Source organism: Vulpes lagopus, chromosome 5 (assembly GCF_018345385.1).
Source record: "Vulpes lagopus strain Blue_001 chromosome 5, ASM1834538v1, whole genome shotgun sequence".
Taxonomy (NCBI): Eukaryota; Metazoa; Chordata; class Mammalia; order Carnivora; family Canidae; genus Vulpes; species Vulpes lagopus.
The window spans coordinates 120,587,779-120,731,957 of record NC_054828.1 but is presented as its reverse complement, the minus strand read 5'-3'; the positions used below and the strand labels follow the sequence as shown (position 1 = coordinate 120,731,957).

Here is a 144,179-nt window from a genome sequence, read left to right as displayed (position 1 = left end):
TTTACAACAAAGAGAATTCATAGAAATGAGATCATTTGTTCAGTTCCAGACTCATAATATGCTCTCAATAAGTATAAATTGAAGGCAGCCAAAGTGGCTCAGTGGTTTAGTGTCGCCGTCAGCCCAGGGCCTGATCCTGGAGACCCAGGATCGAGTCCCATGTCGGGCTCCCTGCATGGAGCCTGCTTCTCCCTCTGCCTGTGTCTCTGCCTCTGTGTGTGTGTGTGTGTGTGTGTGTGTCTGTGTGTGTGTCTCATGAATAAATAAAATCTTTAAAAAAAATAAGTATACATTGAGGGCATAAATAAATGAATGAATTAGGAAACATAATATTCTTCATATTTGGGATCCCCATATTTGGGATCCCTGGGTGGCGCAGCGGTTTGGCGCCTGCCTTTGGCCCAGGGCACGATCCTGGAGACAAGGAACAAGTCCCATGTCGGGCTCCCAGTGCATGGAGCCTGCTTCTCCCTCTGCCTGTGTCTCTGCCTCTCTCTCTCTCTCTCTCTCTGTGTGACTATAATAAATAAATAAATAAATAAATAAATAAATAAATAAATAAATTTAAAATTAAAAAAATATTCTTCATACTTGAGATATTTGAAAGATAATGGGACACCTGGGTAGCACAGTCAGTTCAGCATCTGACTTGGGCTCAGGTCCTGATCTCAGGGTCCTGGGAGGGAGCCCCCCTTGGGCTCTGTACTCAGCAGAAACTGTTTCTCCCTCTCCCTCTTCCTGCGCCCCCCTCCTGCTCATACTCTCTCTCTCAAATAAATAAATAAAATATTTTTTAAAAAGATAACAACTATTCTTTTTCTTTTTCATCATCCTTTACTAGCAAAAAAACCTGCTAAAATGTCTAAAAATATTACACATTCATTGTTTTTTTACATTTAATGTTGTTCCTTCTTTATAGTTCTCCTTTTATTTCTAATGAGCAACCCACAGGGTATTTCATCTGCAGAACAACAGAATATCAGAAGTTATTTTAGTGATTACAATATGCCAAATGAAGAAACATCTGAAAGCCAAATGAGGCTATATGACATATTCAGGATCATGCAGAGAAAGTCAGAACAAAATCTCAAGTCTCTGAACTATTCTTTTAGCTCTTTAGTGGGTTTTGCCTCTTAGATTTTGTTAGCTAAATTTGTATGCTCTCTAAATCAGGAACCATGATACATACATGGTTACCCCACACATATTTAGCAAAGTGCTAGACAATTACTCAGTCTAAATACATACTTGATGATAATTAACATCCAAGTAGTCACAGACGGGAATTACTAAGAGTATTCTAATGTCCACACAGCACATCACAGGGCATTCATTATACAAGATATCACAAGAGTGACACAATAAAATATTCCCTTATATTCGTTAGTGCTTTCTATTTCCACTTCTAAAAATTTCCCAAGCCTAGCAGAGACTTTTACAGCACCATCTTAATGTTGACCATTTAGTCTCTGATGCATTTTGGCTCCTAAGGGCAGCTGTTGCTAACAAAATGAAAGATAAAACCTCCTTTGTAACCATTTTATCATAGCTTAAAATGCTTTGAAATGGCTCTGTTCAGAAAAGCTTTTGTTAATGTTGACTGTAGTTCCTTTGAAGGCTCCCCGTAAGGAAAATCTATGAGAAAAACTTTCAGAAGTTGATAGGTGGACAGAGCCACAATTTAAAGTGAACTATAATTACTGCCTTTTTTCCTAAAAGAAATGTAATGATAGAAGGGAAGGCTTAAAACATTTGGGACTTAAGTCTTTTGCTAGAAAAGTTAAGATTATAGGAATCTTAAATGCATATTGCTAGATGAGAGAAACCAGTCTGCAAATACATGCAATTCCATCTATATGATATTTTGGAAAGGGCAAAACTATAAATATAGTAAAAATATGAGTGGTTGTCTGAATTTGAGCGGGGAGGGGTGAAGAGGGATGAATAGGTGGAGCAGAGGGAATTTTTAGGGCAGTGAAATGATTATGATGCTGTAAAGGTGGACATGGCATCATGCATCTGACAAACCTCAAAATTGTAGAACACAAATTGAACTCTAATGTAAACTGAACTTTAGATAATAATAATGTTTCAAGGGGTGCCTGGGTGGCTCAGTCAGTTAAGTGTCTGCCTTTGGCTCAGGTCATGATTCCAGAGTCCTGGGATGGAGCACCTCCATTAGGCTCTCTGCTCAGTGGGAAGCTTGCTTCTTCATCTCCCTCTGCTCCTCCCCCTGCTCCTGCTTTCTCTCTCTCTTTCTCTCAAATAAATAAAATCTTTAAAATAAATAAATAAATAAATAAATAAAATAATATAGCAATACTGCTTCACAATGCACACAATGCAACTGTGTGCATGCTCTGTCTCTCTCTCAAATAAATAAATAAATCTTTAAAAAAAGAATATATTCTGACTCATACTTGCATTTAATGAATACTAGGTTTTTAAAATTAGTTATACAATTGAAATTTGAATTTGAGAAAAACATAATTTGGTACAAAACCATAGATTTGGTATGGTAGATGATCTCATGAAAATTGAAGAGGTTTCTAAAGACAATAAAACAGAAGTAAAGAGCAAAGGGCTATGGACTAAACTTTGTAGTTTGCTTCTAAGATGCAGGAAGTAAAGGAACTAGTATGGTCAGAGAAATAAGTGGTGGTACATCATAACAAACTGAAGGTTTCAAGGTTGGAGGGCAACTAGCAATCCAAAAAATTTTTTTTTAAATGCAAACTAGAGGTACCTGGGTTGCTCAATGGTTGAGCACCTGCCTTTGGCTCAGGGCTTGATCCCAGAGTCCCAGGAATGAGTCCCACATCAGTCTCCCTGCATACAGCTTCTCCTCTGCCTCTCTCTCTGTGTCTTTCATGAATAAATAAATCTTTAAAAAAAAATAAATGAATGAATGAATGAGTAAATAAATAAATAAATACAAACTAAAAAATAGTCAAAATCCTCAGTGACTCTTAAGTGTTCTTTCCGGGGGCACCTGGGTGGCTCAGTCAGTTAAGCACCTGACTTTGACTCACATCATGATCTTGGGGTCCTGGGATCAAGCCCCATGTCGGGCTCCATACTCAGCAGGAAGTCAGCTTGTTCCTCTGCCTCTCCTCCTGTTCATGCTCTCTCTCTCAAATAAATAAAATCTTCAAAAAAAAAAAAAAAGGAGCATTCTTTCTGGTCAAAGGAAGCAGAGTAAGGCAAAGAAAGATAAAGACTGTAAGGAGAGAACAAAGGGGCATGTGTACACACACACACACAGTTGTAAACTTACAAAAGAAATGAGTAGGAATTAAGCTACTGGATGGAAAGCAATGAAATAAAGGAGAAATTGGAATGGCAATTAGCCAGGCAGCAGACTCGATCACAAAGATTTTTTTAAGAAGGAGACATATGGATTATGTGATTAATCATGTTACAAAACTATATTTACTGAAATGTAAATCTAAGTGTTATGTTAAAGTAGAATTAAGAATATTTTTAAAGTTAAAAGTCAGAATCTCTCAAATTGCTTTAAAAATAACAAAAATTTAGTCAAAATATCAAATTCACTAAACACATTAGACTTCAAGTTTCAGTTTCTTTAGCATTAAAATGTTTTTCTCCTTTTAATCTTAAATTTTTAACCTGTTGGAATTCATAAATTACTGAATTTATTAAGAATTCTCTAAGTATAAGTATAAAAACAAATAAAAATACTTTATATGCTTATTAATAATATGTTATTGTTCCATGGAAATATATAGGGGAAAGGAATTGTTAACCATTATTTCCTCCACTGAGGGAAATCGGAGAACTAAGTATCAAAAGGGAACCAGTTATATTTACTGGTTTTTTTTTAATTCTTTGCACTTTGTATCATGTCTAGATATTAACTTTTCAAAAATAAATAATGTTTAAAAAAATAAAGTTTAGGGATATCTGCAATGCTCAACTGGTTAAGTGTCTGCCTTTGGCACAGGTCATGACTATGGGGTCCTGGGATCCAGCCCCAGAGCGCTGAGCAGGAAGCCTGCTTCTCTCTTCCCTCTGCTGTTCCCCCTGTTTGTGCTCTCTCTATCAAATACATAAATAAAATCTTAAAAAATAAATAAAGTTTAAAAGATTGTTTAAAAGGTAAATATAAAACTAAAAAGGCAAAAAAAATAAAAGTAATAGCTCTTTTCTACTAATACAAAAGAAGTAAGTAAATAGAAAATTTGGGTTAATTATCCTGACTTTACAAAGATTTTTGAATAGAATCAGAGATATGACATTGAATTTTGAGAAATATCTTTATAATTTAGTTTTCAAGATTATACCTCTATATTTTACTTTAACTGATCTTTCTTTTCATTAAAAAAAAGAAAAGCATCTAAAATTCTGACAAGTTAATGGCTAAATTTCTGAAGAAAGATACATAGTTACTGTTCTAGATCCAAGCTTTGTTTTCACATATTTAAAAACACCTTTGAATTCCAGGAGGGCACACAGTTATATGCCTCAAGAAGAAAAGAAGAAAAGTTCAATCAGAGTAATGCATTTAAGGCATACTCTTGTTTGGCACTGTTCTTGTTTTCAACTAGCATTTATTATGTCAAGCACCTACGAAGTGGGAATGCAGTAATAAACAAAATAGGAAATGCTTTTGCCCTCAGATTTTAAAAATCTAGTGGGGATCGCTTCTCGGCCTTTTGGCTAAGATCAAGTGTAAACATCTAGTGGGAAAGGCAGACAATAAATAAAATAAGTAAAAGACATAGTATGTTCATAGCAAAACATTGAGGAGGAAAAGATAAAAGCAGGGAAGGGGCATATAAATTTTAGTAGGAAGAAAAAGCCAGAAGACAAAGCCACACTAACAAGGTGACATTTAAGTAGAGTTCAAGGAAGAGTAATACAGAGCAAGCTATACAGATACCTTAGAGACAAACATTTCAGGAAAAGCAAGTGAAAAGTCCCTGAGGCAAGGATATTCCTAATGTATCCAAGAAACAGCGAAGTCAGCTGGTTTCAGTAGAATGAACAAAGGGAAAATAGTAGAGAAGGCTTTAGGGAAGTAAGAGAGATCATTGTCAGATCATTACACATAAAAGTAAGAATCATTTTTTTCCTGAGTAAGATGGAAAGGCTTTAGAAGGTTTTGAGCAGAGCTGAGATATGTTATGACATATTTTAAAGAATCATCGTGGCTAATGTGCTTAGACTGAAGGGCAGCAAGTACTGAAGCAAGGAAACCAACTAGGACTCTGTTGCAATCATCGTGGCAAGAGAAACTATCAGGATTTGCTCATGGGTCAGCTACAGGTTATGAGAAAAAAAAAAAAAAGTGTCAAGGATGACTCCAAGATTTCTAAGCTGAGTAACTGAATGAATGAGGTGACCATTCACTGAAATGAAAAGGCCTGGAAGAGTTTGGGTTAAGTTTGAGACACCTATTTAGACATCACAGCGGAGATGCTCAATACACAGTTATGAGTCAAGTACAGGGAACAAGTTCCAGTACTTCCCTTTTTAAAAAAGATTTTATTTATTTATTTATTTATTTATTTATTTATTTATTTATTTATTTGAGAGAGAGAGTAAGCAAGTGAGCATGAGCAGGGTGAGGGGCAGAGGGAAAGAATCTCTGCTTAGCACAGAGCCTTGGCTCTGCCCCCTGATGCCACAAGCCCCTCAGATCATGACCTGAGCTGAAACCAAGAGTGGGTCACTCAACCAATTGAGTCATCCAGGCACCCCACCCCATACTTCCCTTTAAAAAAAAAATATGTACTTCAAAATTGCAAAAATTAATAAAATTACAGAAATAGTATAGTCATAGAGACTTTAGATCATGAGTTTATTCTTTGCCCCTAGCCTAGATAGACAGAATAGTTTAGGACTATTTCTTGAGAATTTGCTGTTTTAGCAACTGCCTGTGCTTTAAAAGCAAACAAACAAAAAGCACATGAAATAGGAGTATCTGGCAAGCATAGTTTCAAACAATGATGTATTTTACACAAAGTGAAGAAACTATGATCTGGAACCCTTCTGACATCTTTATATCCTAGTCCTCTCAGCCCAAAGGATCATTTTTTAGTAGTATACACCACCACAAATCATTATATGCCTATGTAAGTGTGTGATGTCTGTTATTTAAAAAATTTCCCAAAATGATGGCCGACTGTCTAAATATCTTTTTATGTGGCAATTTAAATGGAACTAAAGATCAGCTTCACTACACATTTTGTTTTACATTTTGCTTAACTAAGTAAGATTAAATGGATATTAACTCATTTTTTATACTTCAGGTACTATCAACTTTTTCAAGTTGATATAATACAATGCTCTGCTTTTCTTTCTCATGCTCACTGTTATACCTCCAGAAGCTTGTTATTTTAAACTGAAGTAGCACAGAGATTTATTCTAATGTTAAATAAAAGCAACTATTTTTTAAGTGGCTTTCCATCCTTGAAATATTTTTCTTCTGATCTGAAAGCATTCAACTTTTACATTTTACAAACAAAGAGGAAAAGAACAAAGTGGAAGGAGAATGGATTTCAATGTAAAATGTCTTCTGCCAAAAGCCCCCAGTGCAGCCTCTCCAAACCTGGCTATAAAGACACAAAAACAGGGACACCTGGGTGGCTCAGTGGTTGAGCGTCTGCCTTCGGCTCAGGCCATGATCCCAGGATCCAGTATCGGGTCCCACATCGGGCTCCTTGCAGGAAGTCTGCTTCTCCCTCTGCCTGTGTCTCTGCCTCTCTCTCTCTCTCTCTCTCTCTCTCTGTCTCTCATGAATAAACAAAATCTTAAAAAAAAAAAAAAGACACAAAATGTTAAGAGCTAAAATGTTATCTCCCCTCCTATCCTCCAATTTTCTAATTCCAGAAACAAGAACTCCCAGAACTAGGCAGGAAGGGGAAGGTGATGTCTGTTTGTGTGTACATAAACGTGTGTTTGGATAAGAAGTACTGGAGGAAGGGGTACTTAAGTAATAACACTAGCAGGAGCGAGTTTTGCATTTGGAGAGATGTAGTCTTCCCCAAGGTGTGAGGAGCATAAACTTACACATAGTTCAGAGTATGACAAAACTAGCAGTGGTTATAAGTTTTGTGAAACTGAATAAAAGAAACCTCAGTTAAAATGGAGTCAGTGGGGTGCCTGGGTGGCTCGGTTGGTTAAGTGACCAACTAGGTTCCCACTCAGGTCTTGATTTCATGGGTCTCAGGATCCAGCCTCACAGCAGGCTGCATGCTCAGCAGGGAGACTGCTTGAGAGTCTCTCCCTCTGCCATTCCCTCCACTGTGCCCTTCCCCCACTCTCTCTCTCTGTAAAATAAAGAAATCTTAAAAAGAGAGAGAGAGAAAGAGAGTAAGGAGGCCAGAAGGGAAAGATCCTTTATGCCTTACTCCTGGTTATCAATTGTGAATCTCAACAGTAAGAGCGTATCTTGCATTCCCAATGGAGAGAAGCCTGTATTTTGCTACCCTTGTAGGAGGAAGAAAAATTTTCTCATTGCCAACAAAAGCCTAGCCAAGAGGGGATTCCTGGCTGGCTCAGCGGTTTGGCGCCTGCCTTTGGCCCAGGGCGCGATCCTGGAGTCCCGGGATCAAGTCCCGCATCGGACTCCCGGCATTGAGCCCGCTTCTCCCTCTGCCTGTGGCTCTGCCTGTGGCTCTGCCTCTCTCTCCTCACTCTCTCTCTCTCTCTCTCTCTCTCTCTGTGTGTCTATCATAAATAAATCTTTAAAAAAAAAAAAAAGAGCCTCGCCAAGAAGAGACAGCCACAACTTGCCAATAAAAAGCCATTACAGGGCAGCCGGGTGGCTCAGCGGTTTAGCGCCGCCTTCAGCCCAGGGCGTGATCCTGGAGACCAGGGATCAAGTCCCACGTCAGGCTCCCTCATGGAGCTTGCTTCTCCCTCTGCCTGTGTCTCTGCCTCTCTCTGTGTGTGTGTGTGTGTGTGTGTGTGTCTCTCGTGAATAAATAAATAAAATCTTAAGAAAAGCCACTACACTTTGACTTCCCAGTTATCCCTGTGTACTTTTGTTTAAGGTAGCCCCTTCCAACTTCTCTCTTTCCTCTATAAAAGTGTTTCTTGCCTCTGTTCTCCAGACTTGCCTATAATTTTGCCATAGCATGCATGTCTTGAATTGCAATTCTCTGCTATTCCCAAAAAACTCCATTTTGTTAAGTTTCTACACCATTTAATTAAAGAAAGGATGGAAGTATCTATAAAGGCTTCTAAATATTAAAAAGAAGACTGGAAGCACATAATTTTGCCTTTGAGAAATAGATAGGAGAACAAAATTCAATATTGACACACAGCAACAGAGAAAGGGGAGAAGGACCATGGTTTGTCCAGATAAATCTTTTGTGATGAGATCTGCCTTGTATAAAGATAAAAGAAAAAAATCCAAATGGGGCTTATAAAAAGAAGAAAAATGAGATAGATGAGGACTCTTGTAGGAAAAAAGTAACAGAAACATTTTCATAAGACTCCAAGAATAGGCATATTCCTGGAACTAGTCTAATTCATTGTCCAAGAAAATTTTCAAGAAAACGTCAACCACTCTAAATAGTTATTAATCATTGAGTAGTAACTATGTGTCAGAACATTATAATTCATTATTGAGAAGTTACCAAGTATCAGAGCTATTATAAATACATAATGTATATTAGCTCATTTAAACTTCACAATGACCCCTTGAGCTTTTGTTATCCCCTTTTTATTTTTTTAAGATTTTATTTATTTTATTTATTTCACGAGCGGCACAGAGAGAGAGGCAGAGACACAGGCAGAGGGAGAAGCAGGCTCCATACAGGGAGCCTGATGCAGTACTCAATTCTCAGGGCTCAGGGATCATGCCCTCAGCTGAAGGCAGATGCTCAACCACTGAGCCACGGAGATGTCTGTATTATCCCCTTTTTAGATAGGACGACTTGCCCAACGTCATAAACTATTAAGAATTCTAAAGGGGGCCCCTAGGTGACCCAGTAGTTTAAGCATTTGACTTCCGCTCAGGTCAGAATCTCAGGATGGCTCCTTCCTACTCAGCCGAGAATCTGCTTGTTCCTCTGCCTCTTCCTCCACTTATGCTTGCTTTCTTTCTTTCTTTCTTTCTTTCTTTCTTTCTCTCTCTCTCTCTCTCAAGTAAATAAAATCTTTAAAAAAGGAATTCAAAAGGACAAAAGTATTATGAGCTGGTGTAGAAATTCATTCATTAATTCCATATTTTATGGATACTCACAAAGGGCAGGTACTTGTAAGTTCTTGGGATCTATTAGTAGGTGGAGAGAAAACAATCTTGCCTTCAAGGAACTTGCATTCATTATAGCAAGATATTTATGGTGTTTGAGAAGGTGGTGAGTTCTACGGGGGAAAAAAGAAATCAGAGCAAGATATTGAAGTTGGAAAGCATATGGTTGGAGAGTGGTAATTAAAGAATATAGCTGAGCTTGAGATATTTTTAGTGTATTTAGAACCATGGCTTGTAATAAGATAATTTAATCCAGTCACATATGTTTTGTGAATTGATACATTTAGTCTCCCTTCTGTATTGTATGCTTTGATTTTTAATGTTTCCTTGATGCCTCCTTTTTTCCTTACTTTTTGTTAAGTAATCCATTTTATTGTTACTTCTCTGTATAGTGTTTTGAAAAGTATTATTCTACTGATGGCTCCCTTTAAATTATGTATGTTCTCCATTTCTTCACCAATCTCAAGCAGAGAAAATAAGTTCCATAAGGCAGGATCTTATACATATTTTCTTCTATATTCTATCTCTGAGCTTAACACATGGTAGTATTAAGATATAGCTGTTTTTTGAGTGAATAAATTAAGAGTAGGTATTAACTACACAATCCTAATTCTATTCTGGGGCCAAAGATAGACTCTAGGGGGAGAAATAAAAATTATAAAGTGAATGCAGAGAAAAGTAGGAAACAATTCTTCAGGGAGTGCCTCTATCCCAGTCCTGACACTAATTTTGGTCCTTAAAAAACTTACCCATTATCTTTGCACCTCATTTTTCACTTGAAAAATAAGGGAAGTGGATTAAAGCAATGCTTTGCTACCTTTTTATGAATTACAGATCCTTTTGAGAAAACCTATAAAGGTTATCACTCTTCTCCATAAAAGCATTATACGCGTATATCATGAAAAATAATAAGTTGACATGTTTTATGAGATCATGTAAAGCCTTTAATGTATGTATTGTAATATAATATGAAAACATCAATGAAATATTTTATAACAAGTAAAGGTAATTAGATCATTCACACATACACACAAACCCTCTCCATACTTCATAATAAATAAAGCTCAAAACTCCCAATCTTGGAGAAAGCATTTAACAAAAGTAACAGACAAAAGATTTATAAATTTTGTGAAATGTTTTGAAATATTAAAGTCCAGTGTCTTCTTTTAAGTTCTCAAACATTTATTTCAGATAGGGATGAAGTTGTTTAAGCTTAGCTTTTCTTGACAAACCAATTCTGATTGGTCGACTGCATGTCTTAAGAGGTAGTACTCTTGAAATCCCATGTGAAAAATTACTACCTAAAATACAAGACAATAAAAGTACATGAGGAATAAAAATTACTTGTGGTTTCTAAGCTTAAAAAGTTTTACTTACTTATCATCATCTAGCAACATTTACTGAGTCACTGAGTGCTTTAACTGAATTAGTTTACTTAATCCTTTACTTAATCTCCATTTTTTAAACATGAAAACCTCAGCACAAAAAAAGTTAAGTGACTTACCCACATAAAATAGCAACTAAATAAAATCAGCATTCCAGTCAGGCAGTCTGACTTAACAACAATAACAAAACTAGACAGTTAGCTTGATGTTGTAGCTTTAAAAACCAAATTATTTTACTATTAGAAGCTAAACAGTAAGCTATCCTGTTAATGATTTCATTTGGCTTCTAATAAAGATTATTATAAATAATAGTGTACAAATGTATTTCATCTATTATGAATAAAGGGAGGGCTCTGATTTTGAAATGTTTATTTAACATCATATTATCATACTCAACAAAGTTCAAAACATTTCATGGACAACAATGGGTTGACCAGACACATTGGATTAAATATTCTTGACACAGAAATTCCTCTAATTTTCAGAATGCATTTAAAAAAATAGTGAGGTCCAAATGTAAAGCTAAAAATGTATCAAGCTTTAAGCCAGCTTTAAGGAATTAGTATGAACCTTAATATAATAGCACATTTGAATAAAATGGTGTATTCAACCTAATAATAATTCTAACAAAAGATAAACAGCATAATTTCTACTAAGCTGAACCAATCTGTGTGTTTACCTATGTAAATATTAATGAAATAAAATACAAAGTTTAACTATATATAAATAGGGAGAAAACAACTTACCAGAAAAGTAGCTATAAATCACTTTATGATACTTTTTCAACATTAAAAGGAATAAGTGAATTAGAAAAATAAGAGAAAAAGCATATTACTAATTTTTTCAGTTTTTAAAGAAAAAGGGATTTCCAAATAAAACAATGTTGTTGGATCCTTTCTGATACACTAGATTTGTTCACAAATTAGATAATTTCAGCAATTTATGCTAAGTGGACTTCTTCATTATGAGATTATTATTTCAGAACAAAGCCATGATTAGTCTATTTGATTAATTTTTCAAAGAATAGCTTTCCTCTTTCATGGTCCAATATGACGGATACTTCTGGTAATTTTGCAATGCATAGGAAATCACCAAACCAATTTGTATCAACAACAGGCCTTTGCAAAGCATATGCCCTTAAACAGACACCTAGTTGTGGCTTTGAGGACATGCTTCTTCATCTCCTTGGATTTTCTACCTCTTGTAAATAAGTTGTGATCCCTTTTCTTATTATTGTACACCAGATTGATTCATTGCTTTGTATTACTTAACAATTCTAAACATTCAAGCACACTGCCAGAAATTATTCATCTTAAAAATCAGTGTTATGTTAACTAATTGATCTTAAAATAAGTTTAAAAATCAGTTTTAAAAAGTCATAAAAGAAAAAGAAAGTCATAAAAGGATGCCTGGGTGGCTCAGTGATTGAGCATCTGCCTTCAGCTCAGAGTATAATCTCTGGGTCCTGGGATGAGTCCTATGTGGGGCTCCCTGCATGGAGCCTGCTCCTCCCTCTGCCTGTGTCTCTACCTCTCTTTCTCTCTCCAAGAATAAGTAAATAAAATCTAAAAAAAAAAAACAAAACAAAACAAAACAAAACAAAAAAAAACACAGAGAGAGAAAGGAGAAAGGAGAAAGAAAAAGAACCAGGATGCACTGGAGACATTACTGGTAGACATTTAAATGGAGGCATCATGGTAAGTTTGTAGGTATCAAAAACATTTCAGCACCACTGGGGAACCAGCCCTTTCCCAATCCTTTAAAACCACCTGACATGAGCAGGCATCCACTCCACCCAGGCAGAAATAGTCCATGCTTACTAGCCGCACTCCCCACCATTTCCCAACTTTTCCCTCACAATATGAATTTTCCCAAGTCTCAGGAAAATCACTCCATTTTTTACACACTTTGAAAGCAAATCCAAGATGACTGTCCTAACACAGTACTAAATAATTCTGGCTATTGTATTATTTTTCATATTTCATGATGAGGCTCTTTTCCTAGTGAAGGTACAATAGTTATTATGGGTTCAGATATTCCCAAAAAATATAACATTTCTGTTCCAATTTCTGCACATACTTCAATTTTCCTCATGTAGCCATTTCACTACCACAATTGTGACCATATGACAATATGAGTACGTGATCCCTAATGTTCTTCCTTTCTCTTTCAAAATACATTCCTAAACCCAATCTCTTCCTTTCTGTTTGTCCTAGAAGAAACAACCCATATCCTTTACAGACTTTGCTTGAGTATCATAGAGTGTTGTTCTCTCAATCCTTCCCTTTATTCAGGGGAGAAGAAACTACCTAGGGGCTTTTGGTCTTCCAAGGAATGGGATTAATATTAATTAAGATAAATACATTTTTTTAAAAATCTTTGAAAAATTTTTAAATATCTAAATGATAATAATTTTTTAAGATTTTATTTATTTATTCATGAGAGACACAGAGAGAGAGGCAGAGACATAGGCAGAGAGAGAAGCAGGCTCCCTGAAGGGACCCAGAAGCAGAACTCAATCCCAGGATCCAGGGATCACAACCTGAGCTGAAGGCAGACGCTCAACCACTGAGCTACTCAGGTGCCCCTAAATGATAATAATTTTTAATTACTAAATAAAATATCCATATAGAGAGCCCCATAATATTTAAAGACTAGAGAATATAGATAAATAAATATGTAATTGGGAGTAACATCTCATCAGTGATAATCTATCTTAGATAAATGTCTTTTTTGGTTTTGCCAGTTAATGTTACACACATTACATGTGTATATTAGACACACACAATACCTGTCTTCATCACAAAGTTGCTGCAATGCATCACTGCAAATATTGAAACAGTTTTGTAGAGCACGCTCCCCAGGAATATTCTAAATGGCATTTTAATTTTTAGCTGATTTTTAACTATCAGAATTTGCATCGGTAACCTATTAATGGTTACAGAAGTGCTACATCTTTGTATTTATATTCTAGCAAGCTGAGTATACTCTCCTCATGCTAAAAATACAAAATGCAATAATCATCTCAGAAGGTATTCTAGAAAATAACCAAAAATCTTACCTCCCTTCAGCAAATAATTAAATTTTTCCTCAAGTTCATCGGAGAAAAAAGCAGACCTTTTAGGTGAAGGTTTCTCGCAGTCTGAAAATAAAAATCAATACGTTACAGCAAAACGCAACTTTTACATAAAATGTTAACACCATCAACAAATTACTGTCTCAAAAATGTTTCCTCCTATTGGCTTCTCATATTGAGATGCATGAAGCAGGAATCACCAAGGCTCCTTTTAAAAATTTCATCACTTGTGACCTTCTACTTCAGGATATTATTTAATGTTTGAACAGCCTTTCATAGGAAAATAATGTGCATCAGTAAATATTGTCTTACTCTTTACTCCTCGCTCCTTTGTTCACAAAATTATATTATTGGCCTATCAATAGGCCAATAGAAACAAAAGCAGCAATTCTATTTGTTCAATAGAAACAAAAGCAGCAATTTTTTTATCATGAGAAAAAAAAACATTTTATTTTATTTAAAGACTTTATTCACTTATTCATGAGAGACACACAGAGAGAGGCAGAGACACAGGCAGAGGGAGAAGCAGGCTCCTTGCAGGGAGTCCTATGTGGGACTCGAACCCAGGACCCCAGGACCGTGCCCTGAGCCAAAGGCAGATGCTCAACCACTGAGCCACCCAGGAGTCCCAAGAAAAAAACATTTAAAACTAATTTCATACCTTCCTTGGAAATGGGATAAAGCAATTCTTCGTCCAATGTTCTTGGACGGCTGTATTCATTCGGAACTTCCTGTTCTCCATGATCCGGTGCTCTTTCCCATTTAAATGAACTTTGGTGTCTCTTAGGAGTATTAGGACATGTTATACTATCACAGAGCAAAGAAGACTCACATATTTTGTTGACTGTAACCGTTGGCAAATCTTTTTTTATCTCCACTTTTACCTCCTTAATATCGTTATTTTCTCTAAAGTAAATCTCTTGCCCATTGTGTGTTCCTACAGCGCTTAGATTTTTGCTTTCCTGACTGATTTCATGAAACATATGAAGTTCTGCAAGTACTAAATCAAATTTACTCTTCATCTCAAAATCGTTTGCTATTGTCAGAGCTTCTGTTGATAAACACTCAGCATTTAAGTCCTGAAAACATTCATTGTTCCCTAGACTCAAATCAGTTTCAAATTGATGAATAACACATTCTGAAGAGTCATTCTTTGGATGAAAGTGCTTTGAATTAGCTAACTCACTTTCTTGCAAAACACCCTCATCTTCATTTCTATCAGCTTCATTATTTTGATGAACATATTTAGTTTCTTCCGCATTCACCTTTTTACTCATTAGTGAAACTGGTTGCACAGAAAACGTGCCATCCATTGAGTAAAAATTATTTTTCTCTTCCTTTTCTACCTTAGTGTCTTTGTTAACTTCAACACTGTTTGTTAAACTTTGTGCCGTTTCATTTGCTTCTGCCTTCAAAATTGAGTCATGTTTTTTTTCTTTGGTTTCACTTTGCAAGCTCCCAAAATTTAGCAATTCAATTACACTCCTAGGATTGGTTTGTTCACTATGTTTTACGTTGTGGTTTGTTGGTATGGCCTGTTGCCTAGTGTTGAAGAAATCTTCAAATAGGCACTTAAAATTAAAGTTACTTATCTTATTACGCTCCAGTTTTCTTTCAATATCTAAGTTTTGATTGTACATATTTATTTTATAAAATTTTTCATTAGTATATCTGTGGCTGTTCCGTTTAAATATAGAACTAGACTTAAGTGTTTCAACAGTATTAGGACTACGGTGAGCCCAATTTTCATCATTTGTGAAATGTTCAGGACAATTCATAGTCTCATAAATTTCTTTTGTCAAAGAAATTTCATCCCCGTCATCAAAATCCATTGAAAGAGGAATTTTTTTGTATGTTTCAAAAGTTGGAAAAGGTTTGTTTTTAGTTGTCAGACTGAAAGAATTTATGGTTTTTTTCTTACATTCTTCAAAAATTTGATCACTTTTAAATAACTTTCTTTTTTCTAATATAGGTTTCATATCTCCTAATTGTCTTGAAAAAGTTGAAATCCTTCCTAGATTTACAGTATGATTTTCCTCTAGAATATTTTTTGAATAATGCAAAGGCATTATCGACTTGGCAATGCATTTCTCCTCTAATTTAGAACCATTTTCAATTCTTTTTAAAGAGTCAAAGCTATTAAGCAAAGAAGCTATGTTGGTTTTCAATATACTATTTAGAGGTTTTGAGACACTGGTTTGCAAATGTATGCTTAACATATTCTTTCTATTGACATTCATAATCTTAGTTATTAGATTTTGAAGACTAATTTGTTTCTTATCTTTGAAAATTTCATACCAGGTTAAAATATTGTCACCTTTTCGATTTCCTGAAATATTTTCACGCAAATAAAAAATTGCCATAATGAGACTCTCAAAAATATTGCCTAAATGAGAGCCTTCTTGTGCCGTATAATATCTTAACTCTACCATATTATTATTTTCTCCTTCACCCTTTGACCCGAAAAAAATCATTAAAGCATTTTGGCTACCAAGTGTTCCAATCATGAGAGGCTTTAATTGTTTTTCATGTGTATTTATGGCTTCTGCGTGGTGATAACCTTCTTTGCTTAAAAGATCTATTTCTAATAATTGTAGAAAATTCGATTTTTCTCCAGTTTTTTTAACATTTTCACTTTGAGTCTTGTAAGTTTCTATAATCAGACAACCTTCCCTCTTTTCCAAAATGTGTTTAACGTCATAGTCCCGGCTCTGAGATTTCTCTAATCTGGTAAACATGTCAATGTCCAAGCATGTTTCTGCTTCTTTCGAGTTTGCATTCCCTAGTATCCTAGTGATACTCTTTTCGGAGCCTGTTACATCAGATTTGACGCTACTGTGGTTATAGTAGTTGAAACTGATCAAGTCTTCTTTTCTCACACAAATATTTTGGTTGCTGAGTGACTGGTGGTTACTTTCATAGCATGCAGAAAAAATATTTTCTCCCTCGGCATCCGCAATGTTTTTACCATCCTGTAACTTTTGCTTCTTAACATCAGGTCTATTTTGGGACCAGTAAATGTTTGTGAAATCCCTAACATATGCCTCGTTTTTGTCATTCTCTTTCTTTGCAATTCCCTTTAAATAGACAGAGGACATTTTGCTATTTAAATCCGTTGGAAACTCAGGGATACTTATTGTGCTGCGATCTCTAAAATAGCTGGGTCTGGCAATTTCCATGCTGGGCTGGTTTGGAGATTTCGATCCATGTAACGTAGACGCCGAAACGTTATTTTCTTTCCTATTTGCTGGCGTAACAGTGTCGGCTCTACGCCTGCTCTTCGTGTCAGGACACGCTGACTTGATTTCCCTGCAGAAGGTGATACCCAAGAATAGGTTTTCTGCCTGTTTTACATAACCGCGGCCTTCCTGGACCCCGCCTCGCCCTCGGACTGAGAACTGTCCTCCAGCCGCGTTCTCCGCGCCTCCAGGGACACGGCGCGCGGCGGCGGCGGCGGCGGACGGAGGCGGCCCGCCCTGGGCCTCGGGGCCGCGCACCCCGGCAGCCTCGCGGCCTCCGGGAGCCCCCACGCCCCGGTCTGGACTTGCTGAGGGCAGAGGCCGCACGCGGCTGCTCATCTCACACTCGCCGCCCTGGCACCGCGGCAGGTTACACACGTGCGCCCCACTGACTGGGCTCCCCGCACGCGCGTCCGTGGGGCGACCCAGGAGCACGGCAGCTGAGACAAGGGGCGCCCTGAAGGCTCCGGGCGGCGACGGCCGCACTTTTTCCGCCTCAGACAAGCGAGGTGCCGAAGGGAGCCTCCACTCCACCTCAGAGGCACTGCCCGGCCCCTCTAGACGGGGCCGCTTCCTACTGGGGGGTGGGGCATCATCAGGGTCCCCGGGAGGCGCTACCGGGGAAACAGCCTCCCCGAGCGGGGCGCCCCGCGCCGCGCAGCGCGACAGCGACATGACGGCGGGCGGAGGCCCTCTGCCCCGCGTTCTGGTGGGGGCTGGGCTTTCAGCGGGTTCCGGGCGGCTCCACCTCAGCCCCGCCCCCGCCCCGGTCCCGCCCCCGACACGCCCCTCGAGGCTGACTTCGGCCCCGGCCTCAGGGAAAGCCCCGCCCCCGACACGCCCCCGACACGCCCCCAGCCCTCCGGCGCCGCCCCCTCGCTTCCTTAAATCCGCGAGCTCGCGTCGCTTCTCCCTCAAAGCCCGGAGCCGCCCGGAGCCTCCCGAGCCGTTACGGCGTTTATTTTTAGCGCCTCTTGCCGGTGCCGGGACTATAGCTGCTCAAAAAATATTTTCTTCCCTCTGGTAGAATTAAGGGGGAAAAGTCAGAATCTCTACGTTAGAGAACGCAGACGACTTTGTTTTTAAAATTCTAAGATTCTGTTCTCCTCAGAAGCGGCTTCGCCACAGTTGATCTGGAGCGTCTTCTCCAGAAAAGAAAAACAAAAAAACAAAAAACTGTGTGGTTTTTGGGAGCCCCGGACCAAATTACTCTGTGTCTGGAAAAACTGTTAAAAATGCTCTTACTCATCCCGGTGGCATTTGAAATCAGATTTCCACCTCACTAAATTAAGTGCGTTTAGGGGCAAGAAGGCATTGGTTTCTAACTATCTGAATATTTTGGGGGGGGGGGTGGGAAGTGTGGAAATAATTATCCAGATAATTATTAATAGCTCCAAAACTGAGGAAAAATCGTTTTCATGTGTGCTGTGGGGTTTCCGTCCCCAATATTGTGGAGAAAATAACTTAAAGATAAAAAGTGTATGTTTCAACTATTCCAGGTTTTATTTTTTTAAGATTTTATTTATTTATTCACGAGAGACAGAGGGAGAGAGAGAGAGAGAGAAAAGCAGAGACACAAGCAGGCTCGACGCAGGGAGCCCGACGCGGGACTCGATCCCGGGTCTCCAGGGTCAGGCCCTGGGCTGAAGGCGGCGCTAAACCGCTGAGCCACCCGGGCTGCCCCTATTCCAGGTTTTTAATCATAAATAATGATACAGTTCCGACTCCTACCTAATAAATTGTGTGGATATTATTTTTCTCTTTTTTTTTTTCCTGCCTTGGGAATAATTTGTTATTTCAAGTCAGTTCTGATTTTTTTTTTCAATTACATAATCCTATAAAAAAGAAAATGGTTTTCAAAATATTATTATTATTATATACATGTTTATTAAGAAACTTGTGATTACTTACTGTTCAATCATCAAAAACCTCACTCCCCCTGATGATTGTTTCAGAGTTGGTCAGGTTTATGTTCTCTGGTAAAAATTCATAAAAACCACAGTAACCTACAAGAGGAATCCTAATTTTAGAACCAAAGGGAGCATATATGGCAAGATAGGACTAGCTTACTACTTTAGGTAATGAGATGTTCATCAGCCTCTTGTCTTGTAAATACTCTTAAATACATTGTGAACTTCCAGTTCTGGCATTTGCTACTATTTTAGCTTGTAAATTCCTCCAGAGAAATATTTGCTTAAATTTGTAGAGAGCCTTGCAGTATAAGCACTTCATCCACACTAACAATGAGAACAGGGCAGTTGTTCAAATTATGCATCAGTGAGTTCTCCAAGCGCTACTTCTATGTATCTCGAATTCCATTCCCTTTTTTTTTTTTAACCTCAGGCTTTCCACAATTCTGCATTCCATACTAATGCAATCTGTTCCATGCTTGTGATCAGCCCATGAGGACCGACTTGCTTATTAATAAGCTAACTGTGCGCTAACATAATATTAGGAACTTGCTTGCTTGCTTGCTTCCTTTTTTTTAAGTAAACTCTGTCCCTAACGTGGGGCTCAAACTTACGGCCCCGAGATCAAGAGTTGCATGCTCTACCAACTGAACCAGGGAGGTACCCCAAGAACAAGCTTCCTATTCAATGCCATAGCTTTGTGATTCTAGATTGATCTGTAATTTGGTGTTTGTTTCCTCGTCTTACTAGTTTTCTAAAAACACACTCTTTTTTAGATCTCCATCACACTATTACTTAAAAACTATGGATTGTTTAAAGACTAATATATATATAGCCTGACTTTAAATATTACCAGTTTTAACATCTTTTAAGTTTAATGGTAGGACCTGATGTTTGATGAGGCAGTTTTTCTCTTATGTCTTTTAAAAAATTACATAAATGATGTATAAATATGCTAAACCTAAAACTTCCAGACTGACAAGATAATATAGTTCTTAAAGACTTGATAAGAACCACTAACACAAAAACTTAAACCAAATACAGGGGTTAGAGAGGAAAATATCATCATTGTTAAAAATATTTAAAACAAGTACGGTAAATAAATAAATAAATAAATAAATAAATAAATCAAATATGGTTGTAACATAAATAACTCATTTACCAAATCACTAAAAAGCACTAGGTGGGAAAATATTTTGGAAAACCATGATGGCATGTATATCCATATGTGCAGTTAACCGTTCAGCAAAGCTTTAATGGTCATTTATAATATAAATATAATCTTAAATGATACAGTGTATGTGCAAATACTTCAAATTATAAATCATCACCTTATTCTCAGTTGTCATTAATAACATCGTTACCTACCCAATTTCCTAACCTAGAAACTCTTCATGTTCTTAACTTTTTCTCTTTTTCACTCTTTCTCCCAAATCCAACCAGAACGTAGACATTAACCAAATCGTGTTAATTTTACATCAAACATAACCCTGAAATTAATTCTCATTCTTTACCCATAGTATCTCAGCTTTATTCTAGGCCTTTATCATGTCTGAGAATACTGTAATAAATTAGTCTTTTTATTCATCTCCCCTCAACTTCTACCCAACACTACCATAAGGCTTTTTGTTTTAAAATATTAATCCTATTATTACTTCTGTAAGAACTTCTTTAGATTCTTTGGTACTTACAGAATAAAATACATGTTCTTCAGCTGGACATACAACATTCTTTATAGTTTATCTCCAAACTGGTTTTTCAGCTTATGTCTACTTCCAAAACACAACTTTCCTGCAGTGCTAAAGTTCTGACCTTTCCTCCAGTACATAAGGCCTTCTCACAATTTCAGCCTTGGCCATATATACTGGTCTATTTGCCTTAAGGGTAGTGGCAGATCTTACTTTGAAATCTTCTAAAGTGATTCCAAAGTTTAGAGCCATCTTGTCTTTTTAGACACTCACAGTTTTATCTGCTCTCCCTTCTTTTTCATTTTAAAATCTTACCTTATTAATGTACTATTACATTTTCTGCATGTTTAGCCAGTCAAAAATAACCTTTTTCTTGAGCCCTCAGTGTTAGAAAACCAAGTGGGAATGTTCAGCTACTTACAACATCCATTTGATGTTCTAATAAATTTTCTGCATCTATTAAAACACTCTTTGCTGCTGAAATAAAAGCAAGAGTCTATTAGTTTTGGAATTCATGCAATCGTAAATAACAGCTCTTTTAAAAAAATAATTGTGAATTCTTTTCAATTAACCTTCCCTCAAGAAATCTTTTTAAGATTTCAAAATGGTAAAATTTCTATCATTTTTTTTCATTATACAAACTTATAATTACTTAGATTGCTTTCCCTTTTTGTATAGTTTTTCTGCTGAGATTAATCACTTTGTTTTGACTGGTTATGCAATAAGTATTTAGTTGGACATTGCAAATTCATAGAACTATCATTTACTTCAACTTTTTAAGGAATTATATATATATATGCATTAAATATGAAATACATTTAATGCGGAAACTATGCTAACCATAACCTAATTTTTTTTATCCTGAAAGAAATATCATGGTGGGTGAATAGGCTTTGGCATCAAATTGTCTATGTGTGAATCTATGCTCCACTTCTACCTATCTGTGTAATGTAAGCAAATTGCTTAACCTTTCTGAAATACAGATTCCTGTAAGTGGGAATTATAAAATAGAACTTATAGGCTGTTGTGTAAATTAAATGAAATACACCATGTAAAGCATTTAGATGACTGTTGCACATGCAAATAGATGTGCATTAAACTTTTTAAAATTACAATAGTTATTTTTAACATCACATTAACAATGTGTTGGGCTAGCTCCTACAGGTTCAAGTGAACTGATTGTCAGCATCTCTTCCCAACCACATATTTTTGATATTTTATGTGGGTACTTTGGAGTAGACCATAAGGAAGTATTTATATCACTGAAATCAGCAAATACTACGAATCAGGGTTTCCTTATTTGTATCTTCCTTTCTAGAAAGCCAGTTGTTAAACAGTTACCAGTGTCATACTGAATCAAATTCTATCTTCCAATACTTTAGCTACATTACTATGTAAATCAGTTCTCACCACAGAATTGCAGCTGTAGCCAGCCAAGTAGTTTTTTATATTTTGTCTGGCTAAGGTCAAGACAGACAATTTGAAAGACTCTATATTCATGACAGCACATATTGTAAAAACCTTATGTAAAAAAACAACCAAAAAACCCATATTAGTTTGTTTTAATCACATCAGATACTTTTTTATGAGTGGAGAATCCAGAATTTGCCACAAACAAAAAGTATCTATTTCAGTATTTTAAGTTTGCTCATACTGCTATGATTTAAAAATGGAAATAGGTTTGGTTCAGGAAAAAATTATGGACCAAAAGAATGTTTCTTTCATCACTATCTAGAGCAGAGAATAGTCACTCCTTGCTATCAATCAATAATCATTGACAGCTGACTAATGGCATAATTTTCAAAGTACTTTCAGTAGATGTTCTCATTACAGGTGATTTAACTCTCCTTTGCTGAACATCTATTATGCCCAAGGAAGTATGCCTTATACTGAAGTAAATACTATTACATAAAATATAACCTTTGCTTCTAAAGAATGTATTCTAGCAAGAAATATGCATATAAAAGAATAATATACATGACCCACTATATAGGCTAATCAGCCTTTCACAACTTTGTCCTCACTACTTTCCAGCCTTTTCTTCACCATGCTGTTGCCCTCTCCAATGCCTCTCACACTCTGCAACACAAAACTGCTTGCAGTTTCAAGCTCATTTTGTTGTTGTTGTTGTTGATGATGATGATGATGATTTCAGAAGACATTTAAAATTATCTATTATGCAGCAGGCACTTCATTAAGTATTAGGTATTGGAAAAGAAGCACAGTCTTTTTTTCAAGGAATTTGCAGCATAGCAGAAGAGACAGACATATAATATGAGTGTATTACAGTATATAATACAGTAAGTGCTGCAGTAGAGGGATACCCAGGCATTGAAGAGAGGGGACCAAACCTAGTCTGAAAGCTTAGGGGAAGTGCCCAGGAAGGAACAGTGCCCCCAAACTGATTCTTGAAGGATACATTCATTCATTCTATTCCTCTGAGCTTATAATTTTCTATAAAACTCCCTTTCCTGGGGTGCCTGGGTGGCTTAGTAGGTTAAGTGTCTGCCTTCAGCTCAGGTCATGATCCCGGGGTCCTGGGATTGAGCACCTTGTAGGGCTCCCTGCTCAGCGGGGAGTCTGCCTCCCTCTCTCCCTCTGCTCCTCTCCACTGCTTGTGCTCTCTGTCTCTAGAAAAAAAAAAAATCTTAAGAAAAAGAACAATAAAAAAATAAAAAATACCTCCCTTTCCTATCCACATAGTTATTTTTTCATACACTTTTCCATAGCATTTCAGACATCTAGTAGCAAGAAGATCAGGACCAGGATCCTGTCTTCCAAGGCAGTGACTCTAGTGGTTACCAAAGTGACCATAAAAAGAAAGAAAAGAAAATACAGTGAGGAAGCTGAATTTACCCCACTTTTGGAGCAATCATCTAAAAAGAAATGGGGAAAGTAATTTTCTTTAGTGCATTTTAAATATTCAGTTTTTTAAAAATTAAGATACAATGGATGAATAAATGTCAAAATGGTAGATGTTTGTGTATTCCAGTAGTTTACAAAACAGGAAAGATTTGATTAGAAGTCTTTGGTGCTTAAATTATTAAAGTGACAATTACTGTGGGAAATATCAATATTATTAAACTGCCGTTTTATTGTATACAAAAAAAAAGAGCTGCTCTCTCCAAAAAAAATCATATAATGGTTAGTTGTATATATACTGTCTTCTCCACTAAATTATTAACTCCTTGACACTTGGAACAGTGTGTATGACCATACATTTACTTTATGTACCTTTGTATTTCTAAAGCATATGGATCTGCCATACAATAGGCAATTTTTTTTTTTTTTTAGTTTTTGGGTTCAATAAACATCAAGTGAGTAATATATAAAATAAGCACGATTAAGAAATAAATATAAGGAATTTCAAGTATCATGAAATCAGTTCTAGACAGGGTAGGCAGGAAGGCATCACAGAGGAGAGACTTGAACTGGGTCTTGAAAAATGGGATTTGGTGGCCTCAGACCAGTGGTTGAACTAGGAAACTAAAATTGACCTAAGGTCCAGAAAAATAGAGCTCTGCTTTCTCACAGACAAAGGAAGTAGAGAAACAGCTTTAGCACTAGACTGAGAGGTAGGAATAAAGATGAATTAATCAGGAAGGGCATTGACCCAAGAGATCTGGCTACAGGAAGAGCTAGCCGGTCAGGACGAAAAACAACTAGTGTCTGGAAGAAAATAAGTGATATTTTTAAAAAACTAAATCTAGGGTTTCCTGGGTGGTTCAGTGGTTGAGCGTCTGCCTTTGGCTCAGGCCATGATCTTGAGGTCCTGGGATCAAGTTCTGCATCAGGCTCACCGCAGGGAGCCTGCTTCTCCCTCTGTCTATATCTCTGCCTCTCTCTGTGTGTCTCTCATGAATAAATAAAATCTTAAAAAAAAAAACCTAACTAAATCTAAATAGAGAGTATAATATACTACCTTCCTTATCCTGAATGTAACATAGCCCTAGAATTTCTCTAATTGTAATGATTGGTTTTGGCACATTCTTCATAACTCAATATAGCATGTTCTGTATGTTAGTGGATCTTCTAAGAACAGAATGGAGAGTTAATGATAGAAAAATGTGACTAAGGCCTTGACTCCCTTGAGCAGTGTTTTGAAGGAGACTTGCAGAAAGAGAGCCCATAATCACAGGAAGTGGGAAGGGAATGTAATGGGGGCATGGGGAGAGATTTTTAGTTGCCCATTGCAGTGTGTTGTCACATGATTCTATTAAAGAACAATCTCATTCCTAATTGTTCAAGGTTTCTCATAGATAACTACAAAAGGTGAGAAAAAAAAAAAGCAGGGCGAGCATAATGCTGAGTTTTGTAATGTTATCTGACACTTATCAAAATGCATAATATTTATTATTTTACCTGGTCCTTAATCATGAATAGAAAGGAAGAAAAGTTGCAAAATGTCACTTGCTTTGTGACTTTGCCTAAAGCCAATCATGCTAATCACACGCTATAGTCAAAATCGTTTTCCAAAAGCTAAATAAAGCCATGATCTCTGGAAACCACTCAGAGGGACTCCAGAGGTGACTTTCCTAAAATATCATCTAATCCAGTCCTTGGACAATAACCTGGAAAAACAGACACGGGATAAGAGCTACTTGGTTACAGTTACAATGCTATCTTTAAGAAATTATTGAAAGATGGCAGTCTTGGAATATAATATGTAGCTAAACAGGGACAGAGCCTCAGTAATCATGATTGGGATGAAGATCTTCTTTCCCATATGTGAAAAACTGAAATGGGAGAGGGAGGAGAAGCAGAAGCACTGTGACCATACATTTCCAAGTTGTGCTAATTAGAATATAAAGGAAAAATAAGTATGTGCATTCTCCAACATAAAATTGATATAATAATCAAAGGATTATAAATAAAATTTTAGTGTAATATGCTGTATGACCATCCAATTTTTGTATCAAAAGAAAATAAAGGGACACCTGGGTGGCTCAGTGGTTGAGCATCTGCCTTTGGCTTGGGGTGTGATCCCGGGTTCTGGGATTGAGCCCCCATCAGGCTCCCCATAGGGAGCCTGCTTCTCCCTCTGCCATGTCTCTGCCTCTCTCTCTCTCTCTCTCTGTGTCTCTCATGAATAAATAAATAAAATATTTAATAAAAGAAAGTATAGAAAGGCACAGAGGTTTTCTTCTTTGTTTTTGCTTATAAATCTTTGAAGGGTGGAAACAATCTTATTTCCAAACAATCTTATTTCGATTCAAATAATATTTAGTACAAAATATGTGCTCAATAGCGTACTGGGTGCCATGCTTTTCTGAAAAGTATAGGCATGTAGCCACGAACATATAAATATAAATGTGTCTTCCTCTTAAATAGTCCTCTGCTTGTAGTAATAATGGCGATGCCATTGTTTCCACTTTTACTCTTCAAATCCCTCTCTGATTGAACGACTTTTATAAAAAAGGCCAAGTATTTCAATGTCTACGTGCCATTGAAGAAAAGACTGCTTCCATCTGGTTTGATGTATAAATGAATTGCCCCAAATTGTAATTACCCATCCTTGAAGTAGTGATATAAGGTCAAACTTTGTCAGGAACTTTAATATGGAAACCAAATAGCCAGTTTAAACTCCAAACACACTAGTCCATGGATCTGCAGGATAGATTGGTAGTGGAGGCTGACAAATAGCAGACTAGCAAGAAAACTACGGCATCCTTCACCATGAGCCCTCTGCAGCCCTCCTCTTCTAGCACAGACCTACAAGAGCATAAGGGTTTGTGTGGAGTCAAAACTACTTAGGTATCCTGCTCAGAAATGCACCTTTACTGAATTTGCCAAAGGATTTGTGGAATTACAAAAAAATTTTTTTTTGTTTTTAAGTTTAAAAAAGGGCAGCCCGGGTGGCTCAGCTGTTTGGCGCCTGCTTTTGGCCCAGGGCATGATCCTGGAGACCCAGGCTCCCTGCATGGAGCCTGCTTCTCCCTCTGCCTGTGTCTCTGCCTCTCTCTCTCTCTCTCTCTGTGTCTCTCATGAATAAATTAATAAAATCTTTAAAAAATTTTAATTTAGAAAAATCATTTAAACTGTCAAGAAAACAACCTGAAATACACGCCTTTTTTTTTCCTTTTCTTTTCTTCTTTTTTTGACTCCTGTGGCATTTTAGGAATGAACACTATACATTTCAATCAGTTTAAACTGAAAATCATCATAAGAACTTTAAGGTGGAGAGTAATGTCCAGAAATCTATTAAGGGGCAATGCAGAGAGTGGTTCAGAACATAAGATTATGGATTCTGTACTTCAGGAGTCCTCTTCATGCTTCTGTCCTCCAGCTCTTTATCTGGGTGGTATATTCATCTTATGATCATTGTGTTGTAAATTCAATAATGCTATCTTTTTCTGTATGTATGTCTTATTTCTCCGAAAGGAAGGAGGGAAGGAAGGAAGGAGGGAGGGAGGGAAGGAAGGAAGGAAGGAAGGAAGGAAGGAAGGAAGGAAGGAAGAGAGAGAGGTGAGAGAGGGAGGGAGGAAGGGAGGAAAGAAGGAGGAGAGAAAGAAAAAGAAAGGCTTGGATTCTGAAACTAAACTCGATTTGAATCCTGGCACCATCACGTCCTTATCTATGTGACTTTGGGTAAATTACTTAACCCTCTGTGCCTCAATTCCCTAAACTATAAAGTAAGGATGATAGGAATGGTACCCACCCCAGGTGGTGGTTATAGGATTTTATGAGTCAATATACGTAAAACATGTAAAACAGTGCTTCACACATAGCAAGCTCTATGTAAATATAGTTGTTAATAGTAACCCATTTACCTCTTTGACATTGTAGAATAAGAATCCTTAGCTCATCCCTAAAGAAAATCATCTAAGGGGATTTCCCAACTTTTCTCAGACTTTCCATTGACTTGTCAAATTGTTTATTTTTTTCCTTTTGTTGTATGGGAACCCCTTAGGAATTAATTCTTTGTCATTTTTTTGCTCTAGATTGAACATAAAAGGAAAAGAGATTAAAATGTATATCATTGGATATTTCCAAATATAGTAAATATCTTCACTGATATATAGCTACCATTCTGCTTTTCAAATATACTATTAAGTCTGCTTTTAAAGTATTGTACATATTTATTCATTAATTTTCATTAATAATTGACCTAGCCATTTTTGTGAATATACACTGATTTTTTTTTTCTGTATCAGTTGTCATCATCAGGTTTTTTAATGGTTTTGCTAAATATAGCCAAATAAGGCCCTCATTACTGAGGATTCAAAGGCATTTACTCTGGGAGCCAGTTTTTAATCAATGAAACAGTCATTATCTACTAGTATCTATTATATATTCAATATTGTATCAAGTGTCATACCAAGAAGTTATGACACAAAACAAGGCATTAACAAAAAGAAACATTTAATAACAATATAAAAGTTAAAAAAAAAACCCTTCAGTATAATTTTAAATAGATTATATAAATGATATACACTTGTGGTTCAAAAAAATTGAATGATTAAAGACTGGAGTAGACCTAAAGGCATCACAAAGAATATTTATGATTTGAAGATAAGATAAACTGTTGATATATTCCGGATAAGAACAAGACAGAGCATGACCAAAGGTGTAGACAAATGTGTAATGCATATTTGGGCAACAGTGAAGAGGCAAGTGTGTTTGAGAGAGAATGTTTTTGTAAGGAGGTGAAAGAAGACAGACAGGAAAGAGACTGAGTTTAGGGTGTTCAGACTCTTGAATGCCAGCCTAAAAAATGTGAACTTTATGCTATAAGAAAGACTATATTTTTGGGTTTGGTCCAGAAGAAAGATGTATTTTATAATAGCATTTTTAGAAAAATGCACCTAATGGCCACATTTAGGATGAATTGGAAACAAGTTGAAAGAGCACAATCCCTAGCAGAAATTAGGGGCCATTACCATAAAACCAGAAATATTAAGGACCTGTATTTGAGCCTAAACCATAGGAATGGAAGGGCAAAAACAAATGGGGGGTGATATATTTAAGAAATTATTAGAATTTGATACTACTGTGCTATCATGGGGGTAAGGGATCTACAATAATTTCTAGTATTAAAGCCTAAATGATTAGAAAAATCAATAGAGATGACATTAATAGAAGAGGGGAGTGGAGAGGTTATATTCATTTAAGAGTATATCATGAGAAAAAAAGATGATAAGTTTGGGTTTAGGTATACTGCATTGAGGAAATTGCTAGACTTTTATTGCACCAGATTTCTAGCTGGAAAATCAGAAACAGAGCTTAACAGTGGGAAAGGCTATAAATGCAGAAGATTTTGCGTCAGTATGTATATTAAAATGCATCAGCATGTTTGTGAAGGGCAGAAATATCAGAACTACATGCTCCCTGCAACTTTTTGTTGCTGTTATTATGTTCTAACTATACATGGTAATGAGCAAAATGATATAATTTATATTCTGTGCTACTTATATATACGATTACATGACATCGATAAACTCTGTGTGGGCACAAAAACCTCTTAACTCTTGATGGAAATTAAACCTCATCTCTTTTTACTAGCACGGTTGGCTTGGTTTTAAAACATGATTGCAAAGTGTGAGCTTTGCTTTAATGTAGTCTGATTTTGACTGTATTGTAAGCTGGCAGAATTTTTACTGGGCTATGATATCATCATCAAAAGGCTTTGAAGCAGTAACTCTTTGAAGATATTTTACTTATTGTTTAATATGGTAAGTTTTAATGTTTGAATTTTGGAATTCATTTTACCAAAATTAGTTTGAGTGAGTGGCAAAGAATCTTTAAATCAGTAGCATGTGGATTTCAGTGTTCACTTGCATATTGACAATCTCTCTCAAAACATAAAAATAAACATAAAAAAACATTTAAAAAAATTTTTTTATACCCTTAGAAGGTATAAGGGGGAAAAAGATTTAAGCTTTTACAAAGGCCTTGAAAAGCTACGGTCATGTCCAAGAAACCTACCAAATAAACAGAGAAAAAAATTAAGTCTAGTACAGTCTTCCTTTGTCAGTAGAAGAAGAAAAAAAGAAAAAAAAAAAAAAACAGGACAAGGACAGGACAAATACATAGGGTAGAATAATAAAATATAAACCTATTCTTTGGGTTGCAAATGATTACACTGATTGTCAAAAGGTGTTTCAGTTCTAGTGTCGAATGCCAATTGTAAAAACTGTTGCCTAGGCAAATAAACCTAGAAATTCCCTCTGTCAAGTCTAATTTCTTCTTTCTTTCATAAATCACATGATGTTCATGGAAATTAACTCAAACACTAAGTCACTTCTTCTTTAAATATTTTTATAAGATATTACACCATACCTTGGCATAAATCTGCATTAAATAATAAAGATAATAAGAATAAAAGTAGAGTTACTGTATTCTTTCCACCAAAGTGGCAAGTCGTTCCGATAGGAAGGATATAAACCTAAATAATGCCATTAAAGTTCCTTTCTCTTAGATTAATACATTTATTAGCTCCTGAGGAGAAAGAATTTCACTCTATTTACAAGAATTTAGAAATAATTATTTATAAAATGCATGTTGAATTCATAAAGACTGAAGAGTAAACCTTAGCTTTTTCCAAAACTGACTTCATTCATTGGATTCAAATTGCTTTCAAAATGACTGATGATCTCATGTTTCAATTACTTACTTTTCAAGGAGTACACTGATGTATAAAAATTTTAATGTTTACCCATAGCAGAATTTTAATAGAATGTGGCCTTTATAGACTTAATCCTTGATCTGTATCTATTTGTGAATGATCTTAAAGGTTATAATGACACAATATGCTATCTTGCTAAAGCACAAATGTGAGTTTTACACAACTATAAATTTGGTACTTATAACTGATAACTAAACTGGTAAGTCAAGAAACTGACTAGATTGTTGTTCTTATCTAACATATTCTATCAATCACTTAAGACTCTGTAAATAGGCAATATTATGGCCACTTTATCAACAAAGCAATTTTGTCCTGGAGTGATTTTTTTTTTTTTTTTTTTTTTTTTTTTAGCGACGTCACCTTGACAATTGTTAAATCTTTTTTTATTTTTTATTTATTTACTTATGATAGTCACAGAGAGAGATAGAGAGGCAGAGACATAGGCAGAGGGAGAAGCAGGCTCCATGCACCGGGAGCCCGACGTGGGATTCGATCCCGGGTCTCCAGGACCGCGCCCTGGGCCAAAGGCAGGCGCTAAACCGCAGCGCCACCCAGGGATCCCTGGAGTGATATTCATATATTGGAAGGTCAGGAAGGTCTTAAGACATAGCCCTCATAAATACCAGGGCCTACAATATATTAAAGAAGCAATACAATCAATTTATTATTTAGTCTTATTCTTCATCCAATCCAAAGCAATATGCTTGAATTTCTAATACTACATTACAATCTCCATAACTGAAATCACTAAGGTTTATGGTCAGTGAATGTTTCTGAAAGCATTATATGTGCTGCAAACCTAAAATTGTTCTAAATAGTACAGCCTATTTTTAAAAATCATTACATTGGCCAAGTGTTATATAAGTCTAATTTCAAAATATTATTTAACATTACAGAGTTACTAACACTCAATTTTATTAGAGCATCTATAAACTAGTCTGGGAAATAAAAAGAATCTGTATTACTTCTAGCAGTTGTTCTATGATCAATGTACCTAATCTGATTCTTTATGAAAAACAATATGAAAGGACTCTAAGGAAATTATTTAAAATAAACTCAACACCAAAACCATGAATTTAATTTACAGGCATGCATAGTTCAGAGATATTGTGGGTTTGGTTCCAGACCACCACAGTGAAGGGAATATCAAAATAAAGTGAAATGAAGTTTTTGGTTTCCTAGTGCATAGAAAAGTTGTGTTTGCACTATACAGTAGCCTACTGAGTGTGCAATAGCATGATGTAAAAAATGCACATATCTTAATTTAAAAAATACTTTATTTCTAAAAAATGCCAACCATCATCCAAGCTTTCAGTGAGTCATAATCTTTTTGCTGATGGAGGGTCTTGCCATGATGTTAATGGCAGCTGACTGATCAGTATAGTGGTTACTGAAGGTTGGGGTAGCTATGGCAATTTCTTAAAGCATCAATGAAGTTTACCAAATCCATTCTTCCTGTCATGAATGACTTTTGCATAGCCTAGGATGCTGTTTGATAATATCTTACCCACAGTAGAACTTCTTTCAAAATTGGAGTCAGTCACCTTAAACCCTACTGCTGTTTTATCAAATAACCTTATGTAGTACCTAAATCTTTTGTTGTCATTTCAACAATCTTCACAGAATCTTCACTAGGAGTAGACTCCATCTCAAAAAACCACATTCTTTGCTCATCCATAAGAAGCAACTCCCCATTCATCAAGTTTTATCATGAGATTGCAGCAATTCAAATATAATAGTATTCAGAAAGTTTGAAATACTGCAAAAATTACCAAAATATGACACAAAGACACAAAGTGACAAATGCTGTTGGGAAAATGGTACCAATAGACTTGCTTGAAGCAGCATTGCTACAAACCTTCAATTTGTAAAGAAAAAAAAAAACACAGTATCTGCAGAGCTCAATAAAGCAAAACACAATAAAATGAAGTATGCCTGTAGTTTTCAGTTGGAAGAAACTAGCTCAATATCAACTAGATGCAAATTAGCACTATTCCTTTACCATCTAGAATCTTGTGGATACCCAATATCTTGAAATTTTGAACTGTAGAGACCCACTTTTTAAGTAGAGCTTTATATCTTCCTCAATTTATAAATAAGGAAAACAAGTCAAGAAGGAAACTCAAGTGATTTGCCCAGGATCACACCCAATAGATAGTAAAGTTGGTTCTTGAATCCATGTCTTAACTTAAAATCCAGTGGTTTTCACAGGGGGACAAAAAAAGTATATCTATTTGTTGAAAACTCTATCATTCTATCATCTCACTATTCTTTATTGTAAATTTAATTGCCAAATGCTGTATTTAAATGCAGTTCTCTATATTTCTTGTGAGATATAACAAGGTATTATAGAACGGGTATCTTAAAACGAATTTATTCTCCCATTGTTCTGGAGGCCAGAAATCTGAAATCGAAGTGTCACTATGGTCTGGGGGCTCTAAAGAAAAATCTGTTCCATGCCTTTCTTCCAGCTTCTGGTGGTTGCTGAAAATCCCTGACATTCTTTGGCTTGTGCATAATTCCAATCTTTGCCTCCAAAATACACAAAATTAGTCTAAAATACTAAAGTGCATCTCAATCACCAAATTTCAATGGATCACCAAATTTTCAGTGGAAAACTATAGGCAATTAATCAATAAAATAGTTCCATCTTTGTTATATTGCAAGGAATTTGAATAAAAGTGGATTCTTTGATGGCTCTGAGTTGGGGGGGAGGGGAATGTAAAAATAAGTGTTTTAATGAATGAATAATCTGCAGTTTTAGTGTAAAAAAAATTCAACTGCTAATAGATGCCCAGCACCCTTTGTCTTTGGGTTTGTCATGAACTCTGGTTTCCTAAATAAAAAAAAAAAAATTAAAAAATTAAAAAAAAAAGTAAGGCAAACATTTATGTTTTTTAACTTTAATAGTCCAAGCAATAGTAACTCATCTACTTCCTAGATTATAATCTACTACTGCATGCTCTTGTCATACCAAGCAAGAACTGGAAATTGAGAAAGATGGAAACTAGCAGAACATTCTTTAGTATCAGAGAGTAACTACTGAAAAAATAAAATTAGATTACCGAATTGCATGCACCTAGTCCCACCACATTATAACCACATAACTTCTAGGAAGTATTATAACTTGGACTTTCTAAAGAGTTGATAATCTCATATATAAAATGAGGATGGGGCATCTGGGTGGCTCAATTGGTTGAGCGTCAGACTCTTGGTTTCAGCTCAGGTTGTGATCTCAGGGTTGTGAGATCGAGCCGTGTGTTGGGCTCTGTGTTTAGCACGGACTCTGCTTTGGATTCTTTCTCTCCCTCTGTCCCTCCTTCTCTCTGTATCTCAATTTCTCTCTCTCTAAAACAAATAAATTAATCTTTTAAAATAAGTAAATAAATAAAATGAGGATAATGGTATCTGGGGATCACACAAGGATGATGAAATCATTTAAAACCTATAAATATGAATTAAAAAACCTGTAAAATATGAGGGTTTTTTAATAGTTTGATGCATACAATTTATGCTGAATGTCCAGAAAAACAGAAAAAAGGACAATAGGATAAAAAAACATTGAAAATCAATTGGCTTCCAAGTGCTTTTAAATATGTTGAATGTGGATTTTATTTGTGTGATAGTAATGCAACCAAGGTATAAGACATACATATATAAATATTTCAAATTTCTTTATAGCAATTACTAACTCTAAATTCAATCAAGGACCATATATTAGTTAAAACAATTCAAGAGTTTTGTTTTTATACCAATACCATACATTCATTTTGCATTTTGAAATGAAAAGCAGGGGTGCCTGAGCGCCTGAGTGGTTCAGTCAGTTACATAACCCACTCTTGGTTTTGGCTCAAGTCATGATCTCAGAGTCATGAGATCGAGCCCACGTGGTGGGGCTTCACACTCATCACGGAGTCTACCTGAGATTCTCTCTCCCTCTCCCTCTGCCTCTCTCCCTCCCCTGCTCACACACACACTCTCTCTCTCTAAAATAAATAAATAAAGCTTTAAAAAATAGACAACATAACGCTTTTCCTTAATAATTGATAGACAAATTGCCATTCCATATCTTATGTTCAAATAGAGTCCATTATATCTTATGTTTAAATAGAGCTTAAAGTTTGTATTCTCCTGTATACGATTTCAATTAATCTTGACAACAACTCTGTAAATTGTCTTATAAGTGCTAGGAAGAAAAAGAGTTTTCTGGGGCACATGGGTGCCTCAGCTGGTTAAGCATCTGCCTTTGGCTCAAGTCATGATCCCAGGGTCCTGGGATTCAGCCCTGCATTGAGTCCTGCATTGGGCTCTGTGCTCAGTAGAGTGTTTGCTTCTCCCTCTCCCTCTGCCCCTGCCCCGTCTGTGCTCTCACTCTTTGTCAAATAAATAAATAAATCTTAAAAATATATATAAAAGTTTTTAAAAAACAAAGTCTCTTCTGTTAAGAAATAATGTCTCAGCTGAATTTGAAGTATTAAAACAGAAATCTTCCAGGCAAGACAAAGAAGAGTTTCCCAAGAAGAGAGAAAGAGCATACACAAAAGTACAGAGAAATAAAAGTACAGCTCTGCAGTATGATGGAGCATAGAACATTAACATTAAAGAGATGTGGCAGGAGACTGGGCTAGGGTATGCAAGAGCCAGCATGTAAGTCTTGTATGGTGTGCAAAGGAATTTAGTTTTATCATTTCAATGAGAAACTACTCAATAGTTTTTTTCAAAAGGGCAATGTGATTTTATGTGAAATTTTGCAAGTCATGAGAATGAAAAAGAACAAGTCCAGCACTGAGATGATGAAAGGCTAAATGAACTAACAGTGGCAGTGAGGCATGGATTTGAGAGACATTCAGAAAATGGAATTCACAGGATTTGAGTAACGCTTTGACAGGGAAGGAGAGGTAGAAGAGCTGAATGTGATACCCAAAGTTCTGATTTAGAGCACTGGGTTGAGAGTGAACACCTTCAAAATGCTAGGGTGCACAGAGACTGGCAAAAGTGGAGGGCAGAGGAGATAATTTTGTCTATGCTGAGTTTGAGGTATCTGTAAAAAAATCTGCATGAAGATGTTCTGTAGGCAATTGTAAACAAGAAACTGGAGAGCAAGAGGTACCTGGGGGGCTCAGTCAGTTAAGCAACAGACTTTTGATCTCAGTTCAGATCTTGATCTCAGGATGGTGAGTTCAAGCCCCAAGTTGAGCTCCATGCTGGGTATGAAGTCTGCTTTAAAAAAAAAAAAAAAAGAAAAAATGGAAAAGAAAAAAGAAACTGGAGAGCGAGAGAAAAGACTGGATTGAAGATCACCAATAGTCATTCTCTTCTGGAAAACTTCTTTAGGATGGTATAATGAATTTAAAGGAGAAATATAGTAAGAATAGGAAAAAAAAAAGAGATCCTTCTGTTTCTATTCTCCTTCATGCAATAGATGAAAATGCAGGAATGCTGGGAAAAGTGAACTTTTCTCTGGGCCTGTTTCCTCCTCCTTCCCTTTCCAAATTAGATGCTCTGTAGTTAAGGCAGACAAGTAGCAGTCTACCACATGGTGAAAGATTCTGAATACATGACTTAGGGTTTAAAGTTTGCTCAGGAGAAAATGAGAGACTGCTGAAGAGAAATAAGATAATCATAGTATTCACAATATTTGGCTTGCATAGGTGTATAGGTGGATTAAAAAGTAGAAATTATAGAGGGAGAATCGTAACATGAATTAGAATGCAGTGAAGAAGGAGAAACTGAGCCAACTGAAGCAGACCTCTGGAGATATTACTAATACATATGTTGCCTCAGTTCCCTCCTCATCTGTAAGAAAGGTTATAATAGTACCTGTACATAAATAAAGTCATTGTGAAATGGAATATTGCATATAAAGTGCTCAGAACACTGCCTGGCACAAAGTAGGTACTCAATAGGTGTTGGGTAAATGAATGAGGGAGATCAAAAGGAATTCAACCTGCAGCTACCACTGCTAAACACCATTAGTTACTTATGCATTTTTTTTCTTTTTAAAAAATCAATACAACCCACTCTCTTTGAGACTGTAATACAGGTACTAAATCTGTATTCTGGAGGAAAAACAGGAGTCACCAACGATCACTCTCTCTTCCTGTACCTCCTTAGGATGGTCAAATGAACTTTAAAGCGGGAATATAATAAGAACTCTAAAAAATGTGGGAGTCTCACTATTCCTTTCCTCCTTCAAGCAGTAGGTGAAAATATAAACCCAACTGTGAAAATCTTCTGGTAAAGGATGTGAGTTTGTTTTTGTTGGTAGTCTCAGAAGGAGTGAAGAATTCACTATTTTTATTTTTCTTCATATTTTATGCTAACATCCTCTGTCGAGTTTAAGAGTACCATTTAAAATTCAAAGGAACTATATTAAGGAAAATAAAGATTGAATGTAGAAACTAGTTAGTAAGATCTACTTTAAGCAAAAAGGGCTTTTGAAGACCCTTTGGCATCAGATGGTTTTCAAAGTACAGAAGCTCCAGAATATGAATCCATGATTATATTTGGAGTGGCTATTCACACAACTAAAAAAGAGTACAGACTAGCATACAGGACTACCTAAAAAGTCATTGAAGAGAAAAAAAAAGAAATCATATTCAGTGCAATTCTGCTATTATCCTTTCTTTTGTGTGGTGAAAACACATAATAATGATGAAAATTTCCAACCTAAAAGCCCTGCTGGGAATCTATAGGTTAGGCCCAAATGTGGAAGGTAGAATGGAATAACACACTTTATATTCTTGTGGGGGCAGAGCACCTGCATCTGTCTTAACCATTTCTAAGACTCCAAGAAAATTCCAGGAAACTCAAAGCTTTGACAATAATTCATTCAGCAGGTATTTAAGAAACTTTTATTGTGAATTGTTCAATTTCTAAGGGAAACTGGTGACATAGCTAAGAATAATCTTCCAAAATGAATTTAGATTCAGCCATAGATTAGAGATAAATCAGGGGTGCACCGGGAGGAATGGTCAATGGAGTTCATTAACCAACTCTAGGACTGTCAATCCCTCTTCTGCACAGAGGCATGGAACCCACTCCCTAACTGCATGGGATTCACTCCCTCACAGTCTTGCATTTTTCCACTTATTTTAAAAAACATGTAGAAGGAATACAAACGTACAATGAAACACTTTCGGTTAGAAAAATTACTGTATAGTTTTATTCTAGGTAATAACTGCCTGTTGATCTTAGAAAGTTGCTTTATTTCATTGGTCTATCCCCATATTTTTTTAAAGATTATATATCTATATATCTACATCTATATCTATATATATTATTTATTTCGGATGCAGAGACAGAGACATATGCAGAGGGAGAAGCAGGCTTCCTGTGGGGAGCGTGATGTGGGACTAGATCCCAGGACCCTGGGATCATGACCTGAATGAAAGGCAGACGTTCAACCACTGAGCCACCCAGTCATCCCAGTCTATCCCCATATTTTTAAAAATAGGATAAATAAAACAGAATAAACACAATTATTTTATGTAATGCATCTCCTCTGTAAGGATTAATACCCTTAGCTTTCTGAAACAGACACTATACCTAGGTAAGAATACTATCATTAGTCTGCATGAATTTAAATGAGTGTAAATCCATTTTTCCCATTCCTGTCTCTTTTCATTGTCTAAAGCTGACTTTCAAACACTTAATTTTCCTTCCAATTTCCTAAATGCCCCCATGCCTTAAGTTGCACCCTCCTTGGCTCATATGTTTTATACACAGCATGTCTAATAAATAATATTACCATGAGCTCAGAGAAACACAAGTTCAGACCTGTCATCCTCCCTGCGTTTTGTACTTTTACTACCGTTCTCCGTGTTCAACTTGCCCATGTCTCGATTAAGGTGGATGCCCATATTAAAAGAAGTTGTGTACACCTAAAAGGTCGTTCTTGGTTTTATTTTGTTTGTTTGAATCTGGGAAAGAGTGAGGTGGAAGCAAGGCTACCTCGGAAAACAATACAATTTTGGGGGGGGGGTACCCCAAACTCTCTACAGCACCTTCCTCTCCTCCCCACCCACCCCCACCCCCAAATCTCCAGAGTATGAAACCTCACACCGCTTTCCATCCACAGAGCTGGGGACGGGCTTTAAGCGATGGGACTACTGCTACAGCTCAAGGGCATCTGCACTCAGCAGGGTGCGGTATTCCAGTTCCTCCACGCCGGGCGGGCGCAGAGCGCAGCACCAGGCACCTCGGCTCTTCTGAGATCACCAGTGACACCTGCAAATGCCGAAAGAAGGAAACAAACAAACAAACAACAACAACAACAACAAAAAAAAAACCCAGGGGGTTTCCTGCTTTTTAGTGCCTACCATATTCCTCTTTTCAAGTTCATCCTACCATCCTAAAGAGGGGAACTGCTTTCTGTAATTCAAACGATAATATTCCTTTGGTGTCTTTTAGAATTTGCTTCCCTACGGTGATTTCAGGCTGCACATAAAACTCGACCAAAAGGCATCACACACACACACACACACACACACACACACACACACACAAATATATATATATTTATATTATATATATATATTTTATATATATATATATAAAACATTACAGCTTAAGAAAATAAAGTTGCATAATAGCTGGAGATTTAAAAAGAAGATAGCGCCTTAAGGACGCCAAACAGCGCTTCCGTGCAAATAAAACTTAAAAAAAAAATTTACTGTCTGTCCAATTAGACAAAGCTGCTTCACAAAAGCGCAAACATCTAAATTAAATCTCCCCGACAACAGAACACGCTTTAAAGTACCGTGTTCGTTTTTTCCTAAGCACAAGTTAAAAGTAAGTTGTCTAAAAGCGAACAATGCCACGCAAGAGACTGCCGGGGCGCACAACCAGGCACGTCTCTTCTAAGCGGAGGAACAGCTTCGTGACCCTTTGCTGCGGCGGCTGCAGTTGGCAGCGCCGAGCCTGTTCTCCAGAGGGAAACCAGACAGCCCGGCGGAAAAAATGCTTTGGGAGGGGAAGTCGACCAAAGACGAGAAATTACTTTGAAGGCTTTGGAGGCTGGCTCCACGGCCAACCGAGGCGCCTTATGCAGAACCGCCTTTTGCCTCCCCTCCAGCCCAAGCAACGCAAAGGACGGGCCACCAGCCGCGCTGCGCAGTGCGCACTGCGGCCCGGGAGCGCGGGGCTGGCGCCCGCCGGACTCAGCGTGCTCGGCTGCCGCAGCGCGCCCTGCTCCGCGCCGCTCCGCTCCGCGCTCCGGGTTTCCGCGCTCGCCGGCACCGGCGGAGCAGCCCCGCGGGGACGGGACTTCTGCGAGCGGCGTCCCCGGAGTCCCGGGAGCGCTCCCGGCTCCGCGCCACCTTCCCGGGGCGCCCGGCCCGGGAACGCGCGTTCCTGGAGGCTCTGGGCTGCCCAGGTTGGCTGGGAGCGTCCGGCTCGGGCGTCACGACCGGGGGTCCTCACCGAGCACCAGCCTTTTCCAAAGCCAGAGACTGCTGGGGTGGAGTTTCTCCTGGTCTTCGTTTAAGTAGCCTCCAGCGCTTCCAAGCTGGACTCCCGGATCTGGTAGCTAGGAGCGGCGCCCTCCTGGCAACGGGAGATTGGTCAGTGCAGAGCCCTTAGAGCCCTTTGGCCGTGGGAGATGCTCTTGGTGCCCTCAGAACCCAAAGGTTTACTGACACTGCAGTTTTCCTGAACGTGATAGGTGTGTGCAATGGTAAAGGTCTCTCTCTACTTAAGGAGACCCTAGACCTTCACTGTGCCCCCCCGCAACTCCCCTCCCTTGAAAACAGAACTCCAGCCTGAATGTAAATCTCAGGATGGGCTTTTGTTCACTGCATTTGTCCCCCAACAGTGGCTAATAGTAAGTAGTTGGTTAATGCCTAACTGTTGAGTGAACTAATGAATGTGCAAACATAAGCACTTGAGGACACTGATCGGGTTGGGAACATCTGGGAATTCTTGCTTTCCTGGTAGGGAAGCCACCAAACATTTACTGGGCACTACTCCTTGCCAAGTCTTCTAGGCTTTGGCAGGACAGTGGGGAGAAGGGGGGAGGGCGAGCAAACACCGGCATCGTTAATGGACACAAAAGGGGGCTTTATAGTATCGCCTAGTCCAAGCCCTCAGCCCTGTATTCCAAGGATGGTTTGTCCCCCCCCCCCCGCCCCATCCATTCCCCCCACCGAGCATATTCAATATTTATTAACTGCGTAACTGCAGGGACTTGTTAAATGTTTGTTGATGGTTAGCATGATGTGGCCAAGGTCACAGGGGGCAAGACGCCTCGGACCCAGCTCCCTTCAACACACATTTCTCCAGGACGGGACGGTCCTGGGCCCTGGGGTACTAGAAGGCCCGGCTCCCAGTACCCCCAGGTTAAGACCCTCGGATGAAACGGCCCAGGAAGGTGTTCCCCATAACTACTGCCTCACAGTGAGCCAGGCAGAGGTGCTCACAGCTAGCTGGGGGGACGCTTCCAGTCGGGAAAAGGATTTCTGCAGTTTTCTTGTCACCTTACAGCCTGACAAAGGGTGGGCTGAGGGCCCCCCTCTAGGGCTGGGAGCCGTGGGGATGGAGGGCCCCAAGGGTCCCATCTCTGGCCTTCGCCTCCACCATCAGACTCCATAAGGGTGGGGTGTGGCGAGCCCAACTCGCTGTCCCCACCGCCCGTCCAGGTGCAGGCTGCTCCGGGAGCCAGGCTCCCTGTGCCTCGGCACTTTCCTTTTGAGTTTCTGCTAAAATCCGGAGACATGGAATCCACCCGCGGGCACTCCGAGCCCCTCCAACTGAGCATGCGCCAACGCCGGGCTGCTTTTGGTCACCGGCGCCTGAGCTCCCGGAGCTGGGGCTGCGGAGCTGGAGGAGGGAGGAGGAGAAAGGGGAGGGGGTGCCTCGAGAGGCGGCGGCTCGCGCGCCTGCGCATCCCGCTCCAGCGACCCTAGGTTTTCTATGGGATTCCCAATCTGCAGCATAGACTTACCCGAGCTTGTTGCGGCGGCGGCTGGGTTTGCGAGGCGCGATCCAAGAGGGATTTAAGCAGCCTAGAGCTCCAGAGGAAAAAAAAAGAGCGCGAGAGAACCACACAGAGAGACGGCTTAACCGTTTATCTGAATTATACATACATATAAAGAACTGTTGAGTTTTATCATTTTCATTAAGTGACCGTGCGCAGCGCTATAACTGTAAGTGGAAAATGCAATCTTCTTTGCTTTTCTGCATGTGTAGTACAGCCAGTTGTCTGAGAGATGCTTTGGGTATTGTCACATACTTTGCATAGATGCCTCTAACTGCACGGTGACCATTGCTCTGGTTAATGCTGACCATCTGAATGTGTTCTTAGTGGGGGGATCTTTTGGGATAATGGGGGTGGGGGAAGGAGGAGTGTTGATATGCGGCGTGTTTAGGAGATTGTCTTGGGCTAGATTTAAGATAGGTGGAAGAGAGGTGCTTTTTAGTGTAAGTCTATAAATAAGCAGATTGCCTTACTCGGATTTAAGTAGCTAATTGACCGATTGTGAAGTTTTCCGGTTGCTGATAAAACTATTGAGCAGTCAAGTACCAACCTGTCATCCGTGGGGTTGGTGCACCATTTTTCTCACCGTGGAAGAGCAGTGAAGGTGTTTGCTAAGTGAAACTGAGTAGACGAGATGCGGTGTGGAAAGCAGGGTTGGTTTCCAAGCGGGATGTTAGTGTTTAGAGCCACGGAGCGAGGCGCAAAAGAAGCTCTTTTCTTAGGATTGAGAAATGAGCAGAAATTTTTTCGGTTTTGATTTTTCGTCATGATGGTGAATGGGCAAAAAAAAAAAAAAAAAAAAAAAAGGGAAAGATGCTCAACCACATAGTCAGCCGTCTGTTTTGAACAGAGTCTGAGTCTCAGAGCCTCTGAATGGGAACTGTCAGACCCAAACTAGTTACCTGCCTTTGCATCCCGTATTCACATTCTGGAATGCAGGTTAGAGAAATGTAAGCCCAGATGTGTTACATTTGGTAGCCTTTCTTTAAAGGAGAAAAGGTCGTTTTGTGTTTTGAGTTAAAATGGGTTGTTCCTTGCCCAGAAATTGAAGCAGGGTCTTTGCAAGGTCAAACCCCCTATGGAAACCCGGGGGGCACTGGTGAATCACGGTGAGGGTCGGAGGAGATGGTGAGGCTCCGTGCAAGTGCTCAGCACCGCACGGATCAGTGTGCCCTGTGAGATGCGAGAGTGGGAATCCATTTTTCTAGAGTTGTGCTCCTGCCCATATTTTGGAGACTAAAATGAAATGGAAATGCTAGTGGGTGTAGAAAACACAAGTGGATACTATCTGTGTGTCACAATCCCACTCAAAGACAAGAGGAGCGAAGGAGTTGTATTCCTACATATTAATTTTTAAAAAATTCAAGGAATTTCAGGTTGAGACAAAAATAAAACTTACGAAACATATTTTATCTCCACTATGATCTAAACTGCTTACGTGTGTTGAGAAGGGGAGATGGTTCTGCATCATTGAATACTTCACCCATAAGTGCACTCTCATTAAGCTTGGGTGTTTAATAACTCCAGAAAATGCTGCACTGAAGCAGTTGGCAGAATGGCATGAAGCAGGCAGACAAGAGAAGAATGTGGCCAGTGTGAGCTGGATTTCCATGAAAAAGCAGATTCAATTTCTGTAGTGACATAAATTTTCCTTAAAATAAGGCAGATCATTATAGGACCCCTTGGCCCTTTAGTCGGTCCAACTATTTCGAACCCCTCAAAGGAATTTACAATTTACAAAGGATCAATTCTGAAAATAAAATATTCCAGACTATATCTAACCTTGGAAACCCAAAGTGTAAATGACTGTTCTTCCTTCCTTACTCCAGGGCTCAAGGATCAATGTCTTGTCATAATTGAGCCATACTCCCCATCATCACTGAGAGTTGGAATCTGCTTCATGAATGGTGCAGATGTTTTACACTGCATTGATAAATGGGCAGTGCAGGAAGAATGGGGAATCTCAGAGATGCTTAGTATCAGATACCCTGGCTCCTAGGCTGACAGAGAGAGTCACATCAGGCAGAGACCTTCAAAAGCATCTAGCCCAAACCCCTTGTGTTACAGATGAGGAAACTGAGGCCCAGAACTACAGAGCTGGGGAAAAGTCAATTAACTTCTAGTCTATGGAAATAAACAGAGTGATGTGGAGTGGTAATGTCCCCTTTCTCTCTACACGTTTATCATCCTCAGTGACATTGCTAAAGTCTTCAAATAAACAATTGTCTGGTCCCCAGCACATCTTTCAAGAGAGTCCCAAGGATTCCTTTTCACACTGTATCATTTCTCCTTTCTTGGAAGGTCTCTTTCTATCTCTTTTCTATTGCCCCTCACCTCCAATATACCCACCTTATTCAATGTTTAACCTGGTCTTCCTGGCCTCCTCTGCATCTCAGTTAATTTCTTTGGAATCCTTGGAATTTTATTTTATTTTATTCTTTCTGAGAAAGAACTGTCACACCACTCAAAGCTCCTGTTTGAGGTCTGTTCAGGCCCCTCTCCATCTCCTCTCCGCCCAAATCCTTCAGGGATTCCAGCCTTTGGAGACACTGCAGGCGCCGTCCTCACTCTTCTACCCAGCTTGCATCTTCCCAAACTGCTGCAGCTGCAGGACCTGGGACCTGGCGTGGTGAGGCAGCTGCAGTGTCAACACACAATGGGTTTTGCCAACCCTCCTCTGGCTCCTAGAAGGCAGAACCCAAATCCAAGATGCTTAACTGTCCCCAGCCTTCATGGAAATCCTCCAGATGCAGCCACCTGCAGAGAAGGGGAGGGGTGGGGGGCAGGAAGACTGAAGGAAGAATGCTGGAGTGGCTCAGCCTGAAGTGGGCGCTCCAGAGGACAGCAGTGCAGCTTGCAAAGCCTTTAGGGCTTGGAAAGCACTTGCACAGCTGCCTCCTCTGTCTTGCTGCACTGGGACTGCAAAGCAAGCAATCATATCAACCTACCTGGGCCTTCTTCTCTTTCCTTCTTTGTATTTTCTCTTTTCCTCTCACTCGATTTTTCTATTTCTCTCTCATTTTTTTCTCCCACATGCCCATACAGTAAAGCTCTAGGCCTTTTAAAGATAATCCAGACCCTCCTGTGCTTCTTTGGAAAAATGTAATCTCCTGGGTCCTCAGAAAGATAACCACGATCACCACAGATGTCCCCTTTGGGGAAATGCCAGGAATTTTTACCTGCAAGAAGCTGAGGCATTAGGGAAGGCTTGAGGAAGACAGTCTGAGTTTCTTTCTCATTTGAAAGATGAGTTAAATACACTTGGAAGTTTTTTGTTGTTGTTTTTTTTTTTTTTAAAGATTTTATTTACTTATTCATGAGAGACACAGTGAGAGAGAGGCAGAGGGAGAAGCAGGCTCCACTCAGGGAGCCTGATGCAGGAATCGATCCCGGGTCTTCAGGATCACACCCTGGGCCGAATGCAGCACTAAATCACTGAGCCACCGGGGCTGCCCTCTCTTGGAAGTTTTTAAGGAAGAATGGGGGTGAGTTCCTCAACATATGAAAAAAAAATAACAATTTTTAAAAATTTTTATTTGTTTTAAGTAATCTCTACTTCCATTGTGGGGCTTGAACTCATGACCCTGAGATCTAGACCCTGAGGTCAAGAGTAGGCATGCTCTGCATGCTCTGCAGACTGAGCCAGCCAGGGGCCCCACTGATTAACAATTTAATTTAACCCTTCCCTTCATGGTAAGCCATTGCTAAGTTGGGTTGAGCTCTGTCTTGGAGAGTGTCTGTCCCTAATAAACGTCACCTGGTCTTTACTATCCCATTCTGAAAACAGTCATGCCCAGGTTATTCTGAACACCAGGTAGCCTTTGCAGAGACTTGTAGCTGCTAAGTGCCCTGCTTTCATTTGCTATGCTGTGAATCTCTTCTGGAATAGGATAGCATAATTAGAAATGTTGTCCTGTGCAAGCTGCAGATTTTCTGTTGGGGTTGCATATAGGTATGGATTCCAAACGTTACTGAGGAGCTCCTTGGGGAGTTTCATAAAATGATTGTATATGTCAATTTCAAAGAAGTGATATCCTAATTCATGAGAACAACGTCTTCTCATGTCATTCTAAAGGTCTTTTTCTTTGTATTGAGTCGTATCTATTCTCCTTCAATTAGTAAATATTTAGGAAAATTGGAAAGTCATTCTTAAAGAAGGGTCACATTCCGTTTAATCTAGGTTGAAATTGACAATGTCCAACTCAGTTACATTTGTAACTGATATAAAAGTATTAATTTTCCTAAAGTATTAAATGGTACACAATTAAGGTAATAAATGATTGATATTTCTACCATCCCAGTGGTTAATTCACATAAGTAATAGAGTATATGAACGGGATGGGATCCGTATAAATTACTTAATCCATCCCTCCAATACATAAAAAGTGTAGTATATCAAGGAACATTTTCATCTTAAAGGCATATCTACAATATGAAAGCACAGTCCACAAGGGCAAAGATTTCAATGACCTTTTTCATATTTCCACAATATTTGCTCAATGTCTCTTATAGTAGATATTTTGTAACAGATGTCAATTTAATATTTATTCTAAGAATCTGTTGTAGGCACCTTGGTAATTATACCAAGAAATTAAAATTTGACTAAAAATATGCACAATTGATGTTGTTTTCAATATTTGTTACTGAAAGGAAAAGCTGGACTAAAGATTATTACATAATTTATTCTCACTACAAATATAAAAGGCCTATAATAATACCTTTAAGAGTCATTTTAATCCATGAATATTTTTGTTTATCTCTCTTTTTTTAAGGTTTATTTATTTATTTTTTAGAGAGAGAAAGCACGTGAGAGGGGAGACGGGCAGAGGGAGAGAGAGAGAATCCCCCCTAAATAAATAAATAAATAAATAAATATCCCAACCAGACTCCCCACTGAGTGTGGAGCTCAATGTTGGGGCTCGATCTCATGATCCATGGGACCATGACCTCAGCTGAAACCACAAGTCGGATGCCCAACCTACTGAGCCACCCAGGCACTCCTCCTTTTATCTCTTAATAAGTCAAATATAAGTTATTTTTCCTTACTTACAAGAATTGATATTAACAAGTCAAAGAAGGAATCTAAACCCAGACTATGGTAGTTATGTGTACCACTTAGATCATGTGTCTCTTGAGCTATGGAATTATTTTAGCATATTCATACTGTGAAGAGACCACAACAGTGCATGCCTCATTTACAGTTTGTTTCTAAAGATAATTTATGCTCTCTTAAGCAAGTCAAAATAGTTTGAGTTGCTCCCAGCCTGGTTCATTGAGAACTTCACAAATGGGTATCCTGGGGGTGCTTCAGAAACTACTTAATGAATGAAGCAGAAATGGAATAGCAAATTACTCAAGAATCCTCACAGAGGTTTGACATTTTAATAATAAGGTGCCTGTGAATACATTAAAGAGATGTTCTATACCCTTACTAGCTAACTTAAAGCGTGCAAGTTCGGTAGTTCATCATGATTCTTATGCTTTCTCTGGATTTCTCCACTACCTTATTTCACTGTGCTTCTAACACAGATGACCTGCTGTGAAACCACCAACTATTTACTTTTTTAAGACAATGCACTGCATTTATAACCATTTGTTGGATTATTTTCAGGTGAAAAATCTATTGCCTTTAGTTCTAAATTACACTAGACTTGGAGCACTCTCATTCACCAAGTGGCCTTCGAGCTCAATATATCTGATATAATAATTGCTGAACTTTTTATAGAAAGTAGGGATCTCTTAATTAAAAAGATTTCATTTTTATGAAGTATCACTCATAAAAGGCAAAGTGCTAACATGTCAGTTAAATTCACTTGCAGTTATTACAGATCTATATTCTGTTTTTCTTTATTCTTGCTCATGTGGTGATTTATCTGAAAATGGAAATCTGTCCGTTTAAATTTTTTTTCCTCTCCTTTGTTTAGATTTTGTTTGTTATATCATAAGCTCTGAAAGACAACTTTTGAGGAGCTGAATGCAAATAGATTTTTCCAAATTATTAACATGTTAAAAGTGCTTTGGAGCCAGGGTGGATTTTTTTCTAATGCAAACAACTAGACCCTAATATTTCTGTTGCTTCATGTTTTATTGCAATTGAAGATTTCTTAAAATAGTAGACTCTGGTGCTACAGGAATCCCTGGATTTTATATTTTGTGTTGGTTTTATTAATTTGTGGTTAGTGCATTTATTTCTGATTTCTTGAAACCCAATCTTAAATTATGAGTGAAATGGCTCATGAAGCATTATCAACAAGGTTGACGTACTTCTTGATATATTTTATTTTAATCTAATAGTGCTGTACAAATCTGACTTCCAGATAACAACTTCTGTTTGATGGAATCCTTTGCAATTGATGTTATGAGTTAATAGAAGACCATCAATTTTGTCTATTCCAGAAGTTCAAGTGTTTTTGAAATTCATACTGAAGTATTTGATGTTTGTTTTCTTGGTAATATGGAAAACTTTATGAAAAATAAAAAAGAGATTGTGAAATAAGTTTTAATTCTATATAAATTTTTAGCTTTTTTTTAAAAAATGTTTATAAAGGTATTCTTTCCTTAGAGAGATGAAAGCCATCCATTTAATCTTTACTAATTTTTTAGCTTGTGAATGGGAGAATTCCTCAGCCCTCCCCAAGGTTTTAACTGGCTCAAAAGAAGGTGTGATAGGAAATGTAAACAAGAATTTTCAAGCTAGATACACTTAGATGAAAAAAAAAGAAAAAGAAAAAAAAGCCAATTCAACAGGTTATTAGTTCAATGACCTTGAATAAGTGGTTCAAACTCTTAGCCTCAGGGTCCATTTAAAATAGTAATTCATAGGACCCTTGAACAGAAACTGAAAGACTACATATGTAAAGATATAATGCTTCACTTGTGAAAATGCTGTAAATGTGATAGTTATTATTATTATCATTCCTTTCATCAGAAATCAAGAGTTCTGAAACCACGTTAGTCTCTGAATTGTAGTAGAACCTACATTCATTGCGGAACCTCTAAGAGCGGAATTGAGCTATTAAAAGCAGTGAACACTGAACAGTGCATAGCCTGGCTTGTAAAACAAGTGTCTATGGAGTAAATGTGTCAAGCACTGTGTAGTCACTGTGGAATCAACATTAAATGAGATACAATCCCAGCCTTCAAGGAATTTATGCCCAATGAGGAAGACAAATCAATGCAATTCACCAAGTCAAGTGAAATAGAAAGGTGGCATGGATGCATAGAAAAGAGAATTTCTGGAAGAAACGCCTGCACAGAGACCTCAAACTTACCATTTTTCTCATTCTTTCTTTCAGTGTACCTCCTTTCCATTATACCTTTTCATTCCTGTCATCCCCCTGCCATGTAATAGCATATAATTGGGCCCAACAGAATATGAAACCAAGAACATATTTTTAAGTTTGTTTCCTTATTGAATACATTTTAAAGCCATATATTATTTTTCAAGGTACACCAGTTTCCCCTTATCTGTGGCTTCGCTCTGCAGTTTGTTACCCCTAGTGAACCCAGGTCCAGAAGCCAGTCATCCTCCTGATGAGTCCTCAGAAGGTCAACAGTAGCCTAATGCTAAGTCATCTGCCCATATCACTCACCCTACTTCATCTCCTCACACAGGAATTTTGTCAACTTCCATCATCACAAGAAGAGGAAGGGTCAGTATAGTACAATAAGATCTTTTGAGAGAGAGAGGGAGATGACATTCCCATAATTTTTACAATAATATATTGTAACTATTCTATTATTAGTTATGGTTGTTAACCTCTTACTATGCTTAATTGGTAAATCAAACTTTAGCATAGGTAGGTATGTATGTACAAGAGAAACCATAGTATGTATAGGGTCCAGTCCTGTATGCAGTTGCAGGCATTCATTGCTGGTCTCGGAACGTCTTTTGGGGATGAGGAGGCACTACTATAGCTCAATAATATGGTCCTGGTCTCCCACTCAAGTCTCTAGCAAGTCACTAGACTTGAACAAAACCATTTTAAGAGCCCTGCCTTTTGATTTAAATATCATACTATTAGGCTTCTATCCTTTGATATCTTCCAAAAAACTAATTTCTAATGCACTCCCCTCATCTCCCTTATAATTCCAACTAATTTCATGATTTATCTTTCAAGGCGTATCTGTGGGAGGACTTTTACATGATCTATTTTTTCATTCTTTTCTCCCGGGCTTTTATGATAAGGAAAGTATCTCTCCCAATTCTTCTTTACTACTGAGCTGAAAACTTGGTTCCAGCCCCTCTGCATACACATACGCACACATACAAATCCAAAATGGTCTGTCTTTAGTTCTTCTAAGAGCCATTCTTCTTCTCCTTAGCCTTTTTCTCTCTTCTCTCTGTATTTCCTGCTTCATTTAGTAGGGAATTTCAAGTGTATGTCTAATCTGTGGTTAAAAGGGATCATCCTTTTCTCCCTTCAAAATCTGAAAGTTGCACATACATTCTGAGGCTTTTTTGTGTAGTAGGAGTCTTGGATGATTCATAGAACTGGGTAGGACTTTTAATCTTAATTAACTTGGGGGGCTCATTTTCTCACTTGTGAAATGGAAATAATATATTTGCTTTATAGGGATGTATATATGTGTATATACAGATATGCATACATACACACATATATATACAGACCACCTAAAAGAGCTTAGCACAGAATAAATAATTCTTCCACTCCGGACCTCCACTTTTCCTCCTGCCAGTCTCCTCAGTTTGCATTTCACCGTTTCTCCTAGTCTCCTGCTCTGTGCTCTGCTCTTTCTAAGCATATTTGTTCTAATTTGCAGGTAGTTAAATAATAACTGATTCCCACATATCCCAGGGAGCATGGTGAGTATGGCCCTAGAAAAAGTATACTAACTGAGTCAGCATCCTAGCTTAGACCTGTGTTCTGCATCTGTTTGGGAAATTTCTTCCATTTATTTCAGACATGCCTCCTGCTGAGGTTCCCAAAGCTTCTAATGACTAACGTTCAATTGATGAACAATCCTACTCACACCAATGATTTATGGTGCGCTTCTTAAATAATGTCAGAGGCCGTCTGACAGTGTCTAATTGCCTTCTACCCTTTCTTTATCCTCTTTCCTTCGCCTTTTCCTCCGAGGTGTCTAGAGTACCTGTGACACATTCCCCTGATACCCTTACTTCCCTCCTTTGTCGGGTCTTATATTTCACTTCATCTGTTGTCCATCAAATAAATGTCCATCAAATAATACCCAATAAATGGCAGAAAGAGAAGACTTAGTGGTGCACATGATAAATATTGCAGAATACGTTTGAATGAGGATTAGCCTATAAGATAGTAGCCTTCATCTGTTGAGTGTCTGTAGAAGTGTATACTAATGCCCATTGGTTAAGAGCAGAGAATGGCTCTCAAAACAGGGTTGAGAGAGCAATGCACATGCATACATACATAATACATACATACATACATACATGATGGATTCAATAAGTCCAATGTACTGTCATAGATCATTTCACATTTTTAAGCAAAATATTTAAGATCAAATAGATTAAAACATATCAGTACTTATGAGATGTATTAAAAGCAAGGCCTGCTGAAATTTTGCTCATTCTCTCTCTTTTTTAAGATTTTATTTATTTATTCATGAAAGACACAGAGGGAGGTAGAGACATAGGCGGAGGGAGAAACAGGCTCCCTGAGGGGAGCCTGATGTGGGAATCAATCCCAGGACCCCAGGGTCATGCCTTTACCTGAAGGCAAATGCTCAAACACTGAGCCACCCAGGCACTCCAAGTTTGCTCATTCTCAAAGTGGTGGAGTTGAAAGGGAGGGTGGTTTAAATTTCCTAGTAAGGACATTTTAAACTTTGTTTCTTTAAAGAAATATTTCCAAGGCACTGATAATTATTTATTGCCCCTCAAAAAGTTTCATGGAAACTTTTTTTTGAGGGAAATGATGCTTCCTACATCCCACTCTTAGATATTCCTAGTGCACCTGCGTATTGATAGAAGTCTGAGTGTTCCTCTTATAGAGACCCCAGAGCTGTTTAGCTTTGCTTGACCTTGTTTCCAGTGTTTGCTCAGGGAACTTATGTTAAATTATGCTTGTTACCATCTCATTGTTTTCTGAAGAACCCAGTTGGAAAAGCTGCTCCAGAAGGACATGAGTGGGACTACATAATGGAAAGGCCCATAAAACCAGGAGACGTGGGATCCCTGGGTGGTGCAGCGGTTCGGCGCCTGCCTTTGGCCCAGGGCGCGATCCTGGAGACCCGGGATCGAATCCCACGTCGGACTCCCGGTGCATGGAGCCTGCTTCTCCCTTTGCCTGTGTCTCTGCCTCTCTCTCTCTCTCTCTCTGTGACTATCATAAATAAATAAAAAAAAAAAAAAAAAAAAAAAAACAGGAGACGTTAGATGTCTCAGGTATGCAGTAGTCATCATTAATGTGGAGTCCTGGAAAAATTACCTCAACTTTTCTGAGTTTTCATTTCTTCGTGTGAAAATAAATACGAGTCTCAGTTTCTAAGGGTATAAAATACAAGTTCTAAATAACATAGTTTATACCGTATGATGCTCAGGTGCTTTACAACTCCTCACAGTTAATCCAGTAAGGAAGGGAAAAGAGGAAGAGATGCTTTTTGAGGTACCCAGTGCTTGGAAACATGCATGACACATACCATATTTCTGTGTGAGTGGCTCTGCCAAGTTCCCTGCTTTACTTGTGTATTATCTCACTCATTTTCACAGCACTCCAGTGACATAGCTCTACTTTAGACCAAGAAATTGATACGGGGATTGGGGAATTTACCTAAAGCCATGAGTGATGGCTCTAAGATCCAAAAGAGATCTCTGCTCTTTCTACCTACTTCACCCTGTTGCTTTTATATTCACTATGTTGCTTTTATATGAGGTACTGTCTCTCCATTTCATCAATTCATTCATTCCTTTTTTAAAAAAGATTTTATTTATTCATGAGAGACACACAGAGACAGGCAGAGACACAGGCAGAGGGAAAAGCAGGCTCCACTAAGGGAACCCAACACGGGACTTGATCTCCAGGATCATGCCCTGGGCTGAAGGCAGTGCTAAACCGCTGAGCCACCGGGCTGCCCAATTCATTCATTCTTTTAACAAATACCTATTGCATATCTTTCATTTGCCTAGTATTTGATATATAGGGTGAAACTAAAATAACCATAATCTCTGCCCTCATATCTAAAGAAACATATATTAAACAATCACAAAATAGCATAAAATTACAAATAATACTGAGTGTAATGGAAGAAAAATGCATGATGCTATAAGAATATGTGACAGGAAGATCTATTTTGAGCTGTTTGAAGTAATAGATTCCAGGGAAATCCAGTGAGGTCTAGATTTCTAACTCAGCCCCCAAGGGATTGCTACTAAGATGTGTTTATAGTTGCTGGGCTTTGGGAAGGAGATGACTGCTACATTTCTCTTTGAGAACAGATGAGTGGGCCTTGTTTCCAGGTTTTAGCATCTCCCCACTTTATCTGTGACTCACAAGGCCCCCAATAATAGTTACATCAATAGAGCTTTTGATGGAAGTACCTTTCCAAGAGAACCATGCTATGATGTGTAGTTCACTAGGACAGTTTCCAATATCAAGAAATCTCTAAGCACCTGTGTTTCAGGTCTTCCCAAACCCTTGACTACTTTCATGTGATATACACACATGGATCTTTAAACATGCTTAAGTGCTTCTAAAATTCCATTAAGATAAATGTGGTTTTAATTTATTCAACAAGTGTTTATTGAACACTTACTATGTACCCTGAGGATGCAAGACATTGTGCCCTCTCAGTACTCACATTCCAGCAGTGGAGACCTATAACTGATAGTCTGATAAGAATAATCATGAGATGAGCATAGAGAACTGTGGGAGCACTTCTGGAATACACAGAACCCAACCTCCATATGGTGAAGGATGGAGATGGGCTAATTTCAGGGATGCCAAGAGTAAGAATTCATTAGACAACAAGCAAGGGGAACAGGGATGCCATTATTGATAGAGGGAGCAGGAACTAATACTGATACTGGCAGGAAAACACTTTCAAATTCATGTGTCTAACATAATGTTTCAAAAGGCTAGAGAATCTTGATCAAATAAGATTAGCAAGATGTTATGAAAAGAAATATGGATTTGGTAATCAGGCTGTGTCACAAATTATTCTGAGTTATATGAATCATTTTATCTATGACATTTAGATAATGATACGTACATGACAGTATTATCCTAGTGATTAAATTATAAATATCATCACATAGTTATCATTTGATGGACTTTAGAGATTAGTGGTAATGATGTTTATAATAAAATCAATAATACTACATATGATTAAGTTATATTGACTCAATTAATGCATGTATTCATCTGATGTGCACAACCCATGCTAAGAATTATTCTTAAGATTTTGTTTATTTATTTGAGAGAGAGCATGAGTGGGGAGTGGGGCAGAGGAAGAAGCAGACTCCCCACTGAGTGGGGAGACCAATGTGGGGCACGATCCTAGGACCCTGAGATCATGACTGAGCTAAAGTCAGATGCTTAACCAACTGAGCCACCCAGGAACCCCCTTGCTAAGAAATTTTGTTGTCCCCATTATAGAGATGAGGAAATGGAGACTTAGAAACAGCAAATGACAAGCCCACAGTCACATAACCAATAAGTGGTTGTCTGTTTCAGACAGTCTTACTCTAAAGCTCTTTTCCTGATTGCTCCCCGCTGTCTTTTTGCAGTAGTCAATTCACAGCTATTATTAATTATCATTAATATTATTATGATAATGATTTTAAATTCAAAGTTCTTGAGACTATAATCGGAATTCTGATATCAAATATCCATTATGCTCTGTTTCTTTTCCATTTTGTTTTTGAGCCAGAGTTTACAGATTATCTTTAAGATACTTATATTTATACTTTTGTTGTTATATCTTAAAATTTACTTTAGAGTGAGAATTAGATCCAGCTTAGAATGATAAAAAATCCTAAATAACGATGGCTTAAATAAAAGAACTTATTTCTCACCCATATAAATAAATACAGAGGTAAGCAGTTCAAGGCTGATAAGGAGCTTCACAAAATTCTCAGGCCCCAGACCCCTTCTACCTTTTACCTCTGTCCTTCTTAAGGCATGTGGCTTCCACCTCATGATCCAAGATGGTTGCAGCCTCTATCAATAATCACGCCTGGGATAAACCTCATTGGGTACGATACTGCCACTGAGCAAAGCTTGCAGCCTCTATCAATTAGAAGAGCCCTTCCCTTTCAAGGACACTTCCTTACATCATATCCAAAATTGGCATACATGCCATTGACCAGAATTTAGTCACAGTTAGCAAAACTTTTGTTAAAAATAAGGGTTTTATCACTAAGGAAAAAGGAGAAAATGAATCATAGAGCAAACTGGAAACTAGGTATAACAAAATTTTAAAGTTATAATAAATATTTTAATGTAGATTGTCAAGTTGTTCTTTATATTATAAAAAATCAGCACAAAAATGATAGTGTTTTAAATTCATGTCTAAGTCACCAAGACTTTTACAAAGAACAATTTCCCAAGGACCAAAAAATCTTTATATTCTTGCCTGGGCTTTGCTTTTAGCTTTTCATCTCGATCAAATCACTTTCTCTTGGTGGACATTAGTTTTCTTACAGGTAGAATGTGTATGATTAGCCTAGAATGTCTCTAACATCCTTCTAGCTCCATCTTCTAATACTGAATCTCATAGGCAAATCTCATGCATTTTCAGAACTTTAAAGTCATATAAGTGTTGTACAGCAAAAATCTAGCAATGAATCAGTTCCTAAGGAACAGATACAGACTTGTGTCCATATATTTATACCTTGCCTTGTCTTGGAAAAAAATAAATACTTCTATTGTTTTTTATCTGTGTAAAAGCAATATGATAAGAAAATGAAATAAGCTGGATAAACATTGGAAAAGAGATTAAATTATTATTTTTTGATGACCATATATAGAGAAAATTGGAAGACTCAAGTAAAAATGAAAAATAGTAAATATTTGATAAAGATTTTTGATATGAGATAAATTACAAAAGCAAATAGCCTTTTCTTTGTCTATCAAAAAACGTTCCGAAATGAAAAGTGGAAAAAAAAATATTCTATATGCAATAGCAACCGAAATGATAAAATATTTGAGATTGAAAGTTATAAGAAAGGCAAAAGTGCCTTGTGAAGCATAACTAAAAAGTCCTAATAAAGAACAGAAAATATGACAACAAATGAAAAGGCAACATGAGCACATCATATGTATGTAATATATAATAATTATAGTGCCATGGGATTTTTTTATTGGAGGCATCATTTAAGTTGTTTCCCCTGGTTTTAAAATTTATCTGGAACACTGCATTCTCAAAAGTGAATAGTCATGAGAAGTATTAAAAAGAATAGTCAGAGTAGGCTTGCATTACTAGATGTTAGAACATACAAACATTGTAATCAAATTAATATGGCATAGACATAGGAGTAACATAGATCAGTGGAGCAAAATAGAAAATCTACAAAGATATCTCATTTTTATGAAATTTCATAAATTACTAACAAGGGTGCCATTTTAACTTAGTGGGAAGAGGGCAGTTTCTTTAATAAATGCACTAACACAACTGATTATCTACTTAGAAATAAACAAACCTGGATCCCTATCTCACACTATATAAAATGTATTCCAAATATACTAAAGATTGGCATTTTTAAAAGGTTTAGAAGAAAATCCAGATGTTTTTGTAACCTAGGTGTAGTGGGAAATAAGCAATCAAGAAACTATAAGAGAGTAGGCATATTTGATTACATAAAATATGTCATTATGTTAAAACCTGTCATTAACATGAACCATGCAGTATATTATAATAAACTTTAGAAGACAAGTTTCTGTATCCCCTGGACCATAATTGCCGGGGTCATAGCTGAGATTCAGATTAAAACATACCAGTACAATGGCATATGGATCGCTACAAGAAGTATAGTTTATGTACTCAGAAAGGTTGGATGTGAAAGAGCGAATTTGTTTTCAATATATTTCTGAGGTTGTCTCTTTGGGGCTCCAAAGTTACTTCTGTGAACAAATGACAGTTAATCCAGCTCAACAAATATTAACTGATAAATCCAGTTTAACAAACTTTGAGGGCTTATTATGTGCCACTCCCTGTCCTGGAAAAATTTAGAAGCAAAAAGGTAGACTCTCTCATGGAGTTTATGGTACGGAAAGGCAGGATAAACAGGTGGTTAAAAACTGATGGGCCTGAAACAAAGGGAAGATTATGCTCCTATGGGCATGCAGAGCGAAGAGAGTTAGTCCAAGGAATCCAGGACAGAGCCAAAGTGAGATTTATGCTGGGTCCTAAGTAGGGGTGGAAGTCAGCCAGATGAAGAGAAGCACAGAAAGAGAGCTCCCAGCACAGGTAATAGCATGTACAAAGAGCTGGATTTGATAGTAAACCTGGTGAGAAACTGAAGAATGGCATTAGATGAAGCTGCAGAAATAGTAGCAAGCAGCCAGGTTCCAGGTTGTGATGAATCTTACAAGGAATATAAAGGATTTTTTTTTTCTGCATCCTAAGAGCAGTGAGAAGCTATTGAAAAATTTAAAAAGGAAATGACTTGATCAGACTTGAGTTGTCAAATGATCTTCCTGGAGAATGAATTAGGGAGACCAGTTTGGAGGGAGTTGTAGTCATCCAGGAGAGAGGTGATAGGTGATATTGGCTTGTTCTAAAGTGGTGCAGCTGGGATCCAGAGACTGCACAGATTTGTGAGATATTTAGGAGGTAGATCATACAGGAGTGTGAGGCCAGGAGCAGAACTCCTGTGTCTGTGAGCAACTGGGTCTGATAACTGTACAATTCTTCAGACAGAAAATCTATGCCAAGCATATATTCTTTTTTGTGGTACTTAAGAATGCAGCCTGGTTAAAAAAAAAAAAAAAAGAGAGAATGCAGCCTGGAAGTTAATCAAGAAAAGGGCACTCCCTTTACCTTACTCTAAATAGGTACACTCATCAGAATAAAACATGTGAGTCCCACCAAACACTCTCAACCAGCCAGCAGGCCCTGTAATATTCTCAGCCTGTGGAATTACTTTTGGAGTCTATTATGTTTCAGTTCAAATCTATTGAAGTTTTCTTCAGTCTACAATTTGTATTAGGTGTTCTTGATCTTTTCCACCACTACTTTAAACTTATAGGACTTCTCTGCAGTGCCAGCGACTTTTTCAGGCTCCCAAAGTTAGTAAGTGTAATTTCATTATAGCTATTCTGAATCCAGCAATGTTTAAAATTCGCATTTAAAGTTTACATTATTAAAAAAAAATAAAAAATAAAAAATAAAGTTTACATTATTAATAGCAATACCATTGACACACATTTGAAAAATAATGCAATGACATGTGAAAGATACACTACTCAGTTTCCAAGGCCCGTTTCCTATGTATTCACAGACCCTTTTAAATAATTGAATCAATTCTCCACCTCCAGACTTCACTCTAGCAATCCATAGACCAAATTTTATCTTTAAGATGATCATAGTTTTTTATTTCAAATAAAAAAACAAAGCTAATGTTAACATAGTCTCTTTAAGACTTGTGCATTCCTTAGAAATTGAAGAATGAATTTTTGCTTCCCAATGATGGCATTTAGACAGGACCTGGGGATTATATAAACAGACATAAGGCTTAGAACCTAGAGTCAGTCCCCAGTGAGGGCATACATTGCATTAAAGCAGTTTTATCTTCCTCTGAATAGTATTTTACAAAGAAGGCTTATTTTAAGGATAAACATCAGAACTAGACCCACAGAGCCATCAGGAACCAGCATAACTCTAGGGATTTGCCACTGCCTCCTTTTCTTGATCTGTGGGATCCAAGATGTTCCTCTCTCTATACATAGCATCTCAGCTTCTCTCTCTGCGGTTTAGCTCTGCATTCAATATTGATGAAGGATCCGATACCATCTCTCTCGCATTCCAAATCTCTGAAAGAGCAAGTCTGATTACTTTTATCTCTATTTGTAATCCCTTTCCACCATCCAGCTTCATCAGCTGACCTGGGCTATGCCTCTCTTGGATCAGTGACCCAGCTTTGATTGGGTATGTTTAGGCCATCGCTAACTAAAAATAGCTTAGTTATACTTTCCTGAATAGGAAGTTTGGATAGGGCCACTGCCAGCTAAAAGAAAAGATGGGGATCCCTGGGTGGCTCGGTGGTTCAGTGCTGCCTTCCACCCAGGGCATGATCCTGGAGACCCCAGATCGAGTCCCACGTCAGGCTCCCTGCATGGAGCCTGCTTCTCCCTCTGCCTGTGTCTCTGCCTCTCTCTCTCTCTGTGTCTCTCATGAATAAATAAATAAAATCTTAAAGAAAAAAATATGGGACATATTAATAACTGATATGTCCTATACCTTGGGCAAGGAATAACTAGGAAGATGAGATGAAGGGAGAAGGTAAGTATTTCATAACAAAAATAATTCAGGCACCTTACATACAGGTATTACACAATATATTATCTTCAGAGCAAAACTGGGGAATATTACAGTAGAGAGACATAAAAATCATTCTCCTAAAAAAAAAAAAAAATCATTCTCCTAATACTCAAAGTTAATTATTGTGATTATTTGGCGTATTTCTTTCTAGCCTCTTTTTTGTATGCTATTTTCTTACACAGTTGTGATATACTAAGTATTCCTTTTTTTTTTTTAATTAATTTTTATTGGTGTTCAATTTACCAACATACAGAAAAACACCCAGTGCTCATCCCATTAAGTGTCCACCTCAGTGCCCGTCACCCATTCCCCTCCAACACCCGCCCTCCTCCCCTAAGTATTCCTTTTTAAAACCAATTCATTTAATTACATCAAGTGTTTTTCCAGAGTCATGCTCTCCTCTGTTTTCTTTTATCTACTCTTCTTTTTTTGCTTCAGAAAGAATTTCCGTTAGGTCTAGAAAATGTATCTAATACAGTAGAATTTTTAAAAATGAATTAGAAAAGAGAGATTTCAAAAGAGGAAAACGATTTTCCTCAGATTTGCTCTATCACACACTGCTGGTTGTTAAATAGAATTTTTCTTATGTGGTTTGGCAGTCTCCACTGTATCTTCTTTGAGTCTCTCTGACCTAAAATACACTTACAGAGCCTATAAGCTGAAAGAAACTCTATAGTTGGCCAAAGATGTTGTTCCGTTTTGGCAAAGAAATGCATATTTATCATTAAGTGGACTTGATTACACCATCTCATGAGGTTGTTCAGAGAGGCCTTTAAGAAATTATTCCAATATTCATGCTTGGGATCTTGGAGAAACAACAACAGCAACTACAAGACATTACATACTCATTTTATGTGTTCTAGTACAATGGCAAGAAACCAGGTGACTCAAAGAGTCACTGTCATGCCAAATTGGAGTCTCCCAGAACCTCTCCAGATGCCTTGCAAATGTTGTTAGACAATTGTATCTAAATATGCCTATTCAGGATAAAAATTGAAATTGTATTAAATTATTTTTAAAAACACTTGCTGAACGCCCACATGGTGTAGGCATAGATGAGCAAGACAGGGTCCCTCTCTCCCAAGTGTTCCAAGAGTCTAGTGGAGCCATGCAAGTAGACAAGAAATTGCAATGTACTAAAAGTGCCTTGATGTAGCTAGAGCAGTCAGTGGATGGTGCAGAGGATATATGTATCTCTATATTTATTGCAGCACTGATCAGAGAACTATTTTTCCCTAAACTGGAAATGGGCTGCTTTAAATAAGTAAAATTCTTGAAGGATGACATAATTTTCTCTTCAGTGTTCTGCTACGTTTCCTTTAAAATGAACCTGACTACTCTTTATGATCAAAACTGGAGAAAGACATCATTATCCAAAATCATAAATGGTGCCCAAGCCATTTGATTCACTAATCTTCAGTGATGTTTTAAAGTATTTCAGAAGAAATCAGAATTAGAGAGAAATATGAATTACAAATGCTCTAGAAAAAAAGTATCCATTTTTTATTGTGAAAAATTTCAATACCTTAAAGTTCAGATAGTAATATAATAAGTATCCACTATCCTACTACCTAGAATTCACAAATATTAATGTGTTCCCATATTTTGAGATTCTTTTCATGTCTCTTCTCAGTTCCACTCAGCTCTCCTTTTCCTTGGAAACCTTCTCTTGAACTTGGCATGCATTTTCTTCACGAACATGTTTATTCTTTTTACTAAATACAAATGTCTCCATAGTATCATTTGGACTCTTTGATATTTAAGGAGGTGACATCATACTGTATGTGTTATTCTCTGATTTGTCCTCAAAAAACTTTAGTTCACAATTTTTATTCATATAATATCACTTATTCATTTTAACTACTCTACAGAACCTCGTCACATGACTCTACCTCAAATTACTTATCCATTCCCTATTTGATGATCATTTAGGTTGCTATGACTTTTTTTTAATGTTTGCTATTACAAACCTGCAGTGTATATCTTTTTCACATATCCCCTTGGATATTTGTGTGAGTTTCTCTAGAGTTTATATGTTGAAATAGAATTGCTAGATTATGTTCCATAGGCACCTTCTGCTGTATTAGATATTGCCAAATTGTCCTCCGAGAAGATGTACCAGTTAATATCTCAGCAGTAATATATTAGAAAGAGTTCCTATTTCTCTACAACTTTGGAAACACTCGGTATCAGCATATTTTTAAAAATATTTTTATCAAATTGATTGGAAAACATTATCCTTTGTAATTTTCCATTTCTTGACTCTTTATTAGCCATGTGGATTTTCTTCTCTATAAATTATCCATTCTTATGCTCTACCTGTCGTTTAATAGGACTGCTTATATTTTTCTCATTTATTATTTGAAATATTTTATATATTCAGAATACAAATCCTTTGTAATGCACATTGCAGTTATCTTCTCCTTGCCTGTTATTATTCAACCTTATTCATGGTTAATTTTGTCTTTAAAACAGTTTTTAATTTTGAGGTAATCATGTTTATCAATCTGTTACCATGATTTGTGCATATCGTATTAGTTTGGGTTTTAATCCATCCGAATAAATTTTTCTGATCAGTATGAGGCTGGTATCTAATTTTATTTTTGCTCAAATTTTTGAGCCCATAACTGACAATTTTCCTTAAGTTCCTGGGATAAAGAATATTAACAATTCAAGGGTCTTGATGCCTATTACCAAAGATGCTATTTTTTTCCTTTCTAGTTATTAACAATTAATATTCTAGAAACTTGAGATATTGAGTATAAAGTTGAAATACCTTTAAACTTTCATTTCTTTTTGCTTCCTTACTCATAGTCAAAGATAAGGATATCAATAGAGTGACACTTAGGAGGACCTTTGAGAGAATTGCCATAAATATTCTTTCTTTTGGGAATGTTTGAGGAGGGAGCTTTTCTGCTCAGTCTCAGATACCTGGCACAATGAAGGGATACACCTTAAAATCTTGGCAGATCTATAAAGTGAGTGTCCCTCAGGGGCACCCGCCTGGGTGGCTCTGTTGGTTAAGCGTCTGCCTTCAATTGAGGTCATGATACTGGGGTTCTGGGATCCAGCCCTGAGTGGGGCTCTCTGTTCACTCTCCTTTTCCCTTTGCCCCACGCTCTGCTCATGCTCATTCTCTCTTGCACTCTCTCTCTCTAGAAAAATAATAAATAAAATGAGCATGCCTCTTCCATATAATTTTCCTCATGAAATACAGTGAAATGATTGCCTTCCTCACTTTCTCTTCACTCCCCTCATCAGCAGACCAGGTGTGTTTCTTAAGGAGACACTTTCCACAAAGAAACATAGCTTTTTAGTTTTTCCTTTGTTTTTTAATCACATAAGGGAGATCCTACGTGCATGTGGAAGAATGAATATCAACAAAACAGCACTGAGATATAGATGCTTGGGAGAATCACAGCTGAGCTGAGTGATTTATTCCTACACAACAGCCCTACACCAAGGATGTCTGTCTTACATGTTCCGGTCCGTAACAGAATACTCAAACTTTGTGTTTTTTTTTTAATAAATTAATTTTTATTGGTGTTCAATTTACCAACATACAGAAAAACACCCAGTGCTCATCCCGTCAAGTGTCCCCCTCAGTGCCCGTCACCCATTCCCCCCCACCCCCCGCCCTCCTCCCCTTCCACCACCCCTAGTTCGTTTCCCAGAGTTAGGAGTCTTTATGTTCTGTCTCCCTTCCTGATATTTCCCACACATTTCTTCTCCCTTCCCTTATATTCCCTTTCACTATTATTTATATTCCCCAAATGAATGAGAACATACACTATTTGTCCTTCTGCGATTGACTTACTGCACTCAGCATAGTACCCTCCAGTTCCATCCACGTCGAAGCAAATGGTGGGTATTTGTCGTTTCTAATGGCTGAGTAATATTCCATTGTATACATAAACCACATCTTCTTTATCCATTCATCTTTCGATGGACACCGAGGCTCCTTCCACAGCTTGGCTATCCTGGACATTGCTGCTAGAAACATCGGGGTGCAGGTGTCCCGGCATTTCATTGCATCTGAGTCTTTGGGGTAAATCCCCAATAGTGCAATTGCTGGGTCGTAGGGCAGGTCTATTTTTAACTCTTTGAGGAACCTCCACACAGTTCTCCAGAGTGGCTGCACCAGTTCACATTCCCACCAACAGTGTAAGAGGGTTCCCTTTTCTCCGCATCCTCTCCAACATTTTGAAATGTTAAGTCTATTAACACCAATGGTTTACTATAGTTGGCATCAGGATTTTTTTAATTAGTCAGCCTATGGATTATTATAAAAGTTTTCCTTGCCAGTGGAATGTACCTATCAACACCATCTGGTAAGGTATTCCATAAAAATAAATACCATTTACTGAACATCTACATGACAGGCACTGTGTTAGGTTGCAACAACTTTACAGATTAGGAAGCCAACTTCCAGAATGTTACTTAATTCCCCAAAATGATAAGACTAATATACTCTAAAGAGACCAGTGATCTTTCTAATTTCAATCTTGCTTTTTGAAAACCTCCAAATGCATTCTAGAATAGCAGAGAAAAAATTTATGTACAACTTAATGATATCCAGAACATGAAGAGCCAGTGGTTTAGCTACGGTTTTTGTCAGGTAACATCCCTTGTTTGCATCCAGCTCACGCTTTGCTCTAGGTCCTAGGATACTGTCTGGGTCAAACCTAACGAAGTTAGTAGTATTTTCTTAAGCAACACTGTAGCCTCTAATCTGAATTAAGGCTTTCAATTTTTCCCTGAAGGTGGCAATAATTAAGAAAGCTACTACATTGCAAACCCCTATTGAGATCATGAGCAGGAAGATAGGGGAACTTAGAGTTGATCTTTCCTTCAAACAATTTGGCAAACAACCTATGAAACAAACACATTCATATGGTACCTATCAATCACTGTCACTATAAAGAAAGGAAGCTTATATTTAAAAATTATAGCAAGTTAAGATATTCATTTTATGACTATTAAATACCTACTCAATATCAGGGATGGGTCCAGAAAGAAACAGTGGTACATAAAACAAGCCAGGTATCTGCCATTTTGGAGCTGACATTATATAGTGAAAGAAGATCATCAAAAAAAAAAAAAAAGAAGACCATCAATAAATAACCATAACTTTAATAGGCACATTAGCTAAGTTCAGATAGTCTTAAGGGCTGCAAGGAATATAAAACAAGGTAACCAGATAGTCATTGGAGGAGAGGCTAATTTTAATAGTTTAAATAGAAAGATCCGAAAAGTGACATTTGACCAGTGACTTGAATGGTGAGAAATCAGCCATGAAAGATATTAGAAGAGAATTCTAAGGAGAGAGAAAAACTAATGCAAAGACCTTAATGTAAGAATAAATCTGCTGTCTTGGAGAGAAAGCCACACGGTCTGTAAGGCTGCAACATAGGAAATAAGGGAAAGTGACAGGAGATAAAGTTGGAGAGGCAGGGTGACGATACATCCCAAATGCTTAAGATAGTCCTGAATAACACCTGTTGTTCTGGTGGAAGTAATAGCACCTTCCTTCGCCCTCAGAGAGTGCTTTTTGGATGATACATTATAAGATCTCCCTATTGAGTTAGGTAGGGGCCAAGTTATTTGGTTACAAGCAGCAAATGAGCAAAAAACTTTAGAGACTAGCAAGTAAATGAATTCCTTCTTGCTCCTTTGGCAGTTGCTATTTTAATCTGAGTTGGAGTCAAAACATTTTATTTTGTGTTAGTGTGATGTATGCAGTAGGATAAGCAAAATAGACAGGTAAGAGCTGGTCGCCCACAGAGAACATCCTGTGGAGAGATTTTTAGATTTGGATCTGAAAGAGGCTCTTAGTCTTACCTACTGACCAGAGCAGGCCAAGATACTGGTGTCAACCAAAGAATTATCACTAAAGAGGAAGGGGGGGCGGGAGGAATAAGAAGAAGATAGGAGGAAAGCTCCTATTCTAAGCTATGCAATTTTCTGTACTCTATATTATCTCATCTTTAATCTTCACAGTTTGTTTTAAGATGAAATGAAAGCTATGAGAGTTTTAATTGCTTGATTGGGGTCATACAGTGAGAATTAACTCTGGGATTTCAATCTAACTCTGTATAATCTTTTCCATTAGGTTACCCTGCCTGCCTCAAGCTTTCCAACTGTATTCTAGTATTTCTTGATCCATGAACATGCCATGTTCTTTTGTACCCCCATTGTGTCTATAATTTCTACCTGAGGATCCCTAGTCATCCATTGCAAAGGTTGCTTCTCATATGAAGCTCTCCTTAATTCCCACAAATATGGTTTTTCCTCTGCCCTTTGATAGCAGCCATTAAAATCTCTGTTACAAAGTTGTATTCATCCATCTGTGCATTTATTCAACTGTTAAATATTGTGCATACACCAGTAGGCAGGACAAACATAGTACCCAACCTCATTGAGCTTACGAGTAGAGAAGATTATTTAGCCAAGATATCAATGTCATTAAGAAATGTCTTTATTGGACAGCCCTGCCTTCAGCTCAGGGCCTGATCCTGGAGACCCAGGATCGAGTCCCACATCAGGCTCCCTGCATGGAGCCTGCTTCTCCCTCTGCCTATGTCTCTGCCTCTCTCTCTCTCTATGTGTCTCTCGTGAATAAATAAATAAAATCTTTAAAAAAGAGAAATGTCTTTATTAAATTTCCTTTCTCATTTGTTCATTCATTTGTCCCTACAACAAGTGCCTACTATGCTAACAGAGATCTGATAAACTATTGAAATACTTTTGAAAATGCAAATTCAGTGTGAGCATCAGTCTGGAAGGAAAGGTACTGGCAAGATCATGGTGGCCCCTATGGGTATTTTGAAGACAACAAAGGAGACATTGGCCTGAAGTGGTCAGAATAATAAGCGGTCAGATTTTATCCTAGTAAAATCAATATGGCAGCAGTGTCAGAATATATTTAAAGGATAGAGACTGCATACAGAAAGACTAATCAGATAGTTGTTGGAAAAAAAGGTAGTGTTGGAAGTAGAGGTAGTCAAGACATAATTTCTGACTAATTAGAATTAGGGTACAAGGAATGGAGAAGCATCTACAGCCTCCTAATTGTTTGACTTGGGCTTGCAAACTCATGACTCGTCCCTAAATTATTGAGACAGAAATGAGAGCCTGCCTATTATATCCTCCATTACCCTTATACGTCTTTAGGAGATAAGTAGCCTGTTTCCTTTGTCATCTTGTTTTTGTTGATGCACTCTGGGTGAAAGCCACATTCAAAGAGAACATTGGACTTGTGATCAGGAAACATGGCTCTGGAACAAGATCTTCAACTAGATCTTCTACGCTCTTAGAAAAAAATCATGTTTTCTCTAGGCTTCAGGTTTTCATCTGGAAAGGGAAAGTATTGATTTAGGATCTATGTATTTACTCTGTCTGCATCTCAGCCTTCTCAGCTTTAGAATAAAGAAGATTAATTAGATTTTACAGATATTTTTAAGTTCTTATATTTTAATGTAGGTTAATATGGGAACCTATAGGAGATCTTCACCACTTAATATGTGTTACCATAAATTCTTGTACATTGTAGGGATGTCCTAATGGCTCCATATTATACATTGTAAGTAAATGTTTGCATATTATTTGTCTCTCCCTTTAAGTCATTGGTTTCTATGGGAAATAAACAAGTAACTTTTCATCTCCATACCCTGATACATAGCATGACTTCTGCATATAGTCTGCACTTTTTATTGATTTGTAACGAGTAAGAGGAAAACAACAGAGTTCAATTTTTTTTTTGCAATAAAGAGTTGTAATTATCATGTTTATTCAATATTGTATGCCTGCTTTTTCCACTTAGCATATCATAAGTAATTTGCCATGTTTCAAAACTGTACTCACAATTTTATATTCCATTGAGTTAATATACTATAATTTACTGTCCATTACCCTAATGAGGAATGGCTATAGTTCTAGAGTTTTTACCATTATTAAATAAGGCTGTGATAAATAAATCCCTTTGTATAACTCTTTTCTCTTGGATTATTTCCTTAAGATGACTTCCCCTGGGATCAAAAGTGTTGATACTTAATGTTTCTTGATTTCTAGTATTTTTCAATGGGTTGCACGAACATGCAATTTTACCATGTTTGATTATTTGTAGGATTGAACTTGGCTGTTGATATTCCATCTCAGTTCATATTCTGTTCATGTTGGTCATCCAGCTTTCTATCAAATTCTCTTACCATTGATTTTTAAGCATCTTTAATATTTTTTTTTAATTTTTATTTATTTATGATAGTCACAGAGAGAGAGAGAGGCAGAGACACAGGCAGAGGGAGAAGCAGGCTCCATGCACCGGGAGCCTGACGTGGGATTCGATCCCGGGTCTCCAGGATCGCGCCCCGGGCCAAAGGCAGGCGCCAAACCGCTGCGCCACCCAGGGATCCCCATCTTTAATATTTAAAAGACATTTATATTGCCTATTTTTCGACTTTGATATTTGCCTTTTTTTAAGTATTTTTAGACTCCCTAAACTTTTAATTCATGTAGTTATATCTATCAATCTTATCTTTTATAGTTTCTGCTATTGCTTTTATGTTTAGAAAGTCTAACAACCTTAATAAATGGGTTAAACATGTTTCAACAAGTTTGTTTACTGTTTGTGTTTATACTGGTATGAATTTTCTATTTACACTCTGATCATTCATCTCTTCTGATTCTAATGGTTCCCTACAATAATTGGAATTTGCTTTATATTTAAGGCTACAGATAAGTGTGCATACACATGTTAATAGCTATGTGTATACACATAGCTATTAACATTTTGTCTAGTGTATTTTCAATTAGTTTTCTTTGACATATTTTAATATTAAACTGTTTATTCCAAATGTTAATGATTTTTAAAAGATGGTACATAGTGTGGTTCTGGCTATATTTTCCACCAAATTGCCATCAAGTGATGATGGCATCACTTATAATACAATTATATTGCCTTTTCCTCTAGTTCTGAAAAGCTTCCTTGATCATACATTAAGTAATTATGTATAGTTGAGTCTATTTCTAGACTCTCCATTCTGTTATGCTGATCTATAGATCTATTTTTGTGCCAGTTAATCCTTTACTTTTTCAAGGAGAGCTCAAATTTCCTCTCCTGAGTCTGCTTTTCCAGGTTAAACCTCCTCAGTTCCTTCCATTGCTGCTCCTGTATTTGGCATCTAAGCCCCACCCCGATCCCCTGGGGCCTAGAAGAAGCTATGGTAATTACTGCTAAAATATTAGTCATATAAATTTATTGTTTCATTTGACTTTTTAATAAATTGTTAATTGAAGTAAGTTGATCTACAAAATTATATGAGTTTCAGATGTGCAATATAGTGATTTGACAATTATATACATTACGGATGCTCACCATGATAAGTGTAGTTACCACCTGTCACCATACAAAGTTATTATAATATTGACTCTATTTCCTATGCTGTACTTTTCATCCTAATGACTTATTTATTTTATTTTATAATTGAAAGTTTGTAATCCCCTTCACCTATTTTCTCCATCCTCTCCCCCCCTACGCTCTGGCAATAATCAGTTTATTCTCTGTATCATGCATGAGTCTGTTTCTGTTTTGTATTTGTTTGCTTGTTTGTGTGTTTCACTTAATATTTTGAGGTAGGTTTTAACATATACAATTTACAGTTGAATGAACAGGATGAGAAAGTTTCACGGGATGCCTGAGTGGCTCAGTGGTTGAGTATCTGCTTTTGGCTCAAGGTGTGATCCTGGATCCAAAGATCCAGTCCCACATTGGGCTCCCCGCAGGAAGCTTGCTTCTCCCTCTGCCTATGACTCTGCCTCTCTGTGTCTCTCATGAATAAATAAAATCAAGAAAGAAAGAAAGAAAGAAAGAAAGAAAGAAAGAAAGAAAGAAGAAAGAAAGAGAAAGAAAGAAAGAAAGAAAGAAAGAAAGAAAGAAAGAAAGAAAGAAGAAAGAAAGAAAGAAAGAAAGAAAGAAAGAAGAAAGAAAGAAAGAAAGAAAGAGAAAGAAAGAAAGAAAGAAAGAAAGAAAGAAAGACAAAGAAAGAAAGAAAGAAAGAAAGAAAGAAAGAAAGAAAGAAAGAAAGAGAAAGAAAGAAAGGTTCAGGAACTTTTCCCAAAGGCACTAGCTAATGGAAGTGCTAGTTTTAGGAATCCCCTTCTTTCTTACTTCTAGGCCTATGCTCTTCCTTGTAGATGGCATCACTTCACAGCACAATGTAAGCTACTTGTAACTGGCTTTTTGGGTTCTGCAGTGGTTAAATAGGTGCAGTTGTAAATTCTCAGTAAAGGTAAATATGTGATATCATATACCATATATATATATCTTGAGATTTCCTTTTGTTTTCAACATGGAAGGCATTAGATTAACAGAGAGATATGGTTTAATCGTAATATGTAAATTGGCTGATGGTGAAACCTATCCCCTCAAATGATTACTCAACATACTGCTCCAAGTGGCAGTGACACAGCCCAGAAGCATTTGTCATCCCCACAGGGTGCCAGAGGAAGCAGCACTTCCTCTTCCTCAGCACATGTTACCTGTACTCTCAGAAGGCACACGGCTGGGAGGGAGGAGGGTGGAGGATGCCACGTTAGCAGCCTGTGCACATAACTGCCAAGTCAAATAGAACCGGAAGGTCTAATTTTAGCCCACTCAGCCTTGGCATTGTCCCTTTTAGCCAAGATATTTTTCAAGCACCACAATAAAGTGCTTTGTTCCAGCCTTGCTGGGGACTTCACAAAGACCCAGCAAGGACAGAGCAAGCATAATTCAGAACTGGAAACATATCAAAGATAAGGAACCTCAATGGAGAGGGTCAGCACTATCCAGCAACCTTTGGTAAATATGCCCTTTCCATCCACCTTCCAAAGCTCCAAGAAGAGGCCTATGGTTACGTCTTCTTCCTCTAACTTCTTTGTTAACCTTCTGTTGGCTGCTTACCTACAGGTGTCTTTGCTCTTTCATGCTGGGATTTGCAATTTACTCCCTCTCTTTTTTCCTGCTTAATAAACCCACTTCTTTCCATTTATCTCAGTCTTATTGCTTTCCTGAGATGTCCAGAAAGTGCCCTAGATTAAGAGCTAAAGACAATTTTACCCTTTATAAACTACCTCTGTGATTTGTCCATTACATTGGCCTACTGAATTAGGTGAGGTGGAAACTTTCATAGAACTTTTGAAGAAAACTGAAGCTCAAAATGGAAGCTGACCGTGGCTAAAGTCACCCAGGAAAACACTGGTGGAGTTGGGACTGGAACCCAGCCCTGGTGCTTTAAGGAAAGGTGTGGTGTGTGGTCCACAAACCTGTCAAAGTACAGACAATACATACCTGCCATATTGGGGGCGGGGCTGGAAAACTTTCGAGAATGTCAGTCAGCTTCATAGCCAGGTTGAGGACTGAGAATGGTGGCTTCAGGTAAATTACCATTATCAATAACATGTGCACCTCCTATATAAAAGGAAGATACCCAGGAAAACTGAAGAACTCACTGAAATGTCCCAAGTCATCACCTTAAATACTATCAACAGCTAAATGTAAAAGAGAATGTTGGGGAGGGGAGGTAGTGTGGGGCTGCTGTCAGACAAAGCACAGTAAACAAGGGTATGGTTGTTATGCACATTTAAATCAGCTGCCTTCTCCACTGACAAGCATTTCTAGAGAGATTTAGTCCTCTCCCCCTTCAAGCTCTAGAGAGGAAGACACCCTTACAAATGGAGATTTCCCTTATAAATGTAAATATCTCTTTCAGAAGGGTAACTTCTACTCATATTTCAAAGATTCTCCTATGTCTCTTGGTTCTTAAAAATTATCAACCTAAAATTGATCCTATGCTGAAGAGGCATATATTGGGGTAGCAAATTCTGCTCCCTTTCACCTTCTTGGCTCTTTCCTTTGACCTTGGAGTAGATCACTCCGGATCTCATTAGGCAATCCTGATCTGGCCTTAGGCAGCCAGAAGTGATAATCTATGGGATCATCATCTTTTCTATCTTTGAATCTTCTATCTTTTGAATTTCAGTCATTATAATAAACATTGGATAGCGCTTTAGCATTTGCGAAAACTCTTTCCTATCTTACATTTCATTTAAACCATGTGATGACACACCAAGTTGGATACTGTTATCATCAATCTTACACATGGTAAAGCTGAGCCTCAGAATGGTTTCCTAACATGGCAGATCCTGAGGATCAGAGACTGACCCCGGTGTCCTCCCCACACTGTGTCTCTCCATCTCCAGGACATCGAGATAGGTGAGAAGATGACAGATTCAGGATTCTTCTGAGCTTCTCTTCCATATTCATCACTTCACCCAGAGCTACTCAGGATGGCCCTCAGAATTAATGATCTTCGGCCTGCAAGTGAACCCTGACATATTGCTATGAATTAATTATTGGAAGAGGGAATGGCTTTAATTGAAAGTACCATGAAAGTTCTTTCCAAGACTCCCCAAACTCATTGTTTTGTGAACAAAAGACATTTTGTGCATTTGTTTGTTGGAAATACTTATGGATATTTTTCCTGATTATAAATGTTATGTGCACTCATTATAAAAAGTTCAGAATGATATTGAAAAGTCAAATATTGGGGCACCTGGGTGGTTCAGTGGTTGAGTGTCTGCCTTCAGCTCAGGTCGTGATTCTGGGGTCCTGGGATTAAGTCCTGCATCAGGCTCCCCATAGGGAGCCTGCTTCTCCCTCTTCCTATGTCTCTGCCTCTCTCTGTTTCTCATGAACAAATAAATAAAATCTTAAAAAAAAAAAAGTCGAATGTTACTATTATACTGCCAGCAGTTAGAACCACTATTAAGATTTTGATGTAAATTGTGCACTGCCCAAACTTTCTGTGCACACAAGCTCAAGTTTGTATATGTATAAAGCAAAGGCAAGGTGATACTACACATGATGTTTTTGTGACTTGGTTTTTTAACTTAACAATCTATTGCAATATCTTCTCTCCTTTTTTCTTTTTTCTTTTTTCTTTTTTTTTTTTTTGGACCTCAAGTGCACATTTATGTTCATTATACTCTTCCATTCATGGTGCACCGTCATCATCGTCTATATAAAATCCCTCTTGGATTTTATTATATATTTTTTCATCTTCTGCACTCACTCCCATTTTCCCCTTCCATTCCATTGTGTTTAATACATGTCCTTGCTTAAGTGTTTATCCTTGAAAATACATAGCTGTTTTGTATACTGACATGTTTTAATTTAAATAAATGACATTGAATCAGTAGATGTGTATTACCACTTTTAATAGCCTCATAATTCCTGTTATGTAGTTTTAACAAAATCAATTTAACCAGTTTTCTATGATGGACTTTTAAGTTGTTTTTTAAAGAGGTGTTCTTTTTTTTTAAATTGTTTTAAATAATGCTGGAGGAAATGTCTTGGTATATACATATCTGTGGATTTGTGTGATTGTTTCCTTGAGATCATTTTGAAGGACCACTTTACAAATAATTCTTCACCCAATTTTCCAGCTTCTGAAGTAGCTTTGTTACTAACTCCCTGGGGCTCCCTCCCACACCCTCATCTTTCTCTGTTCCTTCCTCTCTGTCTCTCTCCACTTTGTGTGTGTCTCCCTAATGGCACTTAGCACATTCATCTTTGATCTCTGTTTCATATGTTCTCTCTTATCGCTCAGCTGATAAGCTCCAGCTAGTTGTTGACAGAGATCACATCGTAATTAATTGATTCAACAACATTTCCTGGGCACCTGTTCATTGTAGGCTGAGGCTAACCTGACAATCACTCTGCGCTTGGGGAAGCCTGAGTCTAGTGAGGCAGTAGACATGCCTAAGGCAGCCAGATGTGCCCTACGGTGACCATGCCCTGGCAGGTGGTGTGGTGACAGCAGCATGTACAAGAGTCAGAGTATGAAAAGGGAAGCCAGACAGTGAAGTCACCCAGATGAGGTGCCTCATCTATGTCTGGAACATGGTTTGGAATTTGCTAGAAGGCTAAAGGGGAGCAAATCGCAACTCCCCTCAAAGCCAAAGGAACAGCTAGTACACACCAGAGGTTTGAGATGATATAGCAAGTTAGAGCCAAGGGTGGGATCATGCGCAGGGGTGAGACCAAAGAGATCCTGGGTGTGGGGCAACAGGAGCCTAGGTGGGTGGGCCTGGAAAGCCTCTCTGAGGATTAGATTCAGTGAGGCTAATGGAAGGCCAATGAAGAGGTTACATAGGACAGTGCCTTGATGGATTTGATGTTTTATAAAGATCATTTGGCTATAGGGTGGAAGATGGATTTCAGGAGGGCACACTGGATGGGGGAGCAAGTTCGGACAATGATAAAAGTGAGAGATGATGGCAGCCTCACCTAAGGTAGTGGTGAGAGAGAAGTCGATGGATTTTGAGAAAGAGTTAGGAAGTAGGATCTACAAACTACTTCACATGATCATTGGTTGGATACAGGAATGTGAAGAGAGGCAGAGTCCTGGATACACATCCAGGCTCTGAATGGGACTCTGGGCAAATGGCAGGGCCATTTACCCAGAGAAGAGCATAGGAAGACATGCTGAGTTTGGTATGGTTGTAGGATACCAAGGTGGAGATGTCTAACAGGAAGATGGAGATATTGTCTAGCATCCAGGGAAGGCTTACTCTGGAGATAGATTTGGGAACCATATTTATCTTTGTAATATAGGGACATTGAGTAAAGGATTGTTGAATAACTGAATTATTGAATTAATTTCTCATATCATACTTCCTTCAAATAGAACATTTTACTTCTATAAAGACATCTTTATATGAGAATTTCAAAGTTCTCTGTATTTAAGACCCACTCACATGAGTTAAACTATTTTTTTAGAATTACCATTAGAGATAACAATTTAGGAACATGGTAAAAGTAAACAGCTCTCAGAACAGAAAGACCACCAGCCTAAGAGTCAGAAGACTTTAGTGACTCTGCTACTACCAATAGACACTTGGACATGTCACTGTCCCCTTGGGATAGCCAAGTCCTTAACTCTGACAGCAAGGAGAGGGCTGGCACCGCTGATGCTCAAGGCTGCTCCTGGCCCCGGGACTGGGGATGTGCGGGTGACGTGGGCGCCCCTGCTCTGTACTTCTCTCCCACAGCTCCCTGCTGATAGGAGATAAGGACCACGGTCCTTCCCCACTGAGACTTGGCAGCACAACCTAGCACACAATCTGTTGGACAGAAGGCTGTGATTATTAATGAAAGCATTTCCTCTGTTACCTCACAGAACTCAGTGAGGTTCTGACACTGCCAGAGATAGCCTGTTTCCTTTCATAGAAATCGATGCTCAGACACACATAGAATGGTTGGAGAAAGACGCACAGGGAAGTAAAAATAAGACACAGAAAAGTGGGTGGCTGTTTGAAACACTCCTAGATGAAAGGTTACTAGCTATTAATCAGCTTACACTTCTGTTCAGTGGGTGAGTGGGGAATTAGATGGAAACTTCACTCAACAGTTGATGCTTAGTCAGGGATGCAGGGTCCTCAGATGACTTTCCTCTGTTGGGTTGGGTATGAAACACTTTTACTTGAATAAGAAGCAGGACCACAGTAAAATCCCGCAGGTGTCACAATTTGTGCACTTCGGTTTATACATACCAGGTCTGGTACAAGGTGTTAAGGTTAAGGTGATGCCTAGATATCTGGGCCTGGATCTTGAAATATCTGCCTCCCTCTCTTCTGGAGCAGCCCAGTTTGCTGGGTCCCATGATGAGGCTAATAATAGCTACTGTTTGTTGAACACCTGCTACGTGGAAGGCACTGTGGGAAGAAATTCGCTGTGTTATCTCATTAATTCTCATAACAGCCTTGTGAGCAAATTTCATCATTTCCATTTGACAAATGAGGAAACCTCCAATGGGCTGAGTAGTTGCTCATAAGTAATATACTGTGTATGCAGCAGGAATATCATTTGACTCCATGTCTGCCTCCAACACACTTTTTTGTCCAACTAAACAAGTCCAGTGAAAAAAGAAACATTGTGGCCCAACAGAAAAGGGAAGGGAACTCGCCAGATGGGGTGAAAGGGAAACTGAGTCTGAGGAGAAACTTTCCCAAAGTCATATCCTAGCACCCAGGCACCAAGGTGGCTTTCGGCTTAACCGCACTTCCCAGGTACTTGAGAGATGTTCTTTGTGTCTGGGAAAGGAGGAAGAAGGCCATGGAGTCTGACCTCCAACGCTGGTCCAGCCACTTGAGCACCTTGTAGATCAGAATCCCTGAGCACCTGGTCACCTCGTTACCAGATGGGTTTTAGTTTGGAACCACTTAGATCCCAGAGCTAATGTCCACCAGCAGCTCCCACCCTGGATCAGGGGTCTGATCTGATCCTAGGCAAAACCTTTAGACTTAGAGGGACCACTCAGGTAGGAACTTGGCTGGAAGCATCTGGGACAGGCCTACTGGGCAGGGAGGCCACTCTTCATAGTCTGGTCTCAGGGACATAGAGTAGCTCTTTCCTATCCTGCAAGGCTCAGACCCTCAGCCACTGTCGGTGCCCAAGGGTCACAGGCCTGGGCACTATAGCAGCCTCTAGGTTTTCTTCTGTGGCTCAGTAGCCAGGGGCACTGCTAGCTAGGCCCTGTTATGGACTTGTTATATTCCCTGACACAAGTCCCCTAACCTTCCTTGGACAGAAGGTTTCATTTCCAGAAAATGAAGGGGGTTAGATCAGATGATTAATCCCTGGGGCCCACTTCTGTTTTCACCTTTGTGTATATATTATTCTTTCTGGGTTGGAACTCTTGTCACTTGCCCTGACAGTGCCATTGCCACTGCCACTGAAATAGTTTTCTTCATTTATTGCAGATCAAATAATTCTTGCCTTATCTTGAGTCCCCAGGGATGCAATCTGCACCCTCCTAACCTCCCACCTGTTTTGTGCTTGTGGGCCAGAACTCCACTGTAATCCCATGAGGTTCAGGGCTTGAAGTAAAGCCATCAGAGAATGCCATAAGAAAGGAACTGGAGGGTATTATGCTGAGTGAAGTAAGTCAATCGGAGAAGGACAAACATTATATGTTCTCATTCATTTGGGGAATATAAAAAATAGTGAAAGGGAATAAAGGGGAAAGGAGAAAAAATGAGTGGGAAATATCAGAAAGGGTGACAGAACATGAAAGACTCCTAACTCTGGGAAACGAACTAGGGGTGGTGGAAGGGGAGGTGGTTGGGGGGTGAGGGTGACTGGGTGTCGGGCACTGAGGTGGGCACTTGACGGGATGAGCACTGGGTGTTATTCTATATGTTGACAAATTAAACACCAATAAAAAATAAATTCATTTAAAAAAAAAAAGAAAGGAAAGGAAAGAAAAAGAAAGGATTTCTCGCCTTTTCTGAAGCTTCTCTGGTCCCCAGAGACAGAAAAAAAAAAAAGGCCAGCCTGGGATTCACACTCTGTCCCTGGGTAGATGCTGCTGGGGGCTTGTGAGTATTTTGCTTAGGAAGATACAGACTAGAGGGGCAGAAAGAGCCATTGTGTCAAATAATTGTCCTTATTAGAAAAAACAAAACAAAACAAAACAACCCACACAATGTGCTGGGCAACTCTGGGGCATGTTTTCAGGGTTGTTTTAACAGTCTCTGGAAACTAGCAACCTAGTGTCATTTGTTTATAGGATCCAAGGGAGGTAGTGATGGAGATTGTTTCAACATCCCTGCTCAGAGATAAACATGTGTCCTGGCTTATAGGCTTTGGGTGTTTGGCATGGGGACAGTGTGCTGCTGGGGTAGGAGGGTGGGATCACCCAGCCGGGGTCAGGAGACCAGGGAACTCCCTCTGCCGTTGGTTGCCTGTGTGATCTTGGAGAGTCTCAGACTTTCTAACCTAAAATCAAGGGGATTAAAGCAGAAGAGGGCAGCCCCGTTGGCTCAGCGGTTTAGTGCCGCCTTCAGCTTAGGTCATGATCCCGGGTCCTGGGATCGAGTCCTGCATCGAGCTTGCTGCAGGGAGCCTGCCTCTCCCTCTGCCTGTGTCTCTGCCTCTCTCTCTCTTTCTCTCTCTGTGTCTCTCATGAATAAATAAATAAAATCTTTTTTAAAAAAATAAATAAAGCAGAAAAGCCTGGAGGCAAATCTTTACAAGCTTTGGTCTTCCCTAGTTGTGTGATTTTTAAATTCTTTTTTTTTTTTTTTGTCGGGGGAGCAAGGAGGCGGAACAGAGGGAGAAGTAGAGAGAATCTTAAGTAGGCTCCATGCCCAGCACAGAACCCCACATGGGGCTCCATCCCAGGACCCTGAGATCAAGAACTGAGACAAAATCGAGTCACATGCCTAACTGACTAAGCCACCCAGGCACCCCTCAAACTCTTAATGTTAGTCCCCAATACAAGATCTTGAAACAACATCGGGATATCAGACAGAGGGAGCAAGGCATCAACGAGAACTTGGATTGTATCTATGCTGCTTTGGATGCTTTCTCCTCAGACCATCTACTCTGATTTTTGTTCGTGGTTTTCATCAGTGCTCTCCAAATTGACCTGAGTTGCTTGCTAAAAGTACAGATTTCCTTCTCAGTGTGGGTCTCATGCAGCTACATTTTTAACTAGAGTAGCAAGGATGATTTTTGTCCTCAGGCAAGTTTGGGGAACACTAGTTTAGAGCTTTCACCTGGGGAATAGTCACAGGTGAAGTTGCCTGATCTTCAGAAGCTTCAGAAGCTCCTGAAAAGGCGAGAAATCCTTTCTTACGGATTAGGCATTTGTCTCTCTGGTCCCTCTGCTCTGAGCCTTCATCTCATCATTATCCCATATTCCAACGGGTGTCAGTGTCTCCCCATCCAGTTCTGAGCTCTTCAAGACTGGAATCACGTCTTCTCTCTACATCCCACCATGCCTAGCATGGAACCTTTCCCATAGACAACACCTATAAATGTCAGCCACGCTAAGGTGCCCAGAGCTGACCAGGCCATGGGTCATTATTGATGTGAGCCATGGTGTCAAGAGGAAGGAGAAGGGGAGAATAGTACAGACTTGTGGAGAAGTGTCAGAGAGAAGCCAGCCTTGGAACCAAGCCTTGCAGGAGGAGTACTGTTTAGACAGGTGGTAAAGAAAGGAAGAGCCATCTAGGCAGGAGTCTAAGCATGAGAGGGCCTGTCTCTTCCAGTTATTTCAGTGTATACAAGTCAGGAGCCCAGGGCTGAGGGAGAGCACCTGCTGTATTCAAGGCTGGCCCAGGTAATCTGACACTACAGCCAGCTGGGCTCCTGGTTAAGACTCCTTCCACACGTGGCACTGTACTCCACCGGCCTCCAGCTGAGCCCCTAAAGTCCTTCCTTCCTTCGCTCTGAGCCTTACTTCCAGGGCTGTTTCCCCATGGTGTGCTTATCCTGTTGTGTGTCTGCATGTGTGCCTGGGCCACCCCATCTCAGCCCCCAGTCTGCATGAATCTTGCCAAGATTCAGCCGGGCCGATGGCCAGATTACCTGCCTGTGAGAAGCCAGGCCTGCTGCTCTGTGTGCCTCATTGCAAGCAGTGGGTCCTGCTGTGTTCCAGGAGGCTGGACTCAGATATCAGTGTGAGTAAAGGACAAGCTCAGGGCAACGCACACGCGCACGCACACACACACACACACACACACACACACAGATACTACTCGAGTCCTCTCTAAGACCCAGTGGGTTTGTGGAGGAAAGATGCTCACGGGCACATCTTGCCTCCCCTGGCAGGCCCAATCATCCTATAGGAAGTCTCCCAGATGTGTCCTGAGGGCACTCACTTGTACACGCTTTGCCTCCTCTGCTCTGGAATTCTGCTATAGAGACTGTAGGAAGTGGAAGAGAGGTGAGAACTCAAGGCAGGAAGGCCAGTGAGAAGGTGGTTGCAGAATCCAGTCAAGAGAAGGTGATGGCCTGTATTAGGAAACCAAGGGGGTTCTAGAGAATGACTTTTATTCTGTACTCAGCTTTATTAGCTGGTTGAGCTAAGGTGAAGTACTCTTTCTCTCTGAGCTTCAAAGCCCTCCTCAGTAAAAGGGGGGTGATAATAATCTCTTTCATACTAGATTGTTACAAGGGTAAATGTTGGTGCATGAAGCCTTTTGTAAACTGTGGAGTATAAAAATGCGGTCTTTTCTGGCATCATTTGCAATTTGGTGCTGGGCTCTCCTCATCCACGAGCCCATTCCTGGTGGTGTTCTTTTGCATGCCAAAACCCCTCCACCAGCCTGTTTTGTGCCTCGCCCTGAGTATCTCTCTACTGCAACTCAAACCATGAGATATAATTTGGTTTGGAGCTTGCCTGGTTTTTATCTTATAACCTGGAATGCTTGCTTTCAAATAATACACTCCAGTGTCTGTCCCCTCCCTTCTTAGGCAACAAATGTTCAAGTACCAACCGGTGCCCAGGTAAGGAATCCACAGAGCCAACATGTGTGGACTCTTTTGAGACAAGTTGATTTGAAGTCTGTGACTCATCATTTCATATTTGCAGAACTGATGCTGCTGATCACTGAATGGTGGAGTTGGAAGGGGCTTAAAGGGCATCTGGTCCAACTCACTTGTTTTTCAAATGAGGAAACTGAGCAACAGAGAAAGGATCAGGTCCCAAGATCACAGAATGAACTAAAAACAGAACTGGAATAACACACACACCCCTACCCCACCCCAGACACACATCCTTTATTTTCTTTTATTTGTGTCATGAAATCTTTTTATTGGGAATGTGATATGCTTTACTGTCATTTTTACCCTTCCTATCATTTTTATCTCATAATGAAAGACACTACAGGCCTGTATCACTGTAGCTCCAGGACAAAGGGAGTATAGGTGGGGAGTGTTAATCCATCAATGCTTTTCTTCATGCATCAGACATCACTAAGCACCACCTGTATGCCAAATAATGAAGATATTGAGACAAAAGACATGAGCCCTGGCTTCAAGGTGTTCAAAATTTAGTGATGAAGGCAACCACAAAAAAACAGTCTTTGGGAGGGCAGGCAATTTTCCATAGAGTTAAATAAAACATTCCTCCCATCTGTTGCCTGCACATTATATTTATACTTATGATTGCATTGATTCTTTTCATATATAGATTACTATGAGACTATCCTTCCAGAAAGAAACATACCAATACCACAACTTGATGAAGACCAAGGCCAAGGTCCTTGAGTATCTGTTTCACATTGATTCAGTGCCCCCTCATTCATTCGTTCCCTCAAAAAATATTTTTTGAGCAGCTAGTATGAGATAGCCGGGATGCAAAGATAAATAAAAGATAGTCCTCTCTCCCAAGAAACTAACAATTCAGTAGAGAAATAAATAATGACCATGGAAGCTTTTACAAGGGAGTGGGGATGTCTAGGTGAAAGGATGTCTAAGTCAGCCTTGGAAAGTCCCCATAGGTTTCACAGAGTGGGTGGCATGTGAGCTAAGGCTACTTAAAGAAAGAGAAGACTGCTGAACAAGTGAAAAGACAGATGGGCAGAAAACGAGGATGTGAGTAGGCAGGACAGGTGCCAGGCTAGGGAGATGGGGCTACATCCTGTAGACAATGAGAAGTGTTGACAGTTTTAAGGAGAGGATCAGATGGTAAGGTTTGTATTTTAGAAATTCATTCAAGCAGCTGTGCAGAAGGTGGGCTGGAGTCAGGGAGCTTGGGGAGAATCATTAATCCAAATGAGGCCTGATGATACCAGCGGCAGTGCCACATTGAGCCAGGCCAGAACTTGATTTTCTATATGATTCATCTACTGCCAGGCACACCTGACTGATAGTTGCTGACCATGACCCATAGTCAAGAAGCAGGAAGTTATGCATGTGAGTCTCCAAAACTGTGACTTATGGTCCTGATGGTGTCCCCTGTGTGAGACCACCTGCTCCCCAGTAAACAGCAGGAACAGTTTCAGGTACCATAAGTGATCCCTGAAGAATCCAAGCTTCCTTGCTTAAGAGAGAAGCTGACATGCTGTTGACCTTTCTTTTTTTTTTTTTTTTAAGATTTATTTATTTATTTGAGAGAAAGAGTGCACATAAGCACACACGTATGCAGAGGAAGGTCAGATGGAGAAGAGAGAGAATCTTTAAGCAGACTGCATCGAGCTCAGAGCCCATAGCGGGGCTTGATCGCACAACCCTGACATCAGGACCTGAGCCAAAACCAAGAGTTGGACGCTCAACCCACGGAGCCACACAAGCGCTCCCATACTGTTGACCTTCTAAAGGCATTTGAGAGAGGCAGTTTTTAATAATCCTTAATCCATTTTCCCATCGTTAATACAAACTCACTCTGGCTTGTGGTTTTGGTAAACTCCAACAGTTTTTCTAAAATAGGGCCTAGCAAAGTGACTGATCCCTCTCTCATCCCTTCTTTGAGTGCCAAGAGGCGCTGATTCAGCCTCACAAACCTTCCTGCTTTTGCTCTTCCTGTTTCTTCTGAGATGCCTTCCATCCACCTGTCTGTCTGTGATTGTACATTAGAGTCTTGCTAATCCAGGTTCAAATTCTGGCTCTGCCACACTTCACTTGTATGGTCTTGTACAAGAGAGCTGCCCAAATCCTTACTGCTGAGTTGTCATAGAGTTCAAGATTACGTATGGAGAGTGCTCGACACAGTGCCTATCCCACAGCCAACACTCAGCTTTGAGCAGCTGTTACTCTTAGGTGAGATTCTGGTTCAGTAATGCAAATTTGTAATTCTCTACTGAGAACAGCAAAGTGAAATCCTGAAAGTTTGGTACTACATCTTTTGGTTAGCAGGATAACCACGGATTACAGTTTTCTCACCCAGATTAATGAAACTTGACACCTGAATCCCCAACTTGATTTCCATATCCAGCTGTGGGATCCCACAGTAACCTATAATTAAGAGACTGTTGCTAATGTGAGACGTGGAGCTTGAAATCAAGAGCGAAAATAAGCAGAGACACTCCATGATAAAGGATATAGTTGCTGATCCTGGGGTCCTTTGCTCAAACAGAAGAGTTCGGAAGACAAATGGCCGTTTTAATGATATCTTCTCATTGTGTTAGGTTGGGATGGTGCTGAGGAGAAAGCTTTCCCTGAAAGTAGCAAGAGTGGTTTGGTTTCATCACAGTGAAAGAATTGTTCAGTGTTAGGGCAGGTCACTGACAATGGGTGTGGAATCTCTTGTAAAAGAAGGCAAAAAATTAAAAACAACAAAGTATGTGATGAGATTACCCCTTCTGGGTGATTGCAAGCATGGACCTGCCTAGAGAGGAGGAGAGAATGTGTCTCCAGCACATTAAAGTCCTACATTCACTTGCGTAAATTTTCAAAGCCTAATTGAGTTCCTGTATCAGGATTTTGCAGATCTTGTGACACTTTCCTTATTCTGGTGCCCCTTCAGATTTTCGATTTTAATTTGACTCTAGTTAATTTGTTCAGCTTTCACTCTTTTCGTTATAAAACAACAACATTGAGGGATGCCTGGGTGGCTCAGTGGTTGAGCAACTACCTTGGGCCCAGGGCGTGATCCTGGGGTCCCGGGATCAAGTCCCACATTGGGCTCCCTGCATGGAGCCTGCTTCTCTCTCTGCCTGTTGTCTCTGCCTCTCTGTGCGTGTGTGTCTCTCATGAATAAATAAATAAAATATTTTTAAAATTTTTTAAATAAAACAACAAGATTGAAGGGAAATTTTTTTTTAAAAAAATTCACTTTAATTTTCCTGCACTAGTGCAAAAACTAGTTTAACTATGGAGTATTGTTTATTTTTATTTATCTGCTTATACCTTAATTAGCCATCACAGTAAATCTGAAGAGTTTTGTCATTATATTTATTTCATTAAGGAAGAAATTTGAGATAAGGCCATTAATTAATATTGCCCTAAGTAACACAGCTAGTAAACAGTCCATAACCTAGCACATAACAGATATAGGTAACATTATTTTATGTATTGTTACTTTTACTTACTAGCAGTAATACTAGGAGAATGGAATTAGGTCAACTGAAATTCACCACCCAGTCTCTCTAAAAAGCCATCAAGTTTGTCAACACTGATGGCGAAGTTATAGATAACCTCTGAAGAGGAGAGGAGAAAGAGAATTAATTTGGCTAATAAAAATAAGCTGTTTCTATTTTTTAAAAAAAGCTGCAATGTTGGAACCAGCTGAGATTTGCTACCATTGCTGATCAGATTTCCCAAGTCTGCTTATAATCATTTGCCTGTAAAACCTTCTCATTGGGTGTGTCAATAATCCCACTTGATATTCTTACAAACTAAATGTGGAATTAGCTATCTAGGCAGCAAGCGCTGCTGCATTTTAATTCCTAGAAGGAAAGAGAAACAGTGCCCATATACTTTACACAAATAGCACCAACAGGGATGGCTGCCTTTCCATGTGGGAGTCGATGCAATGTGAGTGGGAACGCATGATGGAGGAGGAAGAGCCCTACCACCTTTCGAGCCCCACAAGGGTCTTTCTTCACTCATCTCCTTTCTGGAATGCCAAATAGAAGGAGGCAGACTTGGAGGGTTGGGGGGTTGATCTGACACAGTGGAGGGAGTTGCCATCACAGGCCTATTTAGGACTCTACTCTGACTTGGCTCCTAATCAGGCTTGAAATGATCACAGCTAATTGCATTAATTTGTTTTTCTCCAGGCAGGATGGGGAAACAGAATAGCAAACTGGCCCCCGAAGTGATGGAGGATCTGGTGAAGAGCACGGAGTTTAACGAGCACGAGCTCAAGCAGTGGTACAAAGGTTTCCTCAAGGACTGTCCAAGTGGGAGGCTGAACCTCGAGGAGTTTCAGCAGCTCTACGTGAAGGTAAGTCATCTTCAGTCTCTTGTCCTTCTCCAGGCCACAAAACACCTCATCTTCCTGAAACATAGCTTCCTAGGTAGGGGGTTGCAACTACAAGTAGCCCATTTGTTTCAAATGCTGATGATTTGCCAAACAAAAGGGAAAGTGGAGGTTCTTAAAAATGCAGAGGGATGAGTTTTGTTCCGGGCCAAAGTCAAGCAGTTTCTGAATAAGAGTAATAGTTCGGTCAAAACATTGTCAAAACATTGACTAGAGGGGCGTCTGGGTGGCTCAGTGGGTGAGCGTTGGCCTTTGGCTCACATCGTGATCCTGGGATCAAATCCTGCATGGGGCTCCCCACAGGGAGTCTGCTTCTCCTTCTGCCTATGTATCTGCCTTTCTCTGTGTGTCTGTCATGAATAAATAAATAAAATATTTTTAAAAATCACTGACTAGAGTTCAAAGGATGACAGTGTAGGGTGAAACTACAATGGAAATCTCAGATAATAGTGTTTGATGATGATTATCGACAAACTGTTAATTACACTACAGTTTGGCATGTAAAAGGTAACTGCACCTCGCTCCATTAAAGAGAAAGTACATGGGACGCTTTTTCACCACCAAATGCCCTCCTATTTGCAGAAAAGCAAACAACCTAGATTCCTCCAATAGCACCATTGGGGTGGGGGGGAGGTCCAGTATTCATTTGGGCATAAGGTCTACAATGTGGCCTCTTAACTCAGCATTTTGCACTGTTTACACCCTGGAATTTAGGTAAAACTATCCGTGGAAGGTATCATTTCAACTGCAATGGTATAATCTTGGTTCTTCTGAGCTTATCAGTTGTACTGGTTCTAGATTTGGCAAGATCTAAGACATTCCATTTCGTGCATCCGTATAGCATGTTAGGCTTTTGGAAGAAATGTGTGGTTTTTCTTTGAACTTTTTCTGATGGAAATACCAAATGGAAAATACTACTTTTATCCTTTAAATGTATCAACCATCGATTTGAGTGATGTGAACCATCCAGGTACACCTATGTGTGGGAAATGATTGTATAAAGTATGAACACTGCTTTGACCTCCTGAAGTTGAGAGTTTCACTGAGCCAGTGCTCCAGCAGTCCTATCCTTACATGTGTACAAGCAGGGGCATGTGTAAGAATGCTCCTGGCTACACTGTTTGCAACAGCAAAGCTGGGAAGCAGCCCAAATGCCCATCAAAGGGTGAGTGGAAAATAAACTATGATATGTTCACATAGCAGGCAAAGCAGTTGAACTGTAGCATCACTGAAACATTAAGTGCAAAAAGTCATTCTTAAAATATTCTGAATTAAACACAGATAAGATTTTTTTTTAAATGTTATAGGACTACAAATAAATGCAATAAAATTGTGTAAAAAAAGAAAGCAAGAGTGATGAACACAGGATCCAGACTGATGACTACATGCAGGGGGGAAGAGGCAAGGTATGAGATAGGGGGTAGGACCACATGATTAGATACATATCATATCTAAGTCAGATGGCTGTGGTTTTGAGTGATGTTTACAGATGGTTGCTACAGCAATATTAGAAACCCAGTAACCATGTAAGGATCACTGATGAGCATCAGTGACCTAGGGTTATCATGAAACCAAAGCTGAGCAGCCAAGGGCCACGGTATACACAAAACTACCTCCCTAAATGTGTGTAGAAAGGTACACCTAGAGTGGCATGTGTGTATAGTATAAGATCACTGTGCCATTTCTAAGATCTAAGACATTAGTTTTTATCACATAGAGCTTTTTCATGTAGAAGTGCTGAGAAATGCATTTATTGTTCACTTGATATAAATTACTTTTGCAGAGAAGTGGGATGATATGCATTTTCCTATATTATTAAACCACTCTTCGTGGTTTTCCAAGTCACATCTTCTCACATTTTATCACCTAGGAGTTAGCCTGAGCCTCACAACTGTCTTCACTCTCAGCCCCAAGGAAAGTACAGACAAATGAGATTTGTCACAGCTACTTTCATATCACTGGAGGTCATGCAAGCTGTCACTCTGTGTTTAAGAAAGCTCTGTGTGCCACATCCCTCACTATTTGTTTAAAATGAGAGAGGTTTGCCTTTGAAGAATTAGTTGAAATGCAGGAAATGAGGTATTTCATTTGCATACTGGAAATACTCAGTGCTGGAAAAGCACCAGCCTCAAGATGGGGGTGGGGGTGTGTGTGGGAACATGAAACCCAGCTCAGCATTTTGTGGTACAACTGATGTACCTATAAAACATCATCTCCCTCCTTCACCTCTCCCACCCCACCCGAGAGTGGATTTTTTTATTCCAAGAAGAGAGCATCTGACTTTCTGGATGGAGTTTGGATTCTTGGCAGCCTCTTAACATCCGTGTTCAAACTCAGCCTGTGCTCTTGTGTCAGATCATCAGAAAGCAGTTAAAGTCTCCTTCTCCTTCCAGAGTTGTCCAAGGACATTATACAGGGGAGAACCACAGAGGAAATATGCCATGTACACAGGGAGGGGGGAAAAAAAAGACAGCTTTGAAATGCTAGAAGGAAGAAACCCAGAGAAAAATGTGGATTATGTAATAAGGCTCAAGAGGAGGGCTGACAAGAAAAGACTTCCTTTAATGCTGCTGAAAAGTGCAAATGTTCAGCAAGGCACAGTCCTTATCCTGGTGAATAGATCGTGGTTCCTTCTATCTCAGCGTGGACATTGAGACATCCTGGAATCCACCTGAGCGAGCAAAACTGCCTGTGGCCTCTGCCCTCCTGTGTATGTGGTCAGCCTGGTGTGTCTACTGTAACCAGCCTGACCCACTTTGGGCTCCAGGAGAGGTACTTTGCTGCCATAGAACCAACCCTTTTGAGGTGTAGGGAGGAGCAGGATAATGAGAGAGGCCCCTCTGCTAGGCCAGGAGCCATAAACTCTCAACTTTAGAAGCCTTTGTATCCGAGATATAAAAGAACCCCTTCATAAGGCCTATGTTTAAAAATGAGGTTCAGGGGCACCTGGGTGGCTCAGTGGTTGAGTGTCTGCCTTCTGCTCAGGTCATGATCCTGGGGTCCTGAGATCGAGTCCCATGTCGGGCTCCTTGCAGGGAGCCTGCTTCTCCCTCTGCCTGTGTCTCTGCCTCTCTATGTGTCTTTCATGAATAAATAAATGAAATCTTTAATAAAAAAAAAAAAAACTGAGGTTCAGAAAAATGAGGCCTAGTGCCACAGAAAGAGTGAAGGTAGGACACATATTAAAGATGCCGTGGCCACTCTCACCACAGCACACAGCCTGGCCTGACGACTGGTTCCATGGTAGCCCACCATCAGCCCCCTCCAGCCCCTCCAACTTACAGCTGCAGGAGCAAGCTTCACAGAACACAGGCCTGGGCACAGCCCTTCTTAGTGTGTTCACTCTTATGTTGTGTAAACCATAGTGACCTCATTTTCATCAACGTAAGACCCAGTGATTAGCACAGAGCATGCCGCAGAGCAAGCATCAGTAAGTGTTCGTTGAGTGGATTATATTAAATGCTGGCTGTGTATCTCCTCATGGAGCCTTCTGGTAGGGAATCCTATAGAAATGACTAAAGGATGGGACCTGCCTGCCCTCCAGGGTCTCCTAGGCTAATGGAGAAGGCACAGTTAACCCCAGTGCTAGACAGGATGACATAAATCCTTGTTGGTGGGGGAAGACGAGAAATAGGAGGTTAACTTCTAAATGGGCTATTAAATAAGAAGTTAATGAATGCAGTGATGAAAGGCAAACTTTTCTCTTTGCCTTTTAGAAGATAAAACGTCTCTGAGTAGATAGTGTTTACCTTTTCCAAGCTCAGTACCATGTTTATGTTACAAAAATATATGGGAATTCCATTCAATAAGAAATGTTCTAGGCCTAAAGCTTTGGAAATACAAGTCTAAAAAATAAAGAAATATAAGTCTACTCACCAAAACTCTATTTTTAAAAAAGATTTTATTTATTTGAAAGAGAGAGCATGTGCATGCACAAGCAGGGGGAGGGGCAGAGGTAAAGTGAGAAGCAGGCTTCCTGCTGAGCAGGGAACCCTCCCCCCCCCCTACTACCCCAACAGAAGGCTCCATCCTACAACCCCAGGATCATGACCTGAGCTGAAGGCAGATGCTTGACCAACTGAGCCATCCAGGTGCTCCTCACCAAAACTCCTTATTGACACAACTACTGAGAGACATGTATTAAAACAAACAAAAATAAATGATATCATAGAATCTGAGGCACCTAAGCATTTCATGATATATTTTTATATATCATATTTTATATAATATATTTATAAGAGTAAGAAAGATTTTCTAGTTAACAAAGTATCACAACCATATTCTATAATTCTCTATGGAGCTTCAGAATTTCACTAAAAATTAAAAGAGTTTCAGAATTTTACTAAAATTAAAATAAATTTTACTACGAATTAAAAATTCTGAAGCTTAAAAACATATCACTACTTGTTTCCTGAAAGTTACATGCAAACATATAATAAATGTAGGATTTCAGGCATATAATCTTTGTTTTGTAGAATATGAAATAAAACATTTGCATCTCGTTTTTGCCATTTTACCACGTAAAAGTCACTTTGATCAAGTGACTTTGCAAATGAAAAAAATCGATCTACATCAATGGGCAATTCAAACTTGAATGTGTTATCAAAATCAGTTGGACTGACTATATTATTAGCAGATTGCTGGGCCCATTCCTCAGGTTGCTGTTTTACTGGGCCTAGGACAGAGCCCCAGCAAATGGATCTCTAGTAAGACCTCACAGATAGTTCTAATGGAGAAAATCCATGCATGACATTTTGAGAAGTACTAGTCTGGAGTTTAACCTGGGAGTATCCTTCGATAGGTTTCTAGAATTCTGTACACACTGAGATAGTGAATAAAAGTTTGTATCTGTGCTCTCTAGGGAGAGCTTTCATCGGATTTATAAAGTGTTCTGTAGGGTGAAGAAAGGTTAAGAATCACTAAAGATGCTCCTAACCATTGGCAGGCTTAACATTCTAATTCCTACAACAGGAGACTTAGTGGGTCTTAACTGACACTAAGACAAATGAAGAAACATCCCCTTTAAAGCTATACTTTCAAATAAACTTCCCTGGCAGGAAATAAGAAGGACAGATTCTTATCTGCATCTTGTCAAATTTGTTTCCAGTTTGCAGGCGATCTTTTCCTGATTTGGGGCCAGTTAATTAAGTTGAATTTTGTCCAGAGCACCATGAAAATGAAAATGGGAAGGCCCCAATGAGATAAAATGCAATCCCTGGGAGGGCACCTGGGTGGTTCAGTGGTTATACATCTGCCTTTAGCTCAGGTAGTGATCCTGGGGTCCTGGGACCGAGTCCCACATCAGGTTCCCCGCAGGGAGCCTGCTTCTCCCTCTACCTGTGTCTCTGACTCTCTCTGTGTGTCTCTCATGGATAAATAAATAAAATCTTTAAAAGAAAATGCAATCCTTGCTCTACCTTCCCTGTCCTGAGCACACCGATGTTCCAAGTGCTGTGTATGTCCTGAATCTTCCTTCCTTGGGCCACTGTTGCCTGGTCTGCCATCAAAGAGCCGATAGTCAAGTGTAGGCTTATCATGTACCTACGTGTATGACTGTGATGGACCATGAAAGACAAGGAAGGGCCTCTGGGCCCAGGGTGGGCCGGCAGGGAAGGTGATATGGAAGCTGATCATCAAAGGAAGGGTGTTATGGACATGAGGAGCTGCGGGTCTCTCTGAACACTCAAGAATCTCACTGACTAGAATCCCAAAACCTGGACTAAAAGATGACTGTTGCGTTTGAGAGCATTTTCCTATGGCATCGGCAGGAGGCCCTCAGACTCAGTGTCTCAGGCTGAAATAAAAACAGAACAAAATGAAACAAACAAACACGAACCTCCTGGCAATCCTGCTGAGAAAATGTGAAAAACACCTGTTGAAGAAAAAGCTTGTCCGCAGCAGAGGCTCCTACCATAGGCCTCCTCTCTTGTTTCTCCCTCCTTCCATCCCTCCCTTTTCTCTCTCGTCCATGTCCCCTTCCTTTGTTGACACTCTAACATGCTTCACTATGATGGTTAGTTCACTTGATTCTCACCTTGGCCTACCATGGAAGGAGACTTTGGAGTAGAGTTCCCTCACTTCAGGGCTTAGTGGTCGGAAGGTCAGGGGACTTGCCCAAAGCTGCAGAGAGACCAGCACAGAGGAGCACCGCACCACCCTGCAAACAGCATTCTCCTCACCTTGCTATGCAGCGTGTGTCCTCTTGACTACATTCAGGAGCAAGCATCTGGAAGCTTCTCTGGTCTTCTTTGTTGCCAAGCAGAATGCCTCCAATGCTCCCTTGTCACTCCATCCTAACTATCCTTCCAGGACTGGCTCAAGACCTTCTTCCTTGATTTCTCCATTTACAAAGCAGGAAGAGTCTTTTCCTCCTGTTTATTCTAGTGACTTTGGGCCCCCCATCTCCTTGTACAAGGATAGTATGTCTTTACAACACAGTTATGCAAGCTTTTCCCACCTTCTCTCTGGTTAGAGCTCTTCTCCATTCCCCAGAGCCTACACTGCTATTGGTGTTTTACCTGAACACATAAATGCCATCTGGTTTAACCTGAAGGCTAGACATGTACCTGCCTCTACCATACACTAGCCATGTGACCTTGGGAAAGCCCTATGCTTAAAAGTTTCTTAAATAAATCAACAAACCACTCTGGCTCTCAGTTGCCTAATTTACCAAATGGGGAGACTGTTTTGAGCCCTGCTTACTTAATGTGAGAGTCAACCAAAGTGCTCTGTAAACAGCAAATCATCTTGCCCAGGGAAGGCTCTTCAGTGGCTCGATCTTAGGCACCTGGGCAGGAGAGTGCTTCTGGATTCCAGACTACCCAGTATCTTGGATTGTGGCATCAAGAGCTGGCTCCCCTATGAGATATTTTATCAAAGGAGAACGTGACAGAGATGGCTATTATGGCTTCTCCACATCTGATTCAAATCAATTTTGAAAATAAAACTCTTGGCTCAAAACAGATTTTTGGATGGTCGGTTTTTCAGGGACTCAGACTCAGCCTGTTCCTAAGAGGTAATTAGGAGTAGGCCTTATTAAAAATTTGTTGGGCAGAACTATATACAGAAACATTCTAATTCCTTCGGGAAACAGACATTACATAAGACACAAAATGTCATCCAGATTGGGTTAGTGAGGATGTTGCAATTTTTAGTGAGAACCTGGGAATTCATTTCCATTTGGAATGTTTGCCAACATGATCGAGGCTGCACTTCAACTTGGATTAATGTGGAAAACAAGAGCTAGGAGAAAGAGATGACAATAAAGTTATAGTTCTGAGAAAACCAAGTCCCATGTGAGGCTCCAAAGGCATTTTATTATGGTGAGATTGTCTTAGGGAATAGCTAGCTACCAGAGCGTCTTGCATTAGAGAGAGCATTTATCCCAGAGGGTTGGAAGTGATAACCTTCTCCTGTCTCACAGGGTGTGAAATTATTTTGGATGGCTTCCACACCTTGGGATTTTGCTTTCCGGTGATAGGGCAGGTGTCAGTTAGAGAGGTATCAATGGTCCCTGCAGCCATGCTATCCAAAGGAATGCTCTTAGAGGAAACCTCAACTTCTCTGCCCTCAGGATAAGGTTGGAAAAAGCCCTTTAGAAGTTTCTCAGTCCACCTGCCCCCTCATTTCCCCCCATTTTACACAGGAGGATACCGAAGCTCTTGGGAGTCAGGAGGCAGCCCAAGATTGAGCTGTTTCTTCATTGCTCCAGTTAACACCCAAAAGGATGTGTCTGAATTCCAGCCTGATGGAGGTTTCAAGAAGAACCTATTCTCCCTTTAGCTATTCTCTAGAGCTAATTGGACAATCCATTTCTCATTGGAAATAGAGCCAAAGAGGCAGAAGTAGCCCATTTCTGTTATAGAATTGGACTTGAAGGTACGAAATCATGTCTGGACCTCTCATTATAAAAGCTGCTTTACATTACTGGATTTTTCTAATCTTTGAGAGGGTGACAGGGGTTTGCATCTGGTACCATTGACTGACTCCCCTTGGTGGGAATCCTCCCTCCCTTCCTGTGGCCCATTGAGCACCTCTGAGAATGCCCTCTGTCCTCGATTATTCATGCTCATGGCTCCACTTGGAATGGGTCTTGGACCACTGATGTTTCCCTCTGAGGGTAGTTATGGAGCTTGGGGTTCCATCCTTGTGACTACCTGAGGTAGCTACAAATCGTCTCCTATCCTGAGGTCTAAGTCACTTCTTCCCTCTCAGATGAAATGTAGTCCTGAATAGGGGAGTGGTAGGGGAGGTCAGCAAAATAGGGCTAAATCCATCTACAAAACGTTCAAGGGCCTCATTAGCTCTAGTGGAAGAGAATCCCTCTGTAGATAGTGATCCAGAGAAGCTCTTAGCTGTCAGTCACCTTCAACAAACACTGTCAAGTGGTTTCTATAACAAATCTGTAGTCAAGAGCCATGGCAGGTGCAGAATTCAAGTCAGATTGTCTCCCTTGTTTAAAGGGCTTGCGGCCTACCAGAACAGTTGATGCGGATAGCTAAAAGATAACAGAGAAAGGGACATTTGTCCCAAAACTGGTGCAGAAATTCCAGGCTAGCAAATTTCTGTATAAATATCTTCACTGAAGATTTCAGATATCTTGAAATATAGGTAGGATCTGGAGCTTTAAAGATTTTCTTAAGAGGAGGGGCAACCTAAGTAAGGGCACAGAGGTGAGGAGACAAGCAGATGGTATGCGGAATAGCCAACAGCTCTGTTGGCTGAAATGTCGAGTGACCACGCAAGTATCAGGGAAAAGTGGGAAAAGACATGTGAGTGGGGCCCCATCACAGAGGTCATCAAGTGCCAGAAAAGCCCGAAAGTCTTGAATGTTGCGGACAAGGTGAACAGATGGTTTCCTACCAAGATGTGTTAGATGACCATGGACATCCTGGTGTTGTATGCTTCTCAAGACCACAGAATGAGAGTACCAGGCATGAGCAGCTAACTTTCATTTCCCTTGGAAGTGTTCTCCGTGACTCAGTGGGTGAAGCTCTAGGAGCTCGCAGTGTGCCCTCAAGCAAATGGCTTAGGAAAGGTTGGCTGAGTCATCCACTGAATATTGATTGTCTGAACTTTGTGTGTGCTGCACAAGACTAAAGACAGAGAGAACCCATAGGTGGGACATCCATGCAAGTCCCCCACCATCTGGGGAGATAAAGCCTTGCAAGCAGACAAATGCAGAGAGCTAAGGGAGGATGTGGGTTGTCAGAGCTTTGGGAGCTGAGGGGAAGGGAAGCAGGGGTCAGGGAGAGTCTGACAAGGCTTCCTGGGCAGTTTGATGCACTAGCTGTGGCCTGAGGTCCCAGGAAAACCTTACACAGACAAAGTGAAAACCAGTTCCTCTACAAAGGGAGCAGGAGGTAGGCAAGGCCATGATCTTGGAATGACTGGGATCCAGGGACCTCTTCCCCTCAGTGGCCGAGGCTGACCCCAGCCCACAGGGCAAGTCCAGTTCTCACCCTGGTCCAGTTCCCAGCAGAGCTGCTGGCTCAGAGCCCTGTACTTCCTTGGGGACCAAGACTCCCCTGGGCCTTTGTTTCTGTCAGAGAGAGGAGTTGGTGGCAATTTGCTGTGAAGAAGGTGAATCTGTTAAATCTCTTGGGGCGAAAACAGTGACATAAGGTGTTCCGTGAAGATCCCAGGCCTGGCTGTGACACACAGCATCTGTGCAGTCAGGCCCCTACACCCATCTCCTCTATAGATGAAATTCCTTCTCTCTCAACTAAAAAGGGAACTCAACATGTTTGGTTTGAAATTAAACACAAATGGGTTGTTTTATCAGTGTTATTTACATTGTTTTCAGGAAAAAATGCAAGATAGTTATTGTCCTATATTTTTGTGTATATAGTTTACACTAAACGGCCAAAAGATGAAAGGTAAGATCATGTGTGTTATCATTTTGGGTGTGGGCCCCTCTATCAGAGATTCAGAGGACAGCTTAGAATATGTGCTAGGTATTACTGAAAAGGCAGCTTCTTTTGTGGGAAGAGCAGGCCTGGAGCCAGACATAGCAGTTAGAAAGGGTTGGATGGGGGGGCCAGTGTTCAGAGCTGCAAATTCTTGCACAAGGCCCTCCACTTCCCTCCATTTCCCTTGTCTTTAGCTTCTGGAGCTGTCAAAATGACTCTTTGTATGTACCTTGCAAGGGCTTGACATTAAAGGTGCTCAGTGAATGCTCAATGTCACTTTCATTAGTACTGGGGCCTTGGGAGCCAGTGACAGGAACACGGGGGTGAGGACTCTGGCCTCACCATGTGCTTATGCAGCAGAAATCTTTCATGGTCTGTTCAGCTCTTTGTGGCCTCAAGTGGCCATCTGCTCCAGGGGACTGTCCCTCCGTTTGGAGAGGGGCTGCCTTGGTTTTCAGTCATGAGAACCTGTCTTCACCACATTTCCCCTGCAACCCCTGCAGGCTGGCCCAGCCGCCACTGCTCCTGTGTGGGAAGAGGGGAAGGGAGGAGGAGAAGCTTGTCCCAGGTCCAGGTGCCAGAGGGAATGTTCCCAGCCGTTGGGGAGGTGAGCCAGCAGAGAGGAGAGAGTCTTCCCCTCGCTTCCCCTTGCACTTCTCTGCAGCAGACATTAACAGCTCAGAGGTGTTACATGAACTCCAGAGAAAGGCTATGGGAGAGCATGACTTCGTCTGAACAAGGCAGGGTCCCTGGGGCATGTGCATAGCCCCCACCCAGCCCCCACCTGATCCAGAGGGTCAGGATCCCATTTGAGGCAAAGCAGCCCAACACTAGATTTCGAGCCAGGTGGCGGGGACTGTTTCTGCCATCCAGTACAATCCAGTTTACTGTCTGCTCTAGGGAGCTGTCACACACACACATGTTTTGGTTTGAAAATAAAGACAAATGGTTTGTTTTATCAGTATGATTCACAATGTTTTCACAGTCACCTGGCAGGGCAGGGGAGGCACTTGTTGGCTTTACAACATAAAACACCATAGAAACTAGGCACACCTTAGGTCCTTTCTGGAATAAATCAAAAGACGGCAAGATGCACAGATGAATAATAAATAGATTATAATAGCCAACATTAATTGAATACTTACTGAGTGTTAGGCACTGTTCCAAGCATAGCACTCCGCATATATTATTCATTTGTTCCTCAAATGGTATATGAGGATGGTATTATTACTCCCTCTATTTTACAAATGAGGTAACTGAGGCACAAAATGGTTAATAACTTTCCCAAAGTCATGCAATATTCAAATGCCAGCAGTTGGACTCCACTGCCAGTGCTCTTTCATAGGTAGGTAGATCCTTGATGGAAATCTCAGGGAGTCTGATCCCCACGCATAAGGATGGTTTATGTGGTTTATCTAACCATAGCCTTTAATGAAAAACATTCAAATAAATGTCCAGTGTGGTTCCAGATGACTTACAGGTGGAACGTGGTAGGGGGAAGGAGCTGATTCTGCATCCTGGTTCTGTCCCTGTGCTGCTGGGCTGTGGGCAATCCTTTATTCTCCAAGTCCATGTTTCTCCAGAAGGCCTGCTTTTCCTGCCTCCCAGGGTACTCATGGGGGCCAAGGAGGCAGAGTCTGACAGTGTGAGAGCTCCTTGTTGGCTGTGCTGAAGTTGGGTCAATGGAAAACCCAGTAGGTTGACTATCTCTATGAGGGTTGGAGAAGCCCACCCACATGAGGAATTACAGCTTCTCAATCATATTTAATGACCACAAATTATGAGATCGTGCCCATAATGGTTGGCACTGACTCAAAGAGACACGAAGGGGTGGCTTGATTAAATGAGGTATCAGACACTGTTGGTTATCTACCCAATGGCCTCCCCCCTCTCTTCACGTCGTCCTCTCTGCTTGTGGCCAATCTCCCATTGTAGAAGTTAACATCCAGGTACACATTTTCCTGGTCTACTTTGCATCTAGGATGTGGGCATGTTACCTGATCCTAGTCAAAAGGGATCTGAGGAAAGATCTGCAGGGCACTGGGGATGGTTGTGGACAAGGTTTTCTTCTCACTCATAGAAAGACTAGCATGCTGCTATTTGTGGTGTCTGCATATGACACCTGGCACAGCTACAGCTAACTTTCAATGATGAAAAAAGATATTGCTTCCAAGATGAACATGGTAGGTTAGAGAGACAGAAAGAATCAGGGCCCTTGGTGATATCCCAGATCTGCTGGATCAGTCCTGAAACAGTATCTGAAACGTATGGGATTCTTAATCTTTTATGGATTAGGCCACCTTTACTCGGTCTTCTGTTCCTTATAGGAGAAAGTATCCTACGTGTTACAAAGTTGAATGAAAATGAGAGTCAAAAACCCCAGTCCCCATCAGGATGCTGCTGCTAGTACGTTGTGTGATTCTGGGCCAGTTAATAATGTCTCTGAGTCATAGAGTCTCAATTTATAGAGAAGGCTGGTAATCCCTGTCCTAGCTCCCTTAGAACATTTGTGGGACCACATGAAACATTTTTTAGAGCCCCACTAGCTGCTTTGTTCTAGAGCTCTAGAATTTAATAAAATATGGTAGAAAAGCAGATATGGGAGTGAACCCCTTGTTCAGCAGACAGTCGAAGTTCAGTATGGCTGAGCAGAGGATATTTATTTTTTATTTTTTATTTTTTATTTTTTGAGCAGAGGATATTAAAGGGATGAGAGGTAGAAGGTAAGAGGTAGGAACAGCCTCAGTTTCTTCCTCTGTAAAATGAAGTAGAAAACCACATGACCTCTTAAGTTCACTTCTAATGCCAGGATTCTAGAAATCAAAAGATCAAAATCATTAATAGATCTCTGCTAAACATGAATGTCCCTGTACAGTAGGTCACTTGGCATCATAGCAATTTTGCTGTGCAACTGCTCACAGGGACAGAGACTATATCTTATCCATCTCTGTATCCCCAGCACTCAACAACAAAAATAAGTTGGTTGATAGAACAAACTAAGTAAATAAAGGACTTTCCTTTATAGATTAACTGAAAGTCAATTTGAAGACTAAATGAAAATAGTGAAATATTTTTAGTGTGTTACCAGAATAATAAACCACAGATATTCATGATGAACCGTTTTGATATAGAATGTTTAAATAAGCAGGATGCAACATTACAGGATCACATAGTATCCATTCTCAGAATTAAGTGGTTAGCTAATTTTCTTATGAAGATGGAAGGCACTTGCCAGCAAAACAGAGTAGCCAATGAATTTCCTTAAATATTATTTTCCCAAAGAGGAAATGAAAGACTAACATGTAAAACTAGAGATGTCTAATATGAGAAAGCTAGCCTGATGACTTGGAAATTAGGCTGCTTACGTTTGAGTTTGTAGTGAGATTGTCAAAGAAAAGTGTGAACACTGGAAGGATTTTAGAAGAAATGCAAGGGAGATCATCAAAGACATAGATGGTCTCTGAAAATAGATAGCTATGGCTGCTTTCTAAGTAAATCCCACTGCATAGTCAAGGTAGGACTTATTTTTATCCATATTCTCTTTTAAAAAAATGTGACATGTCTACCAGGAGCCCGATAAATGATGACATCTTGTTAGAGCTAATATGTTGTGTCTTTATGGCTTGGCCTCAGTCACATCTCTTTCAGACTCAGAAGCTGGTGCCTGGAGACATCTTTCAAGATGACACAGCTGGGTTGCCGGGGTAACTCACTGGATGAGGATCTAGCCAGCTTTGGGAGAGATTATATAAGACAAAACCAAGGGATGTCCTAGAGTAAAGGGATGACAGGAATTGGGGCCATTCTGCTTTCAGGATGAGGACGAGGTGGGGACTTTAGAAGTTGCATTAGCCACCTGAATCAGCCACCTGAATCGAGAAATCTTAGTGTCCAGATTGATGAAAAATGCCTTGGGTAACTGAGGATTCCAACTGATAGAGAATTAACATAATACATATCAAGCAAAGATGACTGTTTTCGTGAGAATCAGTCTCACCATTTCCTTTTAAGATTACAAAGTTATTGAGGATGCCCTATTATTTTGTGTTAGAGACATATGTTAATATGTATTTTTTGTTCACATGGATGAAGGGCTTCCTTGAAGCACCAAAACTCAATTGAATTAATAACTGTCAATGAGGGAATATTAAGATCCTGCTGAGTGTGTATGTGTGAGAGAGATTTTATGCATATACACAAAAACGCACATAGATATTCAATTCATTTACATGGGTGCCTGAGTTAAGGTAGAAGTTCAACTGAGTGTGACATATTCATGTGGTTTTGACATGACTGAAGATTGTTTTTCTCTCATAGAAAGTCCAAGCTAGCCTGGCAGCTCTGCTCTGCAAGCCGTCCAGAACTCAGTCCCCTTTTCTCCTGGTGCCCCTTCCTAGGCTGTTGCTCTGATTCACGTGACCCCAATTGGCTCACCACAGTGTCACCTTCCAGCTAGTGGGAGGGACAAGACTGGAGGGTTGGTGAATATGCCCCGCCTTTTAAGAGCAAGACCAAGAAATTGCACACATCATCTCAGCCGTCTCAACTAAAGACCTTAGTTTTATGGCAACACCCAGCTGCAAGAGACACTGGGAAAGTAGCCCCAACTTTGAACAGCCGTATGCCTAGTCAAGAAGTCAATTACTCTGGAAGGAGAGAAGACTTGATGGGGGACAGCTAGCAGTCCCTGCACCCAAGGTACATTCTTGGAGGACTTTTGTCAATAGCCTCTCTTCTAAAGGTCAGCTGCAAGATGTGCAGCTGGCTTGTCATTTGAGCTTCTCAGTGGATGAGATTTGAGGCCACAATAAGCAGAAATGGACTCACTCCATGTGTGCTGCTTCTTTACCCAGAATAGATAGTTCCAAGATATTCTGTTCTGCTGCCTGGGCTGGGCCTGACAACCTCCCCAGGGCTTTAATCTGTTTGATGCACTGGGGCCACATGGAGACTTCATCCAAATAGAGAGTTAAATTGTGGCCATAAAGGTCCCAACAATTCGTTCCAGCTGGGGTTTGTTTTTTAAAACATGAGAAACTGCTGTCTATAATTTGCTAATATAAGAATGCCCTGTACGTCTCCCTCTTCCTGTGCCTGCTCTTTAAATCTTTGTCTCCACTGAGGTGCCTCTGCAGGGTGTGAACTGGACTGGTGGACCATCATGAGTGGTTGTATATCTCTCTTGGTGTCCATTTGGGAGGAGAGGCATTTATTTGCCCACACGACTTGAATCACATCAAAAGCAGGTCTACGGTGGCATTAGGCAAAAGTAATGTCGCATGAGGGACAAACACCTAAAAATGGGTGAGAAATGCTGAAACATAGTACTTGTAGTCCTACTTGTAACATGATTTAGCAGTGCAGAATGACTGCTTGGTCTTTGTATTTTATCCACCCATCCATCCATCTCTCCGTCTATCCATCCATCCGTACATCTATCCTTCCACCCAGCTGTCCATCTATCCATCCATCTATATCCAACCATCCATTCATCTATCCATCCATCCATCCTTCCATTCAATTATCCATCTATCCATCCATTATCCAACCATCCATCCATTTATTCATTAAACTTATTGAGCATCTCCTCTACAACACTCTCAAACTAATCACTGGGTCACTGAAATGAACCAACAGCCATGGCTACTGTACTCAAGCTGCTCAGTCAGACCTGTGTGTCAGAGAAACTAGCAATGGTGATACAGTGAGGTAAATGTGCTAGGTGCCATGAAAAAAATGGGTAGTGCTGGGAAGAGGCTCTAGGGCAGCTTCCCAGAAGAAATCATACATGAACTCATTTAACATAGTGAGCCAGGTGGCAATGAAAAGATGAAGTTCCCCACAGCAACAAGCATTTGCAATCTTTATTTTTTTCTTTTTTGCTAGGATTTCTTTTCCTAGTCCTAGTCTACAAAATCATCTTGCAAGTCAAGATCCTAGCTATTTCTCAGTCACACTAAAAATACATCCATAATCTACTGGAAATAAGCACATTGGCAAAACATTCCCCTTCCTGCCCATTAGCCCTTTATCAGAACAGGCCTGTCGAGGACCGAGAACATGACATTGGATTGCAATGTGTCAGTGATATGGGCCTGGAAGCATCTGATGACAGGGCCTTGGCTCTTCATCCCTACGGCGTGTTTCCAAGGAATCTTCCTCTGAACTCTTGCCAGGCGAGGGCCACAACTCAAGGCCCTGAACTCTACTTGCTTTGATCTGGTAGTGCCAATGTTGGCTGCTTTTCTCGGGAAATATGAAAATCTTTGTTCCATAAAACAAGCAGTTGTAACATTTTTCTGATCCTGATGGCAATTTTTTTTCAAAAAGACAAAGGAAAGGGAGCTAATAGAGCCTGAGTTCTTGCTGTGTGTCCAGTAAATGCTATGAGAGAAATAGAAGAGATCGGATCCTCTGGAAGTGATATTGAGTGGTAACAATAACAGGATCAATAATAATAGCAAACACTTCTGGAACATTCACTAAGTACCAGGCACTATCCCATTGTATGTTCTGTACATCGATTCTTTTAATTCTCACAACAGCCTTTTGCACGAGGTACCATTACTGTCTCCATTTTACAGATGAGACAACTGAGCACAAAGAATAGTAATGTGTCGGGCAGCCCGAGGGGCTCAGCAGTTTAGCAACACCTTCAGCCCAGGGCCTGATCCTGGAGACCCAGGATCGAGTCCTACATCAGGCTTTCTGAATGGAGCCTGTTTCTCCCTCTGCTTCTCTCTCTCTCTCTCTCTCCCTCTCTCTCTCTCTCTCTCTCTCTCTCTCTCTCTGTGTGTCTCATGAATAAATAAATAAAATCTTTTAAAAACAGAAAAAAGAATAGTAATGTGTCTAAAGTCACACAACCAATGAATGCCTGAGCTATGTATCAGCTTGAACTTGGGATCTCCCAACTCTGACTTACCGTGTGACCTTGCACAAATTACAAAAGCTTCAGTTTCTTCATCTACCTGATTGAGATCTCAGTGTCTCACACACAGCTCTTTTGTAAGGATTCCAATTGTGTTGAGAGACCACGCATGTGCAGAGATAAGATGAAGGGTGATCATGGCATCTGAAAAATATGCTGTGGTAATGCTCACGTGTGGCTGCTTTGGGGCAGACATCATCTAGGAAGTGGGGCTTGAGCTGGGCCAAAAGGTAGACTTCTTCCTGGCTAGGATGAGGTTTGGGGGATTATTCTGAAGAGGACAGTGATGTCTCCAAGTGAGAAATGAGCCAGCTCTGTTTTCTCTGTGCCATAGTTCACTACCTTGTGCTTCCTCCTCCGCCCTTGGCCTTGCCTCACCCAAATGTTTCTAATTAATTTATTTATACTAACATACCAATGACTGATTAGACTTAATACGTACACAGTGCTAAGAGATTCACAGTTTATCAGAAAGCCAAAGCAATAACGGTGAGATTTCAAGGCCTGGGGTAGGAACATTTCTAGGTGCTAAAATTCACATCACATCCTATGGGTAGGCAATGCAGGGCAAGACTTTCAGTCTTTAAGGGTAAGAATTGGACAAGCCATGTTCTTCACTCCAGGTGGATGTGTGTGAATGTGTGTCAACGGCAGGGGAGGAATGGGTGTATTTGAAAGTTTTTGCCTTCCTTGACTTTGCCTCCTTCAGCAAAAGAATCTCTTTGCAGGGATCCCTGGGTGGCACAGCGGTTTGGCGCCTGCCTTTGGCCCAGGGCGCGATCCTGGAGACCCCGGATCGAATCCCACATCGGGCTCCCGGTGCATGGAGCCTGCCTTCTCCCTCTGCCTGTGTCTCTGCCTCTCTCTATCTCTCTGTGACTATCATAAATAAAAAAAAAAAAAAAAAGAATCTCTTTGCAATGTAGTCCTTTGCTGGGCTGAAGCTCTCAACCTTTAGGAGGGAAGCAGAAGGTGGCTCCAGAGGGTTCTTAATACCCATGTGACCATGTGATCCCTGTGGCTTGTGAGGAGGCTACTGACCAGCAAGGAACTCCTGTTACAAAGTGATTCTCCAGTGTAAAAGCCCCCTTTCCTGTACATGAGCATTTCATCAGTCCTTCATCAGAGACCACTGGGGTAAGGGTGAGAGTGAATGGGAAAAATCCAAGTAGGCCTTCAGCCTTACCAAACCTTACTGAATAGATCACCCCAGATATGACAGAGATGAATCTACAGCCACTGCAAGGCCATCTCCAGGAGAGGCCAGGGAAGCTGGAATAATCTAAGAGAGTAGTTTCTAACCTTAGGGGTATGCAATTCTTGATTTCCACATGCCTGATGGGGCCCACACCTCCATTTTCTGGCTCAATATAAAGGAGGTGAGATCAACATCTATACTTTGAAGAAGCTCCAGGATGACTCTGAAATGCATCCCAAGGTCCCGTTGGGCTTTAGTGTAATGCTAAATGGGGACAGATGATTCTGGATGATAGCAGTTATTTCCTTTCCCAGAGGGTGGATTGCTCATTCTAGAGTTATTCATTCACTCAGCAAAGAGTTCCCAAAGCCCTCCTTGAAGCCAGGCCCAGGCTCAGTCTTCAGTGTTGGGGGACACAGATGAATGAAACACATAACCTTGCTCGAGTGACCACAGTCCAACGATGCCATTTCTTCCCTGCCCTCTCCCACACCTTGCCTACCCACTTCCTTTCCTTTCTTCCCCAGGCCACCCGCAAGTCCACCACCCTCACTGTTCCATCTTTTCCTCCCTTCTTTTGCCTTTTGGAGCTCATACTGTGTAGTACAGCATCCTTCTCCCATGATCCACATGGTCCCCCAGTGATCAGGAAGGCCAACTTAAGTGGAACAGGAAAGAACATGGCTGTGTGAGGGTACCAGCTGCAGGAGAGGCCTTTTGAATCTTCAACAGGGGGTTATCAGTGAGGGCACAGAAAACATTAATTGATTTAGAAAACAGGGATCATAGGAAAATTAAAGGAGTGGGTAAACAGAGTAAACTTCTTGGAAAACATTTGATGGATTATACAACATGTCTGCATTCCTGACATCATGTTGGCCAAATCCAGTTGATGACTACAGATGGGATGGTAAACAGAAGCAGCCTGGGCAGCCAAGTGGACTGTGGGCTGGACTTTAGCAGACAAGGGATCTAGTTCCAGCCCTACCACTGACCCCCTGAAACCTCAGAGCAGACACTTCTGTTCTCTCATCAGAACTAAACTACCTCTAAGGACTCTTCCTCCTGGAGTAACCACCCCGATGTGTCCCTCATATAAAGATTCTTCACTCATGGTAATCCCCTGCTTTCTTTCCCACCCAGAAGGGGGACCCTATGCAGGAGGGTGCTTGCTCTTCCCCAAGTAGAACACAGCTATTTGTCCAGAGTTCATTTACTCATCTTCTCATTTTCCATCCTGTTCCCCAGAAGCAAAAGCTACATGCCTCCTTGACCAGCTATCTGTTCATTCATTCATTCATTCATTCATTCCATAAAAACATTAGTAGCTCCTGGTATTTAAATGACTTTTAGAGTGATCAAGACTAGAAGTCAGATAAGATCCTCCCCCCAAAGAGCTCCCAGATAAATGGATAATGCCATAAGGTAAAAGGTTCCCTTCAAAAGGGAAGTGACAAAAGGTTAGGGAAATTGGGTGGGAGGTGAGAAACATGCATGCAGAGGGGCTGTCGGAAGAGACTTCTGGAAGAGATTGAATTAGAACTGGTCTCTGAACTGGGGTGAATAGGGCAGTGGTGGGGAGAGTCTTTCCTACAGGCCAGAGTCCCCTGGGGTATAGCTGAGGGCAGGAGAAGACTCTGTGCTCTCACCACCTCTGCCTTCGTGGCAGCATAGGAGGGGGCATAGAAGCAGCAGTTTCCTGTTGTCAGACTTCCAGTTGGGGGAAACATTGGCTTAACAATGTTCAGCAAATTGCATATTCACGATGAATCCTGTTGGCAGATCTTCCCAGGCCTGAGCACCAGAGATGCCTCTGACAGCATAATTACCCCTCACTATGAATTTTGCCAGTTGTCATTTTCCCAAGAGTTCCACTTAACAGTAGGCAAGGAAGCCAGCCTGATGGGCTCCACAGGGCACTTCCTTTGGTTTTCCTGTCCTATCCCCCTTTGCCTCCACATCCATGCTAGTGTGTTGCTGTCTCATTCACTCAGCTTTGGCCAGCACCAAAAGGGGCATCCATCCTTCAAGATCAGGCCCATAGCATTTTACCTTCTTAGCAGGACCCACCAGGAAGATGCTTTCTGGGCGCCCAATCACAGGGGCAGTTATACCAGGCCACCCATGGAAAAATGCAAACCTGCTTGTTGGTGAAACAGGAACAAGAGTCTTTGGGTCAGAAAGAACTGGGTTCTGATTCTGAATGAGCCTCTATAAAATGAGAATAATCTCCCAGAGGAACTGGGTAGGATGAAAATGCCTGGCATGGTGCCTACATTTAGGAAGTTATCAACAGATCTCAGTTCCCCCTTTTCCTTTTCATATGGGAGTTTTTAGCTATTTTGTGCCCTGCTTATAGATTAATGATTACATATCAACTTCACCTTCCTTAAGTACAGCTCCCACTAGATCCTATCTCCTCAAAATCCTCCAGGATCCATGCTACCTCATTAAATTAAAAAGGCCATTGCAAAACACTTTATAGACAGGTATATAGCGTGATCCTATTTTTGCCAAGTATACACACATGTCTCCCCACACCCCTCCTTTTTCACAGTGTTTAACTTCTAGAAGTTTTGGTGAGAAGGCACCCTTCACTCCTTACTTTATATACTTCTTTATTGCTTGAAGTTCTCATTACACGCACATATGACTTTCATTTTAAACTGATATTAGGGCACTTAGGTGCTTCAGTCAGTTAAGCATCTGCCTATGGCTCAGGTCATGACCTTAGGGGGACCAAGCACTGCATCAATCTCCCTGCTCAGCGGAGAGCTTGCTTCTCCCTCTCCTTCTGCCTGCCACTGCCCCTATTTGTGGTCTCTCTCTGTCAAATAAATAAATAAATAAAATCTTAAAAACAAAAAAGAAAGAAAAGAAAAAGAAACAACAACAAAAGCTCTCCTACAGGTCCCTTTGCCTACTGGAAAAAAGGATGAATTTCATTTCCTTGCACTGGACCTGTTTCAGTTACTTGGCTACAAATAACCAGAAATCCAATCAATAGTGGCTTGAAGAACAAGAGTTTCTTTTTTTCATGTGATTAAAAAAAAAAAGGCGTAGTTGGCTGAACGTCCAACTCTTGATCTCAGCTCAGGTCTTGATCTCAGGGTCATGAGTTGGGCTCCATGCTGGGTGTAGAAACTGCTTAAAAACAAAACAACAACAACAAAAACACTTAAGTAAAAAAGTTTGGAGATGGACATTTGTTTGGTAGTAGACCATGACTTCTGAACATCTCTGGGACCCTCTTGGCCTTACTTTCATGGATTCAGGCTAGCTGCAGCCATCCCAGGCACCATGCCACTGTTGGAGTCTGCCAAAGAAAGGGAGAGGGTGCCAGCTGCATCAGTCCCTTTATATCAAGAAATAAAAACATCTCCATCTTCAAGAAGTGCTTCCACCCCAGCCACCATCAGCAGACTGAACTCTTCTGTCTCTTTTTTTTTTTTTTAAGATTTTTTTTTTCATGAGAGACACACAGAAAGAGAGAGAGGCAGAGACACAGGCAGAGGGAGAAGCAGGCTTCCATGTAGGATCCAGGGGCTCCAGGATCATCCCTGGGCTGAAGGCAGATGTCAAACCGCTGAGCCACCCAGGGGTCCCCTGTTCTGTCTCTTTGGCCTAAACTATATCACTTGGCAAAAAAAAAAAAAAAAAAAAGAACAGGTTTGCTCTGATCAGTTTTAGTCCAATCATTACCTATTGTGTCAGGCTGGGAACACTGATGGCTTCTTGAACAAAAGCCAAGTTGGTGAAAAATTGGGGAAGGAACAGCAGGTAGGTGTCAGACTCCCACCTCCAGCCCTATATTCAGGCTGTTCCGTTGGCCTGTGACACACTCCCTTGGGAGGTCGTGGTAAAGGGAACAAGGTGCTCACATACTGTGAACATCATCCCAGAGTGAGGCCCAGCAAGCCACACACTGTTGCTCCACTCCAGGTGGCCCTGCAGCCAGCCCCGGCTCCTGTCGTGCTCTCATTTTTAATTGATGAACTCCAGTTTGTTTACCATGAAGTGCTGTGAAATGGCATAGCGTAGCCTTGCCCCATCAATGCTACTAGCTTCTCTCTGGACTTCTTCTGCAACATTGTGACAAGTCCCACAAAGATGGGGAAGGACAGAACTTCTCCATACACACTATTGCTGACTGGTGGCACTGGGGTAGGTGGTGTGAGCTGATGCAGCAAACTGAATTTGCTTTCTAAACAGGTAATCTTGACCAAGGTGAGCTCCATGTAGAGCCTGGGTTGCACTTATCCGTGTGTATGTCTCAACTTCCCTGCTGGACTGAAGCTACTGGAGGTCAGGAGCTGGTTGAGCGTCCTTAGAAAAGTTAGCTGATTGATTGGAGGAGTGACTCTTGCTTGTGTAATCTGGACCCCCCGAGTCCATCCTGGCCGGTGGCAGGGCTTAAGAGCTATGATATGGTCCCCAAGGATTAGTAAAGGAAGCGACACCCTCAGAGGTCAGCAGCAGGACAGGTGGACCCATGGTCCATTCTCCTACTTCATTCACTGTGAAATGCGACATGCCTCTGACGGTGAATGGCATAGAGGGCAGCTTCCTTCCACCTGGCTGCTCCAGGGGCATTTCCATCTTGAGGAAGGCTGGTTTTCTGGAACACGGAGACATAGCCACCAACCTGACCATTCCTTAGCGCTGTCCTCTCCCTCAGTCTAAGTTTATCATCTCCCCATGAACTTAAACTCACAGCTGTTAGAGGTGCTCCCAGGGGTCATTCTGGCCAAACCCTTGTTCTTCATGCAAAAGAGGAAATGGGCTCAGAGGAGAGAAAGGACTTAAACAAGAGGATTTTGAATCCAGTGCTCTGCCCACTGCATCCCACAGCCTTCCATCCCTATTTTCACACCCATTTCCTGGCATTCAGAGTCCATGAAGTTACTGTAAAAGGAAGGAAAAAAGCAGAAGTGCCCCAGGCGTAGGTAGCCAGACCCTGACAGGGTCCAGAGCTGCTGAGCAATGGGTGCTGACTGGATTACCCATCAACAGAGCTGTGCTAAGGATGCCACAAATAGAAGCCAAAGGATGCTGTTTCCATGGCAACAGCCATTCATCCTGGCTTGCCAGGTTGGACATCCTGAGTTGAGCAGGGCTGAATTATTGCCCCCTCTGTATGGCAGTCTTTTAAGTTTTGAGATGCCTTCATCTACACACATACATGCATGCATACACATGTGGACACACACATCCCTGCACTTCTTCCCTCTACCTCTGCCCAGGAAAGAAGAGGTGTGGTTCCCATGTTTCAGGCATGGTAGCACCTTCTCAGCTCCTGACAGGGTCAGTAACCTGGGGAAGAGATATTGAGGGGGGATAGGAGAGGTCATGGGGACAGTTACTGTCATAGTACCTAGTGGTGATCATCGTTGTTATCAGTGTTCAAGGATGTGGCCACCTGGTGTGCCAGTTTCCTACTGCTGCTATAACAAATTACGACAAATCAAGTGGCTCAAAACAACCCAAATTTATAATCTTACAGTTCTAAAGGTCAGAAGTCTAAAATGGGTTTCACTGGGTTGGCAGGATTACATTCCTTCTGGAGGCTGTAGGGAGACTCTGTTTTCTTGTCTTTTCCATAATCCAGGCTCTAGTTTAAGGCCCCTCCTCCAACTTCAAATCCAGCAGCACAGCTTCTTCAAATCTCTGCTTTTGCTTATGTTCTCACATCTCCTTCTCTGGCCTTTTTAAGGACCCTTGTGATAACACTGGGCTCATCTGGATAATCCAAAAACAATTTCCCCATCTTAAAATCCTAAATTTAACCACATCTGCAAAGTCCCTTTTGCCATGCAAAGGAACATATTCCTAAGCAGTCAGGAATTAGAATGTGGACACTGTTGGGGGTAGCATTATCCCGCCTACTCCATCTAGGTTCTGTGAATGTAGGTCTTCAATTACCTGTTTTTGTAAGAGTAATAAATGTCCCGCATACTCAGGACCTAATATGTGATAAGCAATCTGCTAAATTCTTACACTTGTTAGCTCATTTAATCCTCACTAAAGCTCTACAAGGATGGTATAATTATCCTAATTTACACATGAGGAAATTGGACACGAGAAGCCCAATGAATTGGCCACTGAGTTTAGGTTAAGGAGGCAGAGGAAGGAATGGCTTCGAGTGCAAAAAAGCTCTGAATGCTTTTTTTTTTTTTTTTTTTTTTGTTTTTTTGTTTTTTGTTTTTTTTCTCTGAATGCTTTTTTATGTCAACCCCAAAATTCTCCCAGCTCTCTAGACCAATTATTGTTGGGTTGGTAAGCATTGTCTCATTTCTAAACAAGTTGGAGGTAGGGGTAAATGGGAGGGGCTGTGAAGAGCACCTGATGGTCTGACTGAAGGAAGAGAACATGGACATCCACTGTGTGAGTGCACTATGCTGGTGCCCACCCAGGCTGTTTCACCAATGGAACAATGTCATCACCCTTATTTTACAGAGTCGACCACAACGCCCAAAGGGGTTAAGTAACTTACTTAAAGTAACACAATTAATAAGTCACAGAACTAGAATTGGATCTAGGCTTCTCTGAGTCCAGGATCCATATCTGTTTCTCTTCTTTAATTGTTACCCATGTGGTTGTGAGCTGGGCAAAGGCAGAGGGTAATTAGGATCTATCTTCTCAGAATACTAATTTTACTTTAAGATTGAAGAGTGGTTGAGTGAGTTAACTGTGAATTAATTGTAAACATTTTTTAAATTTTTCCAGCTTTATTAAGGCTAATTGACACTAAAAAAACACCACCATTTAATGTATATAATTTGAAGAATTTGGACATATACATACACCCATCCCTATATTCAAGGTACTAAACATATCAACCACCTCTGAAATTTCCTTATGTCCTTTTGCTATTGTTTGTGTTTGTGTGTGTGTAACATGACATCTACCCACCTTGACAAGTATTTAAGCACACAACACCATATTGTTAACTATAAGCACTATGTTGTAAGTATATTTCTAGAACTTATTTATCTTGTATAGCAGTAACTTTATACTCATTGAACAGCAGCTCCCATTACCCCTTCTCCCATTCCCTAGCAACCACTATTCTATTTTCTTCTTCTATAAGTTCGACTATTTTAGATACCTCACATAAGTGGAATCCTGCAGTGTTTGTCACTTTGTGACTTATTTTACTTAGCGTAATGCCCTCCAGGTTTCTCCATGTTGTCATATAGGGTAGAATTTCCATCTTTTGGGGGGTGAGGATGAATAACATTCCATTACAGGTATAATGCACATTTTCATTATCCATTCATCTGTCAGTGGACACTGGGGTTGCATGTTTCAATTCGTAAAAGAAGACATTTTAGGGAGCACAATGTAAAATTCAAGTACAAATGTTAAATAAAATGTGAAACTTACAGTTCAGCAACTCTAAGTCTGCTGAGGTGCCAGGTATTCTCCACTCTTTAGGGCTATTGGTAGCAGCCTTTGGGCGTGGACCTCAATGTGTTCAATCAGGCTGACTTTCTCACATTGGCCATTTTGGAAAAGGCCCCTTTTCAGGAAGAAAGTAGAATAACCAGGTCAGAAACAATACTACAACACCCTGACCTGACTCCTACTTGGTGGTCCTGTTACTACATTGCCTGCCTCTCTGGTTGTTCATTTCTCCACCTTAAAAATGAAGTAACTCATTCATTTACAGAATAAAGATTTATTGGGCACCTACTATGACCAAGAACTGTACTAGACATCACAGAAACAAAGATGGATTAGTTCAGTCTTAAAAATAATTAAAAATGAGATGTAGTCTCTATGCTCAAGGACCCCAGGGATGTTACAGTCCATCTTAAGGGAGATTACAATAGCATGGTGCCGTGTTGGAGTCATGTTCAGGGTATTAACAGTGTGGAGGAAGGGCACTCAACTTAGCTTTGAGTTCAAGTTTCTTTCTTGAGCTGAATCCCAGAGGTTACGTAGGAAAATGCCATTTTATCATACTTTATTTCATTTCATTTTTGAGATAAATAGAGCAGGGGGAAGAGGCAGAGGGAGAAGGAGAAAGCAAATACCAAGCAGATTCCATGCCCAGAATGGAGCCCAATGTGAGGCTTGAGACCCGGACTCTGAGATCATGACCTAAGCTGAAATCCAGAATTGGACGCTTAACTGACTGAGCCACCCAGGTGACCTACAAAATGCCATTTTAGAAAGTATTATAATGGAAGCTTTCTGTATAAGGGGGGAAACATGGAGGTAAGAAATGACCTACCAGGCAGGAGGTACATTGGGAAGCACAAATTTCATTTTGCTAGAGCATAAAGTGTTGAGATCAGGCAGGGAGGGTACCACTGTGTGAATGGTATAAACCCTGGGAAGGTAACCCGGGCCCCTCTCCTGGAGGTTCTACAATTCAGAAAGTGTTGAAAAACTAATGAAGTAGGGTAACTCCATGAAATTTTTATTTTTAAGTAGCTCATTCTGGCAGCAGTGTGAACAATGGATTGGCAAAATGAGAGAAGCAGGCGAGAAGCAGGAAGGCTGGCTAGTTGGCACCTGCTAAGTAATCCAGGTGGGAGATGAGAGCAGCTGCGCCTCTTCCCTCAGGAAGGTGGGAAGGTTTGCCTTTCATGGAAGGTTTTCTGGGTGAGGGACTGTCACTAGTCTTGCTGTAGGATCTCTCATCCATAGATCAAGCCTCTAATTAAAACCGAGGGGCCACTAAAGAATGCAGTCATATCTGCTTCCCTGGGAAAGTGGGTGGATAGGTGAGCAATATGCTACTCATGATATTATCTTTTAAGGAAAAAAAAAATTTCACACCCACCATTGTCTTTTATCTAGTGACATTACAAATGGGTTCCAAACCTCAGAACTCAAAGAGGGTGTGTAGTAGAAAATAGCAAAGTTCACACAATCTTCACTCGCTTGTGTAAAAAAAAAAGCACAGAGAGTAACCCTTAATAAATTCAGGAAAAAGGAGGAAAGTGAAACCTTTCCATTTAAACTCTCTGGGGAAGGCTTATTTGAATTTTATATCATTTCTGAGGAATGCAATTATAATCTCACATCTAAGCATAATAAAACCGTAAGAGAATATTTGTGTAATCAAATGCTAATGAGTAAAATAAGGCAATAATAAAATCATAATCGACTTGTGTTACATACTGGTGAGTCGTGAGCAGTCTGGTCATTTTCATACCTGAGAATGAAGCTAATGAAGGATAGCTTTCTTAAAAATATATCCAACATCTCACTTAACAGTGAATCTCACCTAATAGGCAGCCCTACAAAACTCATCGGTTTCTGGGGAGGTTACTGATTTTTAGATTGGCTTCTCCTACATGACTGGGAAGATCCTGAAAAGCCAGAACAGGAGAGGGTAATTTGAGCAGGTGAGATTTGCCTCCTGTCCTTCATTCTGCTCAATTCTTCTGGATCTCTTCTGGCTCCCTGGTAGGGGGTCCCATCCTTGTCATAAGCCAGATCCAGAGGCATCCCAAAACAGTTAGTCTGCTCCCTCCTCATCTCTTAATCCAGCACCAGTCTTACCTCTACACACAGAAAAATGGTCAATGAACCCTAAAAATCCATACGTAAAGCATATTAAAACAACCATTCACCACAATCAAGTAAGATTCCCCCTTCCCAGTAGTTCAAGCATAGTTTAGCATTAGAAAAACTATAAATACTTTTTAACTACACCAATATTTTTTAAACATGCAATCATTTGGATAAATACACTTAAAAGCAGCAGCATCCTCTAAAAGAGAAAAAAACTTTTAATATCTAATAATGGAAGGAAATTCTGTAATTTGAGGAAGGTTTGTTATGTTAAACCTGCACTGGCATCACCATCCTTAACAATGAACATGTATTAAAATCAAGACTGAGCAAAGGACACTCTTGATCTTTGACCACTGTTATTTAATTTTGTTATAGAAATTCTCCTCCATCCACTAAGGAAGGAAATTAGGAGATTTATTTATCATTATTGAGGGACCATATATACCCCCAAAATTTATTAGAACCAATAGAAAAAATAGGTTAATAATGATTGATCCTATTTTTGTTTTTTTGAGAGAAAGAGAACATGCACATGTATATGCAGGGCAGGGGTGGGGATGTACAGAGGGAGAGGAAGAGAGAGAATCTTTTTTTTTTTGGAAGAGAGAGAATCTTAAGGAGGCTCCATCACAACCTTAAGGAGGCTCCACAACCCTGAGATCATGACCTGAGCCAAGATCAAGAGTCAATGCTTAACCAACTGAGCCACCCAGGTACCCCAATAATGATTGATTTTAAATGGCTAGATATAAGTTAAAAACACAAGCCATTACCTTTCCCATATACCATTAATGACCAGTCAGAAAACATATTAGGAAAAGATAACACTTATAATAGCAATAAAATAAAATAGCTAGAAGTAGCCTTTAGAAAGAAAGTATGGGACTTGTATGAAGAAAACTTTATTGAGGAATGTGAAAGAAGATGTAAGTAAATGGAAATGCAGTGCTCCAGGGTAACAAAATTGCATGTTATAATGATAATAAGTATTCTGTAACTAATTTTAGGTGTCGTTAAATATCAATTTTAGATTATTCTGAGTTCCCTTTGGAAGACTAAATACTTGCAAACAGCTGACTATTAAATAAATGTCATATTTGCTCTGCCAGGTATGAAAACACGTTTTATAGCTTCAATAATTAAAATAGTATGGCCCTGGTGCTGGTGCCACCATAGGGAAATGGTATAAACAATGGTATAAATCAGAACCCCCCGCCCCAGCATTTCTAAGAATGTATTATGTGATCAGATTCCCTCGTTGACTGATGGCTGTGGGGACAGCTGGCTGTTTTTTTTGTAGGAAGAGAGTGGAAAATAAATTTGGATCCTCCCCTTCCACTGGACACTATATAAATTCCAGGTACATTAAGGAGGTGCTTGTTTAAATTAAATAATATCCATTGTCTGAATGTGAGTGATTTCTAAGAGTGAAAGTAGTAGGAAAGATCTCTTAGATCTGTTGTCTAACCATACACAAATTAAAGGTAGTATAGGTCCAAAACACCACAGGCCAACTTGGAGGCCAAGAACCAACTGGAATAGTACGGACGAAGGGCCTGGTGGAGAATTAGCACCAGGACAAAAGTTACTGGTTAGAAACACTGATTTCTGCAAGACCCTCCTGGGAAAGGAGGCACTCCCGTCTTCCAGACTTGTTTCTGAGTTAAGGCTGGGTTGATTTAGGCTGAAACATGTCAGATCCGGTGCTTTCAGGGAGGCCAGGCTGTGTCAACAGATGCATCCACACCTGACGAGCCACGAGTCCACAGCTTACAAACTGGGTAAACTTGGATTGGTCACTTCATCTTTTTGTAACTTTGGCCTCATGTGGAAAACAACAAATGTGGAAGGCAGTAAATGCCCTACGCCAAAGACGTCTGCACCCTAATGCCTAGAGTCTGTGAAAATGCCACAATATGTGGCCAAGGGGAATTAAAGTCACAGATGGAATTAAGGTTATTAGTTCTTAGTACTTGAGCTGACTTTCTTTTTTTTTTTTTTTTTAAAGATTTTATTTATTTATTCATGAGAGAGACACAGAGAGAGAGAGAGAGAGAGGCAGAGACACAGCCAGAGGGAGAAGCAGGCTCCATGCAGGGAGCCCGATGTGGGACTCAATCCCGGGACTCCAGGATCATGCCCTGGATCAAAGGCAGGTGCATAACCGCTGAGCCACCCAGGGATCCCTTGAGCTGACTTTCAAGTAGGGAGTGACCCCGGGTTACCCAGATGGGCCCAAAGTAATCACAAGCAGCCTCAGAAATGGAAAAGAAGGTCCTAGAAGTGCAATACAAGAGCTACTCCACTGGCCATTTTGGGTTTTGAAGATGGTGGAAGAAGGCACAAGCCAGGGAATGTTGCCCTGCCAGCACCTTGATGTTACCCCGGGAGACCCATGTCCAACTCCAGACTTTCTGAAGTATAAGACAATACACTTGTATTGCACTAAGCCAACAAATCTGAGATAATTTGGTACAGCAGCAATAGGAAACTAATACACAAGTAATGTTCAAATACATGGTTAAGATTATTAAATGAGAACACCTTTGTGAAATGCCTACCATGATTGTTGGCTCCCAGGGGCTCCATTAAAAGTACCCTGCTTACCAGAACAGTAATGCCAGCAGCTCTACTGGCATTCAGTAATGGAAAACAGGTTTTCTGAAAAATCTTGACTCCCTGACTTAGGAACATGAAGTGATTTTTTTTCCTTACAACTCCACATAATGACAAAGCCATAGTAAAGTACTCTGATGTGTGTGATGGTGCTTTGACGGCATCTTGGCAAGATTCCCTAAGTTTGCAGTCACTTGGTTATTACAACAGGCTCGTTTCAGGTATTTAGGCTTCAGTCCTATTCACTTAACAAAATTCCACCTCCAACTCCAGTCAGAGCTGCCCTTGTCTCTTCCAGCACAGGCTGACTTCTCTGGGGCTGGGGCTTCTCAGGATGGGGGTGGAAGCGTCAATGACCAGCTCTTGGCACACCACCCTTCCTTTGCCTGTTCCTGGCCAGCTCCTCCACTCTCCTAGTGTGTTGGGCTAGGGGAAAGTAAGAAAAGGGAACCATCTCCTTATTGAACTAGGAAAGCCCTCAGTCCTCTTGTTGGCTGAGCGCACTGTCTCAGGGCTCCCGAGGGCTGGATTCCAGTGTGCTCCACCAATGAGAAGGGGCCTTCTAGCTATGCCACCTAAGTATCAGCTGCCCCTTGGGAGCTGTGGATTTTGTGCTGCATTCCTGTGAGGACTCAGGGTGTACTCTCCCTTAGGCATGGACCCTCTACCCAACTCTCAGTCAGGTGAGCACATGTAGGATCCAAGGCCCCCCCCTTAGGAACTTGGAAGTGGATGGGTTATGGGAATGGGAGCATCCAGCATAGGCATATTTCCCCACATCCCGTCTCTCTCCAGTTCTCTTCCTCAGTCAGAACACATGGGGGCCACTAAGCCATTGCCCACGCAGCCGCCATCCATGGAAGAGGACACCAGTCTTTTCCCTCTTACACAGAAACCACCATTTCTTGGTAGTAATTCGCTTGGAGCCACCGCTTTGGCTGCAAGGAAGGGAAAGCACTCGCCCGCCCCTTCCTGCGTGGGAGGAAGGAGAACAGGGCCTCTCAGCTGACCTGGAGACGCTGGCTGGACACAGGGCTAGTTCTTGAATTAGCGCCTTGTAATCAATCCTGTCGGCATATGGCTGACCCCAACTGCCAGCAGCTCTGTCAAGTTAGAATGAGGGGGTACTTAACGCCTGTGATTCCCAGTTTGGGGCATTTGCCACCATTCGAGGACACCAGTAAAAACCTGTCACTGGCCAGAAGCTTCACTAGGATTCTTAGAAGAGGCATTGGAAAGAGTCATGAATTTATTCACATGATGAAGAATTACAGCACTCACAAGCCAGCCTCACTTCCAAGTGAACCTGACCGTTGCCAGGGCCCGCTGGGTCCAGCATGCCTGCCGCACGGGCTCAGGACGGGGGAAGGCCCGAGAAGGGTTTTTAGCAGCAATTAAAGCAATAAAGGACGATTTTGTCCAAGGCCTACTGTTCTTGGCCTATCTCAGCAGCTCCACCCCCATTTCAGCAATGCTGTATCCTAATAGCTTCCTGGGCAGCATGCAAAGCCAGGCCCATGTGACTGCAAACAGCCCCCTCTACCACAGCACGCGGCGTGGCCGCCTCCAGATTAGATGAGCCAACCTCAACACTTACACGTATTTACATGAAATTGCTTCTCAGGCCTATTTAGTGATTCAGTCTTTCACGAAGGCATCTATTGGGCCTTCCTCCTTGGTGGTGTACCCCACTCTCACAGGGCAGACACAGACACATAGCTATAAAATAAGACACGATCGGACTAATGTCCTAAGAGGAGTAGAAGTAGAAGGTTATAAGAAAGCACAGATCTAGGCACTTGGGTGACTCAGTGGTTGAGCATCTGCCTTTGGCTCAGATCGTGATCCCAGGGTCCTGGGGTCGAGTCCCGAATCAGGCTCTGTCCATGGAGCCTGCTTCTCCCTCTGCCTGTGTCTCTGTCTTTCTCTGTGTGTCTCTCATGAATAAACAAAATCAGAGAGAAAGAAAGAAAAAGAAAGAAAGAAAGAAACAAACAAACAAACAGATCCAGGAGAGAGATCGTAGCCTGCACAATAAGCAGAGGCATAACAGAGCATGAGCTCTTGAGGACAGCAGCCACATCTCATCTCTGACCATAGTATCCGTCTGGGTCTGGCACCATGTCTGACACATGTCAGATATCTAACTCTCATTTATTCATTTAGCGTAGGAGGCATTAAGAAATGAATAAAAACAAAAAATTCAGTATGTCTGGTGTACAGCATAGGGAGGTGGGTGACGAGAGATCGGTCCCCACTTTGAAGGCCCTGGCATGCCAGGCCTAGGCGTCTATACTGTTTCCTTCAGACAAGAAGAGGCAGGAAAGATGTTAAAAGTGATGTGAAATCTGTGTTTTAGAAAAATCACCATCAGTGCCCTGGATGGTGATGAAAGGCAAGTGTGGGGAAGTTGTTTTGTCTCAGAGGAGAAGAGATCTGTGAGGGCTGTAGTCATCTGAGTGTTCAGATGTGGGTTTTAGGTTACAATACTTCCTTTTAATGTGCTTTAAGAGAAATTCCAAGGCCCATAGCACATCCCGCCAGCTGCCCACCTCTGGGGTTCGAGTGCGATCTTACTCCTACATCCTAGGTGGTTGAGTTTGCAGCCAGGGAAGGCGCTTCAGTGGAACAGAGAGGAATGTATAGAAGATATATGTACAATATTAGTTTTCAGAGTAGTTTTATGCCAACTGTCTGTCCAGAGAGGGTCCTGTTGGTGGATGCAGTTCACAGCAGCAGTGGAATTCATCACAAACTGTGGACGACGACAGGAAGTGCCCCCCAGGAGGGCAGCAGACGTAGGCAGGCAAACACATCTCTAAGAAAACATACCAGCTGCTTGAAGGCTGAAGATTGTGTCTGTACAACGTACAGCATCCAGACATTTTCGAACGGGTCTTCACTGGCAGATTGGCCCCTGACCTGAACAGGAAGCTCGGCCTCCTGCTTGCTGCTCAGCCCAGCCAGTGTCTTTGAGGATCCAGGGCTCAGGAGTTGAAGGTCCCTGCCACCTGCTTTCAGGCCTTTTCTGGCATCTTATTCTATCCCCTGCCCACCTGCTTTCATCCTTGGCCATAGAGCCTCTCACCTCTTTCTTGTCTGTATTTCAAAACCCCTGGCTCCCACTAAATAAAAATAATGTCTGCTTTCAGCACGGGGCTCAGAGCCAGGCAGGCTCTGAGCCAAGTTGACCCCACCCGTCTCCTGTCTCTACGTTTCCTGTGGGCCTCCGCCCCACCTGGCCCCTCTCCTGGGCACCCAGCTGGCCTCCCTCCCTTGCGTCTTCAGCCACCCCCAGGCTGGGTTTCCAGACTATTATTAAGCTCCTTCATGCTCAGGGTGGTTTAGTGAGAGGCCTGGAGGTGAACGGATCTAGGACCCAATCCCAGAGCATCAGCTACCCAGCCTTGGGCAGGGCAGCGAACCCTCAGCTCCTACCTGGACATGGGGTAACAGCACCCACCTCCAGGGTCGGCAAGAAGATGCAGTGAGGTGCTCACATAAAGGAGGTGCACGCGAATGAGCACCCTTCCACTTCACTCAAGGAAGGCCACCCCTACCGAGACCAGGACTGAGGCAGGTTCTCCAGATGAAGATATATTTATCCAGCGATTCAAGGCTCACAGCTCCTCGAGAAAGAGCGATGGCTGTTCACACTCCAGAAGCCCGATCAGTTGGAGCAGACATAAATAAGCAAATGGACGCTCCAAGTTCCTGGATGGGAAAAGACTCAGAACTGCAAAGATGCCAGCTCTCCCTAAATGAATGTAGCAGCTCCAAGCAATCTCCATCGAAACCTCTCTGGGTCTTGCTTCGTTTAGTTGTTTTGCAACTTGACCTAATTATTTTGAAGTTCCTCTGGGAGAAGATGTGTTCAATAATAATCAAAAAAAGAGTAAAGGGGATGCTTGCCACCTACTAAAGTATATTATAAGCTTTCAACAATGAGGCACTGAGCTATTGATGAAGAATAGACTGAGAGCCCATGAAAGAGAACATCTAGCTCACACTCAGGCCCCAGCCCGCGGCGTGAGTGCAGCATTGCACCCGGCAAGGGGAAAGCAGACCCTTCGTGAAATCGTGTGACACTTGTCGCTAGCCATGACAGTCTCAGAATAGATGTGAATGCTTGGAGATCAATGAGAGCACTAGAGAGAGAGATTGAATAAGAAGGCAGCATAGGGGATGTTTTGAATCTCAGTGTGGGAAAGGTCTTTCGATGATACCAAAACCAGAAGCCATTTAGGAAAAAGTACAAACTTCACCCAAAAGCATAAACCTCCTTCACAGAAAAATGAAACAAACAATTATAACCAAGCTTACTTAGGATTTTTCCCAAAGGGAGTACGAAAGATAGTAAAGGTATACAGAAGATCCATACAAGCTCACTGGAAATCAGGGAAATGCAAAAAGCCTTGCTAACAATGCGGTATTTTTTTTTTTTCTATCAGAGGAGAGATTAGGGTAAGTGCTATCCCCCAGTGCAGTCAGGTGTGCAGGACAGACCAGCACTCTCACTAGCTGTTGGAGTATCCCTGGGCACTGTGCATCAAAATTAAAATTGGTGCACTCTTTCATCAACAGTCTATTTTGGGAGATAACCAGAACAATTTAATGAATAAAAAAATGTTACTGAAGTATTGATAACAATGAAGTTCTTAACAATTGCCTGAGAGTTAAGATCTGGTTAAATAAATTATGAAATGTATCAGCCATAAAAAAAAAAAGAGGGTCATACCTGTAAAGCCAGTGGCATAAAAAGATTTTCACAAAGTAGCACTAACTGAATAAATCTAGTTAAAACAACACATATACATGCTTATATGTGTGTGTACGTGTGTGTACGCAGGCGCACAGGACTTGTACATAGGCACTTATATAAACAATGACCCAAGGGAAGGAAAGACTTTTTATGGGTATGATTCACTGCTGTATACTGAATGCATGAAACATAGTCATTGTTCAAAAAAAAAAAAAAAACACTTGTTGAGTGAGTGAATGAACGTCTGAAACAATGTTCACTGTTAAGAATGGCTCTCTGAGTAGTAGGTTTTTGGATAATAATTCCTTATCATTATGGGTTTTTTCTAGGTTTTTATTTATTCATTTGAGACAGAGAGAGAGACAATAAATTGGTGGGGAGGGAAAAGGGGCAGAGAGAAGCAGACTCCCCACTGAGCAGGGAGCCTGATGCAGGGCTTCATCCCTGGAACCCGGGATCATGACCTGAGCCGAAGTCAGACACGCTTGACTGGCTGAGCCACCCAGAGCCCCCCCCCCCCATCATTATGTTTTAATTTTTTTAGAAACGTGTTTTATCCTTAGAGTCAGAAAAAAACATGGTAATTTTCCTTAAATGAAAATAAAAATACTTAAAAAAAATCTGAACAGTGAATCTTCATTATACACTGAACGGATCACTCTTTGGAGAAGAATTATGAAGGAAATGTAGAATTAAGCATGTAAAATATATATCTTGGTTAATTTAATATTAAAGTAAGGAAAGAACTGTATATGAGAGATCTGGTGAGGGGCTGCCTTTGCCCCTCGTTAGTCAAGAGCTATTTATTGAGTACCTACTGTATTCCAGGCATTAGGGATTCATAAATGAGTCGGGCATGACCCTCCACTGGAGGACCTCATAGCAGAGCACGGGGACAGGTGTAGAAACAGATGGTTCCAATGACGAGTAGTAAGTGTCCTGAACACATCCATACAGGCAGGGCTTAGGTGTGGGAGAGTGTGGGCTTAAAAGGAAAGACCGGGCAGCCCTGGTGGTGCAGCGGTTTGGCGCCGCCTGCAGCCCAGGATGTGATCCTGGAGACCCTGAATCGAGTCCCACGTCAGGCTCTCTGCATGGAGCCTGCTTCTCCCTCTGTGTCTCTATGAATAAATAAATAAAATCTTTAAAATAAAAAAAAAATTTTTTAAAAAGGAAAGATCAATCTAGGAGGACAGCTCAGTGGAGGTGACCTGTGAGCTGAGTGACAAAGCCTAATGGGAACTCAGAAGAAAAAGCGATATTCCTAGCTGAGAGAAAAGTGTGGGCAGAGTGTGAAAGAGAACTTTGGAAGGATTTCCAGTGGCTCAGTACAGGCCCGGAGCGCCCGAGGTGTGGGCTGGGAAGTGAAGCTGGAGAGATTTGCAGGCCCCGCGTGGCCCAGAGGGCCTCCTGTGACTGGCTGGCAGGTGGCTTTAATCACGGGTTGGGGGAGCCTGTGGTGGGGAGGGCGTCAAAGGGCCTTCGGGGCAGAGATGGAAGGATGAGACCTGCAGGGGCAGCAGCTCGGGTAACGCAGTGCGCAGCAGAGGCAGCATTCCGCTGCCCACATGGTGTGACCGTGCTGCTGCCCAGGGCCCCGGGCTAGAAGGCCCTGCACTGGGTTCAGGGCTCTGCTCTTAATGTCCTGAAATTCTTGATAATTTTTTAAACCAGGGCCCCACATTTTCATTTGGCGCTGGGCCCCGCAAATTATGTAAGGAGTCCTGGCAAGACGGGAGGCCGGCGCTGGATGGCAGGTGCCGGGGAGGGAGGACAGTCCCCCGCCCCCCCTCTGCCAGCCTTTGGGGTTGGGGGCGGTGTCTTCTTGTTGTCCGGAGAAGGAGCAGCAAATGAAGTGGCAACGAGCCGCAGGGCCCAGGCCGGGAAGATGCCCCTGCAGCGTGCAAGAGGGAAAAGTGAGTCCCAGGCAGACTTTCCCGGGCCTCCCTCCACCCTCATTTTGCTTCTGCTTGGAAATTGCGGTTAACCCGGTGGGTGCGGGGAGAGGAGCAGGTGCTTTGTGTATTTGGTTTGGTTTTGCTGGGAGCACAGCTACGAAGCGGAGAACATGGGAGCTCCCTGCTTGAGATCGCTCAGCTCCGGCCCCTGCCATGTGCCCCAGCCTGCACCCACGTCCTCTTGGGGTCCTGCTGCAGGGAGCTGCTGCTTCGGCTGGGCTCTGCACCCCCCACTTCCCCCCACGCCCCCCCCCACCCACACACGTGCATGCAGCTCTGGGCACATGAGGGTTTGTTTTTGTCACATGAGGGTTTCCTTGCACACGCCGCAGCGTGCACCAGCTGCTTAGCAACAGGCCATTGGGCAGAGCTGGGAATTGCGGGCCCCTCTGGCTGCTGCAACCACAGGTGCCCCCCCGGGAGGGGAAGGGTCCATGGGAGGCGCTGGAGCCCAAGAGCAGGGGTGTGCGGCCACCAGAAGGCCACTCCCGAGGCGGTACAGTCAGGGCTCTGGTGCTGTGCCAGGAATCTCCGAGGCCTGCTGGGAACAATGCTCCAGAAAATAGAATCCCAGCCCAGAGTGCAGAGAAGCTGCAGGGATGGCTGAGAACAGGTGGCAGGCAGAATGAAAATCCAGAAGGATCTGCTGATGGGGTTTGCTTTGGCAGCATCTGGGTTCAGGTCGCCCTGAAAGCTTCTGCACTGGTTTCTGGCTTTGGAGCTTAAGATCAAATCCCCTCCCCAAGCAGTCCGGCCTCTGACCCAGCAGCAAGGCAAGAGGGATCAGCACCAGGGCTCTGCGGGGGCTTTCCTAGGTTCACATCTCAGCTCTGCCCTTCACTGTGTGACCTTGAGAAAGTTACTTAACCTCTCTGTGTCTCAGTTTCCTCATCTCTGAGTCCTACCTCCCAGGACTGTCTTGAGAGTGAAGGTAAGACGGGGGAAAGGACTTAAAACAATGTCTAGCATATTGGTCTGAGCCAACCCATGGTACCTTACACTTCTCTGGGATGAGTACTTTGTTGTCCGCGATGGCACCAAAGGTAGACTCCAAAGCAGAAATCCACAATCCTGATGGCAGGGAGAGATGTAAGCTACCCTTTTTTTTCTTTTTTTTAATGTCTTCCACATACCTGGCATTGAACAAAATGCTTTACATAAATTATTGCATTATCGTACATGGGCTTGGTCTTTCCATAACTGTGAAAACTGAGGCTCAGGAGCCAGTGCCCTGCTCAAGGCCACACACACTGCAGAGGTGAAGCTAGGGTTTGACACGGTCATTATAGCTCCGGACCCATCACTCATTCCTCTGAGCCAAGCTGTCTCCCTTATTGCTTCTCAGAGAAGAAAAAAAATAATACTGATTTCTCTTAGAGGGCCAGGACTTGCTAGAGAGAGTTCCTCCCCAGAATGACATTCCAGAAGTATTGTATGAAGTCAGTGTGATGGTCATGGCACTCCCTGGCGCATGGTACCCAGGATGGGGAGATGCTAGCCAGGGTTCGAGAAGCATGGAAGATGCTACCAAGATATGAAGACATTAGACACGTGGATGAGGGATGGGGACATGCGTTCGTGCAATGGTTGCAAGCTCCCCACAGAAGCAGGTGATCCAGACTGGCCCTTCACTGGCCTTCAAGCCTGGTGTGTCTGAGAGCAGGAAGAGAAACTAGTGTCTTGGCTTTAGAGGTCACAACCTCTATCCAGGGGCTCACGGCCTTCCTGGGGAACGCACAAACCCCTGCTTCCCTGACCAAGTGGATGCTTGCCCTGTGATGTATACGTGTTCCTGAGGTTCACTGACAGCAAGAGCCTAGACACAGTCGTCGGCATTGTCCGTGTGCCCAGGGCAGGCTTCCATATGGTGGCCGTGAGCCCCATCTGAGTGTGGCTACTGGGAATTGAGATGCGCCCTACGTATGCCACCACACCCACCGAATTCAAAGACTTGGTCCCCCCCAAAATGTAAACTATTTCATCAATAACTTTAATATTGATTCCATGTTTAAATGATATCATTTGAGGTGCTTGAGCATGGTGGGGTAAATCAACTAACTAGGCTGTTAGAATTAACTTTACTTGTCTTCTTTCTTAACTTTGAAGCAGTCATTAGAACATTTCAGAGAATGGATGTGGCTTTCTGTTGGGCAAGGCTTCTCTCCAGGGTGTTCCTCCCAGGCTTTGCGCTTGGAGAGCGCTCTAGCGGTCATGAGACGCCAGCCTTTCTTTACGGTAGAATCATCATAGAAAGTCAGGCCTGGAACAAGGGGCCCTGAGCCATGCTGTTCAGTCTCCTGATGTACAGGCACAGACACCGAGGCCTGCGAGGGGAACCGATGCTGGGGCTCGGGGGAGAAGCCTGGCCCCGCGCCCAGGCCCGAGTTAGGCCTGGCTCACCCACCGGGTTCACTCCACTGCTCTGCCCTAGGGAAGGCTGGGGGAGCCTCGGCATCTTTATTCATGGGCCTGGCGGAGGGCAGCCCTGGGAGCCTGGCGGGAGGCTGCTCTCTGCTTTCCCTGCAGAGATAAATATGGCAATGTGGGAGGAGAGCTTCCAGGAGCCAGGACGGCTGCAACAACTAACTAGGGCCGAGGAGGAGGCTCCTTGGGGCTGAAACCAGCCGAGTCTCCTCAGCCCAGCCTAGTGCCCCCTCAGCCTCCTGCCCCCGCTCCGCAGAGCCACCCCAGTCAGGCTTTACAGACCCACCAGGCCTCTCCCCAGCTGACTCTTGGTTTCCCTTCCCTACCACATCCCCCACGGGCTGCCTCCCGATGCTCCCCAAATGTACTCGTGCCTCCTTGCCTCCTGCCACCCTCAGAACCCCACTCAGGCCCCCCAGCATGCTAACCTCTGACCTCCCCAGGCCTGCCTGGGCTTCCTTCTTCAAAGTCCAGACGCCTGGTATCTAAGTAGTTATTAGATGGTTTTGTGTGGTCGGCAGCTTCTGCATCCTGAGGGAGGGGTTAGACAGGCACACTCTGCGGGGCCCCATCCCAAACCTGCTGAATCGGAATCTGCATTTTAACAAGACTGCCAGGAAACCCGCAAACCCACTAGCATGGAGCTGAGCTGTGGCTCGCACCAGTGAGAGCAGGACACTGGCAGGTTAGCCCTGTTCCTGCCCCAGCACCCAGCACAGCACTGAGCTTACATGGGACACCCTGTGCCCAGAAGGAATGCCTATGTTGGGTCCCCAGAGCCCGTGCAGCGTTTTCTCGGGTGCTGTTCACACAATCACCCCACTGCCCTGGATGGTGCCGAGCTGTTAAGTCAAGAACCCTTGGCTCTGGCCCAAACCCACAACCCGCAAGCGACCTGTGAGCAACTTGGCCCATCGGATGCTGCAGAAGAACTGCTGACCTCGCCTGCTCCGTGGCTTTGCTGCATCTGTGTGACTTTGACGGATGCAGATGGTCCGCCGCTGCTACTGGTGAGGGTCAGAGGCAGGACTGGGGCTGTGCCCTTGTCGGTGTCTGTGTTCCCGTAACCAGTTCGATCAGAGGCGTGTAGCTCAGTGCCTATGTAGAGCCTCTAGAGCCGAACGAGTTCAAATTCTGCACTAGCTAGCTATGTGATCTTGCACACATTAGCATCGTGTCCCTGTGCTCCTGTTTACTCATCTGTGTAACAGGGCCAGCAGGGACGCCTGCGTCAGAGGGTGTTAGAGGATCAGATTTTTAAACGCTGACAATGTGCTGAAACCATGCCTGGCACATAGTCAGGGCTATAGAGGTTCGTTCAAATCAGCATCTTTTGTCAAGTATAATGTGGACAGTGTGCAGATTTAGAATCCTTTTTTTTTTTTAAGATTTGTTTTTTTTATTTATTTATGATAGACAGAGAGAGAGAGAGAGAGAGAGAGGCAGAGACACAGGCAGAGGGAGAAGCAGGCTCCATGCCTGGAGCCCGATGCGGGACTCGATCCCGGGGCTCCAGGATCGCGCCCTGCGCCAAAGGCAGGCGCGAAACCGCTGAGCCACCCAGGGATCCCCTAGATTTAGAATCCTAAGAGCTGATGGAACCCCTAGAGCTCACAGAGAACCAACTCCCTCATTCTACACAAGAGGATCCGGGCCCAGATCATCCCATCCCACTGCCAATGTGGGACCGCACATAAGCAGCACCGCGAGAACCCGGACTCTCTCTTGTCTGCTGGGGGGCCGGGGTGGGGGGTGTCACGCCCTGCAGGACATGATCAGAAAGAAGAGTGGCTCTGGGTCTGGTGGCCCTCCTCTGTGGCTCCTGCCCTCTGTCCTTGTCAGGGGGGAGGATTCCAGCAGTGGCCTCCACTGGCAATCCCTCCAGAGACTTCCTTTGTGCCCTGAAGTCTGATCTCCAAATCAGTCCTTCCAGACCACAGAATCAGGAATCAGCTTGCACTTGCTGGGGACACACGTGGGGGTAAGGAAGATCCAGAGCCAGCGTTTGGGAGGAGAGAAAGCGGAGGAGGGCTCCTCCCATCAGAGGCTGGCTCCCTCCTTAATCTGAGGCTCTGCAGGGATAATAAGAAATGGTAGGGTCTGGTTCGGCTCCCCTTTTGTGGGTTTTATGTTCCTGCCCATGAGTTCTGGCTCTTGGCGCATCCCCTGGTCTTTCCAGATGAGCCCTCCCATGTCCCCCCACAGGTTGTAGTCTCTAGGAAGTCGAGGTTCACAGGCCTCCCTCCTGGAATCAGCCTCTGGGGCCCAGCAAGATTGGACAGTAGAGAGTAGGCAGTTTTCTGCATGGTCTGGTGTGACGGTCTGGTCTTTTCACTCTTCTCCCAAGGGGCTGGTGGGGCTGCTGGGGTACACTGCCCTGCTGCTCTGGAGGGGAGGGCTCCCCCCCAAGCCCCTCGGTATCTCTCATGTTACAAAATTCTTTCCCACAACTGGATTACTGGCTTTGAGTAAATTTGGACTCTGGTTGACTTGGGATTTGTATGGGCTTGAAGGTAATAAAAGGAAGATCTAGATGCCACAGGATGCATCCTCCACATTCTGCAAGGCGGGACCGACACCCTCACCCCTGGCTGGCTGTGGGTCCCTGGCTGCCTTGCACTGCTAATGAACCCTGGGTGTGCCCCTGTGTCTGCTGCCCTAAACAGGCTGAGGTCCCAAGCTATGGTTTATGCTATCCTGCATCCCTTTCAACACCTAGTCCAGCACCAGCACATAGTGGGTGCACACAGTAGCTCATTATTGACTAATTAAAAAATTATTTTTTCCATAAAAGAGTAAAAGAAAATCATTTCCTTTACTCATGTGTTACAGCGTTCCTCCATCTTCATATTCTCAGTGCACATGGAACACAGCCTTGCCAAAACACAAAATAGTAATAGCAATAATAATATGGCATCTTTCATTTGCCGAGCACCTACTATGGGCCACGTACTATGTGCAGGAGTGATCACACACGTCATCTTAACACGAGAGCATCGTTCCTGGATCCATCCAGAGAGAGCCCGCTGCCCGCAGGTGCACTGCTCTTCTTCGGCAGAACCGGTACCCAGCCATGGGCATCCTGACTCATTTCCAGCCCAGCAACCAGTTCTCTCCCACCTCCAGCTCATTTTTCATACAAATAAACTAAGGCTTTGAAAAAGATTACCAACCCTTTGTCCAAGATCCCACATGTAGTAAACCGCAGGACTGGTATTCAGTCCCAGACCCCTCTGAGCACAAAGCTCACTCCCCCACCATGGCACCTGCGCTTCCCTACAGGATGTTCCTCCTTTGTGTCTCGGGCCGCACCCACACCTTTTCCTATAGCTCTGGTGGCAGAGATGGGAGCACGTGGAACCAGAATAATTGGGCAGCAGTTATAGATATGTCAGCAATGGGGGACAGTGATACATTTGGGGAACCGTCTTCGAGTAGGTAGGAAGATTCCCCCTTTCCAGGAAATGGAAGGCACATCTTCTGAGGCTGTGGCCTAGAACATATTCATTTCTTACAAACTTCAGCTTCCGTAGATAGAGCTCCCCTTTGCTCAGGCTACTGTTGCCATCCGTCACTCTGTTATTGACACCTCCCTCTCCGGGGCTGCAGACTGGTGGCCTCTGGCATGCTAGTAGGGCTCTAATTGGGATGCAGCTAGGCTGAGCATTCTCATCATCGTCACCATGACATTGTGACGCGTGTTGGGTGTAGGGTGAAATGGGAATCGATCTTGAACAGATCACTGTATTCTAGGAGGAGTGGGGGGAGATGAAACAAGCAGTTTCAGACCCAGTTGCTAAATTGCTCTACCCACTTTGGTTGGAGTAATTGAAGGACTATCAGGCCCTCAAGGGGTCTCTTTCCAGTTTTCCCCATAGCAAGCAGCCTTCCACCAAACACCTTCAAAGATCCTCACCCCTTGTCTGGTTTCAAAGATGAGCTCCTTTTTAAATTGGTAAAACGACCTTCTCTCAAATCAAACAGATTGCCGTTAAATGGAAATTCATGACAATTCCAGAGTGTAATTTACTATTGGTGACCCCCTATTGTGTAATACATGCTCACAGTGGACTGATTTATGTTGGGGGCTCAAGGTTCATCAGCAAGAGAAGTACTGGTGGAAACCCCTTGCCCCAAATCAAGATGTCATTGATCCAATTTGTAATGTGAATTGAATATTGGACAGAGATAAAGAAAGAGTTCGTTTGTTTTTTTAAAGTCTGAGTAACCAATGAATATCTGCCAGGCTCTGTGAAACTTCCAGTAGGGATAGAAATAGAGATACGACAAAGAGATAGAAATAGAGATAAATAGGGAGATAGAAATATAGATATCTGCTGATATAGAGACAGATAGGGAGGTAGAGATACAAATAGATATTGATACGATGCACAATCAAATGCAGATAATATTCACCCTTTGGTTTGATCCTGTAATTAAGACATACCAACACCAGGGGGCGATATGGTAAGTGCTTCGGTTAATAACAAATGCAAAATCATGGAAGTACTTTCCATTTGTCAAATTCATTATTAATTAATGCTTTCTTCCCTTTTTTTTTTTTTTGAGATTTTACTTCCAGAATCAGAAAAATAAATCAAATGCTATAGCTAAAATGAATTTTAAGCTTATCTGATTTGTGCCCTCGTTTTAGATCATTTATAGGAAAATGGAAGTCTTCCGAGGCAAAATGGCTTGATGTTAGTCACACCTGGACACCCTGTCTCTCAACCTAGCATCCTTTCCTCTACAACACTGAGCTTCCTTTCTGCATCTGAAGCATTTATAGAGCACCTACAGTATACCAGATCCTAATTTGATATAATAAAGAGCAAAGCATAATATTTCCCTTAACACAGAGGTGATTTGGGCTGTTCTCTTGGTGATGATTCTAAAGCAAAAGAGACCCGATTTCTATAAACAAGTCACAGAACTTCTCTGGGAGTTCATGACCTTCTTGGGGCAGCGTAACAAGGTCAAAGTGCATACAGAGGGACCTGGCGTTGGACATAGGCGAAAACTGCTTCCCCTGCCCCAAGAGGCAAAAGCCCCTTTCTCTAGAAATTTCGTTCAGGACTATTTTTCTTCTCAAATAGATGTAGTTCTACAGGAACCAGGAGTTAATAGTGGTTGCCTTGTCACCAAGCCTGGAGCCCCAAGGGAGACGTGACTGCAGAAAATAGATGTTATGCCCCGGAGGACAAGTGAAGAGGCAGCTCTGAGAGATGACCCAAGGAGCTGAGGGCTGCATGGGGTGGGTGTGTTTGAACCCCCTCCCGGAGAGCCCACCTGTGGAAGGCGGCTTCGGCTCCTGGCAGCATCTGCTCCAGGATGGGGACCAGGTCTTCTATTTTACTCCTGATTCTTTGTTGCCTCTCCTCACCCTCCCTCCTGCCCACACACAGCTCAGCATAGAGCCTGGCACCAATTAGGCTTTTGTGAGTATCTGTTGAATGAGCACGTTGGCAGAAAACAGCTTTTGGACTCACCATTTCTAATTAAGGGGAAGTGTCTCTCTCCTCTCCCCATCCACGTGACCAGGTACATGCACTGCTCTGGGGATGATTCACACCATCGTGAATCATCCCCTAAAGTAGTAATGGCAGTGACAGGTTTTAAGGCCGAACGGTGAGCCTCCTTTGGCAGAGCTGACTTAAGACAATCTTCCAAACACATTTCAGCCCTTTGAGTGGCCACTGTGTGCATTTGCTGCTGTGTCCTGAGGCTTCAAAGAGACCCGCTGTGCAGTCGCTTGGTCATTGGGCAGATATTTATTGAGCACCTTCTGTGTGCCTGGCCCCTACTAGGCAGCAGGGGTTGTGGCGGTGGGGAAACCAGGCCATTCCCTGTCCCGTTGAGCTGACAGTCCGCTAGGGGAGAAAGGCATTAGCCTAACTGTCCGTGAACACAGGATGATGGTGACCAGGGGCAGGACTCCACTCAGCGACAGGCACGTGTGTAATAGAAGGTTCTGACCTAGGCTAGGAGAAGGATTCCTGACAAAGTGAAGACTGAATCAAGGTCTGAGAACCAACAGGTGTTGGCTGTTGGGGGGGTGGGCAGAGCATTCCAGATGAAGGGAATAATCAGGCTGTGGCCGGAGAACACAGCGAGGCCCCGGGCGGTGGAAGGGGCTCAGGGAACAGAGGAGTGGACCAGAGCTGGGGAGGCTCAGAGGCCTGGGGAGACTCTCGTTCCTTCCTCTGGGAAGAATCAGACGTGGCTGGTGGGTCCTGGAGGTGGACGTGACTAAGCGGGCAGGAGAGGTTCCCTCCGGAGCTGTGGGGAGGAGGGACTGCAGAGCCCGGAGAGTGGGTGGGGGGCCAGTGCGGAGGCAGAGAATGTGGGGCGGTCAGGAAGCAAGGATCCTATGCCTGTGTGAGGTCACGTGAGTGAGAAGGGTCTAATACCAAAACCAAACACCAAGTTGATCCTCAGGGGCCCCAGCTTGGCCGGCGCCGTGAGGTGTGTCTACGAGACCCCATGACAAACCACCTGCTGACCTGGGTGCTGCTTGAAGATCAGGGTACGGGGTGCATCATGGCAGCCTTGGGGGGGAAGGGAGGAGGGACCCTCCAATACTCAGGGTCCCAGCTCCGTGTGGGCCCAGTAGATCTCACAGCAATCCCACGTAATAGGAATGCATTGCTATTGCCCCATTTGGTGGACGAGGAAACTAAGGCTCAGATGGGCTAACAGATGTAGCCACCATCGCGGAGTCAGACAGACGGGTTCGCGGCCCCCCTCAGCCTCTCATTGACCTTGGTGGGTCCTGCTTTCTTTCAGGGATCAAGCCAAGGCCCAGGAGGCTGAGTGAAATCCTCAGGCTTGGTTGGCACAGGCCCTCCCTCCACAGCACCCCCACACACAGAGCAGGGGCCATAGCCCCCCTCGGCCTGCCCTGGGTGCAGGTCCCTCCCGCTGCTGGGGAGGAGGCAGGGCTGAGTGTGCACCTGCGTGAAGGGCAGAGGGTTTACCACTTTGTCTCTGGTGGTGCTCCACCTCCCACGGGCCGCTGAGGAGCACGGGGATGGGAGGGCTCCTGTGGGCACAGCTCGAGGCGGGAGGAGCACTATGTGGGGAGGAAGAAGCAGAGGGATGGGTGAGGAGAGGCTGAGCCTTTCGGGATCCTGGTGAGGAGGAAGAGTGTGGCTGGGAGTTGCAGGATGGGCCCCCTGGGCAGGTGACAAGCTGGGCGGCTTGCCTCAGACCGAGCCTGCTTACCTGTCCCACACCCGCCCCCGTTTCGTGGTCCCACCTCCTGCCAGTTGGTTAACCCAGGATAATGATCCTCAAGTCCTCAACGGGTTGAAGAACCAGCTGAGGGACCCTATGATACAGACCTGCTCAGGGCTTTACTCCCTGATAGACACTCAGGAAGTGGTAGCTGCTGCATTACAGCAGGGCCTGAGGAGGGGAGTCCTGAGCCAGGGACCAGGGGAGGCCAGGGATCCAGGGGAGGCCAGGGATCCAGGGGAGTCCTGAGCCAGGGATCCCTGAGCCAAGGATCCATGGGAGGCCAGAAGCCTCTGGCATGTTCCAGCAGCGCAGAGGGCAAAGGACCTCTGAGGGATAGTAGCCCTATTTCCGAGGGAGGACCTGGGGAGGGGATTGTCTGTGGGTTCATTAGCCCCAGAACAGAGGCTTCTGACATTGGAGAACAAAGGAAAACAGAATTGACCTGAGTTGGGACACTTTTAAAGGGACAGTGTCCTATGAGCGATTGGATGGCTTAGCTCTTCAAGACTGTGGGCCTGGAGCGTCCAAGAATATACCTTCTGTTCTTTGATCCCATCATGAGCTCTATTTCGGGCAAACTAATGGGCAGAAATCTATTCTGAGTTCTGAGGGCTGCTCAGCAGCAGCCGGGAGCTGGGCCTTGGGCAGAGCCCTGGAGAGAGGCTGTCCTCCTCAGTGGCCTCGCTGCCACCCACTCTTGACACAGCACACCAGCTGTCACGGTGGGCCAAGGCCGCGCTGTGCAAACCTCCCTCACCCTGCAGGTGGGTCAGCGGAACCTCTAGGAGACCTGCATCCCCCATTAAATTGAGGCAGGCCCCGTGGACGCTGGGAGAGGGAGAGATTCTCATGGGAAATGTTGTAATGTTTTCTCCGCACTCAGTACAACTTCTAGGAGGACGAGATGTACAGGCAGCAGGATAGAGCCAAGGGCTGGAGTGGGGGGTGCAGGGGAAAGATTGCACGAGGGGATGGAAGCCCCATGATTTCAGGCCATTTCTTAACACGGCCACCAAGCAGGCTTCTGTGCCATACCGGGTGGGGCCCTGGGCTCGCAGAGGCGAATGACACCATGCATATTCAGCAGGAGGTGTCAGCACCATATGTTTTTTTTTTTTTAAAGACCTTTTAATACTCGCAACTGAACAGGTTATTAAAAAAATGCAAGTACTGGGCTTTGACCCTCTCTCTGTAGGGAAGAGCCTCTGGTGGCTTTGGAGCAAGCTGCTAAATGGGTGCAAAGCCTCCGACTGTCTTTCCGAGGAGAGACGAAGTCTCGAGCATTTCCATGGGGTTTCTCTTGCACGTTGGTTGGTTCAAAGCAGGGGTGTGTAGTGCAGTTGGATGCAACGTAGGTGAAATCCCAGGAAGTTTTAGACTCTGAAACCATTCCTGAGTTACGATGAAAAACAATGGGTTGACAGAAGCCTGCATATTTGGGTGCAGGGAGAGGAACACGTGGACGTTTTTGTTTTTCAAGTTCCTAAGATCATCCCCATTAGTTGGTGCTGGTTCTGTACACGCATCCTAGCGTAATTTTATACAGCTTTATGCACTTGCTTGCTTAGTATCGCTTTCCCCTACCATCCTTAATGCTCTGTGTCTTTTTTGTATTTTATTCAGTATCTAACACAGTACCTGGGACATAGTAACTGCTCAATAAACGTCAGGTTAAAGAACAGAGTGAGTCGTGAGCAGTATCCCTCGGCAGCCTTTTCGTAATGTCCGTGTAGTACACACGAGCTGCCAGAAGGGGGCGCGCCGTGCCCACCGCCGAAGCTTTCGGACCTTTTTTTTTTTTTAATTTTTTTTATTGGTGTTCAATTTGCCAACACATAGCATATAACACCCAGTGCTCATCCCGCCAAGTACCCCGCTCAGTGCCCGTCACCCAGTCACCCCAACCCCCTGCCCACCTCCCTTTCCACTGCCCCTTGTTCCTTTCCCAGATTAGGTGTCTCTTATGTTTTGTCTCCTTCTCTGATATTTTCACTCATTTTCTCTCCTTTCCCTTTATTCCTTTTCACTGATTTTTATATTCCCCAAATGAATGAGACCATATGATGTTTGTCCTTTTCCGATTGACTTACTGGAGGGTATCATGCTGAGTGAAATAAGCCTTTGGACCTTAGAGGGAAGGTGGCAAAGGATTCCATCACGCAGCAAATACGTCTGCTTCGTCTGGTGTGGATTTAGGTTCATTTCCGCAGCTTGACAAAGAGACACAGCGGGATGTAGCAGAAAGGACCACCCAGGCCTGCACCAAGCCGCCGCAGTCGCAGGACGCCCGGAACCTGGGCCCAAAGCCTGAACCTTCCAAGCTTGCTTGGTGGCCGCAGCCCCGAGGTCAGGATGCAGGTTTTGCTGTAAGAACGGAATGAAGCGACCCACAGGGGAAGTCCTAGAACTGAGCCCGTTCCAGCGCTGTGCGATATCAGGAGAGCATTCCAGAAAATGCCGAGACCATAAAAATCTGCCCCTAACTTTCCACCTTCTAGATGTGCACCGTCTCATTCTGGAAAGGCGCCTGCCTTTCTTAACTGCTGCTCTGCATGACCTCGCTGCAGACTGACACAGTGGGAAGAGAATTAACCTAAAGGTTTGCTGGAACTTTCTGAGTCCACATTTCCTTGCGAAATGGAGCTGAGAATTCCTGCTTCACAGGGGGTTGTGAGAGCTAATGAGGTAGCACAGGTCACACCACTCGGTACAGAGGCCTGGGAGCCGCATGGGCTTATCTGAATTGACACATAAATTGGATAATATTAGAATATTCAGTTCTTTGGTTACGCCGGTAACATTTCAAGGGGTATTTTCCCCCACTGTCTTCGATGCTCTGTCTGTCAGAATATTTTATTTCCCTGCACCTACCACAGTGGTTGACCCATAGGGCTGGTAGTTATCATTTTGGAGCACAGTTATCACGTATCTTTATGATCACAAGAAGTTCTAGTGGGCAGAGCTGTCTGGATTGTCATAAATGTCCAATGAGTGGCGCCTGTTTCCAGCAGCAGCGCCGGATCACCTGGCTATCTGGTGCTTGTGCTTGTCTCACCTGGTCACTCAACAGGACCCACCACCTGGAAGCCTGTGCTGTGTGTTGTGGAGGCAACGGTGAGCAAACAAGGCTTCGCACTCTGGGAATTTACATTTCGATAACTGATATTACATTTTTTTTAAGATTTTATTTATTCATTCATGAGAGAGAGAGAGAAAGAGAGGCAGAGACACAGGCAGAGAGAGAAGCAGGCTCCATGCAGGGAGCCCGACGCGGGACCCGATCCCGGGTCCCCAGGATCATGCCCTGGGCTGAAGGCAGCGCCAAACCACTGAGCCACTGGAGCTGCCCTCGATAACTGATATTAAATAAATAATCCCTTGAGGACACCTGGGTGGCTCAGTGGTTGAGCGTCTGCCTTCCGCTCAGGTTGTGATCCCGGGGTCCTCGGATGGAGTCCCACATCGGGCCCCCCACAAGGATCTGTTTCTCCCTCTGCCTATGTCTCTGCCTATCTATGTGTCTCATGAATAAATAAAAAGAATATTTAAAAAATAAATATATAAATAAATAATCCTCTAATAAATAGGAATGACACACGGGGCTGAGGACACCTCTGTTCTAAAAACCCACTTGTCTATTACCAAGTAAAAGTGAGAAAGAGCCAAACCATCCCTTTGGGTTGTCTTGAGGATTCTAGGAGGCAGGGAATGTGTAATGGGCTGCGGCCATGCAGTACAGTTGTGAGGAAGGCCGGCGTCAAAGAGAAATCCGTTCACTCATTCATTCGCTAAGTCAGTCTCGAGCACCTGCTATGTAGAGATTCTGTAAGGACCTAAATAGTGTAGCAGCCGAGGCTCTCTGCCCTCCTGGAGTTTACCTTTCTCATAGAGGAAGAAAGACAAAAGAATAAATAATTGAAATACATTGTATGATAGCTTTTTGGAGAAAAACTAAGCAGTGAAGGGGAATAGGGAATTCTGGAAATGAGAGAGCTGACATTTATTTTAAGATTTTATTTATTCATGAGACACACGGAGAGAGGCAGAGAGACACAGGCAGAGGGAGAAGCAGGCTCCCTGTGGGGAGCCCGATGCAGGACTCGATCCCAGGACCCCAGGATCACGACCTGAGCCAAAAGCAAACGCTCAACCACTGAGCCCCCCGGGCATCTGAGCTCACATCTTAATGAGTCAGAGCCTTGGTTTTCATTACTGGTTGGTGGAAACCCCTGTCTTCCCTCACAGGAGCATGACAGCATCTAGTTAATGCAGCAGCCCCATTTCACAGATGGGAGGGTGAGACGAGGACAAATACAAAGCCGTGCGTGGCCACAGACCCTGCGCTCGCCGGGGTCCTGCAGCTCGTCCTTGGGAGGCGCTTCGCTTAGCGGTGGGGTGCAGGGGAGCACACCGTCCCTGCCCTCACAGAACCCTCGCACCAGCAGGGACACAGCAGGGACAGGCTGACTATGGTCTAAGGCGGGGGGTTTGGAAAGATTCATCCAGAAATGAGTGAAGCACAGGCAAGCAGATGGGGAGATCCAGTCCAGCCATGAAGGTTCCAGGGAGGCAGAGCACTGGAGCTGGACATAGAGAAAAGGTGGGTCTCTCTACGGGCCAGGAAAGGGATGGAAAGGGAAGGCATATAAAATACAAAAGCGGGGGTGGGGGGCGTGTTCGGTGACACCTGGGACCACAGTCGGGGTACAGAGGAGAAAGCAGGGGAATGAGGGACAGGTGCGTGCAGGCTGGGGCAATCAGGAAGCCCCACCAACCCCAGGGTTAGGAGTTCAGACTACAGGGGGTGGCTCAGTGGTTTAGCACCTGCCTTCGGCCCAGGGCGTGATCCTGGAGTCCCGGGATCCAGTCCACGTCAGGCTCCCGGCATGGAGCCTGCTTTTCCCTCTGCCTGGGTCTCTCTCTCTCTCTCTCTCTCTCTCTCTCTCTCTCTCTCTCTCTCTCTCTCTCTTTCTCTCTCTCTCTCATAAATAAATGAAATATTTAAGGGGGGGAAGGAGTTCAACCTTCAGCTCTGCACCCACAAACCTCTGGAGAGCAGAGCCTGAAGCAGGACACAGAGCACTGAAGGCACCGAGTGGGTCCCGTGTAGAAGGCCTCAGAGGACAAGCCAAGGAGTTGGGATTGGGTTCCCCGGGTGTCTCTGTGAAGAGAAGTGAGCCGGTCTGAGCCAGACTGTAGGGGGATCGGTGCTGCTCTGGGTGTTGGACCCAGCGGAGACCAGAGGCAGGAGGGCATCAGGGGACCGTGGCCAGAATCTGATGGCAGGGGACAGGACTCTGGCTGAGGCAGAAGGGAGGGAAGAGGGTAAGCTATATTTACTCCTCCAGATGGAAAGCCAAGTAGAGAGGTCACGCAGGGACAGAGATCATCTCGACCTGACTGCGCTGAGTGAGGAGGACAGTTGCCTGCCCCCCCACCCCACAGGGCCCTGGGAGCCCTGGGAGCTTCGCCATGCCCCAGCTCCAAAGCCAGGTGACCCGGGTTACCAGGCTGAGAGTCCAAGTGGAGGGGTCCTGGACCCCCCACGCCCCCAGAAAGAGGACGCAGCCCTTCTCTGCAGCCAGCTCCCCACCATCCTTTGGCCGGTACAGTGGCAGCCCTCACGTCCTGGCGTCCTGGGAGGAGAAGCCAAGGAAAGGAGGATGTGCGGCCCTGAAAGCGTATCTCAGGAACCTCAAGAAATCTGTCCAGGGAAATGCCACGGGACAAACGTGTGTTCCTCCCACCTGTCACTAAGCAAGAAGAGGGCAGGGATGGTGACATTTCCCTGTGGGCATCATGCTACACTCGGTGGGCTGGGTCCTGGCCCCACCACGGGCCAGCAACATCGAGAGCCCGTGTTCGCAGGGTGCCGCTGGGCCACAGGATTGTCCCTGCGGTATAACAGGGACAGATCGGCGTGTAGTCTTGAGGTCAGAGGCTCACCAGCAGGCCGGAAGTGGCCAGGGACAGAGGGCCCTTCCAGCCCCCACCATCTTCCATCTCCCACTACTGAGCTTGGTGTCCCCATGTGTCAGAGCAAAAGGGCAGGCGCTGGACCTGAGGAAGGGGGCTCCAGAGAGGGCCCTGAGGAAACTGCCTCCAGGGAACCATCCCGGCCAGCTGTCACCTTCCCCCTTAGAACCTGGGGGTCTGGCCTGGTCACCTCCACCCCCAGAGATACCTTGTCCAAACTGGAGCTGATGGTGCCGTTCTCACTCTGAGAATTGAGTCTAGGGTTCTGCTGGCCAGCACCTGGAGCAGACCCTGAGCCGCCCCCAAAGCTTGCTCCCCTGAGGAGGAGCCTTCTCTCAGGCGCCCTCAGGAGGACAGGCTGCCCCAACGTGCCAAAGCCCCCAGGTGTGGCCTCCAAGAGCCACAAGACCCAGGTCCCACCATCACCAGAAGGACTCCGGCACCTGGATTCACTCAGCTGACCATCTGCAGCTGCTTCCCACGTGGCTTTTTCCTATTAATGGAAATGCAAGACCTACCAGCTATAAAACTTTTGACCAAAAGTAGAAAAACTGTGTCTGTACCTAGACATGAAATAGAAACTAGAAATATCTCAAAGACTAACTATATTCGATCATCTATTACAGTTTCTAAAATTTCTCACAACGAGATGCATTTTCTTTCAAACAATCCATCATGGACTGAATATTTGTGTCCCTCCTCAGACTCACATGTTGAAACCTGATGCCCAAGATGATGGTATTAGGAGGTGGGCCATGCAAGGAACTTAGGTCTTAAAGGTAGAGCCCTCAGGAATGGGATTAGTGCCCTTATATAAGAAACCCCACAGGGGCTTCTGGGTGGCTCAGTTAAACACCCGATTCTTGGTGTCAGCCCACATCATGATCTCAGGGTCAAGAGATCCAGCCTCATGCCGGGCTCTGTGCTGGGCATGGAGTCTGCTTAAGATCTTAGGATTATTCTCTCTGCCCCATTCCCTCTTCCCTCAACTCCAAAAAAAAAGAAAGAAAAAGAGACCCTAGAGTTTCCTTGCCTCCCACAAGGACAAAGCAAGAAGCTGGCAGTGTGCGACCCAGAAGAGAGCCTTCCCCAGAAACTGACCTTGCTGACACCCTGATACTGGACTTCATCCTCCAGTGGAATTAAATTTCTGTTTATAAACCATCCAGTCTGTGACGCTTTGTTACAGAAGCCAGAACGGACTAAAACACAAATGGAATTATATACACACACATGTAAATATAGATTTTTTTAAACCTCAAAGTTCTTTTTTATTTATCATATGGACTTGTAGATTACTAATGCCACTGAAAATTGTTTCCACACTGAGATATAATACAGTTACTCAAGCAAAGCGCACTGAATTTAAAAAATGAAACACATCTCAAGCAACAATATGCAAAAAATACTTATACTTCTCAGGCACTAGCATAGCCCAGAAGTGAACAGGAGTCCAAGACCCTGATTTCTTCCTAAAGACATTGATGAGTGTGACTTCATTTTTTTCTGGGATGATCCATCCAGAGTTGAATCATTTCATCAAAAGAAAGAGCATTCCCCTGATTAGGTAAACTCCAAGCACTCAGCACACGACAGGAGGAATTTTCTAAAGGGAACAAGCCCTCCAGATAGATGAGGGCTCCTGAGTACATGCTCGGTTCTTCTGAAGTAAACGTGTTGGCCATAAAAGTCAATAAACAGACCTTCTACAGGGCACAGGGCACTTTCAGGGCCCAATCGATTTTGTTTTCCTCAAGAATTTTCAGATCTAAATTAATTTTTAATATACTGACCTGAAGTTTCCGGCTGACTTCAGATGAAACTATCAGATATGCCTTCACTTTAAGGTATGCTGGGAGAAATAAGATAGGTACAGCATTTCACCGCCAGGGGCCCACACGGATGGAGAAGGACACCCAGTAGCCTCGAGCCACTGTGTAGAAAGCTGGGGGCTTGCAGAGCACTACGGAGATGGGGGGTTTCCAGAGCACTATGGAGATGGGGGGTTTGCAGAGCACTACAGAGATGGGGGGTTTGCAGAGCACTATGGAGATGGGGGGTTTGCAGAGCACTACAGAGATGGGGATCTGCCCGGGGCTCCCTCTGCTCCGCCTAAGACTCCTGCCCACAAGGCAGATAAACACAGCAGCAAAGAGTGGAAAGGGGTGGAGGACACTCTCGTGCACAAGCACATGTGACACGATGATCTACTAAGAGGTATATACTTGGTCTTAGTTTCCTTGGAATGTCAGGGATGACAACCGTGCCTTTTGTGCGCTAATGAGATAACTGGTGGCTGGGGGCCCTAGATAGCTTGGGGGTGAGAGCTGGTCACCCTGAAAGACTGAGGCATGGTTAGAGGATTGGAACTTGTAGCTCCCTCCCCGGCCTCCCCCTGGAGATTGAATTAGATCATCACTAGCCAGTGATTTAATTAACTGTGCCTATGTAATGAGGCTTCCATTAAAGCTCTTTAAAGCACAGGTTTGAGGAGCTTTGGGGCTGGTGAACAGGCTGAGGCGCTATTAGGGTGGCATTTCCGGAGAGGGCCCTCTGTAGGCACCCTCTGGGCACTTTCACCCTACACCTTGCCCTATACAGCCCTTCCACTGAGCTTTTCCTGAGCTGCGGCCTTTAAAACAACCTGGTACTAGTAAGTAAAGTGCCTGCCTTCATTCTGTGAGTCCTTCTAGCAAATTTTTGAAGGAGGGCATTGTGGGCACCCCCTGACTTTAGATCGGGCCTATGAGAAGTACACAGGTGGCAATGGGGGACATGTCAGTGGCATCTGAGGTTGAGGGCAGTCCTGTTGGACTGAGCCCTCACTATGAGTGGGGGGCTGCACTGACTCCCCAGGGGTTTGTTCAGCATGGAACTGAACTCAACCAGACCAGGTTAACTTCCAGAAAGTCGGAGTTGTTAGCAGGGAAAACCCCAAAACCAAACCAAACCAAACCCCATACATTTGGTGTCAGAGGTACCGTAAGTTAAAGAATAGTTCAGAGCGCATGTGGATCAAAGTCACCTACTCAGAAACTGTCAAGGTCAAAACTGTTCAGGTCAAAACTCGGCAGGTGGCAGCCTGTCCTCCAAGCCCCCTCTGGCTTTGGGAGGTGGAGGGGAACCAGGCTTGGCCAGTGGAGGAGGACGGAGCTTCTCCCTCCGAACCCTCTACCTGGAACCCAATGGCGAGGCCTGGAGCCTAGGAATGAAGGCCTTGTCACCTCCTCTGTCCTACGTGTTACAGAGGACACGACCTTGACCTTTATTTTCAGTCCCGCCTTGGGTTTCCCCAGTCGCTGTGAAATCCCAGAGCCTGGGGACTGGGAGTCTCTGCTTTCCTGGTACGGAAGACAGGGCCTGACCAGAAAAAGGCCTCAGTGGAGTTTGATGAATCATGAAAAATGAAGGACAGAAGTCGCGTGTTCAGGGGATGAGGGAGCGGGAGGAGAAAGCTGTCCTCCAAGCCTCAGAAGAATGTTGCTGATTAAAAAGAGAAATGGTCGTCAGATCATTAGTTTCTGAGATTAATGAAATAATTGTTTGAAGCCATTCAGCTCTGGGGGGATTTTTTCCCTAGAGCTGTAGAAGCACCAGGGATCCTGGTGTCCAGAAGTGGGTGCTAGGGCTGTGCAGGCCTCGGTCAGCCGCCCCCCCCCCCCCCGGGGCAATGCTCGTCTCTTCTCTGGCCTCACCGATGGGGTCTCACATGGAAACAAACCTTTTATTTCTGCAGGGAAATGTTCTTCCTTCCAGGGAGCTTCTAGGCGTGGGAGGGGTGGGCGGCAGGCCCCGGGGCAGGAGGCACAGGAGGACCAGGCGCGGAGGGCTCCCGAGGGAGGCGGGCCCGGGGGGCACGAAGGCGCCCGTCCCCACGTCCCCACGCAGCCTGGCCAGCCTGTCCGAGTGGCAAGTGACCAAACTGATGAAGGAGCAGGGACAGCAGGCACGTCCTCAGGAATCTGCTCTTTGTAGTTGCGGGACCTAATCACCCCCAAACAGGTCTGTGCCCTTCTCTGCCGTAGAACAGCACAAGGTTCCTTTCTGCTTCTGGTTCGGGGTTTGGGGGTGTGTTTGCTCTGCACCCTCCACCCGGACAAGGCCTCTCAGCTTCGCTGGGGCACACAGAGGCCCCGCGTCCGCGCCCCCGACCGGGGGGGGGGGTGGGGGGGGGTGGGGGAGCGGGGGCCAGGAGGGGGGGAGGGGGGGCGGGGGTGCGGGAGGCCGCAGCGGGGGCGGGGGTGGGGCGCCCCCGAGCCCAGCCCGAGCCGAGCCGAGCCGAGCCGAGCCGAGCCGAGCGAGCCGCCCGTGCCCTGTGCCGCAGTTCTTCCCCTACGGCGACGCCTCCAAGTTCGCGCAGCACGCCTTCCGAACCTTCGACAAGAACGGCGACGGCACCATCGACTTCCGAGAGTTCATCTGCGCGCTGTCCATCACCTCGAGGGGCAGCTTCGAGCAGAAGCTCAACTGGGCCTTCAACATGTACGACCTGGACGGCGACGGCAAGATCACGAGGGTGGAGATGCTGGAGATCATCGAGGTGGGGCGGCGGGCCCTGGGGGGCGGGGAGGGGCCTGGGGGGAGGGGCCTGGGGGCGGGGACAAGGACCTGGGGGGAGGGGCCTCGGGAGGGGGGACAAGGACCTGGGGGGAGGGGCCTGGGGGGAGGGGGACAAGGACCTGGGGCGGGGGTGGGGGGTGCGGGGAGGGGCCTCGGGAGGGGGGAGGGGGACGAGGACCTCGGGGCCAGGCCAGGACGGGGGAGCCTCAGGGCCGGGCCGGGCCCCTCAAGGTGGGGCTGGGGAGAGGGACCGCGGGGCGAGGCTGGGAGGGAGCAAGGGAGACGGGGGGGGGGCTCTCAAAGGGAGGGGGTGGGGGGCCTCGGAGCTGGGGGTGGGGCAGGATGGGGGGCTTGGGGCGGGGCCGTCGGGGAACCTGGCGTCAGGGGCGGGGCGGGGCTTTCGTGATGGGGTGGGAGGCTCAGGTTGGGGCGGAGTGGGGGCCCTCGGGGCGGGGCCGGGCCGGTGGGGCTTCCTGGGCCTGGGGACCCGGCGGGCCCCGACAGGGCAGGCTAAGGACCCCCCCACCCGAGGAAGCCTGGAGCCTGGGCTGCGCGGCTTCCTTTCTTCCCTGCCCGGAGCCCGGGTGGCTACCTGCCCGGCCCCCAGTTCCGCCCCGTCCCCGACCCCCGTCCCCGTCCCCGACCCCCGTCCCCCGACCCCCGTCCCCCCACCCCGTCCCCGCGCAGCGCTGGCAAGTCCAGATCCAAGCCCCCGGGCTCTGACGCCGGCGCCACGGCTGCTCTCAGACGCGGGGCTTCTGCCCTGGGCTTAGCGCGGCCCTGCTGGGCGCCCCCACCTCCTCACCAGCTTTCCCCTGGTGGCATAGATGCTGTCCGTAGCTCCTCTGACATCTTACAAAACTTTATTGAGTTATAATTTGCAGACCATAAAGTCGCCCATTTTAACTGGACGATTAAATGATCTTTAGTGAATTTACCAAAGTATGCAATCATCCCCATAATCCAATTTTAGGACGTTTCCCTTCCCCCAGTAAGACCTCTCATGCCACCTGCCTGTTCCTGTTACAGACTCAGATGACTCGGCTCTTGTCTCTATGGATTTGTGTCTCTGGACATTTCATATAAACAGAATCAGACAATATAAATATATATGGCCTTTATGCCTGGATTCCTTTTTTAAAAAAAAAAATCTATGTTGTAGGATTTATCAGTATTTTATTCCTTTTTGTTGCTAAAATAGTATTCAGTTGTATGGATCTGTCATATTGTTTACCTGTTTACCAGTCGATGAGTGCTGGTGCTGTTTCCACTCCTTGACCATTATTAATAATGCTGTTAGAACATTCACCTGCAGGTCTTGGTGTAGATGGGCATTTGTTTTCCTTCAGGAAGTTTCCTAAGAAAGTTGTTTCTATCTAGGAAATCCCCATGTTGAGAATTACTTGTGTACAGTTAAGTGAAAGTCGAAATTCTTTAACTTATGAACAGAGTCCCTGACCCACAGATCTCCCTAAACTAACCTTTCTGGGCTGAACATTACTGGGCCACCTTGCTTGGTTGTCTTCGCAAATGATTGTAAGTTCCTTATCAGTTGGGACCACATTTCTCTTTTCCTAAATCTTCAAGGGCTAGTGCTTGGTGACTTTCATGTGCACTTCAAACCCAGAATGTTTAAAACCGAGGTCATCATTTTCCTCCTGAGTCTTCTCCTCATCCATTAATCTTGCACTTACCACTGAGGTACTCTGTCTCCCCACTTCCTCCAACCTGGGAGTCGGATGAAATTCTTTTATGTCCAGTTGGTCACAAGACTCACACATATTTGATTATATCGCTGTCTTATTTAAAACGATTTAGGAATCCTTCGAAGTAAATTTAAATCTTTTATCATATCATGGGAGAACTTTACGCTCTGTTTCTGGTTTTCCCAAGGCTATCTATAAGATGGTAGGCACGGTGATCATGATGAAGATGAACGAGGATGGTCTCACGCCTGAGCAGCGAGTAGACAAGATTTTCAGCAAGATGGATAAGAACAAAGATGACCAGATTACACTGGATGAGTTCAAAGAAGCTGCAAAGAGCGACCCTTCCATTGTATTACTTCTGCAGTGCGACATTCAGAAATGAGCTGAGGTCAACGCTATGGACTGACAAAAGTCTCAATGTTCCATTCAGTCTGCAGCTATTCACACACACACACACACACACACACACACACACACGCACACAAATATTGCTTGGACTACCTATCAATGGACTTGCTTCTTGTGTTTGAAACACTTGTGTGCATGAGAATGTCATTTGCTAATGAATTTTAAAAGCATATATTATAAAACAGACAACCTGCCACAATGTGATATGTGTAACATCATTTCATAAAAACCCTTCTCCCTTCAAGCCTGGGCAGAAATGTGCTGCAAAAAGTTCTATGGTTTCTTGTTCATGTTTTGCTAATGCTCGTGTCTCCTTGATTACATGTTAGTAGCACTGAGACCCCCCTGGTAATGTAACTTAATATAAGCTGTGTCACCATTCTCGTGTAAAATAGTACTGGACAGGCACACGGAGAGGCCTTGGCTTCCCTGTGTGGTCCGCACTCAAGAGCTTGTATTATCAGTGAAGATAAATGTGCTACCTTTGCATGCCTTTTAGGTTTGCCTTAACTCTTACCTCATTTGCATTCTATCAATCTGGAAAGAGCTATGTTGGAATTACTGCAGTATAAAACTTAAAAATCCTGCTACATGACTCATTAATTAAGTATATCTCTCTATATATACATATACACAAAGATATTATTTATTGAAAGTAAAAAAAAAAAAAAGCTGGAAGTGTATTGATTTCTGCTTGAATTTTCAAAGGCTCCCAAAGAGGTGGCAATAGATGTCCCAAATAAATTTATAACATTTGACTTTCTCCCTCAATTCTTATTTCATAATTTTAAATCTGAAATGGATGTTCATGACCATCAAGCGTCAGCTAGCAGCAGCTTAGCAAATCTACTCTGAAATACACGACCTCAGAATTCAGAGAATTAATGACAACGAAATGGAGAAAAGCAACTTTCCAACTCTACATCCTGGCCCTCAAAAGAGGGGCAATGAACATGGTAGGTGAAGTTTAAATAAAACATGAAACTTCTTTGTTCTCAAAAAAATACCCATTGTATAAAATTAAGTTTCATCTTAATGTGACTGGGTGCTAGTGACACATTACCTTCTTCCCATGGTGTGGAGGACACATGCAGCCAGCTGAGAAGTGTCCTCCAGAGGCAGCCCGGTAGGAAAGAACACTTCTGTCTTTCCAAGTCAAAAGTATACTAGTTGTTATTTTTATTTTTAATTTTTCTTTTTTTTTTTTTTGAGGGAGAGAGAATGGGGGAGTGGCAGAGGGAGAGAAAAATCTTAAGGAGATTCCACACTAAGCGCAGAGCCCAACATGGGGCTCAATCTGATGACCCTGAGATCGTGACCTGAGCCAAAATCAAGAGTCAGACGCTGAACCCACTAGGGGCCCCGCTAGTTGTCATTTTTAATGATGGAACAAAATTCTGACCCTTTTAAACCTGAGAAGAGCAGACAGAAGAGATTACCTCAAGAACTCTAAAGACAGGCTGGTATTTTCTAGAGAAGCTCAGTTTTTCCCATAGTGCTGTGCAACAGAACTTTCTAGGAGGATGGAAATGTGTATGTCTGCACTAGCTACGTGTAACTATTGAGCACTTCAGTATGGCTAGTGTGACTGAGGAA

The 144,179-nt window shown here is 42.4% G+C and overlaps 3 protein-coding genes across 4 annotated transcripts; 1 reads left to right on the top strand and 2 right to left on the bottom strand.

Annotated features, from left to right (window-relative positions):
- Nucleotides 1-10,203: 10,203 nt before the first annotated feature.
- Nucleotides 10,204-17,601, bottom strand: RAD51AP2 (RAD51 associated protein 2). Its single transcript, XM_041757018.1, is given in 3 exon segments — nucleotides 10,204-10,527; nucleotides 13,673-13,753; nucleotides 14,349-17,601. Coding segments are annotated over 3 exon segments (3,489 nt in total). The 3' UTR covers nucleotides 10,204-10,372.
- Nucleotides 17,602-41,000: 23,399 nt separating this feature from the next.
- Nucleotides 41,001-143,341, top strand: VSNL1 (visinin like 1). The gene is made up of 4 exons (XM_041757419.1): nucleotides 41,001-41,293; nucleotides 83,155-83,321; nucleotides 140,231-140,446; nucleotides 142,360-143,341. The coding sequence occupies exons 2-4, from the start codon at nucleotides 83,160-83,162 to the stop codon at nucleotides 142,555-142,557; spliced, it is 576 nt and encodes a 191-aa protein (XP_041613353.1). The 5' UTR covers nucleotides 41,001-41,293; nucleotides 83,155-83,159; the 3' UTR covers nucleotides 142,558-143,341.
- Nucleotides 131,072-133,110, bottom strand: LOC121492110. Of its 2 annotated transcripts, none has more exons than XM_041757417.1 (2): nucleotides 132,021-133,110; nucleotides 131,072-131,358 (listed from the first exon to the last, which is right to left on the bottom strand). In XM_041757417.1, exons 1-2 carry the CDS (start codon nucleotides 132,442-132,444, stop codon nucleotides 131,084-131,086), a joined length of 699 nt encoding a protein of 232 aa, XP_041613351.1. In that variant the 5' UTR covers nucleotides 132,445-133,110; the 3' UTR covers nucleotides 131,072-131,083. The 2 variants fall into 2 exon arrangements, with proteins under 2 accessions (XP_041613351.1, XP_041613352.1); XM_041757418.1 differs by having other exon boundaries at nucleotides 131,072-131,322.
- Nucleotides 143,342-144,179: the final 838 nt, after the last annotated feature.

Excerpts from the sequence above, each read along its gene's own strand:
- VSNL1 (XM_041757419.1), top strand. The coding sequence starts at position 83,160 with ATGGGGAAACAGAATAGCAAACTGGCCCCCGAAGTGATGGAGGATCTG. Across the intron at positions 83,322-140,230 it reads TTCAGCAGCTCTACGTGAAG|TTCTTCCCCTACGGCGACGC; the intron begins GTAAGTCATCTT and ends CCTGTGCCGCAG. Across the intron at positions 140,447-142,359 it reads AGATGCTGGAGATCATCGAG|GCTATCTATAAGATGGTAGG; the intron begins GTGGGGCGGCGG and ends GGTTTTCCCAAG.
- LOC121492110 (XM_041757417.1), bottom strand. The coding sequence starts at position 132,444 with ATGAGACGGTGCACATCTAGAAGGTGGAAAGTTAGGGGCAGATTTTTA. Across the intron at positions 131,359-132,020 it reads ACTCAGCATGATACCCTCCA|GCTTCTGTCAACCCATTGTT; the intron begins GTAAGTCAATCG and ends CCAAATATGCAG.